The sequence below is a fragment of the Hemiscyllium ocellatum genome, chromosome 16 (assembly GCF_020745735.1).
Source record: "Hemiscyllium ocellatum isolate sHemOce1 chromosome 16, sHemOce1.pat.X.cur, whole genome shotgun sequence".
Classification (NCBI taxonomy): domain Eukaryota; kingdom Metazoa; phylum Chordata; class Chondrichthyes; order Orectolobiformes; family Hemiscylliidae; genus Hemiscyllium; species Hemiscyllium ocellatum.
Genome location: NC_083416.1, coordinates 58,179,896 through 58,324,074, shown reverse-complemented (window position 1 = coordinate 58,324,074; position 144,179 = coordinate 58,179,896). Strand labels below are relative to the sequence as shown.

The following is a 144,179-nucleotide window of genomic DNA, read 5'->3' as shown; positions in this document are numbered from 1 at the left end:
AATCTAAGCCTGTAACTTTCTAATCTTACTAACTACACTCCAAACATTTACATGATAGACTGGTAAGGTTATTTCATAGGGGATCCAGGGAGAGCTAGCCAATTGGATGTAAAATTGACTTGACAGGAGGAGACAGAGGGTTGGGTGGACAGTTATTCTTCACACTGGAGACCTGTGACCAGTGATGTGCTGCAAAGATTGCATCCACTGTTGTTTATCATTTATAAAAACAATTTTGATGTGAATATAAGAGGCATGGTTAGTAAGTTTGTGGATGACACCAAAACTAGTGGTATAGTGGACGATGAAGAAGGTTATCTAAGAGTACAATGGAATCTTGATCAACTGGGCCAATGAGTGAAGAATGGTGGATGGAGTTTAATTTAGGTGTTGCATTTTGATGGGACAAACCAGGTCCTACACAGATAATGGAAGTGTTGTTGAACAGAGACCTAAGAATGCAGGTACATAGTTCCTTGAATGTGGCATCATATATACCCAGGACTATGAAGCAGGTGTTTTGCATGCTTGCCTTCATTGGTTGGAGCACTGAGTACAGGAACTGAGACGTTATGTTACAGCTGTATATTCTGGTCATCCTGCTAAAGGAAGGATGTTATTAAATTGGAAAGGGTGAAGAAAAGATTTACAAAGGATGTTACTGAAACTGGAGGGTTTGAGTTATAGTGAGAGGGTGGTTAGGCTGGGACTCTTTACCCAGCAACATAAGAGGCTGAGGGTTGACCTTATAGAGATTTATAAAATCTTGAGGAGCATAGATAAGGTGAGTAGCCAAGATCTTTTCTCCAGGGTAGGAGAGTCCAAAACTAGAACATATAGGTCTAAGGTGCTAGGAGAAAGATTTAAAAGGTAGCTGAGGAGCAACATTTTCACACAACGGGTGGTGTGTGTGTGGAATGAGTTGCCAGACGAAGTTGTAGAAGCAGTAAAATTGCAGCATTTAAAAGACATTTAGACAGATATATGGATAGGAAAGGTTTAGAGAAATAAAGGCCTCCCGCAGTTGAAACACTAGCCTGGCTGCCTCACTGGCAATCGGCCCAGTCTCTCTTTTGTCCAAAGTGCATCAGCAGACACACCTAGTGCAGTGTCTCCCTTCAGGGTCCTTGTGGGGAGAGGTGGTTCAATGGGTTTCGTTGGACCAACATCTGGGGAAAGGTCTGTGCCCAGGGGGGTATCCCGACTCAATGGGAATTCGTTAGTGCCGCCCGAGAGTACACAGTGCTTGGGGGGCAACTGAACGAACTCTGTTTTTGGGTGAGATTTGGACCGTGATTTGGGGTGATTCTGACCTTCCTAGTAACACATGAGGACTCTTCTCACCTGGGGCCTGGTGTTTTCAGACCATAATGTTTGTGTGTATCATGTCAGCAAGGCTTAGTTAGGGGACACATTGTAGAATCATTGAGTTAAACCATGGTGAGTCCTTCCCAGAGTTAAAAACTTGATCCCTAGCAAAGATCCCATAGCAGGCAACAAATCTCTCCCAGAAGTCTCCCCCGGCCTCTCCCACTTTGGGTCTGCAGTCTAGGACCTTGCTAATGTTAACGGGCTGTTGCAGGGCACTTTCTAATGATTGCAAAATTTGATCCACTTGAGTGTCATCTTTGAATCTGTCACTTAAACCCTCATAGGTGAGAACTGGCCCCTTTCCATCACTCTCACCCATTTGTACCTGCCATTTAGTAACGTCTTCTGGTGACAAAGTCATGTAGCAAAGGATAAAAAGATCCCATGCTGTGGCATTGTACATTTGAATAGTGTGCTGGACGTACTGAGCGAATTGGGCAGGCTTATCTTTACGGTCTGGCACCTGATTTATAATCATAATCATTTCTTGGGGTTTCCACGGGACATAGACTTCGATAGTGGGTGGCTCATTTCCTCATCTGCTTTGGGGTTCGGCAACTGCCTGATAGGGAATATAGTTCAGGGGGTGATGTGGCATGGTGACCTCCCAGTGCAGAGATCACAGAGTGCCATAGATTTCCTAACGCGTGTTTTGACCCGGTCAGCTATGCAAGTTCTCTCAGGGCTCGGATACAGGGGACAGGAAGGGGGTTTGGAGTGGTTCAACTGATGGCCTCAACACCCTGGGATAGCATCCCTATTCATCCTCTACCTCCGTGTCATCCCCTCCCTCCTCAAACAGGGTCAGTATGCCAGACCTGAGCTCGGGATCCTGAGAAGTGCTTTTGTTCTCCTTGCAGCGCTGCCGCTGTAACCCCTCTAATTTATCTTGCCCAGCTTTAGCCTCTTTATGCTGTTTATCCTGTTCTCTTTCTCACCTACCATTCACCCATTCACATTCGGCCTTCAGAGTCCCATCTGCTGTTAGTACTTCTATCTCCCTGTCACTGGCATTATTTTAACCCTTATTTCTCCAGCTGGCTAGCTGCTATTTGTTATTGGCTGAAAATGTGTTGCTGGTTAAAGCACAGCAGGTCAGGCAGCATCCAAGGAACAGGAAATTCGACGTTTCGGGCCAGAGCCCATTCCTGATGAAGGGCTCTGGCCTGAAACATCGAATTTCCTGTTCCTTGGATGCTGCCTGACCTGCTGTGCTTTAACCAGCAACACATTTTCAGCTCTGATCTCCAGCATCTGCAGACCTCACTTTTTACTCGAAGATTTGTTATTGGCCCTCTCCTTCCACTCCTTAATAATGGATTTCCATGTTTTCCCACAGTTTCTCTTCCAGATCAAGTTCACTGCTTGCTCACAGGCACCCAGGTCCCAAGATCCCTCCAGAGGCCAAATCTTGTGCCCGAGTCGTTTGTTTAGTGCTGCACTTAGTTTTCGGATGTCTTTTTCCTGATCAGGTAAGTATTCGCACATGTGTTGAGGGGGTGGGGAATCCACTTTCCGGCCACATTAAGTGATTATTCCATTTTACTTTCCTGCTCTATTATAAACAATTTACACCGACCCTATTCATACCACGGGATGAGAAATTTACCAAGCCTGTTTTTTTTCTCCTCCAAATCAATTTCCACCAGCCGTATTCAAAGAGGCAGCTTCCAGACCAGAATTCACACAATATAGAGTAGCCAATGGCACGCCGCAGTGATTTTAGAGCAACTGGACAACTTTCTCACCTTCCACACAGAGTCTGGGTGGCTTGTGCGACCCCGTCAAGGTACTGGTTCCACAGGGCAGACCGTCTGGCTGAACACAAGGAGCAGTCTGGGGTAAAACACCCCGGGGCGCACTAACCGCTCAGTTCTGCCCAATTCAGATTTTCATGCCACATACTCAGCCCCGTGAGACATTCCCTTTATTGAGATCGGGGTTGTGGCACCATATGTTGATGCCTGCTTTTTTTCCCCACAAATCCGAACAACACAAGTTTTCTGTTCAACAACGGTACCTTTATTATCGGACAGCCGGCGAGAGACTCAAAGCATCACTAAAGTAGCTGAGTGCCTACTTGTAGCAGCTCTTCTTCATGAATCTCTGACTTACACCCAGAGAAAGTATTTTTATAAGACTTGAACAAAGACTTATCAGTCACCTGGATGATTGACATCACATAACATAAAGTAGGCAATTGTAATTTTACAAAACCTGATGAATGTCCATGTCCTGAAATAATGTGGGAATGGACTATAGAAACCGATTATCGTATCTTCCATGATTATGTGTTAATGGAAAGGAATTAAGGCAGAAAGGTTTTGCCTGCTCTAAATGGGGAACTAACATACCCATGCTAATATGGAGGGGAAGTGAGACAATGGGAGAGGGAGGCAGCTGGCTGAGTTGGAGCCAGGGCTATTAGTCCTGTCTGGAAAGGACAAAGCCTGAATAGGCTTACTTACATGGAATGGGGGGAATCCACTTGTGTGGATTGAAAGAGTACAGGCTTTCAGTTGCTATTGCAGTAAATCCTTTGGGAGTGGGATTTTTAATCCTAGCGTCCCCAATGTGCCCAGGAAGAGAAGCAAAGCATGGAACTAACCATCCAGTGACATTTTAACTTCCTCACCATGAGTAACTGAACTCCAGGATGAATACTTCCCACCAATCACCACCCCGTGTCTTCTTTCAGCTCGCCAATTTCTGATCCAAACCGCTAAATCACCCTCAATCCCATGCCTCCGTTTTTTGTGCAATAGCCTACTGTGGGTAACCTTATCAAACACCTTACTGAAATCCATATACACCACCTCAACCACTTTACCCTCGTTCACCCGTTTGGTCACCTTCGCAAAGAACTCAGTAAGGTTTGTGAAGCATGACCTACCCTTTACAAAACCATGTTGACTATCCCTAATCAACTTATTCCTCTCTAGATGATTATAAATAATATCTCTTATAACCCTTTCCAACATTTACCTACAACCAAAGTAAGGTTCACAGGTCTATAATGTCCAGGATTGTCTCTACTCCCCTTCTTGAACAAGGGAACAACATTTGCTATCCTCCAGTTTCTGGCACCATTCCTGTAGACAATGATGACATAAAGATCAAAGCCAAAGACTCAGCAATCTCCTCCCTAGTTTCCCAGAGAGTCTTAGGATAAATCCCATCAGGCCCAGGGGACTTATCTATTTTTACACTTTCCAGAATTTCTAACACCTCGTTCTTATGCACCTCAATCCCATCTAGTCTTGTAGTCTGTACCTCAGTATTCTTGTGCGTACTGATGAAAAGTATTCATTTAGTGTCCCCCATCTCCTCTGACTCCATGCACAACTTCTGATTACTATGCTTAATTGTTCCTAATCTTGCTCTACTCCAGAGCAACAATAGACCGAATGGATGAAGTATTTGCCAGGTTTTTATGCCCCGAGCAAGTCATGAGTGACAATGGTCCATAGTTTGTGGCACAAGTGTTTGAGAAGTACCTGGAAAATCAGTGTCAGGCGTGTGAGATTAGCTCCTTATCATCCTGTGACAAATAACCAGGCAGAGAGATTCAACCAAACTTTGGAGCAGGCCCTAAAGGCTTCACAAAGGGAGGGGTCACTAGGACAGTAACTCAGTGAGTTCCTTAACATTTGCAGGAATATAGCCCATGTAGCAACCCAGTGCTCGCCAGTATTCTTAATGTTCAACTGCCAGCTAAGAAACCTTGACTTACTGCGGCCAGAGGAGACCAGAGAGTTGGCAGATTGCAATCCAGGACAGATAACCAGACGGGCATGAATCTCAAGGTTGAGTATATTCCAAAGAGGAGAGGCTATGTTGGTCTAGTATTATAAGTCTGGGGAAAAATGGATCCCAGTGGTGGTGGGGCTCAAACAGGACTATTGGCATATAGGGTGCAGACCAGGGCTAAACTGGTCTGGAGGAGATTCACGGATCAGCTGGTCACCACTCCTCACCAACAGGGAATGTCCTTCACTAATACCAAGTCGCTACAGATATAAGCAGAGTGTCAACCAAGCCTTGTGTGTCTGAGCCAGAGTTGGTCATACCACAGGAAGTGACAACAGCAGTGTCACAGGATGACAACCAGCAATCGTGAATCAGCGGAACTGCAGATGTTTCCGGAAGCCTGGAAGACTAAAGGACTTCCTCTTCCTGAGATGAAGAGACAGTTGTCTCGGAATCGTCATCTCCCTGAGAGAGTGATCATGTCAATATAGTCTACGGATGCAACCTCTTGCATAAGGGGAGTTGTCATTTTTTATGTTCTTGTAAACTTTCCTAACTTGTACATATGACAGCTATATGCCGGTATAATCTTTTTAATGGTTGTATATATGTTGATGAATGGCATTTGTTTAAAATAAAGGGGGAGGGATGTTCTGCATATAGTTGGGGTCTCCACTTTTAAAGGAGCTAGTTAGGTGACTCACAAGGCACAGAGCCGGTGGGGTCTCAGTCTAGTACTGACCGTGGCAGTGTGAGCATCGAAAATAAAATGTTCCAGTTCAGAGTTTCCCTTTGCCACCCTGGTTGTAATTCCCATTTGAAGAGAAAGCAACAAATGTAACAATAGTCTGTTTTTGAGATCTGTGCATAAAGACTTCCAAGCTGTAAGGTTTTGCATTTTTTCTGCTTTATTCCATTGAAGTACTATTCAGCTACTCCATTCTTCTTGCCAAAGTGTTGAACCTCATATTTTCCCACATTATATTCCATCTGCTGAGTTGTTGCCCATTCAATTAACCTGCCTAATCCTTCTGTAAGCTCACGGTGTCATCCTCACTGCTTGCCTTCCCACTTATTTTTGAGTCATTTGCAAATTTGGCTATAGGTGAATCCTCTTGCAGTAATGTATTCAAGTCTTCAGTCCTAACCTGTTGGCAATAACTGCTATAGACATCTGCTCATGATGCTTTTTGTTCAATTATTTGTGGGGAGAGAATCACTTTTGTCCAGTTTTCCTGGAAGCACTAATGAATCCAATGTGTGTACAGAAATCTGATGTCATGTTCTTCTGGCTGTTGTGCCATTTTTAGTTCTTCCCTCAACCCTTCCAATGTTGCTCAAGATATTTTAACCCTTTCCACATCCAAAATGTAATATTTCTTTCAGCAATTTTGTATTGTTGAGAGAAAGAGTCTATATTTTATTACAGTACCGTACAACCCAGATGGCCTCCTTCTTCAAAGATTGCAATTTCCCCCCAGACGTGATCGACGATGCCCTCCACCACATCTCCTCCACTTCCCGCTCCTCCGCCCTTGAGTCCTGCCCCTCCAACCGCCACCAGGACAGAACCCCACTGGTCCTCACCTACCACCCCACCAACCTCCATATACAGCGTATCATCCGCCGTCATTTCCGCCACCTCCAAACGGACCCCACCACCAGGGATGTATTTCCCTCCCCTCCCCTATCAGCGTTCCGAAAAGACCACTCCCTCCGTGACTCCTTCGTCAGGTCCACACCCTCCACTAACCGAACCTCCACTCCCGGCACCTTCCCCTGCAACCACAAGAAATGCAAAACTTGTGCCCACACCTCCTCCCTTACTTCTCTCCAAGGCCCCAAGAGATCCTTCCATATCCGCCACAAATTCACCTGCACCTCCACACACATCATCTATTGCATCCGCTGCACCCGATGTGGCCCCCTCTATATTGGTGAGACAGGCCGCCTACTTGCGGAACGTTTCAGAGAACACCTCTGGGACACCCGGACCAACCAACCCAACCACCCCGTGGCTCAACACTTCAACTCCCCCTCCCACTCCACCAAGGACATGCAGGTCCTTGGACTCCTCCATCGCCAGATCATAACAACACGACGGTTGGAGGAAGAGCGCCTCATCTTCTGCCTAGGAACCCTCCAACCACAAGGGATGAACTCAGATTTCTCCAGTTTCCTCATTTCTCCTCCTCCCACCTTGTCTCAGTCAAATCCCTCGAAGTCAGCACCGCCCTCCTAACCTGCAATCTTCTTCCTGACCTCTCTGCCCCCACCCCACTCCGGCCTATCACCCTCACCTTGACCTCCTTCCACCTATTGCATCTCCAACGCCCCTCCCCCAAGTCCCTCCTCCCTACCTTTTATCTTAGCCTGCTGGACACACTTTCCTCATTCCTGAAGAAGGGCTTATGCCCGAAACGTCGAATCTCCTGTTCCTTGGATGCTGCCTGACCTGCTGCGCTTTTCCAGCAACACATTTTCAGCTCTGATCTCCAGCATCTGCAGTCCTCACTCTCCTCTCGTATATATTATTACAGGGTAACGTCAGGGATTTAGACCCACCGGTTGAGGTACATAGTCATTCAGTAGTGCATTCTCTACTGGGCTGCTCACCACAATCTTGGATATGAGCAAGGAGCATCAATTTTGCATCTTAGTTGGAATACTTAAATCCAGTGCAAGATTATAATTGAGCCTCTTAAATATTTATTGAAAACATGGGTTTGATGTGGGTCAAAAAAAGAGGAGGGAAGTAAAGAACAGATATTGGAATGCGCAGGAGTCTAGAGCAACACACACACCTCAGAGGGAAGAAAAGGAAGAATCCAAAGGAAATACTGAGACAACATGTCTATTAATTGAAGAGTGAAAAAAAATTGTGGAGCGGACTGCAACATGTTGAATGTAAAAGTTCAAGGTGTTCTGAACAAGGATTATTGTGAACTTATCCCTGCAGATGGCAGCAGATTTTGGATAGTGAATGCAGTCTTAAGGTTTGAAATGGATGTTACTAATAGTAAATAATGCTGGACCTAAATTTAATTCAACTGAATTTATTGTCACATGTACAGAAGTACAGTGAAAAGCTTTGTCCTGCGAGCAATACAGGCAAATCACATACTTAAGTAGCATAGATAAGTAAACAATAGGTAAACAGCAGCAAAAATGAAAACACAGGTTCAGGCGAATGTTAAGAGTTTATGAGTCCATTCAGTATTCTAACAACAGTAGGGTGGAAACTGTTTTGAAACCGGCTGGTGCATGTGTTCAGGCTTCTGTACCTTCTCCCCGATGGTAGAAGTTGTAGAAAGACATTGCCAGGGTGGATCTTGAAGAATGCTGGTGGCCTTTCCTTGACAGTGGGCCTGGTACGTTCTGGTACGTCCTATAGCTGGGACATTGGCTTTTGTGATTGTCCGGGCTGAGTCCGCCACTGTGTGACTGTCTCCAATCTTGAATGGTACAGTTGCCGTACCAGGTAGTGATACATCCAGACAGAATGCTCTCAATGGCATACCTATAAAGGTTGGTAAGGGTATTCGCCATTACGCCAAATTTCCTCAGCTGCCTGAGCAAAAAGAGATGTCGTTGGGCCATTGTAACCAGTGTATCCACATAAAGAGTCCAAGAAAGCTTGTTGTCGATGACCATTCCCAGGAGCTTGACACTCTTCACTCGTTCCACCTCTGTGCTGTCAATATATAGGAGGGTATGAGTAACATCCCACTGAAAGTCAATAATGAGTTCCTTGGTTTTGACGGTACTGAGAGCTAGGTTGTTCTCAGTGCACCATTTTTCCAGATCTTCCACCTCCTGTCTGTAATCCGTTTCATCGCCATCTGAGATTTGACCAACTATGGTGGTGTCATCAGCGAACTTATAAAATGGCATTTACAGCATTCAACTATTGTGGCATCATGCATCTAACTTAATCAAAGGGAATTACAATGAAATGAGGACAGAGTTAACTAAAGTGAACTGGTGGATAGATTAGCAGGAATGACCATAACGAAGCAATGGCAGACATTTAAGGAGGTAATTCATGACTTTTGAAAAAAAAATCCCAGTGAAAGGAAAAATTTTAAGAGAGGGTTAGACCAACCATGGCTAACCAAGGAAGTTAAGATGAAAGAAAAAAGCATATAAGGATACAAAATTGAGTGATAGCAACAAAGACACTATCAAAGATGCTATAAATTTCAAATACAGTAAAGAAGAGCCAAAAAGATAATAAAGAGAGAGAAAATGAGGGCAAACTAGCAAGGAATATAAAATCTGACTGTTAGGGATTCTTTAAATATATAAAAAAAAAGCGGGTACGTCGGCCTCTTAGAAAACAAAACTAGGGAGATCATTTTGGGGAACAATGAAATGGCAGAGGAGTTAAACAGATATTCTACCTCAGCCATTAAGATGGAGGATACTTTGAACATCCCATTAATCCTAAAAATGTGTGGAGGAAATTAAGTACTGTCACTAACACTGAAGAAGTAATGGAGCTAAAGGCAGTTAAGTCCCCTGGTCCTAATGTCTTGTATCCTAGGATCTTGGAAGAGCTATCTGCAAAAATAGTAGATGCATTGGTTGTAATTTTCCAAAATTCCTAGAATTCTAGAGAAGTACTATCTGATTTGAAAATTGCTAATGTGAAACTACTGTTAAAATAGGGAGGGAGGCAAAATGCCAGTAACTACAGGCCGATTCACTTAACAGTTATTGTTGGAAAAGTATCGGAATTGACTATTAAGGAAATAGTCACAGAATATTTGGAAAATCAAAGTCTAATCAAGCAGAATCTGCATGGTTTCATGAGAGGGAAATCCTGTCTGACTAATTTATTAGAATTTTTCAAGGAACTCTCAGAGTGGATAGAAGAGAACCGGTGGATGTACAGTATTTAGGCTTCCAGAAAGCATTCAACAAGGTACCTCACAAAAGGTTAAGGCATTACAGCCCATGATGTTGGAGGTTTTATACTGGTATGGATAGAGAATTCATTAATGAGCAGGAAACAGTGAGTGAGAGTTCTATTTCAGGTTGGTGACCCATGACCAGTGGAGTTTCACAAAGATTAGTGCCAGGACCACAAATGTTGACAATAGATTAGATTAGATTAGATTACTTACAGTGTGGAACAGGCCCTTCGGCCCAACAAGTCCACACTGACCCGCCGAAGCGCAACCTACCCATTCCCCTACATTTACCCATTTACCTAACACTACGGGCAATTTAGCATGGCTAATTCACCTGACCTGCGCATCTTTGGACTGTGGGAGGAAACCGGAGCACCCAGAGGAAACCCACGCAGACACTGGGAGAATGTGCAAACTCCACACAGACAGTCGCCTGTGTCGGGAATATATTAATGACTTGGAAGAAGAAAGTGAATGTACTGTAACAAAGTTAGCAGAGTTCACTAAAATAGGTAGAAAGGCTGGTTGTGGAAGGGATACAAACAGCTTAAAGAAAGATATTGATAGGTTAAGTAAGTGGGCAAAAATTTGGCAAATGTGGGAAAATGTGAAGTTGTTTATTTTAGAAGGGAGGACAAAAGAACAGAATATAATGAAATGGCAAAAAACTGCAGGGAGCTGCAACACAAAGGGGCAAGGGACCTGAGGTATTTGTGCCGGAAACACAAAGTTAGTACACAAGTATAGTGCATAATCAAAAAGACTAACAGGATACTGGCTCTTATTTCAAAGGAGTTGGAGTATAAGCTTAGGGAATTCTTACTGCAACTTACAAGGTGCTGGTGAGACAACATCTGGAGCACTATGAACAGTTTTGGTCCCCTTATTTAAGGAAAATACATCATTTCATTGGTAGCAGTTCAGAGAAGATTCACTCAGATGATCCCTGATATGGAGAAATTATCTTATGAGCGAAAATTATAAAGGGTAGGTCTCTACTCACTGGAGTTTAGAAGAATGAGAGGTGATTTAAGGAGCTTGATAGAATAAATGCTAAGAGGATAGTTCCCTTCATAGGAGAGTCTAAGACCTGAGAGCAATTCTCATATCAAAGACTGCCAATTTAAGACAGAGATAGGATGAATTTCTTCGCCCAGAGAGCTGAGAGTCTTTGGAATACCATACAACAGATTGCTGTGAAAGTAGAGTCCTTGTGGATATTTAAGACTGAGATGGATAGATTTGTGACCAGTGAGAAATCAAGGATTACAGGAAAATGCAGGAAAGTGGATGTGAGGAATGTCAGGTTAGCCATGATCCTACTGAATGAGGTGCTAATGACCTAATCCTCTTCCTATTCTTTATGGTTTCATGGTCTAAGAATGTAAGAAATGTGGCCTTAGCCCCATTTGACTTCATAACTTTTGAGTCCTTTGCAGACCTAAGATCTCTCTAATTTAACTTTGAATGTGATCAATGAGCTAACTCTCTCTGCTCTCTGGAAAAGACAATTCCAAAATTTAACGACACTCAAAGAAAAGAAACTCCTCCTCATATCCATCTTAATCTAATGCCTCAGTACATTACTTTAGCCCATGCCTGTTCATTTTAGATTTCCCCTCAAGGTAAAGTACTCACAGCTTTTCTGTCCTGTCAGGCTCCATCAGAATCTTAGATTTGTGATGACCTTTGGACTGTGTGAAGAGATTGCCCTCAGTTTCTTTTCATTTTGAAGATGTTACAGAATCATCTGTTGTGTTTTCAAATGTGACTGGGGAACCTAATTACATTGGTACATGGACTTTTCATTGGGCAAGCAAACATGAATTGTTTGATTTTGTTTGGGCCTGCTCATACCTCCTAGCTTGCCATTTTACATTCTTTGCTGCTCATACTCTTTGTTGTTTGGAGAAAACAACAACACTACTTGAGGTTATTCACTCGATAATTATTTCTTGTGCATTTTTGTCCATGTTTGTGATGGAGGTATCATTCTTCATGACATTTGCCTTCAAGAAGTCCTTGAATATTAATCTTGGATTTTCTCACAAGCAACAACCAAGTTTAACTTGTGAATATATGAACACCTCAGGGATTTTATTTTCAAGCAAACAGACTACAGGTATACTCCATTTGCATTTAAGTGTAATGAAGAATGCTTGTTTCATTTTCACACGTTTCTGCTCCTTGAAGTAATTTGGTGTTTGTTCTTCTAGTTCATGACCATACTACTCTGAATGCATTTCATAGGGACTTGTCAACTGTCTAATATGGTTGGAGTAAGTAGTCCATGCCTCAGAGGCATATCTGAGAGTAGGTACAACCACACATGTCTGAACATGACTTAGAAAAGGCGAAAGTGGAAAGCTTTGGTGGTGAAGAAATTGAAGAAGTCTACAATCAAGGGTGAAGTGACTCAAAACCTTGAAAATTCTCAGTTAGTCAGGGAAAACCACCATGAATTCATAAGAAGTAGATCATCTGTGACAAACCTCATTGAGCATTTTGTTGAAGAAGTGACTAAAGTATAGGACAGGGGAATGTCTATGAATGTTTATACGGACTTCTAGAAGGCATTTGATAAATTCCACAAAAGAGCCTGTTAGCTATGGTAGAAGACCTCAGAATTGAGGGCAAATTACTGATTTGGCTGGGAAATTGGTTGAGTGGCAGGTGATAGAAAGTAGGAACAATGGGTAAGTATAGAAATTGGAAGGATGCGACTAGTGATATCCCAGAAGCATCTATGTTAGAGACTCAAAAATTCACATTTTTCTACAAACAACTTGGATAATGGCATACAAATTCATATATCCAAATTTGCTGATGGCACAAAGTTATGTAGCATTGTAGACAATGTAGATGATTGCATAAAATTACAAAGACATATTGCTAGACAAATTGAATGGGCAAAACTGTGGTAGATGGAGGACAATAAAAGCAAGTACAATGTTATCAATTTTGGATCAAGAAAAGATAGATCAGGATACTTTCTAGATGGTATGAGGCTAAATATAATGGATGTCAAAAGAGACTTGAGGTATATAGATCTTTAAAATGTCAGAAACAAATGCAGAAAATAATTAAGAAAGTAAATTAAGAAAGCTGACCTTTATGTCTAGAGGTCTTGAATAAAACAATACAAAGTTTTGCTGTGGTTACACAAAACCCTGATTAGACCCCCATTTGAAAGACAGTGAGCTGATCTGGGCAGTACACCTTAGGACAGACCGATTTGCCTTGGAGGAAGTATAATGTAGGTTTCATGGATGGTGTTTGAACTTCAGGGGATAGGTTATAAGGAGACATTATACAAATTAGGTCTATTTTCTCTAGAATAAGAATAGGGACAGATTAATTGAGAATGAAACATAACAAATAAATTGATTCGATAAATGCTCACAACTTGGTAAATGTGGGCGGCACGGTGGCACAATGGTTAGCACTGCTGTCTCACAGCGCCTGTGACCCGGGTTCAATTCCCGACTCAGGCGACTGACTGTGTGGAGTTTGCACGTTCTCCCCATGTCTGCGTGGGTTTCCTCCGGGTGCTCCAGTTTCCTCCCACAGTCCAAAGATGTGCGGGTTAGGTGAATTGGCCATGTTAAATTGCCCGTAGTGTTAGGTAAGGGGTAAATGTAGGGATATGGGTGGATTGCGCTTCGGCGGGTCGGTGTGGACTTGTTGTGCCAAAGGGCCTGTTTCCACACTGTAAGTAATCTAATCTAATCTAATTTGTGGCCAAATTCCAATCATTTCGCTCTGAATCTTACTGGAATATAGAATGATTCTCACATGAAAATGGAAAGAAACTCAACAGAGGGTTGATTCCACATTTGCAAAGCAAGAGGAGTCAAAATAATATTTTTTAAAATGACCTTTTCACTGAAATTTCAGAAGTATTAGAAATCATCAAATAACAGCTTTCCACTGCAAAAGATACCTCACTCATTGGGGGAACGAAGCTAAAACATACTGTAAACTTTGACAGATATTCTATTTTAGCTATTCTTAGATATTCCCAAGCATTTTAATTATTCTTGAAAAATTATACATCAATCAAACTAAATTCTATTAGGTTAAAAATCACACAACACCAGGTTATAGTCCAACAGGTTTAATTGGAAGCACACTAGCTTTCGGAGTGATGCTCCTTCATCAGGTGATAGTGGAGGGCTTGATCGTAACACAGGATTTATAGCAAAAATTTACAGTGTGATGTAACTGAAATTATACATTGAAAAATTGATTTTCTGTTCAGCCTTTCATCTGTTAGAATACAGTGATAGTTTCACTTCTTTCATGTGTAAATCCAAATCACAAATTCTATTAGATTACCTATTATATCTTTTCATAGTTTTTAGCATAGCCATATATTTCTCCACTTAAAGTGTGTTGCTTGTTAATTCCTGTTGATAAAATTGCAATACTAGTAAATCATCCCCTTTAAGATTTTCTGTTACAACTGAAACAAACTTTAATATTTTACGCACTACCTTATGTTGGGATGTGTAATTTTTGAAGATAAAACATCTGGGATATTTATTGCCTAGCTAAAGCTTGTTAAAATTCAACAGGCTATTTGGAGGTTCATAACCTTCTTGAGCAGCTTAGTCTCCCGTGGGATGGTTATGTAAATTTTACAAACCGAAAGCTTTCTATGTTTATGAAATTGGCTACCTTGAACTCAGTGGACAGAATTTATCAGAGAAATACTCTTGATCTAAGGTAGCTCTGAAAAGGAGTTAAATGATATAAAATAGACATTGTGGCATGGTGGCTCAGTGGTTAGCACTGCTGCCTCACAGCCTCAGGGCTTGAGTTCGATTCCAGCATCAGGTGACTGTCTGTGTGGAGCTTGCATATTCTCCTCGTGTCTGTGTGGGTTTTCCTCCCAAAATCCAAAGACATGCAGGTTAGGTGAGTTGACCATGCTAAATTGCTTGCAGTGCTCAGGGATGTGTAGGTTAGGTGCAATAGCTAAGGATAAATGTAGAGTAATGGGTCTGGGTGAGATAGTCTTCAGAGGGTCAATGTGGACTTGTTGGGCCAAAGGGCCTGTATCCATAACGTAGGAATTCTTTGCTCTTCAGAGTGTCCTTGTGATCTTTTTTTCTTGTCCTCCCGTGGAATGCTGGCCATTTGAGAGTTAAAGTTGAGAACCGTGTGCTGCCAAGCACGGGTACAGAAATCTATGGATACAGGCAGGTAGCTATAAATGTACTGGTACTGTAGGAAATAGTATTATTCCTCATGACCATTGTATCATAACCTGTTGTTGAGCAATACCCACCCTGACTGATCTGAATGAAATGTCAATCCCACTAATGAGGTGACAATGAATTACTACTTCATGATTCTCCCTAAGCAATTTCCATACCTATAAAAAGTAGAAGAAATAGTTTGTTTCACTTTTAAAGTATCTTAGTTGAAGGCAGCGTGGCAGATGTGCGAGGAACTGCCATTGGTTCCAGGATGAGGAACAGATCATGCTGAGGCAATTGCTGTGATTGAAACATGACACTTATTTTTCCAGTATATTGTTCAATGTATTTTACTGGCAACCTTATCAAGCTGTCTAAGATGAATATGTGCATGTGCATTATTCAATTGCCAACACAAGTTGGATTTATTTCTGGAAGTTTCATCATATCCTGCCTCTAATACCCCAACCAGTCACACAATCTTTCTCTCTCCAAAGCAGATATTTTTGCAACTAATCAGTAAAAGTGTTACATGAAAATAAATATTAAAAAAAGTCAATGACTTTTATCCTGTATTGCTCGTTGCAATGTACAGGAGATTACTCTTTTAATGATTGCAGACTTTAGGACATTCCTAGAATTTTTAACTCTGCTCCAACATCCCGTGCTCGATATAGTCTCTAATGGTTGCGGCAATACTCGAGCCTCAGAAAGTATGTTGTTAAGGAAAGGGCTCAGGTTTCTATGACCATCAGCTGTAATGGGATAAAAGCAGTTTCTTCGTCCTTCTCTTTTATCATTGGTTGCTCTACTCAGTCATGACCCGTGTCCCCATCGCCACCCCCCCCCCCCACCCAAGTAAATAACTCGTTTTGCTCCAACAGAGGCAAAATATCACAGAGAGTCGATATCTGAACCAAATTCTGAAAAAGTCAGACCAGATTCGAACTGTTAACTCTGTTTTTGACTCCATAGATGCTGTCAGACTTGCTGCAGCATTCTTAATGTTTTTCTCCCTCGTTGCTCATTGTATGCAAGCCATGGCATATTTGCTTCTAACTGCTGAATCCATTTCCAATTGGAAATTTAGGTTATCCAGGATAAGGGGAATGCAGTCCAACCTTGAAAAATTTAAAAAATTATCACTAATTCCTCTGAACAGAATACAGAACATATTATAGATGTCTCAACTGATGACAATCAGAAATTTCTATGCTGCTCACAATGAGATCCTGAGATTCTGAGGTAGCATCCAGCAAATGCTGTCTCAGACCGTTCCTCGAACATGAATTCTAAAAAAAATTGTTAGCTCCTTTATTGATGTCTGCATGTAGTCCATCTCGGACACCCTTGTAGCACAAAGTTGAGGAGATTTTGTTTTTCCTGTAAGGGTTGTGTGGCTTTGGACGCTGCCTAAGAGGCAGTTTGGGGGGCGGGGTGATCATTAAATATTTTGAAGGAGGAGATAGTGCTATATGTGCCACAAATAAGCTACATGGATTTGATTTACTTAACGATCTCTTGTCAGGTTATTTATAGTTAAACTAATATATGTCCTGTAGAATGTTTTTGACGCACAGCCCGTGCTTTGAATGCTGCAAAGAAGAGAGCTTGTGACCGATAATCGTATGACAACATTCAGCTTCTTGGCAACTTTGTATGTTGAGCTCCTTTAAAGGGTGTTAATGCCTCACTGGGGAACTGTACTACAAGTCAAGCCCAGCTATTCCTAGAGTCATTGTAAAAGTTAAAGAGTTTTAAGAAATATGCAAAATGTACCAATTTACCTTTCCTTTAGACTCAAGTTGACAGAAAATATGGACCATGTTTTAGCAAATGTTACTATTAATTACAAGTAACTCTGGGATCCAGATAAACAATTCTAAATGGCTGGCATATAACTTTACTAATTAAAACTCTAATGCTCTTCAAAACTATTTTCCACACGTGCACATGCATGCGTGCGTGCATACACACACACACACACACACACACACACCATTGTACAGGACAGAGGAAAAACTTGGAGAGTAATTAAATGCTGTCTGTTCACAGGATCTACTGAAATTGTTCTTTGGGTCAACTTGAAATAGCTGGTCAGATACTGCTTCTCAGTCTTTCTTTATCAAATGCTTTTCATGAGGCATGGGTTCGCTTATGAAAAGTCTCTGATATATTTATTAGAGTCACAGCTTACTGCTAAAGGAAAGATAAACTGATTTTCTTCAGGCTAAAGCAGATTTTATCACAAAGAACAAAGATAGCTGCTGAGTTGGTGGAGATTTGAAAAGCTTCACTGTATATTGTTCAAAACCTCAACTGTTCAGCTGCATGAAAGCTAATCACATAATTGCCAAGCAGAAGGCCTTTGTCATCAATAACTGGTCACTAGTTCACAGACTAAGCAACTACCTGTATCAAACAAAGCTTTACCTGTACACAATCGCTCAGCTCCAGTTTATCGGCAAACCACACTTTAACTATTGCTCAAACAAGCAGTGTATAAATGGGGCTTACAATGAGTGTCAGGTTACTTAATTTCAAAACATGCAACAATCTTTGACTTTTAATCATGTTCTCATTTCAGTCCACAATGAGAAATGCAGAATTTCTTTTGAAAAAACAGTCTTTACCAAGATGAAAACACACTTTCTCCAGAGATTGCTCTTGTCTGTTACAACAAAAAATACTGGGAATAGGAAAACTAGTTTTGCAAGGATAGGTATGATGTAATGTGTATTATTTGTTTTGATATTTTAATATAGGCAATTTTGAATTTGGATTTGTGGTAGCCATATAGGTTTGGTTTGAGTGTCTGAAGAGGCTAAGTGAATACATTTTAAGTATTCTGTAGCCATTCTGTAGTCTTAAAAACATTATGAGACAGCGTTCTTGGGGTTTTCATTAGGAGAAAATAAAATAAACTATTGAGCATTTGCCTTCCAATTTGGAAGGCTAACAATTTTACTGGAAAAAAAATCCATTGCTTGTCGAAAGCCATTTTAGATCCAGTTTGGCAGATTTCACAGAAATCAAGACTGAAGCTGGATGTGTGAAACAATTGCTCTTGAAAACAGAAGTGTTAAGAAAGAGGGTATCTCAATATAAAGAGTTTAGTTTGAAAGTTCCAGATAAAACATTTTTGACTAACACCCTGAAAGGGGTTAGAACCCAAACAAGTCTAAGTCTGGGTGTAATAAAATTCAAGGTATCTGACTCTCAAGATGTGGGATTGAAACCGCTGTGAAATTAAAACTATAGATTTAATAGGAGAGGAAATTGTCCCTGGTGTGAATACTGTGAAAGACTGCTTTTGGGATTAATGAAATTGTGTGGTCCTAAATCTTCAAACTTGTGATTTATGTAAATGGTTTGGTTTATACCATTTTTTCTTCATGACTTTTGTTTAATAAACTTGTTTTATTAAAAACAAATCTGCAGCATTGTACACTTGTGTTTCAGCAAAGACCAACTTGTTAAAACCAAAGAATGAACAAGATATGATCTATCTAACCAGATTTTAGTCTGGGATCTGACTTGGATCAGACATTTTTGGATGTTTGAAGTTCTTGTCTCTTCTTATCCCTACATGTTGATTATTACTCTGGTGTTCTGTCACTGTCTGGGTGTGTTCTTTCCTGCATGTCCACAATTGATGCATTTTATCCTTCTTGTAGCTAGCTTCAGTCCCTCATTCAGCATTGTTACATTAGGTGTCGCAACTTCATAAAATCTGGGCTTACTGTACATTTTGGAAACTTATGCAGGTAGCCACATTCCCATTGTGGCCAATGTGACCATGACATTTTGTCCCAAGTGTAATGGTATTAATTCCACATGTGCATTCCAGTCAGGCACTAATTCATTCTCCTGTGTTTGCCAAGAAGTGTGCCTTGCATCTTGGCGAATTTGGATAGCTGGTTACTTGGCAAAGTTGTTCTTGTATTCTGAACATGAACTATCTGTTGAGCATAGGAGAATACCAATGATTTGGTTGAGTGGGCAGAAAAATGACAAAATGGAAATCAAACCAAGGAATATCAGGTTATGCTTTTGGGAGAACAATAAATTAAAGGGAATACACAGTCAATGGGAGGGTTTTGAAAATGAGGGGCCTTGGGGTGTCATGTCCACAGGTCCCTGAAGTTTGAAGGATAGGAAAATAATGTACATGGATTTATAAAACTATATAATTTTCTGATTTGGAGGAGCCAGTGTTGGACTGGAGTGGACAAAGTTAAAAATCACACAATACTAGGTTATAATCCAACAGCTTTATTTCTGTTATTTTTGTTTGTGAACTGAAATGGAAACAGTACTGTTTTTAATACCAAACGACCATAGAAGGATTTGCTGCACTTATAAAACAAGTTAGTGAAACTCATTTTATGTACCATTTACACTGTTGCTTTATTCAAACAGTGAGAGAAGATATTTGTAGAAGGCATGATTTACAGAGTGCAACATGGCCAGTAATAGTTAGCTGTTTGGATTCTGCAATTGTGACTAAGCATGGATGCAAATGATCATCAGCCTGATGACAATTCTGATTCCTGGGCAACTAAACAGCATTTTGTTGTGAACAAAATAGAAACCTTAGGGCAGGTCTTGTGGTGCTGTGGTATTACCTCTGGGCCAGGAGATACAGGTGCAAGTCCCACCTGCTCCAGAAGTGTGACCTAACATCTTTGAATATGTTTCTTAGAAATTATGTAGGAGAAAGTGAGGACTGCAGATGCTGGAGATCAGAGCCGAAAAATGTGTTGCTGGAAAAGCGCAGCAGCTCAGGCAGAAGGGCTTATGCCCGAAACGTCGATTCTCCTGATCCTTGGATGCTGCCTGACCTGCTGCACTTTTCCAGCAACACATTTTTCAGCTCTTAGAAATCTTGTAAGTTCAGTTCTTTTAAAATCAAGACCCGATGAATGCCAGAAATCTGAATTTGCAGAAAATTTCAGCAGTTCTTGTAGTGCAATGGTGTGGTATTATCCCTACCTCTGAGCCAAGAGAGCTGTGTTCGAGTCTCAGCTGTTCCGGACATGATCATTGAATATTAAAAAAAGAAGCCTTTGAACTGCTGGAAGGATACATGATACGTCCCTCTCTCTGTCCGCAGCAAAATATTTGAAGTCTTAAGAAAGTCAGTTATGTTCTCCAACAGTCACTGTAACCTGTCACCTTTAACCAGTCATTAAGAGACTTTGTAGCTAGTGCAACAATCACCCTGTTTCTCCTAATGAAGAAGTGAGAGAACCTAGTGAAAAGGGGTCAAAGAACAGAAAAAAACTTAGCTAGCAAATTGGAATTTCAATTAATTTTATGGATGCGTTCTTTTGACCATGTTTCCCTTTTTTTCTCCCTCCACCTCTAAACATTCTTTTGTATATCTGTTCCTGTCTGTATATGTGTGTAGGGCTATTTAAAGGCTTCTTAACTAGTAATGCTTGATGTTAATAGTTCAGAATGGTTTACTTGTGGTTATAATACATTTCTTTGCAATCGTCACTGTTCTTGTTAAATGTATGAATTGCTCAGTGTTTTCAATAACATGATTCTGGGATGTTGCATGTTTTGATTTAATTATTAACTTTTGTAGCAATCCCCAGAGTGGCTGAACTTGAGAAACAGTGTTTTCCCAAATGACTTGGAACAGATGCATTCCTTCCCGGGCAAGGGATTGAATACCAACAGAGGGATGTAATGCTGGTGATATATAAGACATTGCTTACACCACAGCTGAGCTTTTGTACATAAGTTTGGTCAGCACATTGCAGGAAGGGGTTGAAAATGTGTTGCTGGAAAAGCGCAGCAGGTCAGGCAGCATCCAAGAAGCAGGAGAATCGACGTTCCGGGCATGAGCCCTTCTTCAGGAATGAGGAAAGTGTGCCAACCAGGCTAAGATAAAAGGTAGGGAGGAGGGACTTGGAGGGACACTGGAAATACGATAGGTGCAAGGACGTTAAGGTGAGGGTGATAGGCCGGAGTGGGGGTGGGCGGAGAGGTCAGGAAGAAGATTGCAGGTCAGGAAGGTGGTGCTGAGTTCGAGGGTTGGGGCTGAGACAAAGTGGGAGGAGGGGAAATGAGGAAACTGGAGAAGTCTGAGTTCATCCCTTGTGGTTGGAGGGTTCCTAGGCGGAAGATGAGGCGCTCTTTCTCCAGCCGTCGTATTGCTATGGTCTGGCGATGGAGGAGTCCAAGAACCTGCATGTCCTTGGTGGAGTGGGAGGGAGAGTTAAAGTGTTGAGCCACGTGGTTGGGTTGGTTGGTCTGGGTGTCCCAGAGGTGTTCCCTGAAACATTCCGCAAGTAGGCGGCCTGTCTCCCCAATATAGAGGAGGCCACATCGGGTGCAGCGGATGCAGTAAATGATGTGTGTGGAGGTGCACGTGAATTTGTGGCGGATATGGAAGGATCCCTTGGGGCCTTGGAGGGAAGTAAGGTGGGAGGTGTGGGCGCAAGTTTTGCATTTCTTGCGATTGCTGGGGAAGGTGCTGGAAGAGGAGATTGGGTTGGTGGGGGGTGTGGACCTGCCGAGGGAGTCACAGAGGGAGTGGTGTTTTCGGAATGCTGATAGGGGAGGGGAGGGAAATATATCCCTGGTCGTGGGGTCTGTTTGGAGGTGGTGGAAATGACGACGGATGATATGATGTATATGGAGATTGGTGGGGTGGTAGGTGAGGACCAGTGGGGTTCTGTCCTGGTGGCGATTGGAGGGGCGGGGCTCAAGGACAGAAGAACGGGAAGTGGAGGAGATGCGGTGGTCGCCGATCACGTCTGGGGGGAAATTGCGGTCTTTGAAGAATGAGGCGATCTGGGTTGTATGGTATTGGAACTGGTCCTCCTGGGAGCAGATGCGGCGGAGACGAAGGAATTTGGAATATGGGATGGCGTTTTTACAGGGGGCAGGGTGGGAAGAGGTGTAGTCTAGGTAGCGGTGGGAGTCGGTCGGTTTATAGTAAATGTCCATATTGATTCGGTCGCCCGGGATAGAAATGGAGAGGTCTGGGAAGGGGAGGGAGGAGTCTGCGACGGTCCAGGTAAATTTGAGATTGGGGTGGAAAGTGCTGGTAAAGTGGATGAACTGTTCAACCTCCTTGTGGGAGCACGAGGCAGCGCCGATACAGTCATCGATGTAGCGGAGGAAAAGGTGGGGTTGGTGCCAGTGTAGCTGTGGAAGATGGACTGTTCCACATATCCTAGGAAGAGGCAGGCATAGCTCGGGCCCATGCGGGTGCCCATGGCTACTCCTTTGGTTTGGAGGAAATTGGAGGATTGGAAAGAGAAGTTGTTTAGGGTGAGGGCCAGTTTAGTCAGTCGAAGGAGGGTGTCAGTGGAAGGGTACTGGTTGGTACGGCGGGAAAGGAAGAAGCGGAGAGTTTTGAGTCCTTCATGATGGGGGATGGAGGTGTACAGGGACTGGATGTCCATGGTGAAGATAAGGCATTGGGGACAGGGGAAGCGAAAATCATGGAGGAGGTGGAGGGCGTGGGTGGTGTCCCGAACGTAGGTGGGGAGTTCTTTGACTAAGGGGGACAGGACCGTGTCGAGGTAGGCAGAGATGAGTTCGGTGGGGCAGGAGCAGGCTGAGACAATGGGTCAGCCGGGGCAGTCAGGTTTGTGGATTTTGGGCAGGACGTAGAAACAGGCGGTACGAGGTTGTGGGACAATGAGCTTGGAGGCAGTGGATAGGAGGTCCCCTGAGATGATGAGGTTATTGATGGTCTGGGAGATGATGGTTTGGTGGTGGGAAGTGGGGTCATGGTCAAGGGGGCAGTAGGAGGAGATGTCCGCGAGCTGGCGTTTAGCCTCAGCGGTGTAAAGATCGGTGCGCCAAACTACCACCACGTCTCCCTTGTCTGCCGGTTTGATAGTGAGGTTGGGGTTGGAATGGAGGGAGTGGAGGGCTGTACGTTCCGAGGGTGAGAGGTTGGAGTGGGTGAGAGGAGCGGAGAGGTTGAGGCGGTTAATGTCGCGGCGGCAGACTTCTCCAGTTTCCTCATTTCCCCTTCCCTCACCTTGTCTCAGTCCCAACCCTCAAACTCAGCACCACCTTCCTAACCTGCAATCTTCTTGCTGACCTCTCCACCCCCACCCCACTCCGGCCTATCACCCTCACCTTCACCTCCTTGCACCTATCGCATTTCCAACGCCCCTCCCCCAAGTCCCTCCTCCCTACCTTTTATCTTAGCCTGCTTGGCACACTTTCCTCATTCCTGAAGAAGGGCTCATGCCCGAAACGTCGATTCTCCTGCTCCTTGGATGCTGCCTGACCTGCTGCGCTTTTCCAGCAACACATTTTCAACTCTGATCTCCAGCATCTGCAGTCCTCACTTTCTCCTAGAACATTGCAGGAAGGACATCTTACTCAAGCGACTACAAAGGAGATTTGCAGCAATGCTGCTATGACTTAGAGATTACGGCTGTGAGGAAACATTGGATAGAGTAGGGCTTTTTTCATTAGAACAGAGGAGGTTGAAGGGGTGTCTTAATAGAGTTACAAAACTAATGAGGGGTCTAGATAGTTTGGGCTGATCTGTTCCACTAGCGAATGGGGTCCTGAGCCGCATCCTCACCTTTTCATCTTTATCATAATGTTTTGCCATTTCGGTAGTGATGGCAGAGGAAGGCAGCATTGGTGGTGCGATGGTGGGCCTGGCCTAGCACAGGGGGACTCACGAGGATGACAGCGAGGCAGTGGCAGCAGTAGTTGGTGGGATTGGCATAGGATTCATTGTCGCTAGGGGGTGCACATCTCGTGGTGGCTGTGAGGGTGGGCCCAGTGTGAGATTCATGGCGGCAGCAGCAGCAGCAATGGTGGTGAGGAGGGGATGAGCACAAGTGTGGGATAGTGTTCAAATAATGACCAGAATTGGTGAATAGTAAAAATAGCCTGTTTTATTCAGCAATCATAGCACAACTTCGAGGCAGCAATAGATCCTGAAACACATTTCTTACACTAGCCCTTTTATACACAGTAGCTACATATATTAAAATTCCATTACTATAGTGTTACATTGTTTTATCTATAGTACACAAATGTTTGAAGGGCTTCTATCCTGGGAGACAGGAGATGGGTTAAAACAACCAGTGGAGTGCCACAAGGATCGGTGCTGGGTACTCTACTTTTCGTCATTTATATAAAGGATGTGAACATCGGAGATATAGTTTGTAAGTTTGCAGATGACACCAAAATTGGAGGTGGAGTGGACAGCAAAGAAGATTACCTCACATTACAATGGGATCTTGATCAGATGAGCCAAAGGGCTGAGGAGTGGCAGATGGAATTTAATTTAGTTAAATGAGAGGTGTTGCATTTTGGAAAAGCACATCTTAGCAGGACTTATATACTTAATGGTAATGTCCTAGGGAGTATTGCTGAACAAAGAGACCTTGGAGTGCAGGTTCATAGCTCCTTGAAAGTAGAGTCACAAGTACATAGAATAGTGAAGAAGGCGTTTGGTATGCTTTCCTTTATTGGTCAGAGTACTGAGTACAGGAGTTGGGACGTCATGTTGCGGCTATACAGGACATTGGTTAGGTTTTGGAATATTGCATGCAATTCTGGTCTCCTTCCTACCGGAAGTTGTGAAACTTGAAAGGGTTCAGAAAATATTTATATGGATGTTGCCAGGGTTGGAGGATTTGAGCTATAGGAAGAGGTTGAATAGGCTGGAGCTGTTTTCCCTGGAGCATCGGAGGCTGAGGGTGACCTTTTAGAGGTTTACAAAATCATGAGGGACATGGATAGGATAAATAGACAAGGTCTTTTCCCTGGGGTGGGGAGGGAAGTCCAGAACTAGAGGGCATAGGTTTAGGGTGAGAGGGGAAAGATATAAAAGAGACTTAAGGGGCAACCTTTCACACAGAGGGTGGTGTGTGTATGGAATGAGCTGCCAGAGGAAGTGATGGAGGCTGGAACAATTACAACATTTAAAAGGCATCTGGATGGGTGTATGAATAGGAAGGGTTTGGATGGATATGGGCCAGGTGCTGGCAAGTGGGACTAGATTGGGTTGGGATATCTGGTTAGCATGAATGAGTTGGACCGAAGGGTCTGTTTCTGTGCTGTACATCCCTATGACTCTATATGCTAAGCACCGGCTGTTTTTTCTGATGAGATTAAGAGTGTCTGCCCAGTCTGCTTCCAGAATTAAGAGGTGTTAGTTCTTTTGTCTTTTAAGTTAGTAAATGTTAGTAAAAATACTAGACCTGTATGCTTTAAGTAAATTAGAAACTGTACAATTGGAATCAACAGGAACATCAAATGTTTATGGCAAGATAAAAAAGCAAATATGAAAAGCAAAGAACTCTGAGAAAAACTGCCAGCTAACATGAATAAAAAAAATGATGTTAGAAGAATTTACTAGCTTAATGCTAGCTCAGATACTGGTGTGTTTTGGAATGTTTGTACATAATAGCTAGTTATTAATGAAGGACTTTTGCCCAAAATGTCAATTTTCCTGCTCCTCGGGTGCTGCCTGACGTGCTGTGCTTTTCCAGCACCACTCTAATCTAGACTCTGGTTTCCAGCATCCACAGTCCTTGTTTTTACGTAGTTATCGTAACACATCTAGTCAATTCTTCAATAAAATGATAGCATTTCTAGTTTTTGTTACAAGGGCTAAACAGAAAGTGTTGAGGAGTCGAGTAAAATACTCTGCTGGAGGTAAAAGCCCACGTCAAATAGGATGCGTTTCAATCAGCTGGCTGCCTACACTGAGCTTGGAGTCAGAGAATCATCATGATCTGCAGCACAGAAATAGATCCTTCAGTCCAACTCGTCCACACTGACCAGGTATCCCAAATTAATCTAATCCCATTTGCCATCATTTGGCCCATATCCCTCTAAACCCTTCCTATTCACATACCCATCCAGATGCTTTTTAAATGTTATCATTGTACAAGCCTCCACACCACCTCTAGGAGAAAGTGAGGACTGCCGATGCTGGAGATCAGAGCTGAAAATGTGTTGCTGGAAAAGCGCAGCAGGTCAGGCAGCATCCAAGGAGCAGGAGAATCGACGTTTCGGGCATAAGCCCTTCTTCAGGAGCTGCCCTCCTCTGGCAGCTCATTCAATACATGCACCACTCTCTGTGAGAAAACATTGCCCCTTAGGTCCCTTTTAAATCTTTGCCCTCTCACCTTAAACCTATGCCCTCTAATTTTGGACTCCCCTAGCTGGGGAAAAGACCTTGGCTATTCACCCTACCCTTCCTCATGATTTTACAAACCTCTATAAGGTCACCCCTCAGCCTCCAATGCTCCAGGAAAAGCCCCCAGTCTATTCAGTCATTCCCTATAGCTCAAATCCTCCAACCCTGACCACATCCTTGTAACTTTTTCCGAGCCCTTTCAAGTTTCACAGGAGTTACTCACAGTTTGAGAAACAAAAAAAAGGCTTTTCTTCTGTTTTTCTGTACTGAGGTTTCATGATTGCTGTTTCGACTCATGGCCTTGAAAATTGCAAGTGATTTCTTCTTTGTTCTGCTTTTGTTAAAGAAAAAATGTACCCCAGCTGTATACCGTACAATGATATTATTGTTATTTAAATGGAACACAAATGAGGAAATATGAACTCGATTTACTTGAAGATTTCCAATTTGTTTAATAATAACTAAAGTGATAAATATGAAATAATCTTCACACAGGTACTACGGTACAAGTGTTACAAAGAAGAGGTGGTGGCCTGTGGTCATGTGATGACATCTGGGCGCTTGTCTTATTTGCAAGTTGAGGTTCTTAAAGGGACATCATTCCAAACAGACAGACACAACACTTCTTTTATTGGCAGAAGGGGAAGTCAGTATCGGATGTTCCTGCGGGCTCATACACATGTAAATATAGTTTTGTAAGACTGGAGCCTTTGGTTTATTTCTTGGATAGTGTCAAACTGCTTGTTTTCTTCATATGCTATTGGACAGAACTGAATTATATTTGTGACTAAATGTGTAAAGACTTTCAATGAATGAAGTACATTTTTGAAATTAACAAAAAGTAAAACTTGCAAATGATAATTACTGGTCTGGCTTGTTTTATGCTCTCTCTCTCTCCCAGTACGTCTAGTGGTTCATTTTCAAGTTCGATTCCAGCCTCCGGCTACTCTCTATGTGGAGTTTGGACATTCTCCCCGTGTCTGCGTGGGTTTTCTCCGGGTGCTCTGGTTTCTTCCCACAGTCCAAAGATGTGCAGGTCAGGTGAGCTGGCCATGCTAAATTTCCCCATAGTGTATGGGGCATTAGTTAGAGGGAAAAGGGGTTTGAGTGGGTTACTCTTCGGAGGATCGGTGTGAACTTGTTGGGCCGAAGAGCCTGTTTCCACACTATAGGGAATCTAATCTAATCAGTTTAGGGTGGCATGGTGGCTCAGTGGTAGGCACTGCTGCCTCATAACACTGGGGTTCCCATGTTCGATTTTAGCCTTGGGCAACTGTCTGTATGGAGTTTGCACAGTCTCCCTGTGTCTGCGTGGGTTTGCTCTGGTTTCCTCCCACAGTCCAAAGACTGACCTGATGTGCAGGTCAGGTGAGTTGGTCATGCTTAGGTGCATTAGTCAGAGGGAAATGGGTCTGGTTGAGTTTCTCTTTGGAGGGTCAGTGTGGACTGGTTGGGCCGAAAGGCCTGTTTCCACACTGTTTTCCTACTGTTTTATCACTGGGAGGCAATGAACATCATCAATAGTAGGCAAAAATATGGAATTGGAAACTGAAACAGATCAGGATGATCTTATTGAACAGCAGGGCAGACTCGATGCCTACTTCTAAAAATGCCTTGCAGCTTGTAAACAGAAATTGTAATCTTTGTTAAAAAAATATTTGGGGCGACAATAGAAATAGTGGGAAGAGCAAGAAATACTTCAATGGCTGGCAGATGAGCAATTCACTGAAAGAACCCCTTTAAGAATTCTGTAGGATTGGGTGGAGCTAACCGTTGTGAGCATGGTGCAGTATTTATAGTGGAGGCGATTGAGTTTAAAGCGGAGTTTTAAATTATTCAAGTCTGTAGTTCCGGTCTGCCTCCTGACGACAAGTTGCTGCAGTTTAACGGGAGAGTTACTGCCGGTTCTCCCACTGTCACTAACATGCGGGATTACGATGAAATCACCGCTTTTCTCGGAGAGTGGGGACCCTTTCAGAAAATTATCTTCTTCCTTCTGAGCATCAGTGTCTTTCCCAATGGTTTCTGCGGAATGTCCATAGTTTTTGTCGGGGATACTCCTGAACACCGCTGTTTCATTCCCGGGAACCTCAACCTCAGTGAAGCGTGGATGAACCGCACGATCCCTCTGGAACAAGACAAGGACAAACTCCAGTACAGCAAATGTAGACGGTACCGGTTGGATGTGATCAAGAACCTCTCGGAGATATTCCCTGACCCGGATTCCGTCAATATTTCTGAGGTGGGACAGGAGCCCTGTTTGGATGGATGGGTGTACAGTAAGGAGCAGTACATCTCCACCATCGTCAGCGAGGTAAGGGCTGGAGCAGGCACAGTGTGAGACAGGGAGTAGTTTGCAGTGCTCAGAGCAGCGGGAGTTAAGGACAAATTTTAAAGAAACTGAGACACTTGTGTCTTAAAAAACCAAATGGCAGACGCATCTCGATCAAAAATCGTGACCCGATAACTGCAATTCTTTATGTTATGTAACTAAGGGCCAGATTTAAACGTTTAGCTCCTGGGTTTGTATTTGATTTGAATTTAAATTCTTTTTTATGGATTCAGCTCGCTCCTCCGGTTTTTTTTAGATTTAATTCTATTAACGTTTTTCAGGCATCACGTCAACAGGCAGCTCACGTTTGTCTCAAATTTAGCAAAGTGAATGTCTGAATAACGATTCTGATTGCTCCCAGCATTTGCTGGTTCAATGATGGTGGCGAATGAGCTGCCCAGGGGGACGCGGCTGGGGAATGCATGGCATCAGCGGATTTTCGAAAGGTTTCTTCAAGTGCCTGAATCCCAAAAAAAAACACATGGGTGGTAGGATTGGAAAAAAGAATGTTGAGGCAACATGTTTTACTGATATCGGCGTGGTATTTTCCCAGATGATCTTTTCGGTAACTTTTTTGTATTTGCCATCCCTACCAGTATCCGATACTAGGGAAGAGTTGTTTGAAGGCAATTTGTCGTTATCAATTCTCTTTCTGTGTTTGCTTTGTCTTCGGCCCACCTAGTAATTAGTCCTCGAGGATACTTCACGATACAATATCTATTGTTCTTCGATAACAAGATCTATCGCGTGATAGCAATAAGTACAACTTCACTTTCACAAGCAGAATGACTAGGAAGGTGGGAAGCTGGTGTGTGCTGTGAAATCTGCAGTAGCCTCCTTGGGTGGAATATTGCTTGGGACCTGAACAGTGTTGGCTATGGTGAGATTTAAAGCAAAAAGGGGGCCTGGTGAAGGATGCCAGAAGAAACTCCTTGCATCTCTTGCATATCTGCTAGATGGCGGAGGCAAATTTCTCACTAAGCCATATTGAGTTGCCGATTGAAGGGCATTACAGCTTGTTAAATAGCTGATTCACTCATTAATATTTAGCATCCTACCTCAGCAAATATGCCCCAATAAGCTCAATATCAAGAAGCCTTGACGTGGAAGTCGGATTGGGTACCCGGTGACTTTGACTCACCATTGGCAGTGAATGGTCTCCATGTTGCTCAGCACCTCGGGGTGTGACCCATACTGGCCAGCCAGACCCAGCCCTCATTAGTGGGTATTGGCATCCTACATTTGCCAACTTGTCATGATCCTCGTGGCACCTGTTCAACACATTGGCGAGTTACTTGGGAAGTACAATGCTGCACTGCAGTGTTCATTGACCATGCAGCAGTCTTTCAATATTCAAGGCCATTTTTTTACCCAGGGACTGGCACACAGATTGGACCAGGCTGAGCCATAGGGGTGCTCACTTGCTGTCTTTGAACTCACTCGCTTTGTACCTATACTCACAGCATCCATGCCTGTTGCCATGCTGGTGCTTCAGCCAGAGCTAAAGGATAGTGGTGGCACTGCAATGCGATGCTTTTCTCTGCAGCCAAACAGGCTCACTGTCAGTAAGGATCTGTCTGAGATTTTGCATGGCATGCTAAGACTTCATCTAACATCTACAGCATGTGCCAACTGCCTGCATACCAAACTCTCTGCATGTTTATGCAAATAACTGACCATGTTGGGTGTGGGTGGGAGCTAGTCTATACTTCAGTCAAAGGGAGGGGGGAAGGAGTGCTTTCAGTAATCCAGATAACATCAGCTGCATGCACAGTCTACACACTGTTCTGGAGCAATTAACACAATTAGTTGTCCATTCGGTTCAGGTCAGGAGATATGCCCAACTACAGTCCAGGGAATAGTCAATGGTCAGTCCTGTAAGTCCACCACAGGCTGATCGGGGAATATCATATTATCCATCACTGACCAACAAAGAGAGCAGCAGGGATCTAATCAGTCACACCTGGAGGCTATTCATTGAAGTCAGTTGGAGTACCATGGGGAATACAGTCCTTGGGTGGGATCTGTGCATTGCAAAGATTTTTATCTTTCTGACTTTTGATTTGTGGACTAAAATGGGAAAGGAATGCTTTTAAATCCAAGGACCGTGAAAGGCATTGCTGCACTTTCTAAAAGGGAGGGACTGAATTTCATTGAAATAATGTTCATCCTGCTGCCTTGTTCAAGCAGGAGCGAGGAAGTCAGTTATTTTCTCCCATCACTTGCTTTAAAATGTTGCTTTTAACTGACAAGTCAACAGCTTGATAACTTGTGAATCAGTCACTCTGCCTCATGCAAAGAAGTGGAAATTACCTGGAGAGAAGAATAGATTGAAGAATAACCCATTCTGACAAGCTCAAGGATCATCTCAGTGAGCCCTGTGGACACAGTCATGAAACTGCCTTCTGTTTTTTTCTCTCCTCCACCATGGCTTATTGTCAGTATTTGTATGTATGGGGAGGTGGCTTTAGAAGAGAGTGAGAATTTCACAGGGAGAGTTATACACCAACAGTTTATATATTCGAGCTGCAGCTAAACAACCATGTCTTACTGAGAGATGATGTTCACTCGAAGTTTCCAACAGATTCTGAAATCACTAGTGCTTCAGTAAATTAAAATCAAGCTCTGAGTTTGACATGACCTGAACATTATCATCCAATAAGGCATTCTTCAGATTTGGAATGAGACAGTGATTCTTGACAAGTAGACTGTTGGGTAAAGATTATAGACCAGCCTGTTCTCACAGTGATAAGCAAACATGTTCTGACTGATTTCACAAAACAGCAACCAGTATTCAGAAAATTGACTGATTTGTTTCTTTAGTCCAGTGATAAAGAAATGTCTTCATTTAAATAAAAACTACTCATAGGACTTGCACGTCACTGGCAAGGCTATATTTATTCCCAGCCTCTAATTGGCCTGAGAAGATGGTGAACTTTTCTAAACAGCAGCTGGTATAAGCAACATTTTGTTGGAGACAAAAATACCGTAGATGCTGATATCCAAATGCTGTAAACACTTGCCCCTGCTACCCCCTTTATCTGCAGCTCCCCTTACACCCACCCTTAGTCCTGAAGAAGAGTAACACCCGAACCTTCTACACCTCCTGCTGCTACCTGGCTTGCTGGTTCTTCCAAACGCCTGTCAATCTGAGCAACACAGTTGAATAGCTGCTGAGGCATTGTCGGAATGCAGATGACAATGGAGGGAGTTACACAGAGCAAACTGGATGAGGCCAACAGCATTCCTTCCCTAATAAATATGACTAATGCAGATGGGCTTTTTAAAACACTAGCAGTTGCACAATCCATTTTAACGATACCAGCTTTACATCTCCTTTCCAAATTTTTTAAAAACCTTTGTCGAAATGTTCAAACTTCATTTTGGGATTTGAATTCCGTTTTTCTTTTGCACTATAGTCTAGAACGTTGAATTAATAGCCCAATCACACAAATACTGCATGACTAGACAGTGGGACAAATATTTGCCTGCCCACTATTAGCGTTACGGAGGTTGCCATTGCCCAGAAAGGAAACTGCACTCACAATATGAACACATTAGCTAAAGAGCCGGTCAAAGTCTAGCAATCCTGCAGGCGTGTAACTCACTCCTGACTCCTCAAAGCCTGTGCATCAACAAGGAGCAAGTCAGGAGTGAAATGGAATACTTCCCTGGATGAATGAAGTTTCAATAATATTCAAGTAGCTTAACACCATCTAGGCAAAGCAGCCCACTTGATTGGCACCACATTCACAAGGACCCACTCAGTCCACTGCTGATGTTCAGTAGTATGTACTATGTACATGATGCACTGCGGAAATCCACTAATGCTGCTTACACAGCACATTCTAAACCACAACCATTATCAATGAGAATGCCAAGGACAGCAAATGTATGGGAACAACACCACCACCTGAAAGTTTCCCCTCCAAACTACTCACTGCCCTAACGTGGAAGTCTTTCCTTCAGTGTTGCTGCATCAAAACCTTGAAACTCCCTCACTAATAGCTTTTTGTGACTGCCTACATTAAATTGATTGCAGCGCTTCAAGAAGGCAGCTCAGCACCATCTTCTCAAGGACACTTAGGAATGGATAATACTGGCCCAGCCTAAAAAGCTCACATCCCATGATTGTGTTTTTTTTTAAAATAATGTTTCAATGATATATTCAGTGAATGATGTACCAGGTTTTCAAATTTAAATTTGACAATATGTTCTTTCTATTTCTTTTAAATATTTTCCATTTAATAGGCTACACTGCAGAATTGAAGCCCATTAAATAAATGTGGCATGGATATAAATTGGCTAAAGGACAAGAAGAAAAGAACAATTATATTGGTCCACAGCCATTATTTGGCCTGGATGAAGATATATAGTGGATTTCTCTAGGGATCAGTGAAAGAACAATCACTTTAATGATTCATAATGATATGGATATGAAGAGTATAATTTCAATGTTTGCAAATGATACAGTTAGGGTATGGAGTAAACAATGTGGCAGATGGTGTTTGCAAGAAAAGCTGTTGGAATGGGTAGACATGAGGCCGATGAAATTGATGCAGAGAAATGCAAAGTGATACATTCTTTAGAATTAAGAAAGGCAATACAAGTCAAACAGGAATGGTATCATGGTGATTATGTTACTGGAATAGTAAGCCATAGGACTAGATTAGCATTTTCAATTTGATTAATTGTTAATATTTGTAATTAAAAGCGTAACGCAGAAATGAGAATCACGCAGCTGCTGGATTGCAGGAGAACACTGGATTGCTGGAAAAAAACCCATCAGCTTCTCTAATGTTGTTTTAGCAAAAGGAATCTACCATGCTTCCCTGATTTGACTGGTGCAGATTAAGCTCTCAGTAATGCTAAAATGCAACGTAGTTGATTCTTATATGCCTCTGAAATGTCATAGTTGAAAAATGTGTGGCTGAAAAAGCACAGCAAGTCAGGCAGCATCCAAGGAGCAGGAGAGTTGACATATCGTGCATAAGCCCTTCATCAGTAATGTAGGGGGTGGGCTAAGGGTGCTGAGAGAGAAACAGGAGGGTAGTGGGGTGGTGGGGGGGAAGGTTCCTGGGAAGGCAATAGGTAGATGCAGGAGGGGTGATAATGATAGGTCAGAGGGGAGGGTGGAGCAGATTGGTTGGAAGGAAAATGGACAGACAGGACAGTTCAAGGGTGTATTGTCAAGTTGAATGGTTGGATCTGGGATGAGGTGGGTGGAGAGGTGACTAGGAAACCAGTGAAGTCGATTTTGATACTGTGTGGTCCCAAGGCGGAAGATGAGGTATTCTTCCTCCAGTCGTCAGATGGCTTACATTTGACAGTGGAGGAGGCGCAGGACTTGAATGTCCTTGACGGAGTGGGATGGGGAGTTGAAATGGTCGGCCACACAGGACAGTGGGATTGTTGGGTGCGTGTGTCCTGGAGATGTTTTCTAAAATATTCTGCAAGTTGATGTCCGATCTTCCCGATGTAGAGGAGACCACATCGAGAGCTACGGACACAATAGATGAGGTGTTTGGATGTGCAGGAAAATCTCTGCTGGGTGTGAAACTGGGGCCTTGGATGGAGATGAGGGGGGATGTGTGGGCGCAGGGTTTACACCTCTTGCGGCAAAGGAAGGTGCTGGGAGTGGAGGGTGGGTTGGTGTGGGATGTGGACGTAAGGAGCAAGTCATGAAGGGAATGTTCTTTGCGAATGCAGAAAGGGGTGGGAGGAAATTATATCCTATAGTCCCGGAACCCTGCACCGTCTGGTTCTACCTCTTACTCAGAATCCACAAACCTGATTGCCCCAGTCAACCTATCACCTCCGCCTGCTCCTGCTGCACCAAAATTATCTCGTCATGTCTTGATATCATCATGTCCCCCTTGGTCCAAGAAATCCCCACATACATTCAGGACCTCACCCACGCCCTCCACCACCACCATGACTTTCATTTCCCAGCCCCTAATGCCTCATCTTCACCATGGACATCCAGTCCCTGTACACATCCATCTGCCAAGATGAAGGTCACCAAGCCCTCCGTTTCTTCCTTTACCTACCAACCCAACCAGTACCCCTCCATCGACACACTCATCTGACTGGCGGAAACTGGTCCGCACCTTCAACAATTTCTCCTTTGAATTTTCCCACTTCCTTCAGACCAAAGGGATAGCCATGGGCACATGCATGGCCCCAGCATGCCTGTCTCATTGTAGGATACATGGAACAGCCCATCTTCCGCAATTACACCAGCACCATCCCCACTTTTCCTCTGCTACATTGATGTCTATATTGGTGCCACCTCATGCTCCCACCAGAAGATTGAACAGTTCATCAGCTTCACTAACACCTTCCATCCTGAACTTAAGTTCACCTGGACCATCTTGGATACCTCCCTCTCCTTGCTGGACATCTCCGTCTCCATCCCTGGCAACTAACTTAACATGGAAATCTATTTCAAACCCATATCCTCCCATGGCTGCCTGGACTACATGTCCTCCCAACCGCCCCTAACCCTGGTAAAAATGTGATTCCTTACTCCCAATTCCTCCACCTCCACTCTATCTGCTCCCAAGGTGAGCAATTTCAGTTCCAGGACATCCCAGATGGCCTCCTCTTTCCAGGACTTCAACTTTCCCTCTCACATGATCAAAAATGCTCTCTAGTGCATCTCCTGCACTTCCTGCACCCCACCATTCCAACCACAACAAGGCTAGAATCCCCTAATCCTCACCTCCACCCCACTAATCTCCAGATACAGCACATTATCCTCTGGAATTTCCACTACGTACAATCAGACACCACCAGCAGAGATGTAGTTCCCTCCTCACCTCTATCTTCATTCCACAGAAACCATTCCCTCCATGACTCCCTTGCTAGGTCCACACTCCCCACCAATCCACCCTTCACTCCTGGCACTTTCCAATTCCACTGCCAGAGGTGTAACACCTGGGCCCACATGTCCCCTGTCATCTCCATCCAAGGTCCAAAGGATCTTTTCAGATCCAGCAGAATCTTCCTGCACATCCAACATCTAAACAACTTATCTACTGTGTCCATTGCTCTCAATATGGTCTCCTCCATATCAGGGAGACAAGACGCCAACTCGTGGAACACTTCAGAGAACATCTCTGGGACACGTGCATCAAACAACCGCACTGCCCTGTGGCCGACCACTTCAACTCCTCCTCCCACTCTGCCAAGGACATGCATGTCCTGGGCCTCCTCCTCCGCCAAATCCTAGCCACGCAACACCTGGAGGAAGAATGCCTCACCTTCCGCCTTTAGACCCTTCAACCACACAGCACCGTCATCAATTTTTGCTAGTTTCCTAAAATCCCCTAACCCCACCTCATCCCAAATCCAACCCTCCAACTTGGCCCCACTATCTTGAACTATCCTACCTGTCCATCTTCCTTCCCACATACCTGCTGCACCTTCCCCTTTGACCTATCACTATCACATACACCTGCACGTACCTATTGCCTTCCCAGCTATCTTCCCCCCCATCCCCACTCCCAAACACACTCTCCTGTTTATCTCTCAGCCCCCGTTCCCCCTCCAACCCCCCACATTCCTGATGAAGGGCTTATGCCCGAAATGTTGACTCTCCCATTTCTCGGATGCTACCCGACCTGCGGTGCTTTTCCAGCACCACACTTTTCAACTCTGATCTCCAGCATCTGCAGTCCTCACTTTCTCCTAGCATCAGGAATGCCCTGGCCTACATGTCATTTCACCATTGTAGGATCAAATCCTGAAGATGCAGCCCCTCACTCACTTTGTGCTCTTACAAATGTTACGACATGGAGAAAACCCTCCTGCTTAATTTAAACTAGCAACACAGAAAAAAGTTATCCCGTGCCATAGTCTGTGAAAACTCGAGAGGCCAAGAACTATTTAAAGTAAAAATTAACAACTCTATTTCTTAAAATAGAACAGAGAATAATTAACGAGTCGAAATGGTGTCCTTCCTCATCCGTATGTAAGGACAACACATCCATCCTAGGACAAGCCAAACAAAGACATGCACAAGAATTCCTAGAGGCATGGCATTCCAACCGGAACTCTATCAACAAACACATCAAATTAGACCCCATCTACCACCCCCTGAGAAAAGGAACAGGAAGTGACTTCATCACAGGAAATAACATCCCCGCAGGAAATGACATCACCAACCCAAAGAAACATAAACATATAACTAGAAAGCAGGAATTTTCAGCAGTGCTTCGCCTGAGGCCCACTGAAGATGTTACCTAGTAGGGTGACGAAATGTCTGGAAATGAACCTTCAAGCTCAACGAGCAAACTTACATCCAAAGCCTCTTATCACAAAACCAGGCAGCTTTTGGTTTTTCTCTGTATTCCTGTCTTTTTTCCTTCTTGGGTTCATAGGTTACTGATCGATAAAGGTATCTTTAAGAGAGCTATTTTTTGGGCAGCCTTTACATGTTGGTGGCGTGGCAGTTCTCTTCCCAACTGTTTAATTTTCCCCAAATCATCGGATTGTGTTATTGGCTTTTAAGATTGTCAATATACTCAATTCAAACTTGATTGGAGGTTGGTATATTGAGGTATAATTTAAACTGGTCAAATTTGAATTTGTTTTTGTCTCCAGGCAACCAGCTAATCGAGTTGTTTGTCCAAATGTTACATTAGAACACTTGGCGCTGTCAGGTAGTTCCATGAGCTAATAACTTTCTTAAAGGTATGATACACCCACATCTTCGTAACACAACACATGGACTAAAGGCTGCTCACTACCACCTTCTTCAGGGCATTTGGAAATGGGCAATAAATGCTGGTCTCAGAAATGATGCATAGCTAAAACAGAATAAGTAGTGCACTTTTAAGGAGGGGTGTGGAGGGGGCATAGAGACAGTTAAGAGTATATATACAGAAATCGTTTGAAGTTGGCAGGAGAGACTGAGAAATCAACTGATTTGCAAATGGGATCTCAGGTTTCATTAATGGAAATATAAAATGTAAAAATAAGGGTCCATGATGAATCTTTATTAAAAAAAACTGGGTTTGTCACACTGGAGCAGGTATAACATACAAAATTAAGATACTGTGGATGCTGAAGGTCTAAAATAGAAACAGAAAAAGCCAGAGAAACTCATCAGGCCGGCAGCATGATGAACAGAGCTAATGTTTCTAGTTTTAATGATGGATATTACACTAAGATCTGTTTGGTAACACAGAACTTAAACATTATGAATAAGTGGCACAAACTCCAAAATGGAAATTGTGTGGCAACAAGAAATTAAAGAGCCCAAGATGTCTTTGAAGATTATCTTTGTCTTGAGGAATTGGCATGGCTTTTATGTCCTCTGTTTTACTAGGCTCGCACAGGAGAAACAAGAACTGAGAAAGTTAATCTTTGACACACAGATGTGATATCTTTGATTGTTGAAACCAGTCTTAGTATAATGGATGTAATGCATTTCATGTGAGCTCGCAAGAACTTCCAGCCTATGCATAATCTGATGGAGAGTTATTGAAAACTGTATCATCTGAATAGAGTACAAAATATAGTGAATTCCTGTACTGCAACTTGTGTACAACATTTACTGACCTATAACCAGGTCTTGGCATCAAACCTCAAGAAGAATGTCAATCCTATAAATCTCAACTATACCTTTTTTGATATTTTTTTTAAGTTTGCTTACACTCACTAAAATAAGGATGAAAGAAACCAAACCGGGAAATGGAATAGCCATTCATAATGCATGGAAAGAGGGTTCTGATTGTTTGCAATTGGCCAAATTCTCCTGCTGTATAAGTTGGTCTTTTTCTTTCATGTTGGCTTCTTGTGTCCTAGTCCTGATGAATGCAAAATGAAAAGTTTCTGTGTCTCTTTGCAATGTTTAGATTCTGATCTGTTGTAAAAGATGGGAGGATGAGTGAACAAAAGGGAAGGTCATAGAAAAGATGGTAGAAGTTAGAGATCAAAGGTGTCATGGAATGAAAGGCAAAGGGAGTGGTATTGGTTGAAGAGAAGAGAAAATTATTGGACCAGAGTAGGAATAAAAACATTTGCTTGAAAAGCTCAATGGATCTGACAGCATCTGTAGAAAGAGAAATTAGGTTAATGCTTCAAGTCCTATACGACTGTTCTTTAATTTTTTTTCTCATGCAGAAGAAGTGCATGATGGAACATGATTAGGAGATGGTTTGGACACTAGAACAGGTCTGGTTTGTCCTTGGTTCTGTCTAATCATTGGTCCATCATATTTATGGACCTAAAAAAGATCTCAGTTCTCAGCTGGTTGCCAGGTATTTTCTGTGGGATCCTGAAAGTAGATGTGTTGTCCCATGTGTAGTTTTGGCATTTCTGACTGCATGTTTGTTGTCATGCACACTTGTCATCCTCTTTTTCAATTGTTCATGCTGCGTCCAAGCTTTAAGGAGTATTTTGGGTATGAGTTGATAAATTGGAATGCATGGATCTGCTAAACATGAGCTCTGCTGATGATGGAATGATTCCACTCAGAGGTATTACTCTGATATGTCACATAGCAAGCAAGATCTGTGCATTGCAATGTTTGAATTTGAGGATTATATTTTTAACTGCATATCATGCATTCAGCTACGCTATTAGACATGGGATAGTATGGAAGTGAAGTAGCGTAGCTAATACTTTGTTTTTCACAAATCCTAGAATGGCATACCAGTACTTTTGAAATAATCTTGCTATAGGAGCTGAATAAATGGAAAATGGAGCATGCATGACATACTATGGACTTGACAAATAATGGCATAATTTGTAAAGTAATCAACAATGGTGATATTATCATAGCCAACCTTTCTTATGTCCATGGAAGTGATCTTGAACCAAGGATCTGCATGTATGTCAAGTGGTATCAATGGTTCTTTATACTAAATATAAATGCATTCTCTTGACATGCTTCACAGTTCTGAACAAGTACTTCAATGTCACCACTGAAACCCAACCAGCATGCTGACAGTCTTGCAAGGCTTCTTGTCTGCTGTATGTCAATGATGAAGTGCATCAGGTTGCAAAGATTCAGATCCAGTGACATCTATCTCCTGGGCTTGTCTCCTTGGACTTATAAAATTACAATTTTGCTGACTGGTCCAGTGCTTCAAAGAGTCACTTGTGTTTCTCCCGCCGAAGGAAAGCCAAGTCCTCTTTCAATAATTCCCTTCTGAAAGCGATGAAGACCTTTGAACAAAAATAGAAATTGTGTGGTAACAAGAAATTAAAGAGCCCAAGATGTCTTTGAAGATTATCTTTGTCTTGAGGAATTGGCATGGCTTTTATGTCCTCTGTTTTACCAGGCTCGCACTGGAGAAACAAGAACTGAGAAAGTTAATCTTTGACACACAGATGTGATATCTTTGATTGTTGAAACCAGTCTTAGTATAATGGATGTAATGCATTTCATGTGAGCTCGCAAGAACTTCCAGCCTATACATAATCTGATGGAGAGTTATTGAAAACTGTATCATCTGAATAGAGTAAAGAATATAGTGAACTCCTGTACTGCAACTTGTGTACAACATTTACTGACCTGTAACCAGGTCTTGGCATCAAACCTCAAGAAGAATGTCAATCCTACAAATCTCAACTATACTTTTTTTAATGAGTTTTTTCTAAGTTTGCTTTTCAAACCAGGCATCATGGATCAAGACATACTCTACATATCCCAACAAGGTACACCAGTTTCTGTACTCCTGCACATTTTTTTACTGATTCTTTCATTCCCCATCTTCTCCAACTCAAATATCAATTTGTCATTTAAGTAGACTCTGCACTAAAATGGTGGATTAATAAAAAGAAGACTTGTGTTCTCCTGTTAAAATACAATGTTGTAGCTTTCTTTAAACTGTCAATGTTGTTAAAACACTTTTGATTGTCAATGTTGAATCATTAATTGAAGTGATTGGCAAAGTTTCTGATGGGATTGTGACTCTAAGGTTACGGTATACTGGTATATCTGCTTGACTGGTCCAGCAGTGTTGACAATGCTGTGATTTCTAGGCTGCTTGATTGTACTTGTATACCAGCACTATTGATTGTATATTTGAAAAAGGTGAAACATTGTTTACTGAAAGTTTTGCATTCATAAGCTTTGTCATACCTTCCCATGTCTTTAGATCCTTTTTTTGTAGAATTCACAGGGATAGTATATTGATAATTTTTCCTTATGTCAATCTTAGCCAATAACAAATAGACACCAGTTTTCTGATGACAGACAGCTTGAGCTTTTGCGAACAGTTCAGATGCTGTGTTAACATTGTCAATCACGTGGAAAATATCAATATGAAACATGTGTTTACCACACAGTCTGTCTTGATGCATATACATTTACAGATTCTGTTTTTTTGATCAGTTCAAATATTCTCTCCTTGCAGGATACCAGATGGTCTTTATTGTAGTTCAAATGTACTGATTGTGTGCAGTCTGTTGAGTCACTGTGTGGCCCTTTGCAACTGCGTCAACCTTTGTTCTTGTTCACTTCCTCTGCCACTGGCCTTTCTTTTCACATGCCTTGCAAAATTGATTGGAAGCTGGGCATTGCATGCAGAAGGCCACACCTTTGACATGTCTTGCTTTGGGTGTTTTTGTTCTGGGGACCTATGAGCTATGTCATTCCTGTGTCTACTTCCGTCCTTCAATAGCTTTTAAATGCCTGAGATTGGGAGTTAGTCTCGCAAATCCTCTGGAGAGAATCATTAGAGACAGATGCAGTCACAGGGGTGGATGTATTCACCAACCCAATCTTTTGTTAGATCTTTTTTCCAGCTCCCCATCTGGAAAATCACACAAATAACCCCTTTTCTCTGCATCTGTTCACAAAATGAAACACGGATTCTATACGTTTCTGTCTAAATTCCATGAAGCCAGTTTAATCAATTCTGATTTGGCCTTCTAATGTGTCCAGACCATTTGGGGAACCTTTAGCTTTCTTGCTTGTTAATTCAGATTTGAAAATTCTATTAATTCTTTGTTCCTAATTGATAATAAAGCAATTAAGGTTTGTTTATCTTCATTGGGCACAACAAGTTCTAAAAGCCACAATTCTGAATGCTGTTTAACCTATTGTCATTCTACTTGGAGATCTACATAGAACATAGAACATAGAAGGATACAGCGCAGTACAGGCCCTTCGGCCCTCGATGTTGCGCCGACCGAATCCTACCTAACCTATACTAGCCCAATAACTTCCAAATGCCTATCCAATGCCCGCTTAAATGACCATAAAGAAGGAGAGTTCACCACTGATCCGGGCAGGGCATTCCATGAACTCACAACCCGCTGTGTGAAGAATCTACCCCTAACATCTGTCCTATACCTACCACCCCTTAATTTAAAGCTATGTCCCCTAGTAACACCTGACTCCATTAGCGGTAAAAGATTCTTAGTATCTACCCTATCTAAACCCCTAATCATCTTATACACTTCTATCAGATCTCCCCTAAACCTTCTCTTCTCCAATGAGAACAGCCCCAAGTGCCTCAGCCTTTCCTCATAAGATTTTCCTACCATTCCAGGCAACATCCTGGTAAACCTCCTCTGCACTCGTTCTAAAGCTTCCACATCCTTCCTATAGTATGGCGACCAAAACTGCACACAATACTCCAGATGAGGCCTCACCAGAGTCTTATACAACTGCAACATGACCTCAGGACTCCGGAACTCAATTCCTCTGCCAATAAAGCCCAGTACACCATATGCCTTCCTCACAGCACTATTTACCTGGGTGGCAACTTTCAGAGATCTGTGTACATAGACACCAAGATCCCTCTGCTCATCCACACTACCAAGTAGCCTACCATTAGCCCAGTAATCCATCATCTTGTTATTCCTACCAAAGTGAACGACTTCGCACTTAGCTACATTGAATTCCATTTGCCACATTTCCGCCCAGCTCTGCAACTTATCTATATCCCGCTGTAACCTACCACTTCCTTCCTCACTATCCACAACTCCACCGACACTATCCACAACTCCACCGGACTATCCACAACTCCACCGTCACTATCCACAACTCCACCGACACTATCCACAACTCCTCCATCTGTTGAGCTCCAATTTAAACTAGGGAATGTTGCAGTGTAATACTCGCCTTTTACCCTCTCTTTCTTTTATACCTGAGGTCCAAAACCATTCTCCTAGATAAAGTAGCAATTTTCTTGTACTCTAAGGGGCATTTTCAAGATAGCAATCTGTGGTGTAATGTAGTGATCAGTGCAAGGGCCATGGTTATTTGCAATATATTTAAATTACCTGGATGAGGAAAAACATACTCTAGTCAGGTTGCAGATGGCAGCTGGAATACTGTGAAGAGTTTTGGGCCCCTTATAAAAGGAAACATTATACTGGCATTGGATGTCATCCAAAAAAGGCTCACTCAGCTGATCCCAGAAATGGAGGCACTATCTTATGAGGAGAAATTGAGTACTCAGTGGAATAAAAAAGAATGAGAGGCCACCTTACTAAAACATACAAGATTCTGGGAGAACATGACAGAGCAGTTGCGTAAATTTTGTTTCTCCTTGAGGGAGAGTCGAGGAAGAAAGAGCATAATTTCACACATTCAAGATAAAGATGAGGAACATCTTTTCTCAGAGGGTAATAAATTGGTGGAATTCTTTACCAGAGAGGGCCGATGAGGGTAGGTTATTGAGTATATTCAGGGCTAAGATAGATAGACATTTAACCAGTAAGGGAGTCATGAGTTATGGGTGAAAAGGCAGGAAAGTGCAGTGGAAGAAAATCAGAGCAGCCGTTGAATGATGGAGCAGATTTGATGGACTGTATGGTCTATACCTCATGTTCATAAAGGCTACTGCACATGCGGTCTCCTCTACAATGGAAAGGTCAAAGGCCGATTGGGCAATGTCTTTGAGGGATACCTACCTTCCATCCACAAGCATGTCTCCAATCTTTCACTCTTTTGCCATTTTAATACACCATCTCTGTCTCGTGTTCATATTTCTGGCCTAAGCCTGCTGCAGTGTTCCAGTGAAGCCCAGTGTAATTTGGAGAAACAGCACCTTGCTAAATGAGTAAGCATTTTACGCCTTCCAGACTGAGTTCAACACTTCAGATCATTCACTCTTGTCATTCACTTTTTTCTTCTTGTGCCTGTATCTCGTTTTCATGCTGTAACTTTCAGTCAGAGTTGATCTTTATTGTACAGTTAGCACTAGTACATTGGGCCAACGTTGATTCTTTTTTAAAACTATTTTCACTCTCCTTGCCTTTTATTTGATGACTCCTTTGAGCTCTAACCTTCCTCACTGCCTGAACTGCCCTTTTTGTGTAATTGCCCCTTTGCCCTTTTTCAGCAGATGAAAATATCTATGGATTAAGATTGTCTGAATATCACTAGATCTGTTAATGCATTATTATGCCAGTATTTCTTTCTATTTTGGAATGTGTTAATAAAAAAATCACTTTTCGTACTTGGTATGTTGTCAAGTGTTTTATTCAGGGAAATATATTTGGGAAATTTCATGAAAGTGCAAAATTGTATAATGTCTGTGCATATAATTAGCTGGAATTTATTTTACACACCCTTAGTAATACCAAAAGTACTTTGCACCTAATTAGGTATTTTTTAAACATAAAAACTAGAGTAAAATGGAAAATGTGGCAGTAATATCCCATAAATACCAATGAGATGAATAACCTTAAAATATTTCAGCAATGTTGGCATGAACACTATTCTGCTTTTCTTCAAATAGTACATCAGAATATATTAATTTGAGCTGAAAGGGTAGAAGAAATTGTATTTTGACATTTTCTACAAAATGAATTATCCCTCTTAGTACTACATTGAAATGTCAACTAGATTGTGTACTCAGATTTTTAGAGTGAGATGTGTCATAACCAAAGCTGTCTACTTCTATCTCTGTAATGTCAACAAACTCCAGCCCAGCCTCATATCATCTGCCGATGAAACTCCCATCCATGACTTTGTAACCTATCAACTTAAGTATCTTAATGCTCCCCTGACCACCCTCACCTAGTCCATAAACTCAATTCAAATCAAATACCTGCTGCCTAAAACTCAATGATCCATTATCCTTGTGCTCACTTACATTGGCACTTGTTTAGGCTAAAGCTTCATGTTTTCAAATCCCTTTATGTGATCACCTGTATCTTATTTTCATGCTATTGCTTTCAGCAATACATAAAAGTATACAAAAAGGGCATTTGGTTATGATGTTGTGTTTCCCTATCCCTGTAGCGGTCGAAGCAAACACTCGGAGACACAGTGTGGCTTTATCTTCATCTTTATTCCGGGCTCTGGAGGGAGAGAACGATTATCCCAGTGCACAGAGACATGAGTTCACGGTAATCTCATGAACAGCAGATTCCTAAGGAATTATGTAGTCATCTACAGGGAGCAGTATCCAAATAAGGCAACTATATTGATTGGGTGATCATTACAATCAGCGAGCATCAACAGTAAAGATTTACCCATCTGGCATTATTCAATGGATGTTCTTAACCTTGTTAACTGGCATTACATAATGGATGCTTTTCACCTCGTTAACCCACTCCCCTTCCTCCAGCACCTCATTGTTCACTGCAAGTTCTTATCTGGTCAACGTCATACTAGCTGAACCTATGTCATGCAACCCAAACCGTTCTGATGAAGGGCTCTGGCCCGAAACGTCGAATTTCCTGTTCCTTGGATGCTGCCTAACCTGCTGTGCTTTAACCAGCAACACATTTTCAACTGTGATCTCCAGCATCTGCAGACCTCACTTTTTAACCCAAACCGTTTCCCTACTTGCTCATACCTTATACACCTTCTCAATGACACAGTCGGTTCTGCTATAATGTGTGTTTCTTCAACGTGAATTGGCTGCAACATGATTGAAGAATTTAAACCATCATTTGTAGAATGCAAACTTTCCTCACATGTACAGTATTGGCTATAATGCAATTCTGGTCCCATTGGTTTAAATGGTGCTGCTATTACATGATTTTCTTATAACGTGGAATCACGTGGGAACAAGACTACCTCATGATATCAGAACAGACTGTAATCTCTTTCACTTTGACCCTTCAAACTTCCCTGACTGTCCTCTTGATGATGCTAATCCAGCCATGAATGATAGCTATACTTTAAAAATCCTTGGTCCTGGGGTCTGGAATCTCCTTGCTAAACCTCTGTATCGCTCTGGAATTTTTGCCTGTAGGACACTCGTTACAGCCTAATATTTTGACCAAACTTTTGGTCTTTTGTCCCAGTACCACTTATGCAGCATAGCTGTAATACTGTCATTCATTTAACAGTATGTCCAATTCACAAAAGGCAGGCCAAATCCACACAATAACCACTACGTCAGTACCCTCTTGATCGTAAGCAAAGAATGGAAAGTGTCATCAACTGCTATCAAATGGCACTTGCACAGTAGTAACATACTCAATGATAATAACCATCATTGAATGAGTTCCTCTGTTTTATTATAAATTATCAGAGAATGTGTTTAATAATATACAATTTGCTCAGTTCAGTTTTTAATGGCACTTAAAAGATATTTTTCTTCACTGACCTGTCCAGACTGCTGGCACAAATGGGATTTGAACCTAGGTCACCTGACTCAGAGATACGCACACCAGTACTGCACCACAAGAGCCCGCAAGTGCATCAGGACTTTTTTTTAATATCCGGAAATGCTATCACACACAAAACACAGAACATAGACCTGAGAACAGTACAGGCCCTTTGGCCCTTGATGTTGTGCTGACTTTTTATCCTACTCTAAGATCAGACTGACCGACATACCCTTCAATGTACTATCTTCCATGTACCTATCCAAGAGTTGTTTAAATGTCTCTAATGTATCTGACACCATTACTACTGCTGGCAGTGCATTCCACATACCCACCACTCTCTGTAAAGAACCTACCTTTGACATATCCCCTAAAACTTCTTCCTTAAAATTATGCCCCTTTGTGATGGCACTGGGACAAAGTCTCTGGCTATCTACTGAATCTATGCCACTCACCATATTGTACATCTCTATCAAGTCACCTCGCATCCTTCTTCGCTCCAATGAGAAAAACCCTAGCTCCCTCAACCTTTCTTCATAAGGCATGCCCTCCAGTCCAGGCAGCATCCTGGTAAATCTCCTCTGCACCTCCTTGAATGCTTCCACATACTTCCTATAATGGGGGGACCAGAACTGAACACAATATTCTAACCAGAGCTCTATAGAGCTGCAACGTAACTTTGTGGCTCTTAAACTCAATTCCTCTGCTAATGAAAGCCAACACACCAAATGTCTTCTTGACAACCCTGGGTGGCAACTTTGAGGGATCAATGGACGTGGATTCCAAGATCCCTCTGTTCCTCCACATTGCCAAGAATCCTGCGTTCAACTCAGTATTCTGCATTCAAATTCGACCTTTCAAAGTGAATCACTTCACACTTTTTTCCAGGTTGAATGCATCCTGCCACTTATCAGCCCAGTTCTGCATCCTGTCAACATTTCCTTGCAACCTACAACAGCCCTCCACATTATCTACCACACCACCAACTTTCATGTCATCGACAAACTTACTAACCCACCCTTCTGCTTTTTCATCCAAGTCATTTAAAGAAATTACAAAGAGCAGAGGTCCTAGAACTGATCCCTGAGGAGCACCACTGATCACCGAGCTCCAGGCTGAATACTTTACATCTGTCACCACCCTCTGTCTTCTATGGGCCAGCCAATTCTGTATCTAGACAGCCAAATTTCCCAGTATCCCACACTCCTTACTTTCTGAATGACCCTACCACGAGAACCGTATCAAATGACTTGCTAAAATTCATGTACACCATATCTACTGCTTGACCTTCATCCATGTATTTTGTCACATCCTTAAAGAATTCAATGAGGTGTGTGAGGCATAACCTGCCCCTCACAAAGCCATGCTGACTATCTTAATCAAACTATGATTTTCCAGTAATCATAAACCCTGTCTCTCAGAATCCTCCTCAATACTTTACCCACCACAGATGTGAGACTGACTGGTTTGTAATTCCCAGGATTATCCCTATTCCTTTTCTTGAACAAGGGAATAACATTTGCCAGAGCTGAAAATGTGTTGCTGGTTAAAGCACAGCAGGTCAGGTAGCATCCAAGGAACAGGAAATTCGACGTTTCAGGCCAGAGCCCTTCATCAGGAATCCTGATGAAGGGCTCTGGCCTGAAACGTCGAATTTCCTGTTCCTTGGATGCTGCCTGACCTGCTGTGCTTTAACCAGCAACACATTTTCAGCTCTGATCTCCAGCATCTTCAGACCTCAATTTTTACTCTTACAATAACATTTGCCACCCTCCAATCATTTCACAGTACTCCAGTGGACAGTGTGCTAGAGGCGCAGCAATCTCTTCCTAGCTTCCTGTCATAACCTAGGGTATATCCCCTTTGGCCCGAGGACTTATCTAGCCTTATGATTTCTAAAACTTTCAGCATTTCATTCTTCTTAACATCAACCAAATCCAATATGGCCTCCCTTCTAGTTGACCTATCTACATAATGAGTCAGGAACCCTTCCTGGACACACCTGATAAAAACTACTCCATCCAAGCTATTTGAATTAAGGAGGTTTCAAACAATGTTAGGGAAGTTAAAGTCACCCTTGACAACAAACCTGTTACTTCTGAACCTTTCCAGAATCTGTCTCCCAATCTGCTCTTCCATGCTAATGGGGGGGTCTGTAGAAAACTCCACTTTCTGTTTCTGACTTCTACCAATACTGACAAACACTCCACAACAACCTTCCTCTCTATTGCCGTGATGGCTTTTTTCGCCACCAAATCACCTGTGGTAATTTTTACCTGTTAATCACTACCATTAAATGAGTTCATCATTGTAGTATCCTGCGAAGACTATCTTCAGTTACTTCATCAAATGCCTTCCCTCCATCATATGTTCCAATATGAGATGGTGGTTATTTGTGCAATGTTCAGCACCATTCACCATTCATGCAATATAGAAACAGATGTGCCCCTGAAAACAGGATGTGGGTAGCATCAGGCATCGGCTGATAAAAGGCAAGTGACAATCATTCACACAAGTGCTAGCCAGTAATCGCCTGGAGCTTTTTGTACTACAAGGCAAAAACATACAGCTCCTTTCCTTCCTGAAGTCCATTAGTTTCTTTCTCAAGCATTCACACGATCAAGCTGTTCTGCTACCAGTGAGATAACCACAGTTATTGACAAGCAAGAGACTTTTGTCAACAATAACTGGTCACTAGTTCATAGACCAGTCACCTATTGTTGCCAGCTGAAGTGCCATTCTTACACAGCCCCTTGGTTCTGGTTTGTCTATAACCAGACCTCCACCAGTGATTTGAATAAGTAGCAGTGTAAACTGTACTTACGAGGCTTGCTTGTTTTTAAGCAATGCAACAAACCTTGGTTTTAAAAACAGCTGATTTCCCATTTCAGCCCACAATCAAAATATATGGTCTTTACTCCTAGCAGCAGTTTTTGCATTAGTTTTCAGTGGAGTTTGCATTGGATTGGAGGCACTGTTAGCTTTGAGCTTTCAAAAACCTGCAAGCAATCTTTCTCTCTGACTCTGTGGACAGAAAGTAAATAAAAGCCAAAAACTCTGCAGAAAGTAACACTTCACACTCAAACTATGACCATTAACTGACCATTTACCAAATTGAGGATTGCTGTGGTCAACAACCATGTGATATAATTGCCAAAAGCCAAAGAACTGTCAGTAAGTCACCTCATTTCCCATTGTAATTTGGAGTCTTGTTCCACACACAAGGTTCCTTTTCTGGCTATATTTGCCACCAACGATATTGTTTGCATATTAATAACAAAAGTTCTATTTTGTCACATTTTAAAGTTTAAATTTGTGATAATAAATAGGTGTTCTTGCTTTATCATTTATTAATTAAAACATGGTATATTTAATTTTGATAATGGTCCAGTCAGACATGAACTATCCTAGTGATTAAATTGATCATTTTTACATCTGTGATGATCATGAAATAGTAGAGGGTTGACTTCCAGCACGTCATTCCCATCTGACTCATGACACACCAAAACGGAAAAGATGTATTTTCTTGTGGTTGAATCGAGAGCTAGTGGTCATTATTTAAAAATTAAATGTAGCCAAAAATGAGGAAAATTTTATTTCTCCTGAAAAGCCATCTAACTTTGGACTCCAGTACACCAGACGCTAGTGGAGGTGGAATTCAAGCAAGGGAATCAAAGACTGTTGGAATTCAAAACACAAACAAATCAGTCTTGATCTTGTTCAGCTAACGCAGGTTTGATGGGTCAAATGTTTGTATGTCCATTTCACTTGGAACTATGCCACTTTCACAGTTGCTGGATCAACAGTCCTGAAACTGCCATTCTAACAGCACTTATGGGGTAGCTGCATCTGGTGCACGTTGTGGATCAAGATTACTCCACACGAACTTCTCCAGGAGCATTGAGATGGGCAGCAATTGTTAACTTTGCCAGTGACATCCACATCCATTGAAAGAGTAAAAGTAACTGAGTGTCATATTGGTTTCATATTATTCCATGAAATATCTTGAAATGTTTTACGATGTTATAATCACTATGAGTCATCATAGTTCTCAAAGCAACATCTTTCTGTCATTATATGGTGCATACAGTGCTGTAGGCCTATACTGATATTGTTTTGGTGAGCTGATGGAGCTTTTTCTCTTACCCTGTTTCTGTGTAGCCAATGCTGTAAGACGGCTTGTCTGTAATTTTCCCTAAACCACACAAATGACAGTTTTCATTTTGTTTTTCATTTCAGTGGAACTTGGTGTGCAACGATGACTGGAAAGCACCATTTGCTATGTCAGTATTCTTCTTTGGAGTGCTGACTGGTTCCTTTATTTCTGGACAGTTATCTGACAGGTATTTTACTTCTCTTAATAAACTCTGTCACAAAGAATCTTTAGCCGGTGTATTAGCCTCCTAAGTTAAATGGGGTAGGGAGCATTGTAAAGATTGGGGTTGAGAATTGATTGGCAATAGTTATGTTGTGTTCTCACCAGCTTTTGTTTTAGTGTCTGGGTTTGAGATTAGATTAGATTCCCTACAATAAGGGAATCTACAACTCCACACCAACCCTACCAAGAGTAACCCATCCACCTACCCTACATACCCCTGGCTAAACACACCTAACCTATGGGCAATTCACCTAACCTGCACATCTTTGTGACTGTGGGAGGAAACCAGAGTACCCAGAGGAAACCCACACAGACACAGGGAGAATGTGCAAACTCCACACAGTCACCTGAGGTAGGGATCGAACCCAGGTCCCTGGTGCTGTGAGGCAGCAATACTAACCACTGAGCTGCCGTGCCGCCCCAGGAATTGAGCTTCAATTAAGCACAATGGGCCTGACGGGACTTGAACGTATAACCTTCTGATCTGGAGTTAGACATACTACCATTGCACCACAAACCCATAACGCATAAGTGCATTAGGCATTTTCTGCAGGCTGTTGGGTATCCTCATAAATATTCCAAAGTCCAGATATTTGATAAAATCATTTAAAACTCAGGTTTTCACCTTAGTACATGCAAATTCTGCACAGTATTGATCACAGTAGAAAAAGTCGATTTCAACAGATCAGGGTAGGAAAGGAGACAGCATGATCACTGTATTTACAGTTTTAATGGAATCTCCTGAGCAGGAGTGACTTGGATAGTAGCCCTTTTGCCCAATTCAGAAAGTTGTTTGTTTAAATTCCCTCCCCAGACTTGAGCACAGGTTGATAATCCAGTGCAGTACTGAGGGAGTTCTGCAATCCGAAACGCTTCTCCTAGATTCCTGATGGTGATATCCCACGACTTAAAATCCTGCTTCCTCCAACCAGCTTTTTGTCCTACCCCAGGTGCAAGCAGGACATGATTCATGCTGTATTTATGCAAGCTTGTTAATTGCATCCTCCCCCTCACATCACCTCCATCTTCACATATATGTGTCCAAAATGTAAATGGACACTGTTCTTTATTATAGAGATTGTTTAGTTGATTCAATATGTATCTTCCATAAAAAGGGCAAACAGAATGATTTGAGAGATAAATGAATCTGCTGAAATGAGTAACAGATACCAGTATTTAAAACCAAGTTCATGAACTACAAACAGATAATTTTGTGGCATATTAATTACACTTTGTATTCCTATAATTAATCCTACATTGAGTTCTTGTTATTATAGTAAAGTGTATTTTTACTTTCTTAATTCCTTTGTGACTTGCTATTCCACATAACAAAATAATCTGTGTATAAGAATGAAAGGGCAAATAATATTTGTAAATGAAATTTTATATTTGTATCTCTGTCAATCCTATGTTCTTGTTGTGAAGTTGAATGACTGAGTGTATGAATTTATGTGTGTTCAAACCTAGATGAATAAATGTAATAATGAATAAATCTCCTTAGTAGACGTTTTTGCATCCAAACATCTTGATTTGGGCAAAAGTGGCTGGACTGCAGTCGTCTTCAGAGAACAAAATTATAGTCTAGTCACTTTTGCGCTGTGAAGATGATCACCTGATTTTGACTTGAACTGCTGCAGTTTTTGTGTGATGACTTTCTCACAATGCTGTTGTGTAGGAAACATTAGAACATTGGTCAGTGATGAGGAAGGATTGGTGATAAAAATCCGGATCAGTTATATATGATTGGAGACCTTGGAGTTATGGAAATATTCTTAGTTTTGTTATTTTTGATAGTATTTTATTCATACATGGTATAAGGACTGTTTTTTGGTCTTTTTTTTAATCTTGAGACTGAAATGAGTGAGAACTGTCTTACAGACAGTGTTTTCAAGGATTGCTGCATGTTTTGAAAAGCTAATAATTTGACAGTCATGGCAAATATCATTAAAACAGCTGTTTCAACAAGCTATATTTGATGTTTGCATTGTAGACATTACTGAAATCAATGGGTCATGTACAAATGCAGCTTGGTGTGGAGAAAACATTGGTTGGTCTTGGACTAGTGACCAATTTTTGATGACAAAAGCCTTTTGCTTGCTAAAGAATACATGGGTGTGGTTCTCAGGTAACTGAACAACTTGGGATAGAAACAAGATACGGAGAAAAGTGTTTTCATCTCCACCAACAGGAGCTGTCTGTCACTGTTTTCTGCAGTCAAAATGCATTTGAACCTGAAAAAAAACAGTTCATATTTTTTGAGCAGTAGTTGTAAATTGTGATTTTTAACTGAGAAGTCAGAGACCTTTAAGTGACCTGGTCAGCTTGTGCCTCTTACAAACTAGTGGAATCATTCAGAGAAAGACAACTGACTGGCATAAGAATCATAAGGACCATCTCAGCAATCTTTGAATAGGAAGGGGAATCTTTAACTTTTGTGATGATTCTGGGAATAGTGGGACTTGATTTCCAGAGAGTTACTCCAGTAAATTGTGACAATGGAATATGTGCATTGAAGGGTAGTTCAACATTTATTCCCTTTCTCAGAGGTGTTTGTGAGTCATTTGTTTAACAGCTACAGTTCATCCGGTGCAGGTACTTTTCAGTTCCTTTGGGGAAGGGTTTGCATGCATTTGACTCATTGCTAGTAGAGAAACAGTGATACATATTGAAGTCAGGATGGTGTGTTTCTTTGAGGAAAACCCAGTAGTGATCTTCCTATCCATGTGCTCTCCTTTTTGTTCTTTGCGGAGTTCCTGGATTTGTAATGTGCTGTTGAAAGAGTCTTAGAAAGGTGCTGCAGTGCATCTTGGATATGGAATGTGATGCTATTGCAAAATAATTGAACTGCTAAAGTTGTGTTCCTTGAAACATGCTGTCCTTGCCCTTTTCAATGTTACAGGCTGCTGATTTGAAAGGTGCGCGTATGCTCTGCTTCCACTATGTGTCAGTTATGGAGGGAATTAATATTTAAGATGGGGAATGGCATGCTGATCAAACAGACTGCTCTGAACTGAATGATGTTAAGCCTCTTGAGTGTGGTTGGAACTACATTTATTGGCAATTGGAGAGTATTCAATCACAAGTGCCTTTGAGATAGAAAGTGTGATAATTGACAATGTTAGATTTGTCCTGTTTTTTTTGTGAACTGGCCAGCCAATTCTCCACACAACCAGCCAATTTTCCACATTGACCAAGTAGATGCAGATTATAGATGAATTGGAGCAGTTTGACTCGGAATGCAACGAGTTCTGGAGCATTAGTTTTCAGTGCTACTTGCCGGAATGTTGTCAAGACCCTTTGCACTTTGTGTTTAGTACCTTCAGATTATTCTTGGAATGAATCAAATTATTTGAAGACCATTTGAAGGTGTCTGTGGGGACCACAGAGGATTCCTAAGTGGATCATCTACTTGAAACTTCTGCCTGAACATAGATACAAACATTTTATCTTTGTCTTGTGAATGATCCCTGGGCTCCAGCATCATTAGAGGGAATGTTCCCAAAGCTTTCTCATCTGGTTAATCATTTAATTGTCCACCACCATTTACAACTGCAAAAGGCAGCAATGAAGAGCCTTGACCTGATCCATTAGTTTTAGATTAGATTACTTACAGTGTGGAAACAGGCCCTTTGGCCCAACAAGTCCACACCAACACACAACCCACCCATACCCCTACATTTACCCCTTACCTAACACTACGGGCAATTTAGCATGGCCAATTCACCTGACCTGCACATCTTTGGACTGTGGGAGGAAACCGGAGCCCCCGGAGGAAATCCACGCTGACACGGGGAGAACGTGCAAACTCCACACAGTCAGTCGCCTGTGGCGGGAAATGAACCCAGGTCTCTGGCACTGAGGCAGCAGTGCTAACCACTGTGCCACCGTGTTTGTGAGATACAAACATACAAAGAAGGAGCAAAAGTAGGTTACATTCCCTACAGTGTGGAAACAGGCCTTTTGGCCCATAGCCCTGCAGCTGACTGCACTGAAGGTGCAGATCCAGGTACTTTTAAAAAGAGTTAAAGCTCTCTGCCCCCAACACCAACTCGGGCAGCGAATTCCAGACACCCACCACCCTCTGCGCAAAAATGTTGTTCCTCATGTCCCTCCTAATCCTTCTGCCACTTGGCTTGAATCTATAACTCCTGGTTCTTGAACTCTGTCAAGGGAAATACATTCCTCCTGTCTATTCTATCTCTACCCCTCACAATTTGGTATACCTCAATCAGGTCACCCCTCAGCTTTCTCCATTCCAAGGAAAACAGCCCCAACCTCTCCAATCTCTCCACGTAGCTACAATTCTCCAGCATTCTAGTCAGCCTTCTGTGCTCCATCACCAGGGCAATTATGCCTTCCTGTAATGTGGTGGCCAGACTGCATACAAAATTCCATGTGTGGTTTTACCAGTGTCTTATATAGTTTCATCATTATATCACTAAACAAAAAAAAACCCCAAACTACTGTGGATACTGGAAGTCAGAAACCAAAGCAAAATTTGCTGGAAAAACTCAGCAGGTTGGCAGATTCTGAGAAGAGAAAGCAGAGCTAACATTTTGAATCTGATCACGGGAAATGTTATTTTGCGTGAAGATAGGATTAGTGTAGTCAGATCGTTGATCAGCAATGGGCTGAATGATTTCTTTCTGTGCTGTAATTGTCTGAGTCACTATTACATCCTGAAGGTTACCAGTGATCAAAAACTGAACTGGCTAAATCTATAAATACTGCAGCTACACCAGCAGGACAGAGGCTATGAATGCTGCGGGAGTAATTTCTCTCCTGAATCACCAATGCCTGTTCACCATCTACAAGGCGCAAGTCATGGCAGTGATAGAATACTCCACACTTAATTGGATGATGCAGCTTCAATCTCACTCAAGGAGGATAACACAATGCAGAACAAAGCAGCCCACTTGATTGGCATCATGCCCACTGCCAACATGGTCCAGTGAGTACTGTCTAAAAGATGCACTGCAGAAACTCACCAAGGCTCCTTCGACAGTACCTTCCAAACCCATGACATTGCTATCTCAGAGGACAAGGGCAGCTGCTATGTTGAACACTACCACCTGCAATTTCTCCTCCAACCTACTCACTGTCCTGACATGAAAATAGATACAATTCCTTTAGTGTGACTGGGTCAAAATCCAGGAATTCCCTCCCTAACAGCATTGTGGGTATTCCAAATAGATGTCAGTGTTCAACGAGAAACTCAATCCCATTTTCAAAAAAGCATCTAGGATGAGCAACAAATGCTGCCTCAGCCAGTGAAGTCCACGTCCCATGACTGTATGAAAAATAAAACTTAATCAATCTAGACTGCTCAATGACCTTGTCAATAGTCATCTATACTGTTTTGTAATGCAATATCATGTTCCCTAACATGGTCTTGCAATGCCTCCTTTCTGAACAAGATGGAAATATGCTGTTGCAGGAAGTTCTTCTCAACATATTCTTAGAATTAGTATGCCACTCTATATTTATGTAATTACAGTTACCAGTTGTAATTACTGTACAATTTTGCATCTCTGTAATTTTTTTTGCAAATTTGTTCCTCCATGTCATTTTCACTAGTATCTCCTGTTTGTTATCCCTAGCCAAATTGGTTCTATACTTGACCCATGGTGGGCATCCATATTTAATACTGTTCCTAATTAAGTACATTTACCATATCCCTTTTATTTTTCCTTTCCTGTCACTACTGAACAACTCGTGTACAAGAACATATAACACCTTCTTTCAACCTCTCTGTTATAAACGCAACGTCGCACTTCCACACAGCAACTGATTCTGCAATTTATCAATCTTGCATTCTGTCCATTCACATGCACACACAATAGTCGAATTTAAAATTCATTATTTTATACTTTTTTCAGACTCCACCTTTTGTTTTAGTTTGTTCAGGGGTTGCAGATGTTGTTGAGTCAGTAGACATTTACCGCTCATCCTGAAGCTGATGGTGAGCTGCATTCTTGAATTACTGTAGTCCTCAGGATGTAGGAACACCCATAATGCTGTGAGGAATGGAGTTACCCAAGTATGTCTCAATTAATGTTCCCTATATTACAGCATCCCTTCTCTTCCAGTATTCTGTGCAGCTGGGTATTTCTCTCTGATACTGTTGCTTGGTTCCAACACTATTGTTGAGTTAGTTTAGACCATAAGATATAGGAACAGAACAAGGGCATTCATCCCATTTGAGTCTGTTCCACCATTCAATCATGACTGATATGTTTCTCAACCCCATTTGCTACCTTCACCCCATAACCCTTGATCCCCTTACTAATCAAGAATCTAACCATCTCTGCCTTAAGTACACTCAATAACTTGGTCTCCACAGCTTTCTGTGGCAATATCTTCCACAGATTAACTACCCACTTGCTGAAGAAATTCCTCTTCATCTCAATTCTAAAGGGCTGTTCCTTCACTCTGAGGCTGTGCCCTCGGGTCCTAGTCTCTCTTTTTAATGGAAACATTTTCTCCACATCCGTTCTATCCAGGTCTCACAGTATTCTGTAAGTTTCAATGAGATCCCCCATCTCCTTCTGAACTTCATCAAGTACAGACCCAGAGTTTTCAACAGCTCTTCATATGACAAGTGCTTCACCCCCGAGATCATTCTTGTAAACCTAACCTTAATCTTAACCCTATCCCCATTAGCACTAGCAAAGCACCTCACAAAGAATTGAGTCCCAGTTTTTGGCAGGTGCAAATTAACTTGCTTGGACAGTTCAAACCTCTTATAATTAGCCCTGGGGTCTCAACTTTTAATGCTTTCCCTCCTGTGCCATTGTTCTTGCATTGCATTAATTTACCTTTTCTTCTGAACTGAAAATTTGCAAAAGGCCCTGAGGGTAATTTAGACATTGCCTGTTTTGGGGTACTTTCTAAAAAAATTTCCTACCTAGCCCTCTACGTTATGACTGCAGGACAGTGCGAGTACTCATGTTGTTTGTGCTGATGTGAACGGTTCATCCTCACCCTGCAATGCACTCTGCAGCTTCTCAGTGTCCTCCCTCCCTGGCACCAGGGAGGTAACACATTAACCTGGATTCTCATCTGCATCCACAGAATCGCCTATCCATTCACTGCAATTTTGTACCACCTAACACTATTGTTCTTTCCATTTCCTTCCACCTCTTTGTGCAGTTGATCTACTCATAGTGGCTTGGACTTGGCTCTGGCTGAATGACAACATGGAATTTCACTCTTAAAAGCTAAATAGTTGTTGGAGAGTGAGATGCATTTTGGGAACTTCTGCATATTTCTTTCTGACACTCTGGTGGTCACGCATTTCCTCTATCTCTGAGGAGTCTTAAGGCATGGGATGACCTCATCTATAAAGACCCTCATGGATGCACTATAATTCCAGAGCTCAATTATTAGAACCGATGACACTTCCTGCACAAATGATTATCTTGGACATAGGAAGCATCCTGGAGTTCCCACATTGTACAGGATTGTGGATTTGCAAGGTTGGAGCAACTTTGCCATTCTGCAGTTGATTAAATAATGCCTATGTTACTGCTACTAAATCTCACTAATGCTTTCAATTTTAATGTTCCTTACTTTTCACGGTGGCTCGGTGGTTAGCACTGTTGCATCACAGTGCCAGGGACCTGGGTTTCGACTCCTGCCTTGGGCGACTGTCTGTGTGGAGTTTGCACATTTTTCCCGTGTCTGCATGGGTTTCCTCCAAATTTCTCCCAAATCCAAAGATGTGCAGGTTAGGTGAATTGGCCATACTAAATTGCCCATAGTATTCAGGGATGTGTAGTTTAGTGCATTAGACTGGGGTAAATGTACAGTAGTAGGGGAATTGGTCTGGGTGGGTTACTCTTCGGAGGGTCAGTGTGGACTTGTTGGGCCAAAGGGCCTGTTTCCACTCTGTAGGGATTCTGTAAGTACTGATAAACCACATTACCAGTCTATACATCTCCCCAGTGATAAAACACTGATATAAAAGTTAGAGGCTGTTGGAGCACAGTGGCTACCTATGGACCAGAAAGTCTGTGTTCAAGTTCCACCTGCTGAAGAGATGTCACTAATGAGTAACAGTTAATATTCTTAACATCTCTTAAAACTACCCAGTACTAAGCAATAAAACTCACCAGCCAAGCGAATGTCACTCCCCTGTGGTGTGACAGTGTGATTTTATTTTTCCAAATACAGGTTCATGATTACAGGTAGCTTTAATTCCTGCTGATGATTACTGCGATGCTAAAAGTTTTAATTGAACACATTTCTCTTTCACTGATGACCAAGCATATCTGATGAGCTACCTATTTTTGAGCTCTCATGGTTGTCAGTCTGTCCCTTTTAAGAAGTAGCAGTACCACACAACATGTTGGAGATTGCCCTCAATGTGCAGCTGGTGTCTGTTCTCCACTAGGACTGCACGATGATCACTTCAAATAATACTAGAGTCATAGAGATGTACAGCCCCTTCGGTTCAATTTGTTCATGCTGACCAGATATCCCAACCCAATCTAGTCCCACCAGCCAGCACCCGGCTCATATCACCACTAACTCTTCCTATTCGTATACCCATCCAGATGCCTTTTAAAAGTTGTAATTGTAAAAACCTTTACCACTTCCCCTGGCAGCCCATTCCACACATGCACCACTCTTTGTGTGAAAAAGTTGTCCCTTTGGTTTCTTTTATATCTTTCCACTCTCACCCTAAACCTATGCCTCTAGTTCTGGACTCCCCCACCCCAAGGAAGAGACTTTGTCTATTTATCCTATCCATGCCCCTCATGATTTTAAAAACCTCTATAAGGTCACTCCTCAGCCTCTGAAGCTCCAGGGAAAATAGCACCAGCCTATTTTACCTCTCCCTATAGTTCAAATCCTCCAACCCTGGCAATGTCCTCAATCTTTTCTGATTTGCCGTCTCAATACCACGTTCCCACACTCTGCACAGACTCCTTAACACCTTTAACCACTAGAAAACCATCTATTATTCTTAAACATAGCTGGTGACTTGGTATCCACAGCCCTCTGTGGCAGAGAATTCCACAGGTTCACCATTCTCTGACAGAAGAAATTTTCCTCATCTCAATCTGAAATGGCCTACCATATCAAGAGACTGTGACCCCCCCTGTTCTGGGAAGGGGAAATAACATTGCTGCATCCAGTCTGTCTAGCTCTGTCAGAATTTTATATGTCTCAGTGAGATTTCTTCTCATTCTCTGAACTCCAGTGAATACAGGCCTAGTCACCCCAACCTTTCCTCACACAAAAAAACCTGCCATCCCTGGAATCAGTCCAGTGAACATTAGCTGCACTCCATTATTTTTGCAAATAAACAATCCCTTGCGTAAGGAGACCAAAACTACTGTAATATTTCAGGTGTGGTCTCAACAAGGCCCTATATAACAGCGATAAGACTTCCTTGCTGCTTTACTCAAGCTCTCAAGCAATGAAAGCCAACATAGTAGGGGTGGCATGGTGGCTCAGTGGTTAGCACTGCTACCTCACAGCACCAGGGTCCTAGTTTCAATTCCAGCCTTGGGTGATTGTCTGTGTGGAGTTTGCACATTTTCCCCATGTCTGTGTGGGTTTCCTCTGGGTGCTCTGGTTTCCTTCCACAGTCCAAAGATGTGCAGGTCAGGTGAATTGGCCATGCTAAATTGCACATAGAGTTTATTCAAGGGGAAATGGGTCAGTGTGGACTTGTTGGGCCGAAGGGCCTGTTTCCACACTGGAGGGAATCTAATCTAAACAGTATTTGTCTTCCATGCTGCATCTGCAGGCTTGCTTTTAATTATATACTGTATAGGAACACCCAGGTCCCATTGTACGTCAACATTTCCCAAACTGAAACCATTTAGATGTTAGTTGCTATTCAGTTTATTTTACTGAATTGGACAATTACATATTTACCAATATTATTCTCAATTTGTCATGATTTTGCAAACTCACTCACCTTGTTTAAACCGGCTTGAAGGCTTTAAACACCTTCCTCACTATTCTCAATCCCACCTGGTTTTATGTCAGCAAACTTGGAAATAATATACTTAATTCCCTTTATCCATATCATTGAAATCTAGTGTGAATAACTGGGCCACAAGTACTAATTTCTGCAGTTTGTCATTGTCTAACACTCCAAAATGACCATTTTTTTCCCCAAGTCTGTGTTTCCTGTCTGTGAACAAATTCTCAGTCCATGCCAGTAATTTATCACCTATCTCTTTTGTTTTGTTTTTGCACAATAACCTGTTATATACGACTTTATCAAAAGTTTTCTAAAAATCCAAGTACAACACATTCACTGGTTCGCTCTCAACTATTCTACTCTCACATGTAGAGTTGCCAAACATGTTTTACCTTTCTTAAATCCATGCTGACTTTGTGTAACCCTGATGGTGTTTTACAAGTGCCTTGTTACCACATCCTTTATTATAGACTCCAGCATTTTCCTTACTATTGATGTTAGGCTAACCAGTCTGTAATTTCCTGTTTTATTCCTCCACTCTTTTTATTGCAAGACGATAAGATGCAGGAGCAAAAGTAGGCCATTCAGCCCATTGAGTCTTCTGCACCATTCAGTGAGATCAGGACTGACCTGATGATCCTCAGCTTCACTTTCTTGCCTTATCCCCATAAACCCTTTAGCCCCATTCTAAATAAAAGGCTATCTCAGCTTCAAATGAACTTAATTACCCAATCTTGACAGCTCTTTGTGGTAAAGAATTAGGCCAACTGACTAACCTCCAAGGCTACAGGCAGATCACTGGAATGAGATTAGAATACTTAATTGGTTGATTTGACTGGCGCAGACTCAGTTGGCCAAAGGCCCTGTTCTGTGCCGTAGACCTTTATGACTCATCCCTGTTTTAAATGGGCAACATCCTCTTCTGAGGTTATGCCCACTGCTCCGAGACTGTCTCATAAGGGGAAGCAACCTCTCTGCATCAATCTGGTCAAGATAAGAATCTGTCTGTTTGAATAAGGTTGCCTCTCATTCTTGTAAACCACAATGAGTGCAGGTCCAGCCTATTCAGTCTTATATGAAAATCTCTTCATACCCAGAATCAACCTAGACTGGATTGGACTGCCTCCAAGTGCTGGAAAATTTTCTTAGGTATAAGCAGCAAAAACATTCACAATAATTCAGCTGTGGGGCCTGACTAGTGCCTTGTGCAGTTTCAGCAAAACTTCTGCATTTTTATACTCCATTCCCCAGAAATAAAGGGGAACATTCCATTTCCCTTCCCTATTACCTGCGGCACTCAGATAACCTCTTGTGACTGATCCAAAATCTACAAAATTTGGAAGATGACAACCAACACATTCACGATTTTTAAACCACTCTTTTAGTGCTCTGTGGCGTGTATTATCAGGCTTTCGGGATTTACTGGCTAGCAGTCCCATTCATTTGTTCAGCATTCTTATTTTACTAATACTAATCTCCTAGAATTCATTCTTCCAATAGACCCTAAGTTCCTAGCATTTCTGTGATGGTACGTGTGTCTTCTATGAAGAAAAAGTAAAGTTGTTGTTTAAACTGCTCTGCCATATACTTGTTTTCTATTATTAATTCTCCCATTTCTGACTGTCCCCTTTTGTCTTCATTAACCCTTTTCTTTCTGGAACCTTATAGAGACTTTTCCAGTCTGGCTAAGTTTAATTCCAAGTGTTGTTGAATTCACATTTCACCATCTGCCATGGTAGGTTGAAACCATATTCCCAGAGCATGAACCTGGGTTTCTAGTCCAGTGACGTTTCTACTGTTTGAACTGATTTGTCCTATTCCTCACTTTAACTGAACTGATTGGTTTGCTCAGCTATTTCAGATGACTGAAAAATCAAAAACATCATTGTGGGTCTAGACTGGGTAGGAGCCACGGATTTTCTCTCCAAAGAATTCCTTGATATTTTTATCCACTCTATATTAAATTAATTTAATTTAAATTTCCTATCATCTGTGGTGGTTTTGAACACGTGTCACTGGATTACCGGTTCAGCAACTTTTTCACGATGCTATTGTCCAAGCTTTGGATCCTTATTAACCTCTGCAATATAAAGACTCCTTTGTACCATGTGCTATCTTGCTGAGCACAGATCCTCTTACGACAAAGACTAATGAAATATGTGAGATATTGTGTTATTACCTATCTTTATTAACTCACTCACCAGCTTGCTGTATTTTACTGCATTTTCACACCTCATCAGCCCTTGCTACAGGCACTGTTTACCTCTGAATAAGTGTAACATACAGAACAATGCCATCCCCATCAAGTCACCACAAAATATTATAATATTAATCAGCCCCTACCAACCATTTGCTAGGCCTGAATAGATTCCCCAATTAGTATGTACCTGTTAAATACTTCTTTACCGGGCCATTACCCCTTTAAGAAACAAGCTAATAAAACTGCACGGCTGAAGTTGCATGGATGAGTGAAACTCACACCAAGCAAATACTAAACAAATCTCCAACCCAGCTGCAGTAATCAATTTAATATCCTTTATTATTTTACTAAGTACAGGTACACTTTTTAACTTATTTAGAGCATATGCACCCAGCATTTTTACTAATATTTACTATCTTAAAAGACATAAGGACTACCACTCCCTAATTATGCAAGCAGGCCGGACAGATGTCCCATCAGAAGTAGCAGCCAGCACTTAGCATGTTTTAACCCATCTCCTGTCTCCCAGAACAGAAGCCCTTCAAACCTTTGTGTACTAGAGAAAAAAAATGTAACACCATAGCAATGAAATTTTACAATATGTAAGAGCTGGGTATAAAGTGGCTCTTATAAGAACAGCACTTCGGGAATCTATTGCCATGATTGCTGTGATTGCTGAATAAAAGAGGCTAATTTCACCACTCACTGATTTTCGTCATAATCTGAACATGATCCCACAAATATAAGGGCAACTGGTTCTGATGATGGACCAAGAACACTGTAGAGAAGAATATTAGTTTGTACATTTTACTTGGTGCTACTATCGATACCTTAATTCATTGCTTTAATGATTAAGGAGATGCTTTATTGATGCTTAGTTTTGTGGGATACTTATCCTGAATCTTTTGCATCAAACAAAAAGGGCATTCTTTCTTATTATATTCAAATGTCACAACTGTGCTAGAAGGGCATTGCTCAGGTGCACAGGTGTTTGTATTACAGAGAGGAGGAGTATTACAGAGAGGAGGAGTATTACAGAGAGGAGGAATATTACAGAAAGGAGGAGGATGGCACTGAGGAAGGAAATGTGACTGTGGTAACAAGTCAGCTTCAGGACATATGACTGAAGAGCTGCTTCTCCTCTCTCTCTACAAGGATCTCAGTGAGTATCTCTCTTACTGCACCGCTCCCTCCCGCCCCGCCCGCAGCTCTTCAGCCACTTCCTGAAGCAGACTTGTTACCATAGCCACATGTCCTTCCTCAGTGTCAACCCTCCTCTCTGATCTATCACCTTCTCCCCCACCTTCATAGAGTCATAGAGATGTACAGCACGGAAACAGACCCTTGGGTCCAACCCGTCCATGCTGACTAGATATCCCAACCCAATCTCGTCCCATCTTCCAGCACCCAGCCCATATCCCTCCAAACCCTTCCTACTCAGATGCCCATCCAGATGCCTTTGAAATGTTGCAATTGTACCAGCCTTCACCACTTCCATGGCAGCTCATTCCGTACACGTACTACTCTGTGTGTGAAAATGTTGTCCCTTAGATCTCTTTTATATCTTTCCCCTCTCACCCTAAACCTATGCCCTCTAGTTCTGGACACCCCAACCCAGGGAAGAGACTTTGTCTATTTATCTTATCCATGCTCCTCTTGATTTTATAAACCTCTATAAAGTCACCTCAGCCTCTGACATTCCAGGGAAAACAGCCCCAGCCTATTTAATCTCTCCCTCTAGCTCAAATCCTCCAACCCTGGCAACATTCTTGAAAGGGTTCAGAAAAGATTTACAAGTTTCACAACATCTTTCTGATAGGAAAGAGACCAGAATTGCATGCTGTATTCCAAAAGTGGCCTAACCAATGTCCTGTACAGCCACAACATGACCTCCCAATTCCTGTATGCATCTACCTATTGCATTCTTGGATATCTTATTCCCCAGCCCCACCCCCTTCCATTTATCTCTCAGCCCCTGACCCACAAGCTTCATTCCTGATGAAGGTCCTATGCCTGAAACATCGACTCTTCTGCTCCTCAGACACTGCCTCACCTGCTGTTCTTTTCCAGCGTCACATTCTCGACTCTGATATTCCAACTAATCTTATCAGTATTCAAAGCAGTCATACAGTTCTTAATGTTATGTAGAGTAAACTGAATTGATTGGATAGTTGCACCTATGAGGTGGGTGGGGAGAGACAATCAGGAGTGTAATTATTTTCTTTTTATCTAAATGTAGTGTGATAAGGTAAGTAATTTACTTGTAGAGCAGCTTTATTTGAAATCCCTTGACCACATATGTAATAATGCAGGCAGTTGTAACTGCATGTTAGTTATTTACAAAATTACTTGTTCTTTTTAGTTGCAAACAAGCTGTATCTTAAGCCTGATCTTTGTTATCCGGAACAGAGAGGAGTGGGCAAGTTGGGGGACTACCTCATGGACCTGCCCCAGGTGGGCAGGGCTTACTAAATTGTTACTGTTTTAATTACGTAATTTGGTGTGATTTCAAAAGGAAAACAGTCACACTGGGCAATGCAGACGGGCCAGAATAGTGAGGGCACATTAATTGAGAGGGGGTGCCTGATGTAAACAGTCTTCCTCCCCCCAATTCCATTTGTGCTTCTTTTCTGTGGCCGTGCCCACTATTCACTGTGCCTCCTCCCAGCTCCCACCATCTCCTTGCTGAGTTGCTCAGACTGTTAACTAATCAGGTCACTGGGAAGCTATCAAGGGTTGGACTGTACCACACACGTACATAAACGCATATACATATGTACACATGCATTTGCAGACACACACGCGCACGCACAGACACACTTATGCAAATCATCCAATTCATCCTCCCCTATTCCCCACTGAGTATTCGCTTTCCCCCTCCCACCAAAGGTTCCAATCCAAAGTGTTAGAAGCCTGAGATCTGTGTTCAATTAAGAGAGTAAAAATGTTGTATGTATACCAGTTATACACATTAGTATGTGAGCAATTACATGCATCATATTAGGTATACAATAGCAAGTATGCAGTGATGTATATGGTTCAAACTTGGTTTGCTTCTGCTTTGCAGGTTTGGAAGGAAGTTAGTTATGTTTGGAACTATGGCAGTACAGACTGTGTTCAGCATGCTTCAAGCATTCTCTCCGAATTGGGAGATATTCTGCATTCTCAATTTCCTTGTGGGTCTTGGACAGATTTCAAACTTGGTGGCTGCCTTTGTTCTTGGTAAGTATCTACACTGTTCACTATTTTAATTAGTCCTTCCATCAATACCCCAAAGGATTCTGTCATTATTAATGGGACACCAAGTTCAAGTCTTTGCATATTGGCCCGTAAGACCGGGAGAACACCTATTGAATTGTGAGGCTGAATTTTCTTCAAGTTCTTTTTCTGGAATAATGATCAAAAATATTCTGAAATGTGACATGTTTCTGATGAGAGTGGGAATCAGTTTTTTGCTGAATTACAGAAAAAGCAGTATAAAAGACATTATAATCTACAATTCACAAAATTTGGAAAATCAGTTTAACACAAAAAGCTGTAAGAATAATCTAATATGACAAATCAAGCACCTTTACAGCACACTTGGGGTAGGAGGGAATATCTGAATCAGGTCATAACTGGAGTTAGGCCAACTAAATACTTGAAGCTGTCAATCAAACTATGAACTAATAGGCATCCACTGTGATAATGATAGGTTGTGACTACAGCAGGCAGCATATCTTCCACAAGGATAGCCCCCAGATTTATGTCAGCTGGCAGAGTAAAATGGAAAGCACTGATTTTTGTAAACTGGAGATTTTTGTTCAAAAAAGCTTTAACTGCCAGGAGATTTAAGTCCATTGGCAGTTCCAATCAGTCGTCTTGTCTGCTTTTCAATTCTAATCAGCATATCAATTCTTTGGTTGGCTTGACAGTTCCAACCAGTTCATACACTGTTATGTACACTCATGGCTACTTTTAACAATCCCAAAGGGCACCTGACATTTCCTCAAGTTCATTTGACATTGTCCAAAGAATATGTTTTAAGTCTCCCCGAAGTGTCCCTGACCCTAACAAAAGGGCATCTTACTCCTACAAAAGAGTACTCTGACTTTCCAAGCCCTGGAGACTCTGTTCTCCCATTTAGTAAGATAATGGCTGATCTGTTTCTGTTTTGAATTTCAAATTCCCATTTATTCCTGATATCCTTGGATTCCTATTAGGTAAGGGAATCAGTCTCCCTCTACCTTAAAAATATTCATCAACCCAGGCTCAGATCTGAAGTCAAACAGTACTCTGAGAGAGAAAATGTCTTCTCACCTCTCTCCTAAGTAGAAATTTCTAATTTTAAAATCATGCGCTTTTGTTCTGAACTTGCTCACAAGGAGGTAACTTGCTTTCTTTGTCCACCTTCTTGAGACTGTGAACGATTTATACTCCTCAATGAAGGTCCTTCCCACTATTTTACACTCCATTGGAAACAAAGCCAGTCAACTCAACCCTTCCAACATAAGTTCTCACTTTGAAGTTTATTTCCTCTTGTAATAAAGGACGGCAACTCATTCGCCTTTTTAATCACTTGCTTTGTTTGCATACTAGCTTTTTGTGACTCATGCACTAAAGCAAATGGATCCTCTCTACCTCAGAATTCTGCAGCTGTTCTCCACTTAAGTAATGCTTGCCTTTTTCATTTTTACATTTTATCTTTTCTAATCACTTTATTATATCCTTTGGCAAATTCCTTTTGTCTTCTTCACAAAACACTTTTCTACTTATCATTGTGTCATGTGCAAATTTTCTATCATGCTTTCACTCCATTAGTCCAAGCCACCAGTGCAGATTGTTGAAAGTTAAGATCAGAGTACAGACCTCTGCAGGTCTCTATTTATTATATTCAGAAAAACACCCATGTATACTTACCCTGTTTTCTGCCAGCCAACCAGGTTCTATCATTATGAATACAATACACGCTACACTTGAACTTTTATTTTTTGCAGAAATCTGTGTGGCTGTCCCATCAAATTGCTTCTGGAAAGCAAAATACAACATCAGTATTCTCCCTTTATCCTCAGTACATGTTTACTCCTTCAAAAAACTCCAATAAATTAGACAATAGACAATAGGTGCAGGAGTAGGCCATTCTGTCCTTCGAGCCTGCGCCACCATTCATTATGATCATGGCTGATCATCCTCAATCAGTATCCTGTTCCTGCCTTATCTCCGTAACCGTTGATTCCACTATCCTTGAGAGCTCTATCCAACTCTTTTCTTAAACAAATCCAGAGACTGGGCCTCCACTGCCTTCTGGTGCAGAGTATTCCACACAACCAACACTCTCTGGGTGAAGAAGTTTCTCCTCACCTCTGTCCTAAATGGCCTACCCCTTATTTTTAAGCTGTGTCCTCTGGTTCGGGACTCACCCATCAGCGGAAACATGTTTCCTGCCTCCAGAGTGTCCAATCCTTTAATAATCTTATACGTCTCAATCAGATTCCCTCTCAGTCTTCTAAACTCAAGGGTATACAAGCCCAGTAGGTCCAATCTTTCAACATAAGATAGTTCCGCCATTCCAGAAATTGACATCGTGAACCCACGCTGTGCTCCCTCAATAGCCAGAATGTCTTTCCTCAAATTTGGAGACCAGAACTGCACACAATATTCCAGGTGCGATCTCACCAGGGCCTTGTACAGCTGCAGAAGAACCTCTTTGCTTCTATACTCAATCCCTCTTGTTATGTAGGCCAGCATGCTATTAGCTTTCTTCATTACTTGCTGTACCTGCATTCTTACCTTCATTGACTGGTGTACAAGAACACCCAGATCTCTTTGTACTGGCCCTTTACCTAACTTGACTCCATTTAGGTAGTAATCTGCCTTCCTGTTCTTGCCACCAAAGTGGATAACCATCCATTTATCCACATTAAACTGCATCTGCCATGCACCTGTCCACTCACCTAACCTGACCAGGTCACCCTGCAATCTCCTAACATCCTCCTCACATTTCACCCTTTCACCCAACTTTGTATCATCAGCAAATTTGTTAATGTTACAATTAATACCATCTTCTATCTCATTAATATATATTGTAAAAAGCTGTGGTCCCAGCACTGATCCCTGCGGTACTGCCTGTCATTCCGAAATGGAGCCGTTTATCACTACTTTTTGTTTCCCGTCAGCCAACGAATTTTCAATCCAGGTCAGTACTTTGCCCCCAATACCATGCGCCCTAATTTTGCTCACTAATTTCCTATGTGGGACTTTATCAAAGGCTTTCTGAAAGTCCAGGTAGACTACATCCACTGGATCTCCCTTGTCCATCTTACATCCTCAAAAAATTCCAGAAGATTAGTCAACATGATTTCCCCTTCATAAATCCATGCTGACTCTGACCTATCCTGTTATTGCTATCCAGATATGTCGTAATTTCATCCTTTATAATTGACTCCAGCATCTTTCCCACCAAAAGCACAATTTCTCTTTCACACCAATGCTTCCCGATTTGAATTGAGTTTCTATAAAATCTTAGTTATAAACTCTTCAATAATTACTTCTAATATCTACCTCATGAAGATGTCTAGCTGACTGAACTAAAGTTTCCTGAATTCAGCCTCCCTCCCTTCTTGAACAGGGGACATATATTTACTACTTTCCTGAACCTTTCCTGAGTCAAGGGTTTATAATTTCTAAGCTTATAACACCAACGTAATTACTAGCTTGCTCACTAACCAGATCTTCTAAGACCATAGGGCCTGAATATTTGGCAGCTCACAGTCCACCAGTTTGCTTGGTATCATTTCTATCATAATTGTAATTTCCCTTAAGTTCCTCTCTCCCTTCCACTTCCTGATTTATAGCTATTACTGAAGTGTTTTGTATTCTTTTATAGCTAAAACAAAAGCAAAATATTTATTCATTTCATCCCCTATTTCCTTATTTGCTATCAATTCCTGTTCTCACTCTAGAGTTTTAATCTTTGTTTAGTCATCTGTCGAAAAAATGCTATTTCTGTTTGAATTTTATTCAAATTCCAATTTCTTCCTCCTGATTAATGTTTCAGAATGTTGTTCTTCGTTATGAGTAATCATCTGACCTGCTGCTCATCTTTGCACTGTTGTGTTTTTCCTCCCAATTTGATGCTGCCTGGAACTTCTTCAGTTAACATTTTTCTTTTTGTCAGGTGTTTACCTGTTGCTGACTATTCTGAAATACCCTCTTAAATGGCTGCTGCTGCATTTTTAATATATCCCCTAGGCTTGCATGCCATATAATTGTCATTATTTAACTTTTAAAATGCAAGGATTACACTCAATCTTCTCCACTTTCAATTGCTGATGTAATTTAGAAGTGCCTTTGCTCTTGAGGTTATTAATCTATCCCATGATACTATACCAATTCTAACATAACTTGCTCCCTCTTTAGTTCCAAAATGTGCTGCAATAAGAAACTACGTCAAACCTTCAATGAACTCCTCTTCCAGACTACTACTGCCAATCTGATCTTTCCATTTTACATGCAATCACCCATGATTATTGCTATTCCTTTATCTCAAACAGCCAATGTTTCTTCATCCCACATTGTGGTTACTGATACGGAGCATGTAGACCATTCCCAGTATTGGCTTCCTCTCCTGTTCCTCATCCTCACCAAACTGATTTTATATCCTGATCGCTTAAATGAATCTCATTTCCAATTAGCAGACCAATGCTATCTTTCATTGTGAATGCTGTCCATCCACGTTTACCAAACTTTCTATTCTTCTGGAATGTCACTTAGTCTTCAGTTGTACAACTCAATCTTTCAGTAGCTTCTAATTAATTAATCTTGTAATTAACATTCATAATTCTAGACACACTGCAATCATATCTTGCACATGTTCTGAGTCATGAAATAATACCAGATTAAAGTAAGCATTACTATTTGTGGTTTCACCGATGCAATGGGTCAATGAGCAGTCATTCTCAATGTTTGCCAACACTGATTTTAAGTCATTTGAATTTTCCCAGTTAATATCTTATTGATTAAAATCTCCAACAAAATATAGCCTATTCTCACTTTTTGAGATGGTGATGGGAATGGAGTTCATCAGAATTTTCAAAAGTCAATGTTATTATTGTATTTAATTGTATTTGAAGAGGATGAATTAAAGGCATATCGGTAAAAGCTGGAATTGGGATCAAATTGGCCATTGTTTTAAAAGGTTGTCAAAGCTTAATGGTGTGCTGACTCATTCCATAAAATCATGAGATGCTCTAAGTTTTTATTCATTTTTTTCATTCATGGGATGTGTGGTTGCTGGCTTAGGCAGCATTTATTGCCATTCTCTAACAACTTTGGAAAAGGGTGTTGTGAGCTGCAGCCTTTGTAATGTTAGTAAGTAAGTATTTATATGGCTAGAATCAGGTCATAACTGGAGTTAGGCCAACTAAATACTTGAAGCTGTCAATCAAACTATGAACTAATAGGCATCCACTGTGATAATGATAGGTTGTGACTACAGCAGGCAGCATATCTTCCACAAGGATAGCCCCCAGGTTTATGTCAGCTGGCAGAGTAAAATGGAAAGCACTGATTTTTGTAAACTGGAGATTTTTGTTCAAAAAAGCTTTAATTGCCAGGAAATTTAAGTCCATTGGCAGTTCCAATCAGTCGTCTTGTCTGCTTTTCAATTCTAATCAGCATATCAATTCTTTGGTTGGCTTGACAGTTCCAACCAGTTCATACACTGTTATGTACACTCATGGCTACTTTTAACAATCCCAAAGGGCACCTGACATTTCCTCAAGTTCATTTGACATTGTCCAAAGAATATGTTTTAAGTCTCCCCGAAGTGTCCCTGACCCTAACAAAAGGGCACCTTACTCCTACAAAAGAGTACTCTGACTTTCCAAGCCCTGGAGACTCTGTTCTCCCATTTAGTAAGATAATGGCTGATCTGTTTCTGTTTTGAATTTCAAATTCCCATTTATTCCTGATATCCTTGGATTCCTATTAGGTAAGGGAATCAGTCTCCCTCTACCTTAAAAATATTCATCAACCCAGGCTCAGATCTGAAGTCAAACAGTACTCTGAGAGAGAAAATGTCTTCTCACCTCTCTCCTAAGTAGAAATTTCTAATTTTAAAATCATGCGCTTTGGTTCTGAACTTACTCACAAGGAGGTAACTTGCTTTCTTTGTCCACCTTCTTGAGACAGTGAACGATTTATACTCCTCAATGAAGGTCCTTCCCACTATTTTACACTCCATTGGAAACAAAGCCAGCCAACTCAACCCTTCTAACATAAATTCTCACTTTGAAGTTTATTTCCTCTTGTAATAAAGGACGGCAACTCATTCGCCTTTTTAATCACTGGGCTGAAGGGCCTGTTTCTACACTGTAGGGAATGTAATCTAAAATAGTTCTTCCATACCTGGAATCAGTGAACCTTTTCTGGACTACCTCCAATGCTATTATACTTTTCCTTAGATAAGGGGTCCCAGAACATGATTCCAGTATTTCAGCTGTGGCCTGACTCATGTCTTGTATAGAGTTGAAAAATGTGGTGTTGGAAAAGCACAGCTGGTCAGGCAGCATCTGAGGAACAGGAGAATCGACATTTTGAGCATAAGCCCTTCATCAGGAATGAGGCTCACTTTCTCCCTGTAGCTTGTATAGCTTTAGTAGAACTCCTACTTTTATACTTCATTCCCAAGACCAATAATCCATTGGTCTTCCCTATTACCCTGTAAACGTGGATGCTAACCTTTTGTGAATCATTGATGAAGACTCCAAAATACCTTTGTTTTATAGCTTTCTGCAGTCTTTCTTCACTTAAATAACATTCAACTATCTATTATTCGAGCCAAAGTGCATAACCTAACATTTAGTATTAACCTAACATTATATTGCATCTGCCAATTTTCAGCTCATTCACTTAACCTGTTGCTCTCCTTCTGCAGACTCTTTATGTCATCCTCACAACTTGCCTTCCCAGCTATTTTTGTGTCATCTGCAAACGTGGCTATAATATATTCACTTTCCATATCCAAGTCATAACATTTATTGTAAATAATTGTGGTCTCACCACCTATCCCTCTGGCACACCACTATTTACGGGTTGCTATCCTGAAAATGTCCCTTGTCCCAACTCAATTTTTTATTAGTTAGCCATGCTAGTTTAGGTTTTAGATATTGCTGCTCCTGGAACTGACACCTGTCTGATTCCCCCATGCCTCGGGAACATGCCCACACAGGATCCACTTGTATGCTGAGCTGAGGCAACTCCATGAGCTGCCGAGAGACTAGGCTGAGAGCCGCTAAGAAACCAGGCTGGGGCCCACCATAAGCCACTGAGAGACCAGGCCGGGGGCCACCACAAACTGCCGAGAGACCAGCTGGGTCCCACCACAAACCGCGGAGAGACCTGGCTGGGTCCCACCGCAAACTACGGAGAGACCAGTCTAGGATCCACCATGAGCTGCCAAGAGACTAGGTTGGGATCCACCATGAGCCAGCCAGAGACCAGGCTCCACCATGAGCTGGCAAAAGACTAGGCTGAGACCCTCCATGGGGGAGGTGAAAGCTAGAGGGGGATAACACTAAAAAGAGGGAAAAAAAGACAAAAAGACAAGGAAATGGGAAATAACAGGAGTTGAGGTGGTCCGATTAGATCATTATACTCCACCGCCATCTTGACCAGATGTTAAGATACAGATCAGTTAATAATATATTACCCCCAAAACCTGGGCTCTTGTGAAGTAACTCATGTATGATACCTTATCATATATCTTCTGAAAATCCAAATATATTGCATTCATTGCTTTGCCTCGATAAAACCTACTTACTGCCTCCTCAAAGAATTCCAGTAAATTTGGCATCTTAGCTGTTTTTGTGCCATATCCTCACTGTTTGAATCCCCCACTGTGGTCTCGAGCCCACCAAGGTCACTCTGGTATCACACCAAATGTGAAGCACACAAATGAAGTCAGGTTAACAGCAAAAATGTTTGGAGGCATTGTGTTGGATTTATTTCCATCTTTCTGCAATCAACCATATTTCTGACACATTTATTATAATATTATTCTTCACTGCCACAACAGTCATAGAGTCACAAGGATGTACAACATGGAAACAGATCCTTTGATCCAACTCATCCATGCTAACCAGATATCCTAAATAAATCCAGTCCCATTTGCCAGAATTTGGTTCATATCCCTCTAAACCATTCTAATCATATACCCATCCAGATGTCTTTTAAATGTTGTAATTGTACCGGCCTCCACCACTTCCTCTGGCAGCTCATTCCATACGTGCGTCACCCTTTGCATGAAAACCTGGTCCCTGATGTCCTTTTTAAGTCTTTCCCCTCTCATCCTAAACCTAAACCTATGCCCTCTAGTTGTGGACTCCCCCACCCCGGGGAAAAGGCCTTGTCCATTTACCCTATCCATGCCCCTCATGATTTTATAAACCTTTATAAGGTCATTTCTCAGCTTCCGATGCTCCGGGGAAAATAGCCACAGCCTACTACATCTCACCTTATTATATGAGATTGGTCTTTCTTGTGATTAACGTTGTACTATTACTAAAAAAAAATATAAATAATGTGTAATTTTCAAATGTAATTGCGCAACTTCACCACGGAACACAGAAGCTTCAATCTCTGTGTTGCTGGATAGAATCGCGTCAAGGTACCTTAATTCAATAAACAAATAATCCTTGCTTTTTGAATAGACTACACAGATAGTGCTTCCAATTAAACCTGTTGGTCTGTAACCTGGTGTTGTGTAATTTTTAACTTTGTACACCTCAGTCCAACACTGGCATCTCCAAATCGGGACTAGACTAGGTTGGGCTTGGGCGGCATGGGCGAGTTGGACTGAAGGGTCTGTTTCTGTGCTGTACAACTTTATGATTCTATGACTCTATAAATATCTCAGCAAGTGGCCCAACAATCACTCCCCCAGCTTCCCACAGAGTTCTAGGGTACACCTGATCAGGTGCTGGGGATTTACCCACCTTTATGCGTTTTAGTAAGTCTCATACCAGGACAGTTAATAGCCTGCATATCCTTTCAGTACGTCTGATGGCAGGCGAAAGAGTCTATATAAGTTATCCTGCAGAAGGTCATGGTAAGCTACTGCAGTATTTTACCCATCAATTCAAATGAAGTCCATTTCCTAAGGGTCAGAGATGTGGACAGGGAAAAAGACAGACAGACAAGTATCTGCTCACTAATTATAGTACCTTGTATATTTTTTTCAGGCTTGATATCCTTCCTCCTCTTTTCACCAACCTTACCAAAGCTTATGATATTACCGTATTAATTTCCTTTCATATTGGTTACCATGTTAGTGCTGCTCCCAGTCATTGAAGTTTCAGGATCCAATTCCTGAAAGTTCACTCTTGAAGTCTGCTGCAAATTTGGCCATATGTGAGATCCATCTGTTTAACCAGCTCAACTGCTCTCCAGCCTTCAACCAGGGAATGGACCCAAATTGCACAAGAATTCCCATTACACCTTTCCTTACTCTCTATGGCATCATAGAACCCCTCCACTGACCATCCAAACATCATCATACTCAGACCCACCCTATCCCCATAACCTCACATTTATCATAACTAATCTACACATCTTTGGACTGTGGGAGGAAACCGGAGCATCTGCAAGCAACCCACACAGTTACAGGGAGAACATGCAAACTCTACGCAGACAGTCACCCAAGGCTGGAATCGAACCTGGGTCACTGGTATTGTGAGGTAGCAGTGCTAACCACCTTCCTGATGAACGGTTTATGTCCGAAATGTTGATTCTCCTGCTCCTTGGATGCTGCCTGACCTTCTGTGCTTTTCCAGCACTACACTCGACTCTGACCTCCAGCATCTGCAGTCCTCACTTTCTCCCAGTGCTAACCACCTGTCTAATTCAACTGTTTTACTTTAGGCTTCCATTGCATGTTGATGTTTCTTTTGGGACCATTTGGATGGCTTGCTTTGTTACATAGTTTCACCTGAGTACCTTAGCACACCCTATTAAATCTCCCTTTCTTAAGTATTCTCCTACTTCTACTACCATTTTAGAAAATACTTAATGTTATAGATTCAGTAATTTCAAGCTGTTCCAGGGACTGTGAAGACAGTTGTTTGAACCCAATCCAGCTATCTTGTTTTAGCAGTAGCATTAAAACAGTCTAGTTGAGTCTGATAATGTTTTAAATTATTAAAGAGAAGATAGTTATTAAAACATATTTCACAACAAACGGTGAGACATTTTGCTGGTCCTGATGGAAAGAATTCCTCGGAAAAACACAGAGCAACCTTTACTTGCCCAAAAGAAGTAAGATTTCATGGAAGAAGATATGATTATTAATTTTAAAAGATTGAACTAATGGAATTGAACAGTGATAAATCACATGGACATGAGGCTATATATTCAGGGATGTAAAAAGAGGTGGCTGGAGAGATAATGGATACACACTGGTGGCTGTTTTCCAAAATGTTATCGATTCTGGAATGATTCCTGCAAATTGAAAGAGAGGAAATGTAACACTAACATGTGAGAAAGGACAGAGATGAAGAAACTAGGAAACTATAGATCTGCGGGCCATACAACAGTAATGGAATAAAAGTGAGAATCCTTAGAAAGGATATGATAGCTGAACACTTCGAAAATAATAGCAGGATTGGGCAGAATCAACAAGTACTTATGAAATATGCATCTTACCTGACAAGCCTGTCAGTCGTTAAATTCATACATTCATGGGATGTAGGTGTTGCTGGGTTAATTGCCTGTAGAATGTGGTTGTGAGCTGTCTTCTTGAAATGCTTCTGTCCATGTGGTGTAGGTACATCTGCAATGCTGTGAAGGAGGGAGTTCCAGGATTTTGATTCAGCAAAAATGAAGGAGTAGCAATGTATTTGCAAGTCAGGATAATGTATGTATTGGAGGGGAACTTGCAGATGCTTGTTTCCCTATGTATCTGCTACTCTTGCCCTTCTAGGTGATGCAAGTCATGAGTTTACAGGGTCTGTGAAAGAATTCTTGTTGAGTGTTTGCAATGCATCTTCTAGATGGGGGACACTGCTATCAATGTAGTCAGTGCTGGAGGGATTAGTGCTAAAGGTGGTGGATGGGATGCTAATCAAGCTGTTTGCCATATCCTTGGAGGGCGTCAAGCTTCCTAAGTGTTGTTGGAAGTGCAGTCCTTCAGGCTAGTGGAGGTAACTCCCTAAGTTCACAGAATTTTAGAATTATTACAGAATCTGTAACTTGCAGCTGATATCAAAAGGTGACTTTTTTTTGTTGTCACTGCAGGATAAGGAGGAAACAGTGATGTATTGTGTTGGATTTTCAGAAGTCTTTCTGAACAGACATTAGTAACATTAGGACTCGGTGGCAATATACTGGACTGAAAATTCATTTAAATACAAACACTTAAGAATGAACAAATCATTCTGAGAATGGTTGGCCATGACGAGTGAGATATCAAAAAGGTGTGTGTCCCAGCTATTCACAACTTATATCAATGACCTGGATATCGGAATTGAAGTGATTGCTGAATATGGCTCTGAAAGCATTAATTCTGACGAGTGCAATAATCATCTCTTCTAAGTCCATTCATGATACGGACTTGTGAGCAGAGCATTTTAGGACCTAGCCTGAACATCTGGCCTTCCTCAACGTCTCCAATGTGGAAGACGTTCTCAATGTGATGCAATGTAAATAGTTGTCAGCGTGCAATAAACTATATATTTTTAATGACAAGAGAAGCAAGATAGCAGATGGGGAGGTTTGGGGAGAATTATTTTTCTCAACAGAAGCAATCCAGCAAACCATACAGGCAGCATCTAATAGATTACAACAAAAACACTTCTATCAGTTTTGGAAAATCTGCCATATTCTCAAAAGTAAAATGTTTAAAGACTACAAAATCATGTTACTCATGCCCCCCTACACATTAGCAGCACAGAGGTGGAATGAGTGGAGTGTTTCAAACTCCTGGGAGTGATCATCAACAGCAAGCTTTCTTGGACTCTTCATGTGTACGCATTGGTTACAAAGGCCCAACAATGTCTCTTTTTCCTCAGGCAGCTGAGGAAATTTGGCCTATCAGTGACTACCCTTCCCACCTTTTATAGGTGTGCCATCGAGAGCATTCTGTCTGGATGTATCACTACCTGGTATGGTAACTGTACCATTCAAGCCTGAACACACACATCAGCCAGTTTCAAAATAGTTTCTACCTACTTTTATTGGAATACTGAATGGACTCATGAATCCTTAGCATTCACCTGTACCTGTGTTTTTTTTTGTTTTTGCCGCTGTTTACCTATTATTTACTTATCTATGCTATTTACCTATGTGATCTACCTATATTGCTCGCAAGACAAAGCTTTTCACTGTGCCTCAGCACACGTGACAATAAATTCAATTCAATTCCATTTTGGCAGCTACTGAGAGGATGTAAGTGTGTAAAGTAAGTGGGAGAAGAGGTGTAGTGCCTGGTGAATGAGGATGGCAGGTGGGTAACTAAAGAGGTGCTCTGAGGGACATCCACAGTAAGGACCTGGTTCTGCAAAAATCTTCTTTGAGTAGATTGGAGCGTAGTGTGCCAGGTTGGTACAGAGATAGGATGTCGCTGGAACATGAACTTAGGATATTGGATTATGAGTCCTCTGATGACTCTGATATAACTTAAGGGTGGGACTTTTGCAAATGTTCCAGAAACTGGTGTAGTTGCCTATTGGAAAGTTAACTTTTACAGTAAGGTACTGTGTAGCCCATGCACTGGGATTGGAAAATCTGGACTTAGGTTCTGCTGACCTGCACATTCCTCATATTGTTTTTCTCACAAGAAAATCATTAATGACTGAATTTTGATCCAAGTAGTTGGTTGTTTTGTCTTTTACACCCTTGTGAGATAGTCTTTCTTTAAATTTATTCCTTATGTATTAAGTTCACAAAATGCAAGCAAATAGACGTTTCCCATTTTCCACAAATATCGAGTACATTTTCCAATGACTGTTTGCTGACCCCAATTAGTGGGCTCCATGTATAAGCTCTCATTAGTATAGCTAGGTATAGAACATTCTTTCAAATGCTTTTGTTGTGTAAGGGATTTATTTTTCACCACAGCAACAAGCTTTTCAGGGAAGTCATATAAGCATATAAGTACTTTTAATTCTGTTCCATTCTGGGCCTGTGTCAGATTCACGTAGCAGAATCTGAGTATTCAGCATTGCAAGTTCTCATCAGGTTTTATTGAGACTGAAATAGGTAGCATTCTCTATGGGGGATCAAATATTTCCCTAGATATACTTCCTTGACATTATGCTAAATTATATGATCTGATATATAGTGAACAATTAAATATTGCAATTGATCTCTGCATTGCTGGACTAAAAATTCAAAACATTTCACTGAGAACTCCGAGTCCTATGAATTTTGCAGTACAGCTTCTTTATTTATGTGCCATCAGCTGTCTATGGCCCAAGAATGATGAGCATGTGCACATTTCTAGTTATGACAGAACACAAAATACTTGACCAAGATGCTCATCCACAAACTACTTTGACAAAAACCACTTTCTGTTCCCAAACTCCTTTGAATGTTCTTGTCATTCCTGAAACAGCACATAAACATGCAGATGCTGATTGGGGTCATGTCTCCAAACTAAAGCAGTGACAGCAGTAAAATTATTGAATTTTTAAAGCAGCATTGGTATCTTCCAATCCTCTGATTTGATTTATTATTGCCAAATGTAATTAGGTACAGTGAAAAAGTTTGTTTTGTGTTGTTATGAAGTTGTAGGTGTGTACTGTACCTTTAAGAGAGAGAGGAAGCTAACAAGAACTGACTGACAGCACAGAGAGTGCTGAACAAGGTAAACATGTAACACCTGGTTGAAACAAATAGTTGGAGCTGTGTTGCCATGAAACAAAAACAAATTTACATTTGGCCAATCAGTTTAAATTATGCCCCAAATACCAAACTCCAATCGAATTTGAATTTAGTGTTTTGAAGACATCAAACCAATGAAATGATCCGATGTTTTGGGATATAAAATTGGACATTTTGAACAGTTAGAGAGAGAACTGCCAAGCCACCAATAAGTACAGAACTGCCAAACCACCAAAGTTACCTGTCCATAAGAAAGGTAGTGTAGGAGAAGACTGAAGAAGAGAAGATCCAGAGGAAAATCTACAGAGGAAAATCACCAAAGCTGACTGCCTTTGAAACGTGATTTTTTTTTTGTAAATCTTAATCAGGGTTTTCTTTATCAGACCACAATTGTAGAGTGGGGGGTAAAAGATAGATTTAAGAGAAAGGAGTTGTAAATAGTGATGTTACTGTTCTCTGTTTTACTTAAAGAATAAAATTGTTAATTTTTACTTTAAATAGTGAAATCTGGGATAGTTCTTTGCCTTTTCAGACTTAACAGATTATGGCGTGAGGTGAGCTTCTCTGTGTGTCAGGTTTAAATTAGCAGAGGGGTTTATCCTGTGTTGTAACACTCTGCAGTACTAGCAGATCATATCTTACAAAGTACATAGGGCCATAGGACAGTGTGACGAAAACAATGTCATGGCTGCAGAAAAGGTGCACAGAGACTGAGATCAACATTCATTTTAAAATTTGAGAGATCCATTCAGAAGTCTAATAACAGTGGATAAGAAGCTGTTCTTAAATATGTTCATACGTGTATACAAACGTTTACATCTTCTACCCGATGGAAAAGGATGAAAGAGAGTGGGAGGGAGCTTTGATTATATTAGTTGCTTTCCCAAGGCAGTGGGAAATATAGATGGAGTCAGTGGATGGAAAGCTGTGTTGTGTGATGGACTGGGCTGTGTTCTCGACCCTCTGGAGTTTCACACTTGTAAGATCAGTTGCCAAATGACGCTGCGATGCATCCAGATAGAATGCTTTATATGGTACATGTATAAAAATTGGTCACAGTCCATGTGGACATGCCAAGTTTCCTTAGCCGCCTGAGGAAGGAGAGAAAGTTGAGAAATATTAATTGTCATTCCACTGTTCTATGCATTATAATATTTACAAACATTATTTCTTTTTGGGAGTTCCGTTATTTTATGCTCACTATAGAGCCCCAGAAGAAATGTTGCACATTTTCAGTATACAGATTAGGAAAGGTTTGCGCTGTGAGGTTTCAGTCCCATTTGATACAGAAAATGTCTGTCATAAATGCACTACTAAAGTGGAAATGGGGATAGAATAGAAAGATTTAAAGGGATTTACATTTTATGTAATTGGGACTTTTTGTGCCACCACAATGTTAATACTTGACATGGTGCAAGTTTGTCCACCCAAATGGCTTATTTCTAGTGTGGGCAACATTATAGAAATGGGATAGTTAAGTATTGACATCAAGTAATATAGACACCTATATTACTTTGGCTGGAAGACAAAACTGACTCTGGAAGATCTTAGATGTCTTGTGTGTTATGTGGCCAAAAATGGCCATTAATTATAACAGAGTTTTGAAAATGTGGATACATCTTCACAGGAAAGGATACAGGAAGGAAAACAAGGAGGTTAGGCAACATTTGCTTCAGAGCCAACAGCAAAAGCTAATATTTATGTTGTGTCTTGAACATCCCAAGATGGGTATGAAATAACACTGGGAACTGAACTATGTAAGAGGAAGTTAGGCAAGATAACTGAAAAGTTGGATGAAGAGGTAAGTTTCAAGGAGTGACTTGTAGAAGGTAGGAAATTTAGAAATGTTGAGTAGTTTGGCAAGCAAATTCCAGAGCGTGGGTCATTGAAAACTGAAAGCATAGTCACCATGAGTGGAGAACTTAAAATTGGGGATGCTCAAGAGGCTAGAATTAGGGGAACACAAGTATCTCAGAGGTTGTGAGTTTGGAGGAAACTAAGGACATAGAGAACAGTAAGACAAGCGAGGGATTTGGGTGAAAGGGCAGGAGTGAGAATATTGAAATGAGATGCAGTTTGATGAAGAGTCTGCAGAATAGCAAGCATAAGGGTGGTGTGGATATGGTATTTAGTACAATTTATGACATGGAAAGCAAAATAGTGGGCGACCTCATAATTGATCAGCAATATGTTCCAATGCTCTACTCTAGAGATAACAAAAGAAATGTCGAGAATTCAGCAACTCATAAGCTGAGACTTCAGTGAAGTTATGTGATTTTTTTTCTCATATTATTCTGTATTGTGAGGTAGCATGTGGATGTCTCAATGATAGTACAGATATGTATTTGAAAACTCATCTTGGGGCCAAGTATAATATAAAGTAGCCAGTTTGAGCCAAAGATGTTATGGGGAAAGGTTTGGAGTCAATAGCAAGGGAATGAAGGTTGTCGTGAAGTTGGAGAAACTTTCAGCCCAATCCGTACTACATGTTGATTAAACATTCCCATTGTTTTAACAAGAGTGTAGAAGTTAAGAGAGGAAATGGAGAGGTAGAGCTGGGAATCACTCAGGTATCTGTGAAAAGATACTGCTGTAATTTTGGGAGATGTTTCTTGTCAGATGTGGGAGTATAAAGAGAGTTTGAGGGTTACTGCGGATTATATGCTGTTGGATGCGAATCTTATCAGATCGAGTGAATCGGTTGGAGAATCAGATAGAAGCGATGAGGAATTTGCAACATCAACAGTATGTGATGGATGGCAGTTATAGGAAGGGGGGAAAGTCTCAGATACAATCACATAGATGGGTTAACTCCAGGAAGGGTAAGGGAGGTAGGCAGCTGGGGGGAAGAGTCTTTAGTGGATATACCTATTTCAAATAGGTATGCTGTTTTGGAAAATGTAGGGGGTGATGGATTCTCAGGGGTACATAACATGAACAGCCAAGTTTTTGGCATTGAAACTGGCTCTAATGCAACGAGGGGTACGTCGGTTTCAATTGTGTTCGGGGATTCTGTAGTCCGAGATACAGACAGATGTTTCTTAGGCCAGCAGAGAAAAAGCAGAGAAAAGTGTGTTGTTTCCCTGGTGCCAGGAGCAAGGATGTCTCAGAGAGGGTGCAGAATGTTCTCACGGGGGAAAGGGGCCAGCAGGAGATCATTGTCCACATTGGAACCATGGACTTTGGAAGGGAAAAGGTTGAGACTCTGAAGGGAGATTACAGAGAGTTAGGCAGAAATATAAAAAGGAGGTCCTCAAGAGTAGTAATATCTGGATTACTCCCAGTGCTATGAGCTAGTGAGGGCAGGAATAGGAGGATAGAGCAGATGAATGCATGACTGAGAAGCTGGTGTATGGCAGAAGGATTCACATTTTTGGATGATTGGAATCTCTTTTGAGGTTGAAGTGACCTGTACAAGAAGGACGGATTGCATCTAAATTGGAAGGGGACTAATATACTGGCAGGGAAATTTGCTAGAACTGCTTGGGAGGATTTAAACCAGTAAGGTGGTGGTGGGGGGGGGACCCAGGGAGATAGTGAGGAAAGAGATTGATCTGAGACAGATACAGCTGAGAACAGAAGTGAGTCAAACAGTCAGGGCAGGCAGGGACAAGGTAGGACTAATAAATTAAACTGCATTTATTTCAGTGCAAGGGGCCTAACAGGGAAGGCAAATGAACTCAGGGCATGGTTAGGAACATGGGACTGGGATATCATAGCAATTACGGAAACATGGCTCAGGGATGGGCAGGACTCGCAGCTTAACGTTCCAGGATACAAATGCTACAGGATGGATAGAAAGGGAGGCAAGAGAGGACGGGGAGTGGCATTTTTGACAAGGGATAGCATTACAGCTGTGCTGAGGGAAGATATTCCCGGAAATACATCCAGGGAAGTTATTTGGGTGGAACTGAGATATAAGAAAGGGATGATCACCTTATTTGGATTGTATTATAGACCCCCTAATAGTCAGAGGGAAATTGAAAAGCAAACTTGTAAGGAGATCTCAGCTATCTGTAAGAATAATAGGATAATTATGGTGGGGGATTTTAACTTTCCAAACATCGACTGGGACTGCCGTAGTGGTAAAGGTTTAGATGGAGAGGAATTTCTTAAATATGTACAAGACAATTTTCTGATTCAGTATGTGGATGTACCTACTATAGAAGGTGCCAAATGTGATCTACTCTTGGGAAATAAGGCAGGGCAGGTGACTGAGGTGTCAGTGGGGGAGCACTTTGGGGCCAGAGACCATAATTCTATTCATTTTAAAATAGTGCTGGAAAAGGGTAGACAGATCTAAAAGTCGAAGTTCTAAATTGGAGAAAGGCCAATTAGGCAAGAACTTTCGAAAGCTGATTGGAGGCAGATGTTCACAGGTAAAGGGACAGCTGGAAAATGGGAAGCCTTCAGAAATGAGATAACAAGAATCCAGAGAAAGTATATTCCTGTCAGGGTGAAAGGGAAGGCTGGTAGGTATAGGGAATGCTGGATGACGAAAGAAATTGAGGGTTAGGTTAAGAAAAAGAAGGAAGCATATGTCAGGTATAGACAGGATAGATCGAGTGAATCCTTAGAAGAGTATAAAGAAAATAGGAGTATACTTAAGAGGGAAATCAGGAGGGCAAAACGGGGACATGAGATAGCTTTGGCAAATAGAGTTAAGGAGAATCCAAAGGGTTTTTACAAATATATTAAGGACAAAAGGGTGACTGGGGAGAGAATAGGGCCCCTCAAAGATCAGCAAGGCAGCCTTTGTGTGGAGCCACAGAAAATGGGGAAAATACTAAATTAATATTTTGTATCAGTATTTACTGTGGAAAAGGATATGGAAGATATAAACTGTAGGGAAATAGATGATGACATCTTGCAAAATGTCCAGATTACAGAGGATGTCTTGAGATGGTTAAGTGGATAAATCCCCAGGACCTGACCAGGTGTACCCGAGAACTCTGTGGGAAGCTAGAGAATTGATTGCTGGCCCTCTTGCTTAGATATTTGTATCATCGATAGTCACAGGTGAGGTGCCGGAAGACTGGAGGTTGGCAAACATGGTGCCACTGTTTAAGAAGGGCGGTAAGGACAAGCCAGGGAACTATAGACCAGTGAGCCTGACCTCAGTGGTGTGCAAGTTGTTGGAGGGAATCTTGAGTGACAGGATGTACATATATTTGGAAATGCAAGGACTGATTCGGGATAGTCAACATGGCTTTGTGTGTGGGAAATTATGTCTCGCAAACTTGATTGAGTTTTTTGAAGAAGTAACAAAGAAGATTGAGGGCAGAGCAGTAAGGCGTTCAACAAGGATACTCATGGGAGATTGATTAGCAAGATTAGCTCTCATGGAATACAGGGACAACTAGCCATTTGTATACAGAACTGGCTCAAAGGTAGAAGACAGAGGGTGGTGGTGGAGGGTTGTTTTTCAGACTGGAGGCCTGTGACCAATGGAGTGCCACAAGGATTGAAATGATTTGGATGTGAGCATAAGAGGTACAGTTAGTAAATTTGCAGATGATTCCAAAATTGGAGGTGTAGTGGACAGTGAAGAGGGTTATCTCAGATTGCAACAGGATCTGGATCAGATGGGCCAATAGGCTGAGAAGTGGCAGATGGAGTTTAATTCAGATAAATGCGAGGTGCTGCATTCTGGGAAAACAAATCTTAGCCGGACTTATACACTTAATGGTAAGGTCCTAGGGAGTGTTGCTGAACAAAGAGAACTTGGAGTGTAAGTTCATAACCCCAGGAAAGTGGAGTTGCAGGTAGATAGGATAGTGAAGAAGGCGTTTGGTACGCTTTCCTTTATTGGTCAGAGTATTGAGTACAGGAGTTGGGAGGTCATGTTGCGGCTGTACAGGACATTGGTTAGGCCACTGTTGGAATATTGCGTGCAATTCTGGTCTCCCTTCCTATCGGAAAGATGTTATGAAACATGAAAGGGTTCAGAAAAGATTTACAAGGGTGTTGCCAGGGTTGGATGATCTGAGCTACAGGGAGAGGCTGCACAGGCTGGGGCTGTTTTCCCTGGAGCATTGGAGGTTGAGGGATGACCTTATAGAGATTTACAAAATTATGAGGGGTATGGAAAGGATAAATAGAAAAAGTATTTTTCCTGGGGTCGGGGAGTCCAGAACTAGAGGGCATAGATTTAGGGTGAGAGGGGAAAGATATAAAAGAGACCTAAGGGGCAATGTTTTCACACAGAGGGTGGTACGTGTATGGAATGAGCTGCCAGAGGAAGTGGTGGAGGCTGGTACAATTGCAACATTTAAGAGGCATTTGGATGGGTATATGAATAGGAAGGGTTTGGAGGGATATTGGACGGGTGCTGGCAGGTGGGACTAGATTGGGTTGGGATATCTGGTCGGCATGGACGGGATGGACTGAAGGGTCTGTTTCCATGCTGTACATCTCTATGACTCTGTGACTGTACGTCACTGAAGGATAGTATGTAGATAAGACTAGGAAGCAGCCAGGGACAAGAACATGAGGGGCACCAGACATAACTCAGCAAGAGCAGAAAGGGAAGCTATTGCAGTTGATTCTCTACCTACTGTTTTATAGAGAAGAATGGAACTATACAGTGGGGTCCCCTTCAGCTGGATGGAGAGGTGTTGGAGGAGGATGGAAGAGCCAACCATATAAAAAGTTGCAGATAGATTGAGAATGACAAGGAGGCCATGTCCTCTCCCTGTCAGGGTCACAAAAAGATTTCATTTACAAATTGGTAAGAGCTGTCTGTGGCAATAATAAAAACCCAACTAGGGGGATTTAAAAATTGGCTTGAAGGAAGGAGAAGCATGGAGTTTGGGTGTCAACATATATTCATTAACTTTGAGTGGAGGTGGAAGTTGGAGATGAGGTGTGATTTGCAAGGATTGTGAAGTTAAGTCTTTGTTATTTGTGAGGACTGATGACCACCAGTTTAAAGGAGAAGAGGACTCGTATGTAAAGAAAAAAGCCATTAATGTTATCAGCTAACATGGGTGAAGTGTTGAATGAACAATTTACTGAGAATAGACTTAAAAGTGCTAGAGGTGTGTCTGATTGGACAGGATGAGATTGGAGCAGCAAGGATGTGAGCTCATGGCGAGGGTAGAAGGTGAGTTCAATGGATGTTTGTTCAGGTGGCTTGCTGGAAGGGAGGGAAAGCACAGAAATAACCCAGTAGAAAAAACAATAACGCTGGCAAATAGCACATATGTTTCCAAGTTGTTCTTCAAAATGGAGTTCCAGTATGACCAGCATGCACATTTCAAAATATTACTGGTCTTTCCATCTGTGAATTAATTAGATGGTCTTGGTCTTATTGACAAAAAAGTCCAAAAAGTCTTCTGATTCATTTTGTTCTATAACTGCAGGTGAAGTTAGAAGAGACTAGTAACAGGGTTTAAGTAAATCGTTTGTGGCGAGAAAAAGTAGTCATAGGTTATTTTTTGCATTTCAGGGTGATTGATCATGGTTAACAGATGCGGGCAGGACTGGAGGCTGGGTCACACAAACACAGATTTGGCAGGGAATTTTTAAACCATTTATACACCAGATCTGATACATTCTATGTGCCTCAGAATTAAGGAAATGGTGGGAACCTAGAGAAGTGATTGCTAGGCCCTATGCTAAGATATTTGTATCATGGGTGAGGTGTCAGAAGACTGGAGGTTGGTTAACGTGGTTCCACTGTTTAAGAAAGGTGGCAAGGAAAAGTCATGGAACTGTGGACCAGTGAGTTTGACATCAGTGGAGGGGATTCTGAGGAACAGGATTTACATATCTTTGGAAAGAGAAGGACTGATTAGGCTTAGTCAACACGATTTTTCTGCATTGGAAATCGTATCTCACCAACTTGATTTAGATTTTTGAAGAAGTGATGAAGAAGATTGATGAAGGCAGAGCACTGGGTATTTTCTAGCCCAGTAAGGCGGTTAACAAGGTTTCACTTTTAGACTGGTTGACAAGGTTAGATCACTTGGATTACGGGAAGAACTAACCATTTGGATACAAAGTTGGCTGGAAGGTAGGAGACAGAGGGTGGTGATGGAGGATTGCTTTTTGGACTGGAGGCCAGCAGTGTGCCACAGGGATCATACTGGATCCACTGCTTTTTGACATTTATATAAATGATTTGGATGTGAATATAGGAGGTATAGTTAGTAAATTTGTAGATGACATCAAAATTGGTGGTGGGTATGCGCAGCGAAGAAGGTTCCCTCAGAGTATAAAGGGATCTTGATCATATGGGCTGATGGGCTGAAGAGTGGCAGGTGGAGTTAAATTTGCATAAATGTGAGGTACTGTATTTTGTTAGGGCAAATCAGGGTAGGACTTAGGCCTTTAATGATAAGGTCGGAGGGAGTGTTGCTGAACAAAGAACTTGGAGTGTAGGTTTATAGTTCCCTGAAAGTAGAGTCACAGGTAGACAGGATAGTGAAGAAATTGTTTGATACACTTGCCTTTATTGGCCAGTACATTGTGTATAGGAATTGGGAGGTCACGTTGGGGCTATACAAGATATTAGTTAGGTCACTTTTGGAATACTGCGTTTGATTCTGATCTCCTTGCTACATGATGTGCAACTTGAAAGGGTTCAGAAAAGATTTACAAGGTTGCTGCCAAGGTTGAAGAGTTTGAAGTACTGTAGGAAAAGGTTGAATAGTTTGGGGCAATTTTTTCTGGAGCTTTGGAACCCTGTGGAGTGACCTTATAGAGGTTTATAAAACCATGAGGAGCATGGATAGAGTAAATAGACAATGTCTTTTCGCCAGGGTGGGGAGTCCAAAACTAGAGGGCAAAGGTTTAAGGTGAAAGGGGAAACATTTAAAAGGGACCTAAGGAGCAACGTTTTCACGCAGTGGTGGTATGTATATGGAATGAACTCGCAGAGGAGGTGGGAGAGGCTGGTATGATTATAACATTTAAAAGGTATCTGGATGGGAATATGAATAGGAAGGGTTTAGAGGGATATGGATCAAATGTCAGTAAGTGGGACTCGATTAATTTAGGATGTCTGATCCACATGGAAGAGTTAAAGTGCAGGATCTGTTTCCATGCTGTACAACTATATGATTCTTTGACTCTGACTCTGAGATGTAAAATGATAAGCCACAAAGGTAATAGAGAATCCTGGCTTTCTTGGGATTAGATCATCAAAGTGCAGATGATGGTGTTGTTGAGTAAACCAGAATCTGTGGATATGTTAAGACAAGCAGAGGTAAACAAATTCAAATCTTGAAATGAAGTTCAAGGTGAATTGGGGCCTGACACATGGTAATGAAGGCATCTGTTACAGTACTTAAAATATAAAATAGTTGCAGAGCATCAAAACTGTCATTACTCACTTGTAGATAGAGGTAATAATTTCCAGTTTCAGGTCTGTTAGACATCTCAGTTGTTAATTGCTTTTCAATTGAATATCACAGCTTATGTGCCATACATAAGATGGACTGCGTTCATACATCTGCAGCTAATGTTCTTCACTCATCTTGGTTTGTACTTCATATTTTGTGTTGTATTCACCTTAATTATTGAAAGATTTTCTGAATCAACACGGAATACTTTTCCTTTAGAGTGCTGACACTAGACAATGAAATAAAATTACACAATAATTTGGATTTGCTGTTATCCTTGACCTGGTTGTTCTCTTACAGGATCTGAACTTCTTGGGAAATCCATTCGGGTTGCGTTTGCGACAGTGGGTGCTTTTATTCCTTATGCAATCGGCTATATGGCCCTTCCTTTGGTTGCATACTTCGTAAGAAGCTGGTCAACGTTGCTTTTCCTCCTGTCTCTCTCTGGCGTGCTGTACATTCCTTTGTGGTGGTAAGTAGGAATTCAAAACTTAACCTATATCATCAGTAAGTAAGAACTTTTATTGCCATTGCCTTTTGTCATTGATTCCCATCAAGAAGAAAATTTAGAGAGTACTTCTTGGATGAAGATTAGGATAGGGACAGTTAATTAAAGAGATACAGTGATGGCTCCTTGACTGGAATGTGAGGAAGGGTCACCAGATCTGAAACATTAATCTTGATTTCTCTTCACAGATTCTGCCAAACCTGCTGAGCTTTTCCAGCAACCTCTGTTTTCAATTCTGATTTACATCATCCAGTAACAGTTCTTTCCATGTTTATGTGAGACTAAGTGTTCAGTGGAACCATCTTCACCTTCACTGCACACAAAGTAATTGGATTGAAGTGTGTGTACTTCAACACAAGGAGCATCTGAAATAAAGTGGGTGAACTGGCAGTGTGGGTTGGTACCTGGGACTTCGATGTTGTGGCCATTACTGAGACATGGATAGAGCAGGGACAGGAATGGCTGTTGCAGGTTCCAGGATTCAGATGTTTCAGTAAGAACAGAAAAGATGGTAAAAGAGGGGGAGGTGTGGCATTGGTGATCAGGGACAATATTACAGTTGTAGAAAGGATGTTCGGGAACTCGTTAACTGAGGTAGTATGGGCTGAGGTTAGAAACAGGAAAGGAGAAGTCACCATGCTGGAAGTTTTCTACAGGCCTCCGAATAGTCCCAGAGATGTAGAGGAAAGGATAGCAAAGATGATTCTCAATAGGAGTGAGAGAGGCAGGGTAGTTGTTATGGGGGACTTCAACTATCCAAAATTGACTGGGATCACTACAGTATGAGTACTATAGATGGGTCAGTTTTTGTCCAGTGTGTGCCGGAGGGCTTCCTGACACAGTATGTAGACAGGCCAACAAGGGGCGAAGCCACTTTAGATTTAGTACTGGGTAACGAGCCTGGCCGGGTGTTAGATTTGGAAGTAGGTGAGCACTTTGGAGACAACGATCACAATTCTGTCAGGTTTACTTTAGTGATGGAAAGGGATAGGTGTACTCCACCGAGCAAGAGTTATAGCTGCGGGAAGGGAAATTATGATGCAATTAGGGAAGATTTAGGAAGCGTAGAATGGGGAAGGAAACTGCAGGGGATGAGAACATTAAAAATTTGGAGCTTATTCAAGGGAAAGCTCCTGTGTATCCTAGATAAGTATGTACCTATCAGGCAGGGAGGAAGATATAGAATGTGTGAGCTGTGGTTTACTAAGGAAGTGGAATCCCTGGTCAAGAAGAAGAAGAAGGCTTATGTTAGGACAAAATGTGAAAACTCAGTTCGGGTGCTTGAGGGTTACAAAGACGTCAGAAAAGACCTAAAAAGAGAGCTCAGAAGAACCAGGAGGAGACATAAGAAGTTGTTGGTGGATAGGATCAGGGTTAACCCTAAGGCTTTCTGTAGGTATGTCAGGAATAAAAGAATAATGAGAGTTAAATTAGGGCCAATCAAGGATAATAGTGGGAAGTTGTGTGTGGAGTCCGAGGAGATAGGGGAAGCATTAAATAAATATTTTTCGACAGTGTTCACTAAAGAAAATGAAAATGTTGGTGAGGAAGATACAGAGATACTTGCATCTAGACTACAAGAGATTGAGGTTCACAAGGAAGAGGTATTAGAAATACTTCAGAGTGTGAAAATAGACAAGTCCCATGGGCCAGATGGGATCTATCCTAGGAACCTCTGGGAGGCAAGGGAAGAGATTGCCGAGCCTTTGGCATTGATCTTCAAATCATCATTGTCTACAGGAATAGTGCCTGAGGACTGGAGGATAGCAAATGTGGTTCCCTTGTTCAAAAAGGGTAGTAGAGACAACCCTGGTAATTACAGACCAGTGAGTCTCACTTCAGTTGTTTGTAAAGTGTTGGAAAAGGTTATAAGAGATAGGATTTATAGCCATCTAGAAAAGAATAATCTGATCAGGGACAGTCAACGTGGTTTTGTGAAGGGTAGGTTGTGCCTAACGAATCTTATTGACTTTTTTGACAAAGTGACCAAACAGGTAGATGAGAGTAAACCGGTTGATGTGGTGTATATGGATTTCAGCAGGCATTCGATAAGGTTCCCCACAGTAGGCTATTATACAAAATGCAGAGGAATGGGGTTGTGGGAGACATAGAGTTTGGATCAGTAATTGGCTTGCTGAAAGAAAACAGAAGGTTGTAGTTGATGGAACATGTTCATCTTGGTGTTCAGTTACTAGCATCGTACCGCAAGAGTCAGTGTTGGGTCCACTGCTGTTCGTCATTTTTATAAATGACCTGGATGAGGGCTTAGAAGGGTTAGTAAATCTGCGGATGACACTAAGGTCGGTGGAGTTGTGGATAGTGATGAAGGGTGTAGTAGGTTGCAGAGAGTCACAGATAGGATGCAGAGCTGGGCTGAGAAGTGGCAAATGGAGTTTAATGTGGACAAGTGTGAGGTGATACATTTTGGACAGAATAATCGGAATGTAAAGTACTGGGCTAATGGTAAGATTCTTGAGAGTGCAGATGAGCAGAGAGATCTCGATGTCCATGTAGACAAATCCCTGAAAGTTGCCACCCAGATTGACAGGGTTGTTAAGAAGGCATACATTGTTTTGGCCTTTATTAATAGAGGGATTGAGTTCCGGAACCAGGAGGTTATACTGCAGCTGTGCAAAGATCCGGACGGCCACACTTGGAGTACAGTGTACAGTTCTGGTCACCGCATTATAAGAAGGATGTGGAAGCTTTGGAAAGGGTGCAGAGGAGATTTACTAGGATATTGCCTGGTATGGAAGGAATGTCTTGCGAGGAAAGGCTGAGGGCCTTGAGGTTGTTCTCGTTAGAGAGAAAAAGGTTGAGAGGTGACTTAATAGAGACATACAAGATAATCAGAGGGTTAGATAGGGTGGACAGGGAGAGCCTTTTTCCAAGTATGGGAATGGCAAACAGGAGGGGACACAACTTTAAAGTGAGGGGAGATAGGTATATGACAGATGTCAGAGGTAGTTTCTTTACTCAGAGTAGTAAGGGTATGGAATGCTTTGCCTGCAATGGTAGTAGATTCGCCAAGTTTAAGTGCGTAACATCGAGGGCCGAAAGGCCTGTACTGTGCTGTACTGTTCTATGTTCTATGACATCTATCACTAGGCCATTACAACACTCATCCAATTTTATCTGATTGAAAACAGTGCATTTAAAATCAAGTAGGTTCTACAATAAGGATTTGGAGATGCCGGTGTTGGACTGGGGTGTACAAAGTTAAAAATAACACCACCTCAGGTTACAGGCCAACTACACCATGTACACACACACGAAGAACAAAAAACTGGAGAAACTTGGCATTTTCATCAATAGTAGCAAAACCCAACATGGTACCACAGTGGATCACGTTATCACTGAGGGGAAGTCAATTGTCAACTTATCGGACCACACCCTTCGACCGGAAGAGATTGAAGTCCTGAGCAGGTCTCAATTCCTGCCCCACCACCAAAATGGACCCCGTGGTTCTTGCAGCAGACATGGAGGAATTCATCAAATGAGTGAGACTCCGGGAATTAGATTAGATTACTTCCAGAGCGAAAACAGGGCCTTCGGCTCAACAAGTCCACACCAACCTGCCGAAGCGCAACCCACCCCCTACATTTACCCCTACAGGCAATTTAGCACGGCCAATTCACCTAACCTGTACATTTTTGGATTGTGGGAGGAAACCAGAGCACCCAGAGGAAACCCACGCAGACACAGGGAGAATGTGCAAATTCCACACAGTTTTTCTTGAGGCGAGAATTGAACCTGGGTCTCTGGCACTGTGAGGCAGCAGTGCTAACCACTGTGCCACCGTGCCGCCCACTTATTCTTTCAGGATGATTCCAGTGATCCCAATGAGCCCACTGACAAACCAAAACAGTCACCACAGGGATCCACAGAGAAGCGACCAAAGGAAGAGTCAACTTGGACCCCACTGGAGGGCCGCTGCCCTGGCTTGACATGTATGCTCAAACCCTCAGGAAATATGTCAATGCCAGATTCATCAGCCACATTCACAAGATAGAGCAAAACATCACCTGTTCACAGCGCAATGCCATCCATACTCTCAAAACCAATCACAACATTGTTATCAAACCAGCAGATAAAGGAGGAGCCATCATCATTCAGAGTAGAACAGATTACTGCAAGGAAGTGTACTGACAACTGAACAACCAGGAGAATTGCAGGCAACAACAGGCCAATCTGATCAAAGAACACACCCGTGAAGTAAACACGTTGATCAGGACTTTAGATCCGGTGCTTCAGAGTTCCCCATGCGTCCTCATCCCATGTAGTTCTCGCATAGGTGACTTCTACTGCCTTCTGAAGATACACAAAGCCAATATACCAAGATGTCCCATTGTGTGAGGCAATGGGACCCTGTGTGACAACCTCTCTGGCTATGTCAAAAACATCATGAAACCCATTGTGCAGAGGATCCCCTATCGTGACACTACAGATTTCTTACAGAAACTCAGCACCCACGGACCAGTGGAACTGGGAACATTCCTCGTCTCAATGGACGTTTCTGCACTCTACACCAGCATCCCCCACAATGATGGCACCGTGGCAACAGCCTCAGTACTCAACACCAACAACTGCCAATCTCCAAATACCATCCTACAACTCATTCGCTTTATCCTCGATCACAACATCTTCACCTTTGACAACCAGTTCTTCATTCAGGCACATGGAACAGCCATGGAGACCAAATTTGCACCACAATGTGCCACCATTTTCATGCACAAGTTTGAAAAAGACTTCTTCTCTATGCAGGACCTCCAACCAACACTATACACCAGGTACATTGATGACATTTTCTTCCTCTAGACCCATGGCGAGGAGTCACTGATAAAACTACACAGTGATATCAAGAAGTTTCATCCCACCGTCAAACTCACCATGGATTAATCTCTATTATCTGTCTCATTCTTGGACATGTGTATCTCCATCAAGCATGGTCACCTCAGCACCTCACTTTACCACACACCCACGGATAACCTCACAATGCTACGCTTATCCAGGTTCCACCCAAAACATAGTAGTAAAACAGCCATCCACTAGGCCAAGCCCTATACATACCCAGGATCTGTTCAGATGAGGAGGAATGTGACGGGCACTTGGAAGTACTCAGGGTTGCCCTCACAAGAACGGGATACGATGCTCAACTCATCAACCATAGCAAGGAACTGCAATGACCTCCTCAGGAGACAGACACAAGCTGCAACACAACAGGGTACCCTTCGTTGTCCAGTACTTCCCAGAAGCTGAAAAACTACGCCATGTTCTTCGCAGCCTGCAACACATTATCAATGAGGATGAGCACCTCACCAAGACCTTCCCCACACCTCCACTGCTCGCCTTTAAACAGCCACTAAACATCAAACAGATCATTGTTCATAACAAACTGCCCAGCTTTCAGGACAACTCCATACAACCCTGTCACGGTAGGCGCTGCAAGACATGTCAGAGTGTGGACGTGGACAGCACCTTTACATGTGGGGACACCTCCCACCGTGTGTGTGGCAGGTACTCAGCCAACATTGTCTGTCTCTTACGCTGCAGGCAAGGATGCCTGGAGGCATGGTACATTGGAGAAACTGAGCAGAAGCTACGGCAATGGATGAATGGGCACCGCACAACAATCAACAGGCAGGAATGTTCCTTCCCACTTCAGCGGAGAACACTTGAGCAGTCCAGGACATTCGACCTCGGACCTTTGGGTGATCATTCTCCAAGGTGGACTTCGGGACAGGCAGCAGTGAAAAGTGGCCGAGCAGAGACAGATAGCTAAGTTCGGTACCAATAGGGAGGGCCTCAACTGGACCTTGAGTTCATGTCACATTATGGGTGCCTCCATTGCACTGTAAACACACACACACACACACACATGCACTCATATACACACACAGGCACTTGTATACACACACACACATGCACTTGTACACACATACACACAGGCACTCGTACACGCACACACACACAGAAGCAATCCTACAGACACACACAATCACACATGCGCCCTCTCACAGATGTAGATCCCTTTGCACACACGCACACACACACACACACACACATGCACTCTCACCCACACCCCTCCCCATACACACAACCACATACACACATATATATCTAAGTTTGTGGGGTGAATTTGTACTTGCAGAGTTACATTGTATGTTGTTCAAAAGCTGCATGAATCCATGTAAGATTCTGTTAATTCATTTTTTTAGGTTAGAATCAGTCTAAAACATTATGGCACAGACAGCAGCACACAGAGGTGCCAAATCTAATACATTATCTGGGCTGACACCAATTGTTAAAGTTCACTTGAGAATGTAACTTTTAAAAAAATGTTTTGAAATTTACATATGAAAGAAGTGAAACTATCATAGTCATTCTAACAGATGAGAGACTTAACAACAGTCAAGGTATTTTTCAATGTATAATTTCAATTACATCACACTGTAAATTTTTACGATAAATTCTGTCTTACAATCATCTTACAACCACCTGATGAAGGAGCAGCGCTCCGAAAGCTAGTGCTTCCAATTAAACCGTTGGACTACAATGAGGAGGTGGTTTTTCGTTGAGATTACTGTCCAGGTAGAAACTGATTCGAACAACATGATTCTGAGATAAAGTCCGTCAAAACAGGCTCAAGGTTTGATAATCACACTTCAACAAAGAATCTTTTTTGAATCCTAAGTGACAGAAAGTGTAAATACATTTATTGGAAAGTTAGAATTTAAAACAAGGGAGATGCAGCAAGCTTGTTTTACTCAGCCAGAATTGACACCTGGGCACTTGCACTCCATTCTGCCATTCAACAATTATAGCTGATCTTCTATAATCCACTCCACTTTTCTGCAGTAGCACCATATCAACTGATATCCTTAATATCAAAAAAATCTGTCAATCTTATTTTCAATGACTGTGTCTCCAAAGCCATCTGAGGTAAAGCTTTTGAATTGTTCAAAATGCTTAGAGTGGAGAAATTTCACCTGATCCACTGTCCTGGAAAGGTAACTCCTTATTCTTATACTGTGACCCCTAGTTCTTGACTTCCCAGCCAAAGAAAGCATCTACCTTTTTAATTGCTTTAATTTTTATATGTCTCAGTGGGATCGCTCATTTTTCTTCCAAACTCTGTGGAATGTATCTCCTTATGAGGCAACCTCCTCATCCCAAAAAGGGGACTAATGGGTCTTCTCTGCACATCCCCTCAGACAAGTGTCTTCCTTACAACATGGAGACCAACTCTGTAAGTTGTGACATCAAGTCGTTACATACATTTATAGTAAATATATAGGAGAAAGTAGGGACTGCAGATGCTGGAGATCAGAGTCACAAGTGTTGTGCTGGAAAAGCACAGCAGGTCAGACAGCATCCGAAGACCAGGAGAATCGATGTTTCGGGCAAAAGCTCTTCATCAGGAATTCTACACTCTCGATATTAAATATGTACTTTGGTATATCAATGTAACAGACTCTTATGGAATCATACCAGAAAACTAGTCACCATCTTGTGAAAAAACAAGAAATTACTTACTGTTTGATATTTCTCGGACACAGAATGATTGCTCTTGTCCAAAACCACTTCCTGTCATTACATCCAAGATGTTGGACTTTACTTTCAAAGTTCTTTGCTTTCCTCCAGGTTTTCTTTCCTTTCAAAACTTAGAATCATAGAATTCCTACAGTGTGGATATAGGCCATTCAGCCCAACATCCCACTCTATCCCTGTAATCCGGCATTTCCCATGGCCAATCCATCTAACCTACACATCTTTGGACTATGGAGGGAAACTGGAGCATCTGGAGGAAACCCACGCAGAATGTGTAAATTCCACACAGTTGCCTGAGGCTGGGATTAAACCCAGGCTCCTGGCATTGTGAGTCACTGTGCCATTGCCTCTCATATGTTGATAACGATTCTTAAGGAGTACTTTAATATTAGTAATAGCTGGTCAAATCCTTTGTATGACATTCATATTCTTTATTAAAACAAAATGCTTTTAATTCCAGGTTTATTCCTGAATCTCCACGCTGGTTGCTGATAAACAGCAGGATAAAGGAAGCTGAAGGACTACTCCGACGTGCTGCCAAGAAAAATGGTATCACTCCTCCAGATGTTCTCTTCAGCGATCTTGAGGTATTGATATATCGTATAATATTTATTTACTGTTTGTTAATTCAACTATTTAATATCTGTCTGTTCTTTATTGTCAATTTTTTTCACATTGCTCCTTCTGTTCTTAAAGTCAGAGTCCGCGTAATGGTCCGCTTATTTGACCATCAAGAATATCGCAACAAGGCCTAATTCAATCTTTACCAAAAGTAAAGGTTCACTTTCCAACAGGATTCATCATGTGGTAAAGAGACATGAGCATCCTTAGGTTCTGAAGACAACAGTAGTACAACAAAATGTTCAAATTAGAGACCAAATATGGTTTATATGGCTCGTTACCATTTTCTTTATTGTTTTCATGAAGGCCAGTCGTGCTGTCTGAACTGCAATTTGATCACAGCCATGGGATTGAACTGTATAAATATACAGTGGATAAAATTGTTGGCCCAGTGGAGAATATTTGTCTTCAGTTAAAAAGGATTTAGGGAGAGGTCACTTGTGCATCTTTCCATCTATTCATAAAGACATACATTACATTACAGTACGCCAAATAAGTATTTGATTGTTTATATATGCATGCTCCCAGATAAGTTCTTACTACTTTCTTGAGTCTGTTTATCTATCTACATTATATTGATGAAGTATACACCATCCAACAAATAGAAACATGTTTCATTGTATGCGGTAGTGAAAAAATAGAAATGTCTGTCCGTCTGGTGAACTTCAATAAACCACAAGTGGATTCTGCATGATGTTATATATAATCTAGATTAATCTAATATTAAATCATTTCCAGTCAAATATTAGGCAGAACAACTTCGAACAATGAAATTATTTTTTATAGTGAATCCTCCATATCCTGGAGCTCCATGAATAGAAACTTGGATTAGTTGTATAAATATTGTGGCTGAAAGAGTAAGTCAGAGGTGGGCAACTCACCACCTGACATTCCAAAACCTGTCTAGCATGGCATAAGTGATAAGTTGTGATGGAGTCACCTTAATGAGTACAGTTCCAACAATGCTATGAAACTTGATAATGTTGAGGACAAAGAAATGTACTTGATTAACCTCCCACCCACTAACTAAAAATTCATTCCTTCACCCATTAGGACACAGTAGCAGCATTATGAACCACCTAAAGATGCCCAGCATCAACTTGCCAAGACTTCTTGAACCAGAGGTTAAAAACTGACGACATCAGGCCAAACACATGAAAATGTATGAGGCCACTCATTTGGAGCATGGTCCAACCCTGCCAGTTACCACTCTATCAATTAACCCTTGATCATCAGCTAATTGCTAGAAAGGGTTTTCAACAGTACTATCAAGTAGTACTTGCTCAGGAATAACTTGCTGTCAAGGCCATCAGACTCTTGAATTTATTGCAGTCTTGGCCCAAACATAGACATAAAAGCTGAAATCCAGAGGTGAGATAAAAATGACTGCCTTTTGAATTCTGAGTTTGATATCAGTGGGAATGAGAGGGGAAAATTTCTCCAATTTGAATCAAATCTAGCACAGAGGGAGAGGTTGTATTTGTTGGAGGTCAATCATCTCAGTCCAAGGCATCATAACAGGAGCTCTGATGAAGAGTCATCTGAATTCAAAATGTTATCTTGCTATCTTTCCAAGAATGCTGCCTGACTCACTATCCTGAAGAAGGGTTACTCCCGAAACGTCGACTTCTCCACCTCCTGATGCTGCCTAACTTGCTGTGTTCTTCCAGCCTCCTGCCTGTCTACTTTGGATTCCAGCATCTGCAGTTTTTTTTGTCTCTAACCACAGAGATTTCCAGCATTTTTTGTTTTCAGTGCACATTCCAGTATCTGCAGCAATTTGCTCCTGCATCATAACAGGAGTTCCTCCGAATAGATATTTTCCTGATTAACGTGTTCAGCCACGTTATTACACACCTCTGGAGCAGGTGGGAATTGAACCCAGGCGCCCTGGCTCAGAGGCAGGGACGTTGCCGTGACACCAAAAGAGCCAATATGATTTCTTCACAATAATGTCCTCGCCCCAACCATCTTCATTCAGTTCCTTCATCAGTGAACTACCCTCTATCATTAGAAGTAGGGGTGATCACTGATGGTTGTACAATGATTAGCTCCATTTGCTACTCCTCAGATATTGAAGTAAACCATGTCCATATGTAGCAAGACCTAGACAACGTCAAGCTTGGGCTGATAAATGGCAAGTATTATTTATGCCACATATTACTTGTGCCTCACAAGTGCAAGACAATAACTGTTTCCAAATGGACAGAATCTAACCACTGTTCCTTGATGTTCAATGGCTTTACCATTGCTCAATTATGTGAGTTACTTTGAACTGAAACTGAACTGAACCAACCATATAAATACAGTTGCTACAAGAACAGGTCAGTGACTAAGAATTCTGTGGCAGTCAATACAAGTCCTGACGCCACAATATCTCGCCATCTTGCCTTTCAGTAAAAATATTGTCATTCCCTTTCTAACAGTACTGTGAGTGTCCCTAAATGCTAAGGACTCTCGTAAATCATGAAGGCAGCTCACCACCATCTCTTCCGGGACAATAAAGGATGGAAGATCCCATGAATGTTTTTTAAATTGCCAGTTCTGGAGAGGAATTATATTGGAATCAAAACATTAACTTTGTTTCATTCTTCACTGATGCTACCAGACCTGTTTGAGTTTCTCCAGCATTTTCCATCTTTATGTTATATTTTGCAAATTACTGGTCCTTGAATGTCACAAGGTCAAAATCCTAGAGTACTCAGCTCCTTCTTCTCTCTACCAATAGGACAATTTTATTCAAAGTCTGCCATAGGATATGGCTGTCACAGATGAGGTCAACATTTCTTGCCCAACCCATACTGCCCTTGGTGTGGTGTACCTATACCAAATAGTTGGCAACAGGTCAAGAAGGTGTTTCACTGTCACCTTCTCAAGGGGAAGTAGGAATGCTAGACTTGCCATAATGCCCTTTTCCCAAGAACAAATCAAATCAACATGAAATATTATAATGTCACATGCTGTTGAGCTACAGATCCATTCGTTACTCTATTGTCTCTTCAATGATTTTGGACCAGCACCATGGATGATCATATCACAGTATTTTCTGAATATGCATACAGTTTCCAAAGTGTACCTGTTTTTGTACCTAAATGAAGATCTAACACAAACCATGATCTTCAACATGGTTCCGCATGGGGGTTTTATCCTGTTTATACCTAGTCCCACTTCTCTTATCTCCAGATGGTGCATGATCAGGGGCGGAGGAGAGAACGAAGTTGCAAATGTCAGAGTGTACACTGAACTGTTTTCAAATGACCTTTCTGGATCAGCTATCCCCAGTGTGAATGAATTGAAATAAATATCACAATGGATACTTTCTAATAATGAGCAATGATACTAAATCCTTTGTTTTCTTTCCAGCTCGAAGACATGAAGGCTAAAAGTAAACACACTCATTCAATTATTCACTTGTTTAAAACTCGTAATATCCGAGCCATCACTCTCATAAACTTGCTAATTTGGTGAGTATTTGATCAGGAGGGTGTCTATGATGTTTGCTGTATTGAAGACTGATTCTGTGAGTCTCACTCTGCTGCTCTTTTCATATATCGCCTGCAACTGTTTCTCCTTTGGATTATTGTTCAATTCCATTTTGAAGGCTAGACTCAGATCTGTGTGCACCAATCCATCGTTCATTGTATTCCAAATTCTAACCACTCATTGTAAAGTTTTTTTCCCTTCTCTGGCTTTGGGTTTGTTTGCCAATCTTATTTCTGTAATCAATGTCTAGAGTTTGATTTTGTCCTGTACTTTGGGTTGGTGGATGGAGAGGATGGGTCTTAATGCATGTTCAGCATACTAGCCTGGCTTTTGTATTCTGTGCTCAAAACATTGATTTGCCCTTGTTTTATGACTTGGACGTCATGATTCACAAACAAACCATGCAGCCATGAAGTGGATTAGTGTGCAAATTTAGTGACATTGTGATGTTTTCTTATTTGAATGATTGTAGCGTTTTGCCGAGCATCGTACCAGTGCTGCAAACGTTCAACAGAGGATCGAGTCATTCCAGTTAACCTGCAATTTTTATAGGTAACTTGCCTAATTTAAAAAGTAGTTGCACTGAATGTACAGAAGCTACTGTGGACTATAATGTGCAATGTAAAGAGCTGTAAGGAGAAGGACATTGAATGGAGCAGCAGGCAAGATGAGGGCTCCCAGGTTCTCATATATGGAGATGGAAGCCTTAGTTCAGGAGGTCAACAAGAACAGCGATGGTTTTTCCATTAGGGTCGTAAAGAGGTCCTGAAGAACCACCCTCTGAAGAAAATTGGGAGCTGGGGACCATAGAGGTCATGTGTTGCCGTGACACCCTGGCAACAGTGCTGCAAAAAAATTTGATGGCTTTAGGCGGATGGTCAAGATCAGAGAAGTCCTTCTCCAAGGACATCGCTCCACTAAGTCTCTGAAACTTGTTAATGCACCTCACCAGCATCACTCACCCATCAGCGACCCCTGAAAGTTGAGCTCAAGCTGTATATTCAGATACTGCTCTTTATATGCATACATTTTCTATTAGGATCAACCCCATGTCCAATTCCCTCTGCTTGTGCATTTCTCTAGCTGTTCTGTGAAGGCAGGAACATTGAAAGTGTTCTCATAATACAGGCAACAGGCCAAGGCACATTAAGCATGTTTGCATCATCAGAGCTTATTGGAGGACACTCATGTCATGGAAGTCATTTCATCCAATGCTGCTGACGGTATGTTTCTGCCTTATGTTCCTTCTAAAACCCCAATTTACCTACATACTTCTAACAAAATGAAGTCAATCTTTGGATCCAATGACCCTGGACTCCCTGCACTCAACCCAATCCTTTCCTTCTGATTTTCTGGTTTCAGATATCCAAGAATCATTCCCTGGACAGCCACCACCACAATGAAGAAGAGCGAGAGCTATGAAGCCATTTGAGAAAGAAACCATGTCACATGTTCTGACACTTGCAGCCAGCAGCTCTGATGTCGGTACAGCACATAGCTTGGAGGGTAATGCCGGCTTGGGATTTGGTGTTCAGGAAATGAAATCGAGAGCAGGAAACTAGAGATAGGTCAGTTAGCCTAATATGTGCCATTGGGCCTCAGATAGGTAGGAAAGGAGGCTGTAAGGAGGACAAATGGTCTGAAAATGGATACAATTGTGTATAATTTGGGGTAGTGTAAGGTTCACTCTTTCATGAACGAATATGAAAGCAAAATATTATTAATATGAGGGAAGACTACTGTATAATATGGTACTGAAGGGTCTAAATGTTATCACAACTGAATCAGGGGAGTGCACTGTTTCTATAATCCAACTGCTCTATGGGTCACAATGTACAGTATAAATAATCTTTCCAGTTACCGTGATAACCAATTAATTTATGTTATCCATATCAATTAGATTCACAGATTCATTGAGATGTACAGCAGGGAAACAGACCCTTCGGTCCAACCTGTCCATGCCAACCAGATATCCCAACCCAATCTAGTCCCACCTGCCAGCACCTGGCCCGTATCTCTCCAAACCCTTCCTATTCATATACCATCCAAATGCCTCTTAAATGTTGCAATTGTACCAACCTTCACCACTTCCTCTGTCAGCTCATATCACCCTCTATATGAAAAAGTTGCCCCGTAGGTCTCTTTTCAATCTTTCCTCTCCCACCCTAAACCTATGCCCTCTCGTTCTGGACTCCCCGATCCCAGGTAAAAGACTTTGCCTATTTACCCTATTCATGCCCCTCATAATTTTTAAAATCTCTATAAGGTCACCCCTCAGCCTCCGATCCAGGGAAAACAGCCCCAGCCTGTTCAGCCTCTCCCTATAGCTCAAATCCTCCAACCCTGGCAACATCCTTGTAAATCTTTTCTGGACCTTTTCAAGTATCACAACTTCTTTCTGATAGGAAGGAGACCAGAATTGCACATAATGTTCCAACAGTGGCCTAACCAATGTCCTGTGCAGTCGCAACATGACCTCCCAACTCCTGTACTCAATACTCTGACCAATAAAGGAAAGCATACCAAAAACGCCTTCTTCACTATCCTATCTACCTGTAACCCCACTTTCAAGGAGCTATGAACCTGCACTCCAAAGTCTCGTTGTTCAGTAACACTCCCGAGGATCTTACCATGAAGTATATAAATCCTGCTAAGATTTGCTTTCCCAAAATGCAGCACCTCGCATTTAACTGAATTAAACTCCATCTGCCACTTCTCAGCCCATTGGCCCATCCGATCAATATCCTGTTGTAATCTTAGGTAACTCGCTTCGCTGTCCACTACACCTCCAATTTTGGTGTCATCTGCAAACTTACTAACTGTACCTCTCATGCTCGCATCCAAATCATTTATGTAAATGACGAACGTAGAGGACCCAGTACCGATCCTTGTGGCACTCCACTGGTCACAAGCCTCCAGTCTGAAAAACAACCCTCCGCCACCACCCTCTGTCTACTACCTTTGAGCCAGTTCTGTATCTAAATGGCTGGTTCTCCATGTATTCCATGAGAGCTAACCTTGCTAATCAGTCTCCCATGGGGAATCTTGTCGAACGCCTTACTCAAGTCCATAAGGATCACATCTACCACTCTGCCCTCATCAATCCCATGTTCCTAACCACACCTGATTCATCTGCCTTCTCTGTTAGGCCCCTTGCATTGAAGTAAATACAGTTTAATTTATTAGTCCTACCTTGTCCCTGCCTGCCCTGACTGTTTGACTCATTTCTGTTCGCAGTTATATCCGTCACAGATCGATCTCTTTCATCACTATGTCCCTGGCTCCCACTCCCCACCTTACTAGTTTAAATCCTCCCAAGCGGTTTTTGCAAATTTCCCTGATAGTATATTAGTCCCCTTCCAATTTAGATGCAATCCATCCTTCTTGTACAGGTCACTTCTACCCCAAAAGAGATTCCATTCATCCAAAAATGTGAATCCTTCTTCCATACACCAGCTCCTCAGTCATGCATTCATCTGCTCTATCCTCCTATTCCTGCCCTCACTAGCTCATAGCACTCGGAGTAATCCAGATATTACTACTCTTGAGGACCTCCTTTTTAAATTTCTGCCTAACTCTCTGTAATCTCCCTTCAGAGTCTCAACCTTTTCCCATCTAATGTCGTTGGTTCCATTGTGGACAATGATCTCCTGCTGGCCCCTCTCCCCTGTGAGAACATTCTGCACCCTCTCTGAGACATCCTTGATCCTGGCACCAGGGAAACAACACACCATTCTACTTCTTTTCTGCTGCCCACAGAAACGTCTGTCTGTACCTCAGACTACAGAATCCCCTAACACAATTGATCTCTTGGAAGCTGATGTACCCCTCGTTGCATTAGAGCCAGTCTCAATACCAGAAACTTGGCTGTTCGTGCTATGTTCCCCTGAGAATCCATCACCCCCTAAATTTTCCAAAACAGCATACCTAATTGAATTGGGTGTATCCACAAAAGACGCCTGCCCTCTGTGCCGACCTCTCTCACCCTTCCTGGAGTTAACCCATCTATGTGACTGTATCTGAGATTTTCCCCCCTTTCTATAACTGCCATCCATCACATACTGTTGCTGTTGCAAATTCCTCATCGCTTCTATCTGTCTCTCCAACCGATCCACTCGATCTGATAAGATTTGCATCCAACAGCATTTATGGCAGATATAATCCGCAGTAACCTTTAAACTCTCTTTAAACTCCTACATCTGACAAGAAGTACCTATCACTGTAAAGGCCATTTTTTACTCCTTCACAATCCTTAATGTATTTGTAAAAACTCTTTGGATTCTCCTTAATTCTATTTGCCAAAGGTATCTCATGTCCCCTTTTTGCCCTCCTGATTTCCCTCTTAAGTATACTCCTACTGCCTTTATACTCTTCTCAGAATTCACTTGTTAAACAAAAGGATCTATCATCCAGTTTTGCATCTATAAATCAATTCTCTGGTTTATTATCCAAACAAGATTTATTCAATAAAGATGCAATAATAATTAACATATAATTCATCAGTAATTTGGGATTGTAAATGGTTATCTTACAAAGTAAATAGAAAACACATATACTGTATACATGTGCTCTTCAGGAAAAGGGGAGTAAAACATATCTGCAGAGTTTGGCTTTCTAAAAAAAAATTACTTTGGTTAATCAGTTATTCTTGAAAGCAAAGTATAAAGCGTGAGATGTTACTGAATTTGTTGCTCTGATGTTTCAGCAAACGTGGTCAATTCACTATTGCATTGTTGTCACCGAAGTCTTGCAGACACAGCTTGCCTAGGCAAGCAATCTTGAGATGTTCTTTCAATCATTCTTTCAAAAAGACAGATATGTTTCATTATGAACTAATGCAGAGAGGGTTCTTTTCAGAAATGGGAGAGATCTGCTGGTCAGCTTGTTCTTATCAGGCTTCCCTCTCATGCAAGTAAACACAGAGAATGCTGGAGAAACTAAGCAGGTCTGGCAGCATCGGTGGAGAGAGATAGAAAGTTAACATTTCGAATCTTGTCTGACTTCTCTTCAGAAGAAGAGTTCCGAAAAATTCATATTGTACTTGAAACTCTAACTCTTTTTCTCTCCACACATTTTGCCAGACCTTCTGGGTTTCTCCAGCATTATGTTTATTTCCGATTTCCAGCATTCGCACTCGTTTGCTTTTACTCAGTTTGCTCTTATCAGGTTTCCCTCAAACTGAACCAGAGAAAATGACAATCTTATCAAGCCAGTCAATGTTCAAAACACAGTCCCGGCAGTATCTACAGTGAAACAAACAGTTGTCACAATCATGTGTTTTGTAGGAATGCTCGTGTGAAAAAAAGCCTCCAATGTCCACAGAGAACCTGCATTTGTCTTTTTTTAATGAAAGCACTCCAGGTATGTTCACAACACTTGAAATAAATTCCTTTTTTCAACAATCCTTCAAAATAGCAATATTAAATATAAAGGATTCTTTCAACAGTGTCTTCATGCATGATTCAGAAATGTTCTCATGCAGGTAGTATATGTAATAAGCAGGCAAATGGAATGCTGGCCTTCTTGCAAAGCAAGCAGAATATGCAACTAGCCAAGTCTTGTTTTAACTGCGTAGGCATTCTTTTGTGTTTTTCTTAAATTTGTAATTTTTGTTCAGGATGGAAACAATACTGACTAGGTGGGCTATTGTACGCAGTCTTGGTCATCTTACTTAACGAAGAATGTATTTGCATTGGAAGCAGTTTGTAAAAAGGTCCATTACGTTGATTACATGGATAAATGGGTTGTCGTAAGAGAAACGTTGAGCAGGTTATCGCAAGAGAAAAGGTTGAGCAGTTTGGTCATTTATTCATTGAGGTTTAGAGGAACGAGAAGTGATCTTATTGAAACGGGGAGAATATCATGCAGCATATAACTGGTAACTAGCTGTCTGGCAGCACTTGCGGATCCATGGTGCAGTGTCTGTTGGCTAATGTTTGCAGTCCCTGTAATGCACAGGCATATGTCAACAATGGACAGCATTTCTGGTGGGTGGAAGAGGATTTTGTCATTCGTGCAGAGAACGAGTAGCCAGGAAGCAAGTGCTGTTCCCTGGCAGCTGAAGCTTCACCTGCCCATCAGAGCCATTCAAGTGGCTCACTGCCCCTTTTCAATAATGGATATTTTGATCTGGCACCGAGTGCAAGTGAATGAGGGAGTCCAACCACCCAACAAGGCTGCAGGCAAATTTGTTTACCCCATGTCCTCCCTTGATGACAGGAGGTCCATATTGGTCGCACCATATATTTCCGCACCACTGCTAAATTTGTGATGGACTGAGGATAATGTGTGTCAAGTGGATCATTAATAAGCTGAATAGACATTCTGCTAGCAGCAGTTGCTAATTCTATACCAGCATCTTTGCCCTTTGACAAGAAAGCAGGTTTTACTGGTTCCGGACACTGACAAGGGACTTGTCCTTTGATTAAGTGGGCTCAGCTCCCATTTTGTAACGGATTAATTACAGCCCCTTATTTTAGTGATGCTACGGGAGTTCAAGATTATGTTTATAGCATCTATATTTACTGCTGTTCAATCTGAGTGCTAAGCAAGACCGACACAAGAGTGATGTATCGACCTTGTGTCTGCCTTCACAGTGTAAAATAATCTCCCAGAATTAAGAGATCTAAGAGTCTTGTAATGGCAAGGAACTGAAATAAATTAGTATTAGTTTAAAAAAAAACTGGGCCTATTAATGGAACTTAAGTTGACAAATTCTCAGATTGATCTACCAGAGTGCTCACAGAACTGTCTGTAGAGATAGTCAATGCATTGTTGATAAACTTTCAACATTCTGTAGAGACTGCATTTAAAAGGTCACAAATGTTATCCCACTATTTAAGAAAGGAGGAAGAAAGCTAACCAGGAACTGCACACGAGTTAGCCTCACATCAATAGGAGGAAAATGACAAAATCTGTTATAGCGATATGATAACTGAGCAATTTAGAAACTAATCAAACAAAAGCAGAAGTTGCTGGAGAATCTCAGCAGACCTGGCAGCAGCTATGGAAAGAGAGAGAGCAGAGCAGAGTTTCAGGTCCAGTGACCTTTAAGAAATTAATGATCTGTCTTCACAAAACAGCAGGATGGTCAGAAAGAATTTTTTTAAAAAATTCATTTGTAGGATGTTGGCATCAGTGGCTAGGCCAGTATTTATTACCCCTCCCTGTTTGAGATAAGAGTTAACCACATTGTTGTGGGTCTGGAGTCACATGTGGCTCAGATTGGGTAAGAATGGCTGTTTCCTTCCCTAAAGGAGATTAGTAAACCAGGTTATTTTTTAACCCCAAACATCAGCAGTGGATTTCAATTACAGATCTTTAATTTCAGATTCTTATTGAATTCAAATTCCACAGTGGCAAGATTCAAACCCAGGTCCCCAGAACATTACCTGGCACTCGTGATTTATAGTCTAGTGATGATACCATTTGGCCATCACCTCCCCTTGTTAAAACACCATTAGGATGGCTACCTGTAGTCTGCATATCCCACGGAGGCCACCAGTCCAGGACGGATATTTGTATATGTTTACATTTCAATCCAAACATCTCTGTTTACCCAAAAGAAAGCATACAGTATCATGTGGCAGATTACTCTCCTTGTCTTCAGAAAATATATTTCTTCACTCAGATTGCCTTGCTGAGCAAATGTGCTGGGTTTGTTCAAATTCTGCATCCATGCTACCTTTGCCCTTTCATTTGGTTGGAGATGGTGTGGAGATGATGATTGCTTAACTTCTTCTTATTACAAGCATTGCACTAGCTTTTATGTTCCATGATTATGTTCTTCATATTTGACAACAGGAACAAATCTTGCCTTCCTTAGACTTGATTCAATTTCTTGGTGACTTGCATGGATGGAATTTTGTATCTCTCCTCTCAACTCCTGCAGGATCATCCCTCTATTTTCTTTGTACAATATCCATCTTAACATGGCAATTTATATCTGCATGTCCAATCTGCTTTTAGAAACCTTTGAGCGCATCCTTTCATCACTACCTCTTGTCATACTTGGAGAGTGAAATCTTCTTGTCCATTGTTAGATTTGAGCAAGGTGCTTGTCTGTTGTACTTAGTGTCCTTGTTAGGTTGATGGCTTCACACTGGATGTCACATATATTTGAATTCTCTACTTCATCATCAGAAGTCCTGTTCAATAATATATCTACAATGTATATTGACTTCCCCTTTGTGGAGCGGACAGAGGGAGCATGTCCACTTCAGGGAGAAATGTAGCAGCAATAAGTTGAGGGAACCCTAGATATCTAGGTCAATTCAGGACTAGATGAGGAAGAAGAGAAAGGCTTTTAATAAGCCCAAAGCGAGCAATTCAGCTGTGGCCCTAGGGGAACATAGGAAGTGCAAGAGTGAACTTAAGAAAGCAATTAGAAGAGCAAAACGGGGATTGGGGGGGTGGGGGGGGGGCATGAAAAGAACTTGTGAGCAGAATTAGGAAGAATCCGAAGATATTTTATCATTGTATTAAAGGGAAGGGGTTAACCGAGGAAAGAGCAGGGTCCGTTAGTGACCAAAGGAGGAACCTGTGTGTGAAGCTGCATTATATTGGAAGAGTGTTGACTGAATACATCTTTTCAGTCTTCATTATGGAAAAGGAGAATATACATATGGAATTCAGGAAAGGGGATTGTGTAGAACTTGCACAGCTTGACATAGGAAATGGGGAAGTATTAGAGGCTCTGATGAACTTAAAAACAGACTGCTGTGGGATGCAAGGCAGGAAATTGCAGGGGCTCTGACACATTTTTAATTCCTCTCTGGCCATAAGACTGGAAGACAGCTAATGTGGTACACTCTTAAAGAATGGTGATAGAGATAAATGAGGAAAATACATAACCAGTGAGTCTGACATCAGTGGTAGGGAAGCTGTTGGAGAAAATTCTGAAGGAAATAATTAATATCTACTTGGAAAAGCATGGGTTAATTAGGGAGAGTCAGCATGGCTTTGTCAGACAGTGGTCATGCCGAACATATCTGTTAGAATCTTTCAGAAATGTGATCACGTGTGTGGACAAGAGATGTTCAGTTGATTTAGTTTATATGGATTTATGAAAGCTTTTGATAAGGTACCACATATGAGACTGAATGAGAAGGTTAAAACACATGGAATTCAGGAAAACTTAGCGAGATAGATCAGTAAACTGGCTGAGTAATAGAGCACAAAAGGTAGTGGTAGAAATTTGTTCAAGTGACTGGAGGCCAGTGTTCAACAGTGTACCTCAAGATTCAGGACTGGGATCCTTATTATTTGTTATATACCCAAATGATATAATTGAAAATGTGGGGGAAATGGTAAGCCCGTTTGCAGATGACGCCAAGATTGGTAGGGTAGTTAATAGCGAAGAAGATGGTTGTGGGTTGCAGGACGATATAGGTGGATTGGTCAAATGGACAGGGCATTGGCAGGTGATATTTAACCTTGATAAGTGTGAAGTGATGCACTCTGGAAGAAGATACTAGGACAAGGTAAGTGATGGAAGGGCATCATGCCAAATGGGTGAGGAAGGCAGGGAGCTAGGTGGATGAATGGTATAGGGTGCTACGTGAATGCTTTGGGTAGCCCAGGGCCAGGCAGGGGTGGCTGGGGGCTGAGGATATTGTAACTTGCAGGATTAGATCAGATTCCACAAGACAGTTCAAATGGGGCTCAATAGGACCAGACATTCAGGATGGGTGTTGGTTTCAGGAAACCAGCTCGGGCTATGTTGTTATTATTGGTGCAGCTGTTCAGTGATGAGTCGGGATCTCAGTTTAATAGCTAGCTATGAGATGGCGTATGTTTTAAAATCAATTAACATTCCTGGGTAAATATTAAGTTTCAGTGAATGAGAACTCTTTACATTCTGACTCTTCCTGAAGGCTCCTGACACAAAGCAAATGCTCATCAAAAAATAGGGTTTTCCAAGCAATTCCCACAGATTGAGCTGTCTTGACATGCAGCTCCAGCTGACATTGCTCCACAACTTTCTGTCCAGTGGAGTGAATAGGTCATAATGAATGGCAGGACACTGGTAAGCTTAGAGGAATCGTGGGGTATTTAATCACTGATCCCAGACCACATGAATAGGATAGTTAAAAAGGCATATGGGACACTTACTTTCATCAGTCATGGCATTGAGTAGAAGAGCAAGGATATAACATTGGGGTCGTACAGAATGTTGGTCAGGCTACAGCTGGATACTGTGTAAAGTTCTGGTCACCTCACTGCAGCTCCAGTATTACTCGATGACTAAGATGTGGGACAAGTGCAGGAAATTGGGTTTAGTGCACCTTTAGTGGTAGTTATATTGATAGAGACTCGATGGGCCAAAGGACCTTTTCCACACTGTATAATTCTATGACTTCCCTTACTTGCATGTCACATCCAAATGATATCCTGAAACTGCAGTAATATTTTTTGAAGCAGTTAGTAGCAGCTTGAGGAAAGTTCTTTCAAGTGGCTTGTGTTTGGACTCAATAATTACTTTGTTTGTTTCAGATAGATACTGATAAAATTGTTCAGAAGCAAAAAATAATGGCCAAGCTCACACTCTTCATCTGAGGATAGCACACTTCATTGAAATTAACACTCTGGATGTAAATGCAACCAGTTGTCCCTGCTGCATTAGCGTCGCTTCAAGTCCTGTCTTACTATCATTATGTCACACAGGGTGACTTTTTATTTATGTCATAATATTTCAGCACTGTTTTAGCACCCTTGTAATCGGTGAGTTCCAGATTTCCACCACCTTCTGGGTGGAATGTTTCTCCTCACATTCTCTCTGAACCTTTAGCCCCTTACCTTAAATCTGTGCTCCCTGGTCATTGAGCCTTCCACCTAGGGGATAAAAAAAATCTTGTCTACCCTGCCTATGTCCCTCATGATTTTATACGTCTCAATCATGCACAATTTGCGCACAAAATTAGCTAATTGCAATCGGAACATTGCTTTCCCCACATTGAACATGCCTTTGTGTGATGTTCTTCACAATATTTATACCCTGCCCTTTATCCATGATTGTTCAATACTTTGGGTTTGGCAGTACCATTCAGCTTAATGCAAGACCTGATAGTCATGAGTATCTCTCACTTATGATTAATATCTCACTTCTTCTGCACATCAATTGCTTTCCTGGAAATAAGTTTCACTTTCTCGAAATATGCACTCTCTCTGTAGCACCTCTTATGCATAATTAGATCAACTTTCAGTTATGCAAATTTTCAGGATGCTGTGAATTGTGTTATTGAGTCAGATATTGTTCAATGGACAGTTTTTTATCTTGAGGCCCAAATATTGAAGACATACTATTCATAAGTTCTGTTCACTTGGAGTTCAATACTTTTAAAATTTCTGCAATTTGCTTTTTTTTCTATCGTTCAGAGGATTTCAAAATGGACTACACTTTGACCAGTAATACTCTGGCTAGTTAAACAGATCTGTTGCTGTTTCATAATTTTGTCATCTTATGTGGGGGAAAAAAACTGCCAGGTTTGCTTCATATCACATTTCACTTTGACCAGACCTTGAAGGGAAAAGGCTGCATCCATTTTTAGTCTAATTGGGTAAGTCTGTTGCATTTTTGTGTCAAAAAAACCACACAAAGAATCTCCCATCTCACATCAACACTGGTAAATGGACATAGGCTCTGTTCATTTGAAGATCTAATATAGGTTTGCTCATGAGGCAGGGTAAAAAGTGAGGTCTGAAGATGCTGCACATTTTCAGCTCTGACCTCCAGCTAACCAGCAACACATTTTCAGCTCTTGTTCATGAGGCAGGTTTGTCAGATATTCAGTACTTGTTGCAGAGAAATGTAAAGATACATTCCTACACTTGCATGTTATAACCTGGACTGACAATGGCTGCGAGACATGTGTTCCAGAACCTGGTGACATGCTCATTAGTATGTACTCCTTCTTAATGCGGTATCACGTTTTGCCCAAAGATAAATTCCCATACGTTCCGAGTGGCATTGCAAAATTACTTACCAAAATAAAATTTGAAGCATATACAATTGAAACAGCTGTATAATGTATAGGTGTTTTGACAATCCCCGCAGGTCTTGTGATGGTACAATTTTCTTGTGATCATTGAGTGTTCTTGAATTGTAGATGTTCTGGGGTCCTTAGTGTTATGAGTGTTAATTGTTGTCGTGCTGGTCTTCCACACTTTCACTCTTCACACTTAGCTTTATGTGTGTCTTATGGACAATTGGAGTATTGCACAGTTCCTTTATTTGGCATCTGTCCTTCGTCCATGTTACTCCATTGAATGTTATGATCCTTTGGGAACTCACTGCATGCCCTTGATATTTCTGCAGGTAACTACATTCCCTGGATATGACTCGAACCTCCTAGCCTATGTGAAGGTGAGGAAGTTACACATCTGCTTGTCAGTCACATGGACATTCTTCCTTGCCTTTTGAGGAGTTCCTCCTGCATTTATGGAACTTGGCCTGGCATGTTTGTTCTAAATTGTGTTCCTTTGATCCAGACAATCCAATTACTGTTGGAATGCATTTGACCGATGGTAATCCTCATAAAAATTATCCGTTAACCTGTTGGCCAGGCTTCCAGCCCAGATTCCACATTTGGTCTGTCCCACATGCACCTATCACTGGAAACCAGGGAGAAATCCTTTCAGCAAGGAACAGTATTCCATGCAAAAGCATGCCTGCTTTTTCCACAATACGTGCTGCTATATTTCTGAAGTTAAAGTTCTGAAAGAAACTTTGACAGCAACTAGGACAAGGTAAGTGATGGGAGGGCATCATGCCAAATGGGTGAGGAAGGCAGGGAGCTAGGTGGATGAATGGTATTGGGTGCTACATGAATGCTTTGGGTAGCCCAGGGCCAGGCAGGGGTGGCTGGGGGCTGAGGATATTGTAACTTGCAGGATTAGATCAGATTCCACAAGACAGTTCAAATGGGGCTCAATAGGACCAGACATTCAGGATGGGTGTTGGTTTCAGGAAACCAGCTCGGGCTATGTTGTTATTATTGGTGCAGCTGTTCAGCGATGAGTCAGGACCTCAGTTTAATAGCTAGCTATGAGATGGCGTATGTTTTAAAATCAATTAACATTCCTGGGTAAATATTAAGTTTCAGTGAATGAGAACTCTTTACATTCTGACTCTTCCTGAAGGCTCCTGATACAAAGCAAATGCTCATCAAAAAATAGGGTTTTCCAAGCAATTCCCACAGATTGAGTTGTCTTGACATGCAGCTCCAGCTGACATTGCTCCACAACTTTCTGTCCAGTGGAGTGAATAGGTCATAATGTCCGCTTGTGACAACAGGCTCATCTGGATCCCATGAAAAGAAAAAGAGGCCGCCCTTCTAACATAGTTTTCCACAGTGTCATCTGTTGTGGATCACTTCCTGTTTCCTGCTGAAGTTGATTGCTGAAGATTATTCATCAGATCGACTTTAAGCTTGTTCCACCTCGATGATTTCGCTGTCATCTCAGTCTGGTGGAATTTCTGCATTCTTGATAAGTTATGATCCTCCAGGACCGGCTTATTCATTGGGTCATAGCATAAGTTGAATAATAGTCTCTGCTGGTAATGTCTGTCTCAGTAATTCAGACTTGTGTTTGTGGTCCTCCAGCCATGCATATGGAACATCTTTCCTTACAAACTTTCTTAAAATTGATGTGTTATCAGAAATGTTTGGTATGTCTGCTGCTAGGATGTTAAGAAATTAAGTGATCTGCACAGATTTTCTTCCTCCGAGGGAGTAGGCGTATGTTGTACATCTTTGATTTACTTACTTTTAAAAATGAGCCTTTCCCAACAAGATATTACTGTCACTGTTGATTTTCATTAGGTTCTTCAGTGTTTTGTCTATCACTATGATATCCCTTGAGACAGACCTGAAGTGTTGTCTCTCTCTGAAAACCTTATTTTCAATCGCTTCCCACTCTCCTGGCAAGAAATGTTCCTGCTCGTCGTCCATATACCTGGTTAGAGAGAAAACAAAGTAATGAGCTCTCTTCGAATTTTTACCTTGAAAATTTACAACCAGTTAGGGAGAGCAAGAATGGGTCTGCAAAGAGTGGGTCATGCCATAAACCTGACTGACATTGCCTGTGGCAATGTCATTGGATGTTATTCCAGAAGCCATATGGTAAAGTTCCTTACAAGTAAGTGTTAGCTAAAGATGAAACCTGTGGCACCTTGGCACCTATTGCAATATTTAGGAAATTAGTTAAGAGGCAGGAAACTAAGTGCAGAAATAGTAGACAGCTATTCTTATTGGCAAGTTGTTAGTAATGTGATAGCAAGGTTCTGTGTTGGGATCTGAATTATTTATCTTGTTAACTATTGTCTTAGATTATAGAACAGAAAGTCACACATACAAATTTGCTGATGATACAAGGATAGGTGGCATATTTGATAAAAAGACATTGGTAGATGAAATGAATGGGCACAGCTATTGGATGTATATTTGAATGCAATGAAATAACTGGGTGGCACAGTGGCACAGTGGTTAGCACTGCTGCCTCACAGCACCAGAGACCTGGGTTCAATTCCTGCCTCAAGTGACTGTTTGGTGTTTGCATATTCTCCCCTTGTCTGTGTGGGTTTCTTCTGGGTGCTCCAGTTTCCTCCCACAGTTCAAAAATGTGCAGGTTAGGTGAATTGGCCATGCTAAATTGCCCATAGTGTTAGGTGAAGGGCTAACTGTAGGGGAACGGATCTGGGTGGATGGCAGGTTAGTGTGGACTTGTTGGGCCGAAGGGCCTGTTTCCACACTGTAAGTAATCTAATCTAAAAAAAACCCCAGAAGGATAGAAGTATTTTCTAGAAATAGTGGATGTGCACAAGAGGTTTAGGTGTTCATGTCATTGAATCATTAAAATGTGATGAATAGAAAAAGAAAATTATTAGGGAGGCTGAGGGAAACTGGTCTGTACACCTAGGGAAATAAACTGCCGAGGAAAGTAAAATTTTGTTTCAATTACCGTGATCAGATTGTATCCATGGGCTGCTCTCAGTCCTACAGCACAGCAAGGATGTAATGGAGGGAATGAGTAATGTTTACAGAAAATTATCTGGACAGCAAGGATTAAATTCCAAAGAGAGATTGTACAAATTATAATTGTGCTATTGAAAACTTATAAGGTTGAGCAATGATTTGTTTTTATTTCAAGATATTAAGGAGAACAGAGAGAAGTTGTACGTACTGTTGGGAAGTTTAAGACTAAGGACATAATCTAAAAATTAAAGCCAGACCTTTCAAGAGTGAAATTAGGACAAACTTCTATGTGCAAATATGGGAAAAGTTTGGATCTCTCCTTCATTACCATATATCAGCAACGATCTCATTGAATGACAGAACAGTTTCAAGGCAATAAATTGACAACTGCCATTCTTATGTTCCAATGTACAAAGTCTTGGTCACCTCTTAGACACAACAATGGAGACCCAGCTGGGCAAAGTTGGAATTCAGCTTTTCTCCCTCCGGACAGCAGGACTGCAGTCACATAGAAGTTGAGAACAAGAGCAATTTTAATGGCTGAGATCCAGACAGGAGAAGTGCTGCCTTAAGATCTGTGATGGATAGAACTTTCTATGAATAACTCTTTTTCCCCTCCCTCACCACAATGTTCTGTCTGCAGTCTCAACTTTTCTTGATTGTTCTGCAATCTTAAAGGGGCTGCACATATGGCTGCAGTAGCTTTGGTAGCCGTTCTATGAATCGATCACAAAGCTTCTCTGACTACCCCAGCACACACACCCTCACCCAACTCCCCTATTCTCCTCGGGAGGATTCAGTACCACTCCATTCCAAATCCAGCAAAGCACGAGAACTGATCCCACAATTCTGTATGTTTTGCCAGAGCAGCTGGCTGGGATTTAACATGAGGCAGCAGGAAGGAGAAGACAGAACCATAAATTGATGAGAGTTGTCCCGTTTCTGGTGTGGTCTTGTGCCAAGTGACCAACTAACGTCCAATGGGCAGGGGAGAGTGTGGGAGAAGCTAACCACTCCTTGGCTACAGTGGGTGACTGAGGCAGCAGCTGCATCACCAGCTGACATGGGTGAAGGTATTGGCACTACATTTAAGGGGCACCAAACTTGGTTAGTTGCCTCAGACCATCCTTTGTATACCTTTTTCAGCCTGCACACAGCTGCAGACCATTCATTCCAGCATCCTTCTGTGACTAGTCAACCAGTCATAACACCTGAGACAAGAACTGCATGGCAGGAGAATCCTGAATGGCCCCACAGTTCAGTAAGTCCTTGCATGTTCTACTCCAGTTTATTTGGATGAACAGGAGATGCTCCTCCACAAGGACAGAGGAGGAGACCTCTCCAGCTAACCAAGCAGGCATGGATGGACATTTCACAGGAGTTCAGTAGACACAGGACATGCAGAGAACCTGTCAGCAATGCTGCAACCCATCATTGTCCATCTTTGCTCCACAAGGTGAGTACCACACCTTTTGGGATCAGCAGCTGGATAAGTGTGAGGGTGCAGATGCTAGACACAGAGAGAGACTATTGTATAATTGGCAATAAGTGTGGCTTCGGTGTTCTATTGGAAAGGAATGGCTTCAGCTCTGTCAAAGGACACAAGGTTGGCACTGCTGACCCTCAAAAGTGGCACCAGGCTGATCTAATGCAACATGCATGCCAGTGGCTAGAAAAACAGCAGTTAGGGTGCAAAGTAAGTAAGTATTCAGTCTGTTCTTGACACTGGACTAATTTTGCTGTTCCATGTTCTTGCAGAAGAAGGAGAGGGCCTGAACAACCAAAGAAAAGAGCCCAAACCAATGTCAGGGGCCCGATGATCTCAATCCTGACAGCGTTGCAAATGGAGGCCCTAGAGTTGCCAAGCCATCACTACTGTCCCTCCCTCATGAACCTTGAAGTTGGAGTTCACTCGCAAGAGTGTAAATCATTTCATGTCTGGGCCTGTGGTAACCTCAGGCGAGTACAAGGCTTGATGTTCTTGTATCCTCCAACCGATCAGTAATAATGTGAGTTGCACCAAATTTGGCTGTGTCTGAGGAGGCAAAAAGTGCTGATTTATTCTGTTCTCTGTTGCAGGTTACCCACAGGTACAGAGAGCCCACTATCTCCAAAGGACTCTCATCAACCTTTGCAGAGGAGGAGACAATGTCAGAATGTCATGTTACATCATTCCCCTGCACCGTATACCAGCACAGTAATTTCATAATTAGATTTGGGCTCACAATGTGGTGCAAGCACCACATGAGCTCCTAACCAGCTATTGGAGTCTCTGACACCTGAGGTCATCAGCTCTCAGAAGACTGAGGGAAGCCAGGCCCATGCGGATGATAATTTGCCTCTGAAACCATCTGTAAGGTGGCAGAAACTGGTGCAGTAGCCCCACCACTGTCTAGCAGGGCTTCCAGAGGGTATTTACACCTTGACTTGGGTATTGGAGAAGTCCATCCAAGCCAGGTGTACTGCTGAATCCCTCCTGACTGCATGTGTGCTCTTGTCTGTTGACAGGTTCTCGCCCATCTCAGGCCAGCAGGGAGGTACATGTGTACCTTGCTGAGAGAGGAGGAGGTACTGTCTTCAACATCTGCATAGCCCTGCCTTAGCGGCTCCTCAGGTCCTCTGCCATGACACCAGTAGCTGCCACGAAGACCACTGAACCTTTTGCACATGTACAGGAACTGCTCAGAATACTGGGGTCCTCTAAACTTCAACTGATCAGAAGACTGCCCCTAGTGTCATGGTGGGCAGAAAGGTCAGCAGCCTGCATTTTGACCGCTGGGGGTGAAGTGTGGGTGCATTCAGAAAAGACACAAGAAAACACACTAGATGTGTTTGAGACTCACCAGCAATTCGAGCTTCTGTGCTCATCTGGTTTATATTTGAAATAAAGATCGTATTTGATTTCAGCAAGTGCCGAACCATTGATCCTGACCCTCTGACAGTGCAGCTTTGACATGGATCCCTTCAAGGGCTGTTTCGAAGGATGACCTTGGCAAATGTAATTAACTTTTGTATCTTGCAGAGGTACCATTTGTGGGTTTAGAGCAGAGGTGAATGGCAACAATACACGTGGAGTGTGGACCTTCATTTGATTGCATGATACCATGACATGTTATTGTTTTTAATGTTGTAATGTTAGTGAACAATTGTATACAGAAACTGGAGTGGAAAAATTTCCTGAACTGTGTGCCATATCCTGACATCCTTCATGCAGTTTCTCATATAAATTAGGGTGAAATGACTGGTCATTGATTTCTTTGTCACCCTCACTTGAAGATGCCTCATACTCCACTAATTTCTCATTGACTCCGGTTACTGACCCTTCTGCTGAGCCAGGCAGTCTAAAGTGCTGCATGAGAAAATTGTTTTAGAGGCCCTTACTTGACAATATTGATTAATCCAGAGTCATAATTTTCTCTTTATTTTCAGGAAAATAGTGTGTTGTGGCTATTTAAACCACTTATAGGCAGTATCCCTTCTGAACAGCAACAGCAGTGACATTAAATTATAGTTGAGCAGGATCTTGCTGCATTGTGGTTTCTACACAAATCCAGAGACCTGGAATTATGATCCAGACTCATGGGCCTCAGTTGGAGTAACTCTGGAGCAATGTAAAAAACATGATGGTGGTTAGTGTTGGGGGATGTTTTACACATCTTGGGTTACAGGGTTTTTAGATTTTCAAGAATACGTTTTAAGGGTATGGCGGTTGAGTCATAAGCCTGCACCCTACAATCCCAGCTTGGATGGCTGCAATGTGGGAATAGGTGTGTCCTAATCCTGTGCAATGTTTATGGAGTCTGGCCAGCTTGTTTAATATCCTGTGGTTGATAGCACCTCAGATTTGTTGTGAACCACAGTCTGCAGGAGGGAACCTTTTGAAAGGTAGGTACATTCAGCTGTTTCCTTTGCATGCCCTAATGTTTGTCAGGTAGTTCGTTGCTCCTATGAACTGTATGCAATGGCATGGAAGTGCCGAAGCCATAGGGGCAATAGGGGCATTTTTGGAAGCATGTATTGGCATGGAGAGCATGAGGGTCTGTGCAAGTTGGTGGGGCAAGAAGTGACATGAATGGACCATGGGGTGTGGGAAATGAGGGCTGGATGGCTTTTCTGTTTCTCATAACTGGGATGAAGTCCTAAAGCGATAAAGTGTGCTTTCTAAACATCCCGTCACTCAGGACCCCGCAATCCCTGTGACTGCCTTGTAACCTTTATCTGGGTTTACACAGTTAAAAATCACACAACACCAGGTTATAGTCCAACAGGTTTAATTGGAAGCACACTAGCTTTTGGAGCGACGCACCTTCATCAGGTGATCATGTCATTTATCCAGGTTAGTTGACTTGACTGCAGCCACCACCTTGAAATAAGAAAAACTGTCTTTCTTGGCATTTTTTTCCTGAGATAGGCATACCACGCCACAAGTTTTCCCAACTGTCACTACCCTTCTCAAGGAGTAAACTCCAGGCCGTGAGTCCAGATCCCATTTACAAGCAGTGAAAAGCTGGAATCAAAAAGCAAGTATCAGAAATGGTGACCCTTTCATAACTGGATTGTCAGTTTTAATATTTTTGTTCACTGTTGTCTCTTAGAGAAGCAAATTGTCCATTGTCATCATCATCATATTTGGCTCACGTGATTCCAGATTTAGCACTAACAGCAATGTGCCTCAGAAATGGCCGAGTTGTTATATACAAACACTTGGCTCACCACAACCTTCTCAAGAGCAATTAAGGATGGGTTAAAAATCCGGGTCTTACCAATAATGTCCACACTTCATTGATGTATTTTTAAAAATAGTTATCTTCACCCATTGAGTGATCTACATTGCTTCCATATCAAGTGCCAGGCAATGACCATCTCCAACAAGAGAATATCTAGCCTCCTTGCCTTGATGGCAAAATTGCACTAACAATACCCCAAGAATTATTGTGGACCAAAGGCTGGACCTTGCGTACAAATGCAGTGATTACAGGAGCAGGCCAGAGACCGGTCATTCTTCTATGGGTTTTTTACACCTGACTGCCACAATTGGTCCACCATCTACAAGGGGAAAGTGAGGATTGCAGATGCTGGAGGCCAGAGTCGAGAGTGTAGTGCTGGAAAAGCATAGCTGGTAGGCAACATCTGAGGAGCAGGAGGAGCTCTTCATCTTCCTGATGAAGAGCTTATGCTCAAACTGTCGACTCTCCTGCTCCTTGGATGCTGCCTGACAGGCTGTGCTTTTCCAGCACCACACTCTTCGACAACCGTCTTCAAGGCACAAGTGAAAGATGGGATGGGATACACTTACTTGTCTGGATAAGTGTGATTCCAACAACATTCATCAAGCTCACCACTGTCCAAGAACAAACATTTCACTTGAACCACTCATTTTCTGCACCAGTAACACAGGATGTCAGCAATCTATACAAAATACAACTTGCACTGCCAGAACTCGCAAAGATTCCTTCAGTATGACTTCTCAATTCCATGCCTTCTACCACTGAGAAGGGCAAAGGCAGAAGATACATTGGGGTACCACTACTTGAAAGTTCCCTTCAAAATCACACACCATCCTGCCTTGTTATTATTCCCTCTTTGTTTCCAAACCAAAGTCTAGGAATTTCTTTCAAGGTAATGCTGCAAGTGTACCTGCTCTGCACCAGATGGATTGCAAAAGGATGTCTCACCATCATTTAAAAGCATTAGAGTTTGGCAACAAATGCTCGCCTTGTTGGGGACACCCATGTCCATGAAAGGAAAAGTATCGACCATTCACACCTCAAATATGTTCTGTCTTTCAATTAGTGTCCTGCTAATACATCTCAAATTTTTACCAAATCTCAGTCTGTCGTAAAATATTAAACTTGTGATCGCACGTCTTTGGGGGAGAAAATGGTAGATTTTAGAAATGTTTTGTGTGAAACATACTTCCTAATTTCACTCATAAATGGTCTTGCTATGACTTTAAGATTTTGTCATATTCTGGATTTTCCCAGTAAAGGGAACAATTTCTCTGTGTTTACCCTATTGTATTCTGTTATTTAAAAACTTCAATTTGACCATATTTCACTTTTTTACAGTCAGGAGATTACAAATAATGGTCATGCAACCCTCTTCATAATTTCAGTCCTTAATTCCTGTTACTGTTCTTGAAAGTCTGATTGCTTTAGGTTTGGTTTCCGTATGGCCTGATGTACTTACTTGTTTTACATGAATAATGAGATGTGATTTACCATGAGACATGGTTTATTATCATCAAAACACAAGATATATATACAACACTATAAAACCAGTCTCCCCCTCTAATATTCCAAGTAACCTTACAGTTCTTAAATGTCTATGCCACGCTCAAGTTTAAAATCTATTTTGCGAACTCAACATGATAGAAAGTATATACTAACCCAATTACAGCTGGTCGAACAGGTGTTGAGGCTGTTTTCTGACTCCCAAGGTTCCAGCTTCTTGTTCCTGATGTTCTCTGGAATGTGTCCTTCTAAGTAAGCAAGGAGATCAGACCATATAAAAATGAAGCTTACAATCCCACCCCTGAAATTCCCCCAAATTAAAAGCAGTATTTCAATAGAGGTCTCAACAGTTTGTCTAATTGAAAGGTCATTTTGTACTCTTGTAACCATTAGAGGTAATAGTGAACATTCATTTTTGGAGTTTATTTTTGTGTTCGACTGCTCCAGATTTTAGTACTTTGTGCAAATAGAGATCATAACCTCTACTCCTCTACAGCTCTGAGTCTTTTTTCATTCAGAAAGTTATCTAATTCATGCTTCTGAAAGTTGACGATCTCACAAGGGTCTACTTCATTCAGGGCCATCCTAAATTTAAGCCATCAGCCCAATAGTCTTCATCCACAGTGTATCCCCGCAGGTATTTCCATTCAAAAGAATTAATTTCCTCTACAGGACCCCACAAAATCTGAGTGAGTGAGTCTCAGAGATTCCCAGTGGAATTTTGATCCATTTTACAAAATTGCAGAATTTTTTTTCTCAATTTGTAAATATTGAGGTATTCATATTAAATGCAAGAAACATGCAAAATAATATATTAAAATTTAATAGGGAAGAAAGTAATGTAGTATATTGAATGACATCCAAGTGCACATAAGTCCATTAATATAGGAAGGTGAACCAATGCAATACTCCAAAAACTGAATTAAATCTAAAAGGAAATACATTTCTGCAACACTGAAGGGCAAAAAGGGAACTCGCTAGCTCAGTCTTTGATCATCTAGATGGATTATTGGTAGCCAACATGCTGTGCTCCTCCTTGAGTCAAAGCAGGATAAATTGTTGAATGGAATCACATGCAAGTACGTGTGCAGCATTTGGTGTTTTTCAAGCAACTTCCAATATATTGCAGTTGCTCCTCAGTGGAGATGGGATGAATTTAGATGACTGGCTTCCTGCAGAGGATGTCTGAATATATTCTGACATTTGACATTAATATGGGGTATGGAGAGCACTGTTTGCATCCTTAGTGGGAACCAACAAATAGCACAGGGAATACAAATCAGTGAGGAAGAAAAACATAAATAAATACTAAAATTTAAAAAAAAGGGATTGGGCATGGATTATTTTAAAACTAATTTTTCAAGATGATTTTGTCTTCTTCTTGCAGGATGATTTTAACAGCTGAATACTTTAGCCTGTCTTTGAACACACCCAATCTCCATGGTGATGATTACTTGAACTGTTTCTTCGCTGGTGCCATCGAAGTTCCAGCCTACATAGCATCTTGGCTTTTGCTCCAGAGGTTTTCTCGAAGGTTCAGCCTTTCAAGCACTCTGTTTCTGGGCGGAATTGTCCTTTTCTTCATTCAACCCATTCCTTCAAGTAAATGTTTTCTTAGTGCACCTAAAAACATCATAACCTGTTCAATATTTGTTTTAAGGAAGATTTTGTGAGTATTTGAAATATACATATGATAAAAGCTTTAAGAAATTTCAGCATTCTGACAGATAATGCCAGAAATTATGAACACAACATCACTGATTTACATTATGCTGAGGATGGGGCTGAGGTGAGAACAATGATGTGTGGGGGAGGGGGAATTGTGTCCCATTAGGACCCCCAGACCAATTGCCATATTTTACTCTGTATCAGCATTGGCTGAATACCTGAATTGCCAAACTGCCCTTTCATTCATAGCTCTACCAGTTATATAAACTTTACATCTCCACTGTGGATGTTGGAGATCTGCAAAGAACGGGTCCTGTGTATTAGTGTAGTTCAACTGATGATCTTAAATTAGTTTATGAGCATAATTCTTTCCGCATTAAGGATTATTTAGCAAATGCTGACCGATTACTGATGTAATTTCATTTTGAACACATTGTGAGGTTTGTAAGTATGGGCTGATTGGTTACAGTCAGTGCTTGCTTATTGTGAACAACAGAAGGAGTATGCTGTTCAGTATGACCGACCAGTCTATGGTCTGTATATCTAGCATCACTTCAGCACTGAAATTCAAATACCACTTCCTCATTTGTGTAATAAGCAGAGCATTCTTTTGGCTTCACAGCAAGGTCTTCTTGGTGTTGAACACAACTTGTGTTGCTAGGGCAGAATAATGGTGTGAAATAGTTAGGTTCACCTGTTGTTCAAACTTATCTGAGGTAGATTGGACATTTTTAAAGACCAAATGTGATGTATGTAGGTTTACTGTTCCCTTCTTCTGTCTGTAAGCAAAAGCATTCAAGAAAAAAAATCCTTCTATTCCTTTTGAAAATAAGTTGTGATATGATTCCTCTAAATCTTCTCTGTTCTGTGAAATCCAATTTTTAAATGATTGCAACAAACACTCTTACATTATGAGTTATTCATGCGTGCAAGTACATGGAATGATTGTGACAACAGTTGCACACACAGCTCACAAAGGAAGAAAGCAGAAGTATGAAGGAAAGGAAAAGTTACAAAGATGAAGAGCATAAAGGTTAATGTGATGAGTATTAATTCATTCAATTCCCTTTTTCTGAGTTTGAAAAATCATTGCTCAGTGAAGTTTCTCACACTGGATTGTTCTTGCAGGTAGTGAACAATTGGTAGTAGATAGGAGGAGGCATGGCAGTATGGTTGATCCATTGTTCATACAAATCAAGAGTTTGCCTGGAAACTGAGTTTCAAAGAGGTTAAGACTAAGGGCAGGCTTAGCTGAGCTTGAAATCTGAACTTCTGTGGAAAGAATCTTGCATGTAATGATATTAACAGTAGACTGGCTGTCTCCAGGCTAACGTGCTTAATGGTTGGGTATATTGCTCACAATGGACTAACTCTTCCTTCATTAAAGGAAGGCTGTCTAGAAGTAAAAATTAAATTGTTCAGAGTCCAAGAGGGTTTGGTTCTGTGATAGGGTACCTGGCTGAATCATATTAGTTAACAAAACAGGTTCTATGCTTTTCACCCTGGTCGTTGTTTGGTGATGTGAACTAAATTATGCCATTAGCATCATTTCAGGCTAATGAGTTTGAATAACCACATTTGTTGTCCAGAACTAACTGTCCAAACACTGGATCCTCTGCACCTTTGTATGACTTTTGACTGCAACGCTCACATTGGTATACGTTTCTAAAAAAATTGCACTCTTGAGTTCTGTCCTGATTCAAATTGTTCAGAATTTGTGGTTAATTATGTGATTGATGGTGGTCATGTTTTTGTCCAGCCAATTCCAGGTTAGAATTTAAACATAAAGTACAGCTTTTAAAAACAATTTATCATCTCCATGGCATGTGATCATGACAATGCCCACAATCAACCCTACACCCATTTTCAATTTCTCTCTGCTGTCACAAAGTTCTTAATTTTGTTAAGCCTCTCTGACCAATGCAATTCTGTGTTTAAATTCTTCCAGTTAGGTTTTTAACATGCAACCATGCTACAATTGTCTTCACTAAAAGTTATGACCAATCACTGTAAAAGTGACCATGGTACATGATTGTTCCTCATCCAACTCTATACAACTATTGGCAGTGTCAACATGCCACCTTACTTCCCACTGGGTCTTCTGTCATTCAGTGGTGTATTGGCCCAAATGATTTGTGTTGTTACATTAAGACATAATTTAATATACACAAACGGAATTTATTTGCTTTAATTATTTTAAAGTATCACCATAACCATAGCAGAAAGAGAACATTATCTAAATTTGTGTTGTGTGATAGATTTATCAACAAAATACAGACTATCTTTATTCCACGATCCATGTCAGCCACATCCAGCTACCTCCTCTTCTGAGCAGAATGTGTTTGAATTCACATTTAATTTTTGATTCTTCCACTTGATACCCTTGCCTTTACTGCGAGGTGACAGTTCTGTTGCCATTCCCTTTTATTTTGTAGCTATCCCATAAGCCATATTTCATTTATCTGAAAAGTTGGCTGTGCATGTATTTTCAACCAGTATTGGAAAACATTAGGTACTTCTGACACAGCAAATTCTGTCCCTTTCTAATGTTGTGGACTCCCAGCAGAAATTCTGCTTGCACAACTTAACATTTGCTCAGAGAATTCATGCATCCCAATTTAATTAGTCAAGTCACAAAAATACTGGAACCACCAAGAGCAGGCCAACAGCTAAGAAATCAATGACAAGTATCTCAACGCTGAAATCTAAAAAGTCTTTTGGCCATCTGCAAGACACAAACTAAGAGGATAATGGAGTACTCATCAGTCACTTAAACTGGTGCAGCTCCAGCTTATAAAGTTCAACACCATCTAGAGCAAAACCATGTTTTTGATTAGCACCCATTCACTTTCTTAAACATATACTTTCTCTGCCATCAGCACACAGTGGCAATATTGTGCACCATCTACAAGCTGCACTGTGGCAACTTGCCAGGTCTGTCCCTGCAGGAGCTTACAAATATATGGTTTTTACCACCTAAAAGAAGGAAGTTAAAATCACTTCCTGCACGTTTTCTTGCAACACCATCCCGATTTGGAAAATTTTTAAGAATGCAGCAAAACACGTATTTATATGTCACTTCTTACAACCACCAGACTTTTCAAATGGTTTCACAGCCAGTTAAGTATGATTGAAATATCCTCACTGTTGGAATGGAAGTATACATTAGAAGATCAATCCAATGTCATATTAAGTGTCAAAAGTTAACAAAAGGGAAGTAATAATAAATATGAAAGAGTAAAAGAAAAAGGAACACTTGACAGCATTCGAAATATTTACTTGGGAGCCGGGCAGAGTTATATCGATTTTCATGAAGTTAACAGAGGAGCAGCTAATCTCAATAGTGACTTCTCATTGCTGTTCTTTAATTTTGTATCTATCTTTGATGGAAGTTGCGGTGGCTTTTAACCTGAAAAGCAGCCTGGTCATTATTATGACAGCAGTGCATAGGCCAAAGTAACTTTCATAAAGCTCCAGTATTGTTGCTAACAATTGGAAGCACCATCATAAATCTGTAATTTGTAATCCTGGCTGTCGAATGTCTATGCCAGAAGCTTTCTGTTTGAAAGGTCAGCCCATATGTCAAATGCCTGGCAGAAGTGGCTTGTAATTCACTGCAGCTTCCACTAACCTGATTGTTAACCTGTCTATTTTCTAGGTCTTGCAGCAATTTCCACAGTGCTAGTAATGATTGGAAAATTTGGAACCACAACTGCCTTCGCTATAGTTTTTGTTTACACTAGTGAGCTGTATCCTACCACAGTGAGAAACATGGGTGTCGGAATGAGCTCGATGGCCTCGAGGGTAGGCAGCATCATCTCACCTTACATTTTCTTTCTTGGTAAGACGATAGTTTGACTTCTATATGAAGGTACAATATTAGGAAATTTCTTGTATTATCCCTGATACCAATAGGTCACTTCGAAATCCACACCGTTCAATCAACAACAATGGATTCATAGTCATCATTAGACTCTTAATTCCAGATATTTATTGAATTCAAATTCCACCACATGCCATGGTGAGATTCAAACGTCGGTTCCCACAACACTATCCCCTTCTCTACAACAATCCACCGACAATAATGCTAGGCCACAATACCACATATAAAAGCTTTTGAACCCACTGAAGTTCTTGAAGTAAGATTTTCATATTATTATAAACAAGTGACTAGCAAAACAAACCAAATTCACTTCAAATGATCAGGATATTTAAAGATTGGAGACAATCACAGTACACTAGTTCCTCATTTAGTATTCCTGATGAGGAGACAGTGACCCAGAAGTATTTTCACTGGACTAGTAATGAGGAGGCTCAAGCTAATGCATTTTTTTAATATTTATGGGCGTGAACATTGTTGGCTCAGCCAACATTCATTGCCTTTGAGAAAGTGATGATGAGCTACCTAAAGTCATTGAATCATAGATATATACAGCTCAGAAACAGACCTTTCAGTCCTACTCATCCATGATGACCAGACAATCCAAATTAATCTAATCCCACTTGGCCCGTATCCCTTTATACCTTCTTATCCATGTACCAATCCAAATGCCTTTTAAATGTTGTTATTTTACCAGCCTCCATCACTTCCTCTGGCAACTTATTCCATAAGTACATTACCCTCTGCATGAAAAAGTTTCCCCTTAGGTCCATTTTAAATCTTTCCCTTCTCACCTTAAACAAATGCCCTTTAATTTGAACTCTCCTACCTTGGGAAAAAGACCTTGGCAATTTATACCGTATTCATGCCCCTAATGATTTTATAAGCCTCTGTAAGATCACCCTGCAGCCTCTGACACTTAGGAAAACAGCCCTAGCCTATTCAGCCTCTCCCTATAGCTCAAACCCTCCAACCCTGGCAACATCCTTGTCAATTCTTTCTGTACCTTTTCAAGTTTAACAACATCTTATCTATAGCAGGGAGTTGTAACACCTCGCACTTATTCTAAATTAAACTTCCACTCCTAGGCCGATCTGATCAAGGTCCCATTGTACACTAAGATAACCTTCTTCACTTTGCACCTCAACAGCAACTTTAGTGTCATCTGCAAATGTATGAACGATTCCTCCAATATTCAAATCCAAATCATTTAGATAGATGACAAAAAGCAGTGAACTCAGCATCGATCCTTGCAGCACACCACTAGTCACAGGCTCTGACACCACCACACTCTGACTGTGTCCATTTCTTGTACTGCTGGAGTCTGTGAAGTGTGAATAAATTCACAAGAATAGTAGGAAGGAAATCTCCAGGATTTCGAACCAGCGACATTGAAGGAATGATGAAAAGGTAGGTTGGTGCGTGGCTTGGAGTGAAACATGCAGTTGATGATATTCCTATGCATCTCTGCCCTTGGGTCAGTGTGAGACTTCAGCAAAGTCTGATAAAGGCCGAATGAGTTTCTAACTGTACTGTTGGAAATTTGGAGCAAAGGGAAACAGATACTTTAGTAGGGTTTACTGTAAGAAATAAACTGTCCAGCATGTTTCATGCTGCAACTATACAAAACGCTGGTGCAGCCACACTTGGAATATTGTGTACAGTTCTGGTCGCTCCATTACAGAAAGGATGTGGAAGCATTGGAAAAAGTGCAGAGAAGATTTACCAGGATGTTGCCTGGCCTGGAGAGAAGGTCTTATGAGGAAAGGCTGAGAGACTTGGGTCTGTTCTCATTGGAAAGAAGAAGGCAAAGAGGGGATTTGATAGAGACATACAAGATGATCAGAGGATTAGATAGGGTAGACAGTGAAAGGCTTTCTCTCGGATGGTGATGTCAGCTTGTATGAAGGGCGTAACTACAAATTGAGGGGTGATAGATTTAAGACAGATGTCAGAGACAGGTTCTTTACGCATAGAGTGGTTAGGGCATGGAATGCCCTACCTGCTAATGCAGTCAACTGAGCCACATTAGGGCGATTTAAACAATCCTTAGATAAGCACATGGATGATTTTGGGATAGTGTCGGGGGACGAGCTGAGAATAGTTCACAGGTCGGTGCAACATCGAGAGCTGAAGGGCCTGTTCTGCACTGTATTGTTCTATGTTCTATGAGAGGCAAGTGGGAGAGGATAAAAAGCACAGATTGAGAGGCCAACCTATAATGAACCACATCATGACATGAATGTAGGGAAGGACACTGATTAGTTCTTAGGATCTGGGAGGTTCATTTTCAGACATTTCATCCCCTATTCTAGGTGACATCATCAGTGAGTCTCCGGATGAAGCGCTGGTGGTATGGTCTGCTTTATATTTATGTGTTTGGGTTTCCTTGGGTTGGTTGTGTCATTTCCTGTGGTGATGTCATTTCCTCTATTTTCTTCAGGGGGTGGTTAATGGGATCCAAGTCAATGTGTTTGTTGATAGTGTTCCAGTTGGAATGCCATGCTTTGAAGAATTCTCATGCCTGTCTTTTTTTGGCTTGTTCTAGGATTGATATGTTGTCCCATTGAAATGATGTCCTTCATCATCTGTATGAAAAGATACTAGTGAGAGTGGGTCATGTCTTTTTGTGGCTAGTTGATGTTCATGTATCTTGGTGGCTAGTTTTCTGCCTGTTTGTCCAATGTAGTGTTTGTTACAGTCCTCAAAACTCGCTAGTTCATAGGATTGCTGAATAGTTTCAGTTTTTAAATTAAATGTAAGGTCATCAGTCTGTGTTTAGGCCACCAGTGTTTTTCTTTTGTTTCCAAAGCATAACTGCTGAAGTATTAGCTTGATTTTTGTGATTTGTTTTTCTTTTCATAAAAAACAAAGTATCAGTACAATGAGGTGTGAGGAACAGTGGGTTGAACCAAATACAGTAGGGAGGACAGAAAGAATGAGGTATTGCTGCTGCAGCATGTGGAAGATGCTGGACACCAATGTGACCCAGAGTGAAGACATTTGCTGTCAGTGTTGCAGCTTGAAGAACTTCTGATCTGAATTGTGGTGTCAATCTCTGAGCTGCAGTCATGGTGCCACTTCAGGGAAGGAGAAAATTACTAGCAATTGTCCAATAGCAATGAAGTTCTTACAAGCTGTGTGGACAAGAGTGGAGACTGCAGGGAAAATGAGCAAATATACGGTGACACCTTAGTACAGTGAGCCATTCACAGTAGAAGATAAAATAGGAATGTATGTGTGGTAGGGAACTCTATAATTAAGGGGGGGGTAGATATTATTCTCTGCAGCCATAAGTGGGAATCCCAAACTGCCACAGTAAAGACATTTCCAGAGAAAAAAATCCTGGAAAGGGAGGGGAGGGATCCAATGCTCATTATGCTACCAATGACATTGGTATGACTAGAAATTAAGTCTTGCTGGAAGACTGAACAGTTAGGAGCTAAATTAAAAAGCGGAAGACTAAAAGTAATAATCCCTGAAATGCTACCTGAGCTGTGAGCAAACTGATATAGGTAAATACAGTCCAGGAGTCAAATATGCACCTCAGCAATGGGTGGAATGGGTTGAAGTTCATGGGGGACTGGCACTATTATTGGGGTAGAAGGGAGCTATTCTGCTGGGATAGGATTCACTTTAACTGTGCTGAGACCAATAAAATAACTAAGAGAGAGTTTTTATCTAATTTGGAGGCTTACAAAGCAAGAAGATATGACAGCATTATAGGGCAGCTATTTGATGACATTGCCTGAGGTGGGATAGGGAGGGACAGAGTGCAGACAAGTAGCAAAACAGCAATAAATAGGGGCCAAAAGGGGAAAAGGTATGTTTTTTTAAAAAGGCAAAATTAATGGGTTTTTACATATGTGCGTAGGATTCAGAACAACTGCATGATTTGCACCAATCTTGAAGGTGGCGGTACAGTTGATGAGCAGTCAATAAAGTACCCATGTTCTCGGCTTTATCAATAAGGGCACAGAATACAAGAGCAGGGATGTGATGTTGAACTGAAACAAGGTACTTGTTTGACCTCAGCTGGAGTATTGTATGTAGTTGTGGGCATTATGTCATGAGAAACATGGGAATGCATTGAAGAGAGTGCAGAAGCAATTTACAAGAATTTTTCTGGGACTGAGAAACTTCGCTTATGAGGGTAGACTGAAGAATTTGGGATTGTTTTCCTTGGAGTGAGAAGGCTCAGAAGAGATTTGATAGAGTAAATAGGAAAATGCTGCTCCCTCTCATAAAAAAGAGAAGAATGTGGGGGCGTAGACATAAAATTGCATGTAGAAGTAGCAAGGGTGATGTGAAGAAAAACATTTTCACATAGCGAGTTGTTAGGATATGGAATGCACTGCTGGAAATGTGATTGTGGCAGATTTAATTGAGGCAGTCAAGAGGACATTGGATAGAAAAGCCACTCATGAATGTGGGGAAAAGGCAGGAGACTGGCAAATAAAAAAATAGAACCAGTGCAAGGACAGGAGGTGCTGAATGGCCTCCTCCTGTGGTCTAATAATTGTGTGATCTTATGGCCATTACATGGTCACAAGAAGATCAAATCTGGGAACTAAATATTCAGGGGTGTGTTTCTTTTCAAAAGTATGGGCAGGAAGGAGGGATAGCTTTGATTAGATTACCTACAGTGTGGAAACAGGCCCTTCAGCCCAACAAGTCTACACTGACCTTCCAAAGAATAACCCACCCACACCCATTTCCTTACACTTACTCCTGAATAATGCATCTAACACTATGGACAATTTAGCACAGCCAATTCCCCTGACCTGTACATCTTTGGACTGTGGGAGGAAACCCACTCAGACGCAGGGAGAATGTTCAAACTCCACACAGCCCGTTGCCCAAGGCTGGAATTGAACCTGGGTCCCTGGTGCTGTGAGGCAGCAGTGCTAACCACTGAGCCACTGTGCCATGGTAGTATGGTGTGCAATAAGTACAACAGCAAGAAATGATTTTGAATCATAAGATGCAAAATCTGTAAGTGTGGCGGCAAGAAATAAAAGGGGAAAGACGACATTGGTTGGAGTAATCTATAGGTGTTCTACCAGTCACTACACAATGGATAGAGAATAACTCAAGAGATCGTTAGGACATGAAAAAAAACAGGCAAAAGTGAGGACTGCAGATGCTGGAGAACAGAGTCGCGAGCGTGGTGCTGGAAAAGCACAGCAGGTCAGGCAGCACCTGAGGAGCGTGAAAATCAACGTTTCAGGCAAAAGCCCTTCATCAGGAACAAAAGCTGTACATTAATCATGGTTTACTTTAGTCTTCATGTAGATTGGAATAGTCAGTTTTTCCTAAAACAATATGTTGTGGGTCTGACCAGTATCAGCCGATTTTGGATTTGGTTTTGTATAATGAGACAATCTTATTAATGAAGTCCCTATAAAAGATCCACAATGAAACAGTGAGCATCACTTGGTAGAATTTAACATTTAGTTTGAGAGGATGAAACCTGGGTTGGAAGCAGCTGTGGTAAATGGGAAATAAAAAACTACTCCTGGGAAAGGAGTTTAGCAGCAAAGGTGATTGAAGAACAATGGCAGACTCTTAAGAAAATAGTTTATGGTTCACAACAAAGATATACGCCAGTGAGAGACCGGGATTCCAGGGAGAGTACAAGGCAATGAGAAAGAAGGTAATTATAGACTGGTTTGCTTAACATCTGTTATTGAGAGAATGTTAGAGTATTATAAAGAATGTAATAGATAAAATCACCATTGTCTTACCACACAGTAGCACTGCTCTCTGATCAAAGAAAGACAATTGGTGGTAGTTTAAGGAAAGCGTCACCACACTTCAGGTGAAAAGAGAGTTCTTCATGCTAACTTTAGCTATTATAGGAATTGAACCCACACCTTGATATCACTCTATATTGCAAACCAGTCACCCAGTCAACTGAGCTAACAAACGTCCAAATGATATCGTGGCAGAGCATTTAGAAATACATACTTGAGCAAGTTGAATCAGTTTGTGAAAGGGAAATCATGCCTGACAAATTTAGTAGAGTTTTTTGAGGAGGTAGTGAGCAGGACAGATAAAGCAGAAGCAGTGGTTGTAATATATTTGGATTTTCTGGAGGAGCTTGCTAAGATACTAAATAAGAGCCAATGGTGTTGAGGGTATTACATTAGCATGGATAGAGGATTGATGAACAAATAAGGAAGACAAAGAATGGGAGTAAGGGATGTACTTTAGATAGCAATCTGTAATTACTGTGCTACAGGAATCAGTGCTGGGGCTATAGTCATTGACAATGTTTTTTAATGCTTTAGTTGAGGAAAGTGAATGTACTATTGGCAAGTTTGCAGATGGCACAAGAATAGATGTGAAGGCAAGTGGTAAGGTGACACAAAGAGCCTGCAGAGGCATGTAGACAGAATAACAAGTGGGCAGATTGTTCAAACATCTTCACTTATGACCCTAAAATGGAGAGAAAGTCATTAATGCAATAGCTGAACATGGTTGAGGCAAGGAAATTATCCAGGAGAAATCCAGCAAGAGATATCCTTGAGCTGAGATGACTGATCTTCAGCAACTACAACCATCTTCCTTTGTGCCTGGTCTGATTCGAGGTTTGCTAGGGATTGTTGATACCATAAACGAAACTAGAAATTGCTGGTAAAATGCAGCAGATTTAGCAGCATTAGTGAACAGCAAACAGAGTTAGCAGCATTAGTGAACAGCAAACAGAGTTAACGCTTTGGGTCCAGTAACCCTTCTTCAGTCACTCTCCCCTAATCTCTGGGATTCAGCTCATTTGACCATATTTAAACCAAGGCGATAATAAGGCCAAGACTGAATGACCCTGATGGAATTCAAACGTCATGTTTTTGCTAAGCAAGCGTTACTTGGTAGCACTATTGATGACATCATCCACTATTTTACTGATGATTGAGAGTAGACTGAAGAGGCAGTAACTGCGATGGTTGAATTTGTCTTGCTTTTTGTTTACAGGATATACCTTGGCAAATCTACATTGTCAGGTAGATTAGATTAGGAAACGGGCCCAACAAGTCCACACCGAAGTGCAACCCACCCAGACCTATTCCCCTACATTTACCCCTGCCCCTAACACTACGGGCAATTTAGCATGCCCAATTCACTTAACCTGCACATCTTTTGTGATTGTGAGACGAAACCAGAGCACCCGGAGGAAACTCACACGACACGGGGAGAATGTGCAAACTCCACACAGTCAGTCGCCTGAGGCGGGAATTGAACCCGGGTTTCTGGCGCTGTGATGCAGCAGTGCTAACTGCTGTGCCACCATGCCGCCCACTGGTGGTAGATACTGGTGTTGTAACTGTTGGAACAGCTTGGCAGCAAATCTAAGAGCACATATCTTCATTATTATTGATGGAACGTTGTGAGGGCCCTCAACCTTTGCATTATCCAGTAGCTCCAGTGGTTTATTGATATCATGTGAAGTGAATCAAATTGGTTGAAGACTGACATATGTAATACTGGAGACCTCAGTTTTTAATTTTCTATCTTCACATTTTAAGCACTTTTCTCATAGACAAATTTCACATCCTTAATCTGAATTTGAAGTTATGCCATGCTGTTAACATTCCTTGCTAAAAGATTCCTTACTGAAATCATTAATTCTGTCTTATTATACTTTTGTCAGGCTGATTAAGGCCATTTCTTGATTGGTTTGAAACAATCATTTTGCAGAAACATCATTCTATGCACTTGTCCTCCACGCTGTCTATGCCAACTTGAATTGTCCAAATTTTATAAAAATTAAAATCATTCATGATTATTAAAGTTAATTTCATACAAGCTCCCATTATTTATTGATTGTCTTACAGTGTAACTACTGTTTGGAGGCTTATAAACTTTATCCCCATAACTATTTATCCCATCACTATTTATTGTCCCCACCCAACGGATAATCTTCTGAGCCAAGACGATTTCTCTCTACTGCCCTGATCTCATTCTTTAAAAACGGTGTTATCCAATTCTTTTCCTTAAAAATCAATCTTCTGAATATGTTTAGCCTTGGTCACATTGCAACCAAATCTCCATAAGAACTATTATGCCAATTTATTTCTTTCAATGCATCAAATCATCTCTCTTGTTACAAACATTGGATCCACGCAGACAAGTTATTTTTAATTTTGCCCCTTTTTTGACCACGTTTCCATACTTTAAGCTGGAGATAACCTCAGTAGTGGAAAAACTAAATCCCAGCACATTACATTCCTGTACTACATTGAAACTACAAATCAAAAGTGATTCTTTGACCTCAATGCCTGTGAAATATGTGCTGTCTATGACTTATTGATGTGCTATGAGACTTTATGCTCCATATTTTCGCAGGAATTTATCATGAATTTCTGCCGTATATTCTGATGGGGACCTTGACAGTGTTTTCAGCAATTCTTGTCTTGCTTCTGCCTGAAACCATCAATATTCCTCTCCCAGAAACCATTGACCAGATGCAGAAAATAAAAAGGTATGTTTATATAATATCAGGAAAATCTAAACCCTGAATTCATTCTTTTCCTCAGCTTTCTGTCCTGAACAAATTACCTTTATAAGATGCTTTTCGGGAGGATCATGTCCAAATGTGCTTCCTGAGGGGCGGTAAAGGAGCAAATGGCCCTCCTTTCTAGGAGAGCTGGAAGGGTTGGCAAATTGCGGTTTATTTTAAATAGAAGACCAGAGAGCTAAGGGCACTTGGAAAGAGAGTTGCAAAGATCACTGGTAGTTATTCCAACATTGATGAACATTGACACCAGGAAATGTGTTTTTCCCCAAATGAAAATATACTTTATTCACAAAACAAAACTTTATTACATGAGATATTAAAACAGTTCTTCTATGCATTCTTGCAGATAAAAATAAATTGGAATTTGACATTCCCTGCAGTTACAATCAAAGGCATTTTCTACTCATGCAGGACACTATTTACTTACATTTTGAGGCAACAAGACAGTCTCATAACTGAACGGACTCCCATTGTACTTCAGCAGAAAGGAGCTTGGACAGTGGTCTTTCCCAACTGCGCCCTGGTGACAGATGTCCCAAGCTTTGGTGCATCCCTCAGTGGACCTTGGAATGTGCCAGTCTATAGCACTCAGTCAATACAACTCTTTACACTGGAACTCTGCAGGTTTTGGGCAGACCAAAAAGCATCTTTCGCCAGATGGTCCTCCAGGCACTGTTGATATTTGTCACGGTGCACATCCCGGGGAACAACTTGTAGAGCTCAGAGTTCTGCGTCACGGAACTGATCAGGACAAACCTCAACAAAAACCACTGCATCTCTCTCCAGACTTATTTTACAAAGCCACATTACAGAAGGGGACGTGGGATGGCCTCAACATCCCCACAGCTGCTTTGAGAGCTGTGTGCGGTAGCATGGAGAGTCCGGGCATATGTGAAGGATTTGACAGGTAGTGTCCTCACCACCAGCCAAGCGACATCTTGGTGCTTGTTGGAAAGTTCTAGTTATGAGGCATTCTGCCAAATGACTTTGACAGTCTGCTCAGGGAACCATCTGAAAGGATCTATCCTCTTCCTTTCCTACAATATCTTAAGGATACTTTGTGCTGACCACTGCTGGTGGCCTTGTGGTGAAAGGTGTTTTCCTTTGTAAATTTTTCCATAAAGGCCGGGTGATGCAGAACAGTCCAATTACTTGGAACCGTCCATGGCACCAAGGTCAGGCCCATTCTTCATAACCTGGAGATGGATAGAACTTCAGTATTTCATGACACTTAGTGTTTGCATACCGAGAATCTACACACAGTTTGATGTGGCTGCACACAAAGGTGGCCATCAGGATGAGGGCAGCATTAGGTAAATTCTTCCCCTCTTATCCAGGGCTTTGTAGCCGGTGTCCCTATGGACACAGTCCATCTTTGACCTCCAGATGAAGTGGAAGATGGCTCGGGTCACTGCAGAGGCACAGGCTTGGGGAATGGGCCAGACTTGCACCACATCCAGCTAAACTGAGTGTAGTCCCCAACCTGATGACCAGGGTTTACCCGCAATGGTGAGGGAGCAGTGCTCCTATTTGCCCAGTTTCTGCCCCACCTTTGCAGAACATCCTCCCATGTTTTTACACTGCCTCGACCTCTCCAAACCATTTTCTTAGAACCTTTAGTTCTAAACTGATGAAGGGGAGAAAGGATCAGCCAGTCCTGCTTCTCAAGAACATGGTCTCACTTTTGCCTTGATTTACTTTGGTTCTGAGGCCAGTTTGAACTGGTTGCAGATGCTCATGATTCTGCACAAGGACAGCAGATCCGAGCAAAAAAATGACGACATCATCAATGCACAGGGAGACTTTGACCTGCATGTTTCCACAGCCTGAGTTAGTCAGCCTCTCAGGCTCACATCCTTCCTGATGGACTTGGCAAAGGCTCTATACAAAACACAAACAAGGCAGCAGTGAGAAGGCAGCCCTAACTGACTCCAGATCTGATCAGGATCTAAATTCTGATTCCCTCCCATTGATTGAGACTGCACTAATGATGTAGGTGTAGAGCAGTCAGATCCAATTGTGGATACCATCCCCAAAACCCAGTTTCAAGAGTTCATTCCACGTGTAGGCAATAATATCCTGTCAAAGGCCTTCTGGTCCAGGCTGATGAATCAGGTGTCCACGACCCTGTACTACACGTAGGTGATTGTATACCTGAGAAGTGTGAGACTGTCAGAGATCATCCTGCCTGGTACAGCACAGGTTTGGTTGGGGTGAATCACCAAACCCAGAGCAGACCTGATGCAGTTGGTGGTGACCTTAGACAGGACTTTGTAGTCCACATTCAACAGTGAAATTGCTCACCAATTTCTAATATACCCCCTCATTCACTTGTGGACAAGAGAGAGAAGTTTGGACAGTTTTCTCCTGGATCTTTCTCTCTCATCTTTTGAATATCTTTGAGGATGAAGAACCTCTTGATGTTCCCCTTGATTGTTTTCCACCAGACCTGAAGACTTAAAGAGGGCCCCCAGGATTCTCCAACTTGTATAATCCCATTTGAACTCCTCAATGTCTTCTGGGGGTCAACAGTTTCATGTTGAACTTCCACGTTCCTTTGTTGGCCAGCAGGTCATCCTGTAGGTGACAGTCAGCAGGAGGCAGTGATCAGAGAAGAAGAGCAGCTTGACATTGGTGGATCTGACTGAGAACACTGGAGACACAAACAGGAAATCTATCCTTGAATGAATCGACATGTTTGGCCATGGCATTAGGAAAGGTGGGGGTATTCAGTTTTAAAGTGAAGAGAGAATGAAAAGGGAATAGGACAGATTTCATAGAAAAACAGAGCCTCTGGAACCTACCTTTTAATTCTTATCAACATATTATTGTATGACATGCCTTCTTTGGTGACAGAGTTCTGTGCCCAAGATAGTGGTTGAGGATCACTTGAATTCCACATAAGTTTTATTCATTCATGGGATGTGGGTGTGCAATTCAATGCTGTGGGCAACTGATTAGCTAGTCATTACCATCTTGTCTCTAGTTGGGCTATAAGAGTGTGGCACTGAAAAAGCACAGGAGGCCTGAGGAGCTGAAGAGTCGATGTTTCAGGCATAAGCCCTTCATCAGGAATATTGGGGAGGCCAAAGGGGGCTGAGAGATAAATGGGACGGGATGGGGCTCTATAATCTGCAGTCCTCACTTCCTTTTGGTTGGAGTATGCTTTGTGTAAACTAACATTTCCTCTATTCAAAAATAAAGCAATGAATGGACTTTATTGTCTGTAAAGCACTTGAGGATGTGAAAAGTACTGTTTCTTTATTATAGTAATAATGAGTTTTTTAATAATTGGTAGTGTTCACAGAAAAGGGACAACAGTACATGTTGCATCTTATTACTATACTTCCATGTTGCTTGAAGCAATAACCAGGAGTTAAAATGTTTAGTCTTGAACAGATTCTTAAAGGGATTGGCAATTGAGAGATCATTGTGATTACTGGCAGCATTTCCACCAGAGTTTCTGAGAAACATTTAGCACCACACAGATATAGCAATTAAATCATCATCCCCTGAGCTGTAGGTTTTGTTATCAGAAGTTACCAGCCGATTTGATTGTAAAACAAAGGATGTTATACATTCTAACAGGAAATGGGTACTGTGCATAATTCCTTCATTACTTAATTCAAAAATATTCACGACTCTAACCATGAAAATATGACTAATACATGTACCAGCTTGATGTATCTTAATTCTAATTCATTTTCCAGTTCATTTGTGCATTTAATGTTGCCTGTACTGTATATATTTTTTGCTTGTGGTCGGCCCAGTGAGATGAGATTGATTCCTGCAATCATTCTGAGCTTGATTGAAAGGTGCCAATCTCACAAGTACATTTCATTATCTTTTGTTATTTGTAATCAGTTGTAAGGTGCATTGGTAAATCAACAAATTCGCTTTTCCGATCAACTGACATTAAACCTTTTCAGAGTAGTGAAACAAATCAGTCTGGTGTGTATCTAGCAAGCAGAGCATGACAGGAAATATTTAGTTAATGTGCATTATTTATGACTTGTTTTACAATTCAATTTGCAGGCTCAAATGTGGAAGCACTCACAAATACCACTACCGTTTTTATAAAAATGGAACAACTGGAGAAACTAATATGGTGGTCAGTAAAAAGGAGGAAATTTAACCCAGCCCTTGCCACAGATCATCAGAAATGGAGACGTGGACCAACAATGATCTCTTTCCAGTTTATGTCACGGACTAACATGATTTCCTATTGAAATATATTTAGCAATGCACTCAAGATACTCAGGGACCGCTATCAAATACTCAGATCAACAGGATGCTGTATCATTTTATGTTTCTTACATTTTTCTCACTTTCATTTGGAACCAACAGTGTATTTTTGTGTAACACAAAATATTGTGCTACAGATGGACAGTGTTTTGTGGAGTCAGTTTTGACGTTTGGACAACACATCAATGGAGTGCACTGGCTGGCCAGTTGCCCGTATCTGCAGTGAAGAAATGGTTGCAACTCTGAAGTTATGACCTCATTAGAATCCTGCCAATGCTAATATGGGGCACCAGAAACCAACCCAATACATTTTACCAGATTGAAGCACATTAACATTGAACTCTCTGGGTTGTCAATAAAGTGACGGGAGTCGGGCCACAATCCCAGGATGTGAGCAGTTTTAACTTATTTGTAATAAACCTGAAAGAGTATTTCTGCTCCTCTGCACCAACCTAAAATATTAGCAGACTTAGTGGAACTGGAATGCATCAACTTCCAATTTGTATGGAACTGCACAGCACATGACCCCGTCAATTCCAAATTAAAATGGCTGATGTGTTGTTTGGATTTCTAGTTTGCATTTTGATAGGAGCGTTTCACTGGAAACACCCAGCTCTTTTCAAAATATCTCCCAATGTATTCATTTCTGTCAATAGGATGGTAGGTTACCAGCGCCATTTTCAATCCATCACTACCACGTTAGTAATCAGGCCACAGAACTAAAAATTGACCCAATATGGGCATATTCTCTCTTGGTTTCTTATCCAGGAGCATTTTTGCCAAATGCCATGAACCAAACAGGAGCAGCAATATTATAACTTTCAGCTGAGTCTATCATCTATTCCTGCTTGTCAACTTGAACCCAACTCCCACTACTAGCATTATAGATAGTTTCTAGTCAACCTGTTGAGGAATGTTATTTCTACATCTCTGAAGCAGATGGGGCTTGAACCCAGGACTCCTAGCTTAGGGACACCACTACACCACAAGAAACCACTGTTGGTATTATATGGAAAATAAATCATCAGGTTAGATTTAACATTAACACTGGCACGAGATCCAAAATTTGTAGTCAGAATTGTCTGTTAAATGGTACAATATAGACAATGGAAGAAGAGAAGATAGAAATAATATCATAGCAAACTATAGAATAAAGGAAATGATGCATTTGTGGTTAATGATATGTAGTTGAGAATTGTGTTTTAGAAGATATATTCTAATTTCATCGATTTTGGATGGAAATTTAGGGATTACTTTACAAATGATGCAGACTACTAACTATGTTTTATTGAACAGAAATTATGCTACAGGATGAGATTTAGACCTATGTCTACAATCACAATTTCTTTGTGAATTCTAAATACAGCCATTGATGGTGGTCAAATCAGGTTTATACAACTATTTATTTGTTTTCCTGAAACTATTATTTTGCTGTTTAATCACAAAATTACAGTTATTCATCTTGTTAGGAAACACAATTATTAAATTTACCATTGGGTTAATAAGTGTGAGTAAAGCCTGAAATGGAGCATCATTCTTTACATGATTTAGATGCAAGTTTTTAAAATAGAATTTATTGAAACTCCTATATCTTGTGAGTGATCTCACTTCATTTATGAAACTGGTCTCACTATTATACAAAAGTAAATTGAGATGATAACTGAGTGGCCACAATCCAATTCACTAATAGCTAAAAAAAAGGTAAAAACAATGACTGCAGATGCTGGAAACCAGATTCTGGATTAGTGGTGCTGGAAAAGCACAGCAGTTCAGGCAGCATCCGAGGAGCAGTAAAATCGACGTTTCAGGCAAAAGCCCTTCGGCTCCTCAGATGTTGCCTGAACTGCTGTGCTTTGCCAGCACCACTAATCCAGAATTCACCAATAGCCACATACCTTTCTCCCATTACTGCCCATCACTACACCCTCTTGACAACCATATTGAGATCAAATGAAAGGTTCTTAGATTACTGACAGTGTGGAAACAGGCCCTTCGGCCCAACAAGTCCACACTGACCCGCCGAAGCAACTCACCCAGACCCATTCCCTTACATTTATCCCTTCACCTAACACTACGGACAATTTAGCATGGCCAATTCACCTAACCTGCACATTTTTGGATTGTGGGAAGAAACCGGAGCACCCGGAGGAAACCCACGCAGACACAAGGAAATCCCAGCTGCTAGTGAGAATGGATAAGCCTGATGCCAGCGTCAGCTTGATAGACCAGAGGTTTTTGTTTGCTGTTCACTTACTATGCTGGTCTGTCACGGTGCAGATTCAGAAGAGTCTCGATTGTTGCAGTGTCAGGATCCCCTTCAGACCAATACTTTTCTTAAGATAAACATAAATTTCCCAGGAAATTGCAATGTAATTGCAATGGTTTCTTAGGTTTTAAGACATGTACTGTTACAAACTAAGATAAAAACATTGACTGACAATACTGAACAGACAAGGGGAAAGATATAAAAGACACCGAAGGGGCAACTTTTTCACGCAGAGGGTGGTACGTGTATGGAATGAGCTGCCAGAGGATGTGGTGGAGGCTGGTACAATTGCAACATTTAAGAGGCATTTGAATGGGTATATGAATAGGAAGGGTTTGGAGGGATATTGGCCGGGTGCTGGCAGATGGGACTAGATTGGGTTGGGATATCTGGTCGGCATGGACAGGTTGGACGGAAGGGTCTGTTTCCATGCTGTACATCTCTAAGACTAAAAGATTAGATTAGATTCCCTACAGTGTGGAAACAGACCCTTCGGCCCAACCAAATCCATTTCCCTCTGACTAATGCACCTAACACTATGGGGCAATTTAGCATGGCCAATTCACCAGACCTGCTTATTTTTGGACTGTGGGAGGAAACCAGAGCACCCGGAGGAAACCCACACAGACCACAGGGAGAATATGTAAACTCCATACAGACACTCACCCGAGGCTGAAATCGAACCTGGTACTCTGGTGCTGTGAGGCAGCAGTGCTAGCCACTGTGCTGCCCCAGTAGTCGCTTAACATAACACCACTTTTATATATCTTCAGCAAATAGATGGCCTTATATTTAAAATTTGAAAAGTCTTTTAACTTTCCACAACAAACTTCAATCCTTTCATCAGGAGTTGTGACTTCGGAATTAATCTGTTTGGTGATTATTAACTAAAAAGTACTCTGTTTATTACATCTGGTACACTGGCTCTCAATCTATTGCCTCTGAGAATCTATCAGTGCAATGTTATAGGAGTCTGAGCAACGTGGGTTGTAGTGAGATGTGTCACAGAAGTGGGTGACAGAAGTTCAGTAAGACCCATGTCAGTATCTCACAATCATCTCACTTGACATTTTAAGCTTTTTACAAGCATTGTGGCAAGCTTTTCAATATAGACAGAGACAGCATGCCAACTGATAGGAATGAAGACCTGTTAAACACGCAGTGTGCATGCAGCAAGCTGATAGCCATGTATCTAACCCAAAATGCAGTCGATCTCAATGAAGTCCATGGAGTTACCCATCAGTCA

At 41.5% G+C, this 144,179-nt stretch overlaps 1 protein-coding gene across 2 annotated transcripts; it reads left to right on the top strand.

The window, feature by feature from the left end:
* The first annotated feature begins 28,280 nt into the window (after nucleotides 1-28,280).
* Nucleotides 28,281-141,975, top strand: LOC132823442 (organic cation/carnitine transporter 2-like). 2 transcript variants are annotated; one of them, XM_060837307.1, is made up of 10 exons: nucleotides 28,281-28,707; nucleotides 50,500-50,603; nucleotides 65,849-66,003; nucleotides 89,286-89,457; nucleotides 97,505-97,631; nucleotides 101,029-101,129; nucleotides 123,744-123,958; nucleotides 127,683-127,865; nucleotides 136,251-136,386; nucleotides 140,458-141,975. In XM_060837307.1, exons 1-10 carry the CDS (start codon nucleotides 28,318-28,320, stop codon nucleotides 140,555-140,557), a joined length of 1,683 nt encoding a protein of 560 aa, XP_060693290.1. In that variant the 5' UTR covers nucleotides 28,281-28,317; the 3' UTR covers nucleotides 140,558-141,975. The 2 variants fall into 2 exon arrangements, with proteins under 2 accessions (XP_060693290.1, XP_060693291.1); XM_060837308.1 differs by lacking the exon at nucleotides 140,458-141,975 and having other exon boundaries at nucleotides 127,683-127,828; nucleotides 136,251-136,364.
* The last annotated feature ends 2,204 nt before the right edge of the window (nucleotides 141,976-144,179 follow it).

Coding starts and splice junctions, on each gene's coding strand:
- LOC132823442 (XM_060837307.1), top strand. CDS start 28,318: ATGCGGGATTACGATGAAATCACCGCTTTTCTCGGAGAGTGGGGACCC. Junction 66,004..89,285: donor GGTGGCTGCCTTTGTTCTTG/GTAAGTATCTAC, acceptor GTTCTCTTACAG/GATCTGAACTTCTTGGGAAA. Junction 136,387..140,457: donor CAGATGCAGAAAATAAAAAG/GTATGTTTATAT, acceptor TTCAATTTGCAG/GCTCAAATGTGGAAGCACTC.